Source organism: Aricia agestis, chromosome 11, assembly GCF_905147365.1.
Source record: "Aricia agestis chromosome 11, ilAriAges1.1, whole genome shotgun sequence".
Taxonomy (NCBI): Eukaryota; Metazoa; Arthropoda; class Insecta; order Lepidoptera; family Lycaenidae; genus Aricia; species Aricia agestis.
This window is the reverse complement of record NC_056416.1, coordinates 9,263,175-9,369,594: the sequence shown is the minus strand read 5'-3', so window position 1 is coordinate 9,369,594 and position 106,420 is coordinate 9,263,175. Positions and strand designations below refer to the sequence as shown.

The window sequence follows — 106,420 nt, the reverse complement described above, 5'->3', positions numbered from 1 at the left end:
TACTTTAAATACTTACATTATTTATTTAATAATATAGATATATATGGCCCTTAACAGCATATGATTTAAATGAATATTTTCGAAGATATTACAGATTAAATAATTGCGGGACGTAGCTTTTGCGGGCCACGGGTAGTAATGAATATAATTAAAAAATTTAATTAAGAAATTTAAAAAAGCCCCCGCCAAACAACTTTAAAAAGTAATGAAATAATATTAACTGCCTTTAAGTTCAAATAATGCAGCAGCAGCATGTAAATATTTACTGCTTATCTACTTCTTACTGGTTGTCGCAATTAAAATGAGCCCAAACACGAAACCTCTGCTCTAAGTTGGCGAGGAGTTGGATATCCTATTGATTATCAGGTGATGCTACAGCACCAGGTCAACTTTCCATTATTATGTGTATACGTATATTGTATATTCACAAATGTCACGAACTAGAATGAAATATAAAACCCATCAAACGACTACAAGTTGCCAACGGCCTTTCATGAACCAGATAAACCCTGATTGTTCAGCACTGAACAGGCTGATGATGATGAATCATATCTAAGAACACTCTCGATCATGTCAACTTTCAAACAAAAAAACTAGATCAAAATCGGTCCACTAGTTTGGATGCTACGATGCCACGGACAGATACACACACTTATAACACCCCTCTTTTTTGTCGGGGGCTAAAAGCTACTGAATTTTTTTAAATTAAATAAGGGGGCAAACGAGCAAACGGGTCACCTGATGGTAAGCAACTACCGTCGCCCATGGACACTCGCAACATCAGAAGAGCTGCAGGTGCGTTGCCGGCCTTTTAAGAGGGAATACGCTCTTTTCTTGAAGGTTTGCAGGTCGTATCGGTCCGGAAATACTGCTGGTGACAGTTCATTCCAGAGTTTTACAGTGCGCGGCAGAAAGTTACGCGAAAAACGCACTGTGGAAGACTGCCACTCATCAAGGTGATGAGGATGGTATGTTTTTCGCGTGGGACGATAGCGAAAAGTTGCAGGTGGAATGATTCCGAACAATTCCTCAGAGCACTCCCCGTGATACAACCGATAGAGGATGCAGAGTGAAGCTACATCTCGGCATAATTCCAGGGGGTCCAAGCTGTTTGAAACACTATGGCAGTCAACAATTCGAGCAGCCCTTCGTTGGATACGATCCAGAGGGAGAAGTTGGTATTTTGGCGCCCCTGCCCAGAGATGAGAACAATATTCCATATGAGGCCGAACCTGCGCCTTGTAGAGTTGTAGGCGTTGGTCCGGACTGAAGTACTGTCTCGCTCTGTTAAGAACGCCAAGCTTCTTCGAATCTAATTTGGCCCTCAAAATGATATCGGAACTGGACTTCGCTCGATATGTTGACGCCAAGTATCTTAATGCTAGGGGAGATGGTTAAAGATGTGCCCTCGACACGAGGATAAACGACCATTGGTGACTTTTTAGTGGTGAACGCGCAGACTTGTGTCTTGGCGGGGTTGAATTGGACTAAGTTACGTCTACCTCATTCAGAGACCTTCTCCAATAAATTCTCCACCTTAGACACAAGTTCGTTTCGACTATCAGTGACATTTTACCGAGAAATATTAGGGGAGCCGGTATATACAGCATCACCTGTACTATCATCCGCATAGCAATGAATGCCGTTGGTTTGTAACATGTCATTGATATGCAGTATGAATAGAGTAGGCGATAGCACACAGCCCTGAGGGACACCAGCATTAACAGACTGAGTTTCCGAGCATTCGCCGTCAACTACGACCTTTATGCTTCTGTCTGCTAAGAAACTAGTGACCCACTTACATAATTTCTCGGGCAGCCCGTGTGATGGAAGCTTTGATAGCAGCGCTTTATGCCAAACCCGATCAAAGGCCTTCGCAATGTCCAAACTAACAGCCAATGCCTCTCCCTTCGACTCAATTGCCTGAGCCCAACGATGAGTCAGGTATGCCAAGAGATCACCAGCCGAGCGACCCTTACGGAACCCGTCTGTAGTTGAAAGGATTTGAGCGATCACCTTTTTTGGGGATCGGGTGCACCAAGGCTGTCTTCCAGGAAGCCGGACGATTCCAGTGGAATAGGAGAGCCGAAAAAGACGCGTCAAGATCGGAGCCAACTCTGGAGCACAATAGGCGGGATTCCGTCAGGCCCACTCGACTTTTGGATATCAAGGGAACAGAGGGCTTTTCGCACTGAGCGCTGATGAAACCGTATATCCGACATGATGCTCGTGCATCGCGGTATGGTCGGCGGTTTCTGCCCCCCGTCATCCAGGTTCGAGTTTGACGCAAATAGCTTGTCCAGAAGATCGGCTTTGTCTTTTGCGACCTGGGCCAACGATCCATTTCCTACGTTTAGGGATGGTAGGGTTGGCTTGCAGAAATTTCCTTCAATAGCTTTGGCCAGAGACCAGAATGCACGGGTTCCCGAGGAGAGGCGCTCAAGTCTCTTGCCAATTCTTTTGACGTGCTGTTGCTTTGCCCGAGTAATCTCTTTCTTGAGGGACCTAGAGGCAATGTTATACTCCTTTTTATATGTGCTGGTATTTAAATCCCGAGCAGACACTGCGTTGGCCCAGGATTGGTAAGCCTCCTGCTTCCGGCGAGAAGCTTTTTTGGGGGATGAACCAAACCAGGGACGAAATCTGCCGCCAGTTGGCACTACAGAGGTCGGAATGAAAAGTTCCATTCCCTGCATCACCACATCGGCAACCGAGTTGGCAGTGTTGTCGGGATTATCCTGCGAGAAGCACACGTGCCCCCAAGGATAGGATGCAAAAAACGACCGCATCCCATCCCAGTCTGCTGACTTGTAGTGCCACACACGACGGTATTTAACAGCGCGCTGTCTTAACACCGTCGTAAGTGGCACAGAACTCCTAACAAGGCAATGATCCGATGAACCAAGTGGTGCGGTTACGGATATTTGGTAGCCGTCAGGATTTGAAGTCAGTAGGAGGTCCAACAAGGAAGGATTCTGACCATCCACATCTGGGATTCGCGTAGGCGTAGTAACCAGTTGTGTCAAATCGTTCGCAAGGGCAAAGTTGCAGACAGATCTCCCCGCATGATCAGTTTTACTGGAATTGAGCCAGTCGGCGTGGTGGGCATTAAAGTCGCCAAGTATTATGCTCTCTGCGGATGGGATCTGCTGCTGCACAAAATCTGAAGCAGCTTGCAGGTGCTCCAAGAGTCGGTCCGTCTCGGGGTCACCACTATGGGACCTATATAGGCACGCATAGACGCGAGGGTGGTCGTCGCAATCTATGCGGAGCCATAAGTTTGATAGGTCCATTACCTCAAGATTGCTGAGGCGGCGAGAGCTGATATCATCTCTGATATACACACACACTCCAGCTTTGGGTAGAAAGGAGTGCTCGAGGTAATACCCTGGGTGGGAAAGGTATGATGTGTCACTCGGAGATGATATCTGCGTCTCGGTTAAAAAGAGCAAAGCCGGCTTTGCCGTCTCAAGGTGGTAATGGACGGCATTAAGGTTGGAGTGTAATCCCCTGATATTACAAAAGTCCATGTTTAATATCGAGGGGGGTGCCCTTGTGTGTTTGCTCTTGCCCCGAGCAGATTGGAGCGCAGTTTTGCCCTCCCCAGAATACGAGGGGCAGCCTGGACGTCCACGTTCAGTTCCAGGGGTTCCTGAGCATGGGCGTCCAGAGAGGGATTCTCCAACGCAGTTGGTACCCTCCTGGGGTAACAAATTGTTTTTCAACTGCGGCATTTCTAGGGGGGTAGGGGATTGGGCCTCCGGTAAACTCACTCACTCGGCGAAACACAGCGCAAGCGCTGTTTCACGCCGGTTTTCTGTGAGGCCGTGGTATTTCTCCGGTCGATCCGGCCCATTCGTGCCAAAGCATGGCTCTCCCACGGACAAAATCGATTCTAATCATGTCTTCAGTGAGTGACATAGGCTATAATATATTTTATACCCGTGCGAAGCCGGGGCGGGTCGCTAGTTATGAATAAAAATTATTGATAACGAATGACTTTCAGTTTTGTAGGTCATCCCAAGTGGAAAATTACAGAAACGACCATCAATTACAGCAGTTAATGTTAGATCAATATTCGCGTTATGTTTGGCTCTGCAAATGTCAAAATGGCTTCCACTTATTAGTGTGGGATATATGCGTGGAGGCCGCAAAGGATCTCTCAACCGAAGCGAGGTGATATGCCCGCTCAGTGCGAAGCCCACGTGATTGATTTCTGCTGTCTGATTATCGTCGATAACTTATACGGGAAACGTGTAATAACTTATTATAAAAACTTGAGAGGTGTCAAGGGACATCCGGATGGAACGAAGTTATAAAATATAGGAGTCTATTTGTCAATACTAGAGATCGCCAAATGGTCTAAATTCGACTTCAAATAAAAAATTAAATTATAATTCTCAAATTTCAACGCTTTTCTATTGATAATTTATTGTCAAAATATTGACTTTATTATTTTTTAGACATAATTTCTGCGACAGTCTCAGATCCCTCTATCCCTACCATGCAGGTACTAATAAAAAAGTGTCGTTACAACTTTTTCGGTCTAGCCGCAAGGCGCAACGCGCGAAAAGGAACTACGTTCCAATAACTAACGTGCGTTGTATACGTGACTCAATGAGTAACAGTAGCTAGTAACCTCGTAGGTATTTTTATTTCATTTTTGCATAGTATAAGTAAAAAGCTTTCAGCGTAGCTTTCAACATGAGGCGTGCCGGCCATCAGCTATGTCCACACTGTGCACTTTCATCTTCAATTTTCGTCATCAACTTTCATAATTGAATGCGTCAAGGAACGCAACACCAATATTGTCATTTTTGAAGTTTTGGATACGGTCAGAGGGCATGCGTCGCAGGCATGCCTCACTGACTTCTCGTCCGCTCTCTTCAAAAGGTTATATGTTACAAATCGCGAACTAGTTGGACGTTGTGTGACGATTGTTCAATCAACTTTCGGCCGAAACATTCAATTAAATAGTGTCATTCAATGAATGCACTAGTCATTCAATCGAATTGCAATTTGCAAATCGAACCGATGAGTGATGACTGCGACATAATACACTGTAAATATTTTGTAAGCGGATTCTCTCAAAATAATTATTTACTAAGCATCTTAAAATTTCATTAGTAGGTTGGCCAGCTACGATTATACTGTAAAAGTATATTTATCAGACACTTGTTAGTTAAATAAACTCAAATAGCCAAAGATAGGCTGTATAGCACATTAAAATTTTATCAGAATAAAAAAAAACCCATCAAATTGAAAAAACTTGAGAGGTGTCAAGGGACACCCGAATGGAACGAAGTTATTTCTAATGTTCATAAAACCTGTAAGTATTTAGTATACTTAAAAATACACTCAAAAAATTTATAAAAAAACGCCATCTATTGACGCCCAGGAATACTATCACAATGCCCTCTGCCCTACTATGCAGGTACTAATAAAAAAGTATCGAGGTCAAAATATATCGTTCTGTCTAGCCTCCTTTACCAATGCCGAACGCACCATAATGAACTTCGTTCCAATATTAAATAATGCAAGTTATTTTAATATAATAATAAACTCTTTAGTCACACGGAGTTCGATGCATCGTGTTCTATGAAACCTATAATTATGGCCCTGTTATTCTTTTCGATATCGACTTAATTCGATGTTCCATTGTATTATGTTGTGTTGGCAAATGATATCATTGTTAAACTCCCATTTAATCGTCTTATTAGTAATTTTGACAAATGTGTGCATACTGAATAATTGCGATAATTCTTAAATACTGCCCTAACAAACCCAGTTGGGTTTGTTAGGGCAGTATTTAAGAATTGTTTGTGGTTTAGACACACTTTACATCGACATGAATCATCTTTAAATTAAAAAAGACATTACTCTACGCATTACTAACAATGTTTTGTTTTTTAGCAAGACTTTTTTGGTACTTCTTAAAAGTAAAAATTTTAAGTGCTTATTGCTCGATGGTCATCATATTATCTAATTCGATTTCTTTTGCGTTGCGCTTTTGCATATAATTTGTACTTAGTTACTTTTGATTTTTATTGCTGTAGATGTTGGAATGATAATATTGTCGCGTTGGCGCAATGTAATGATAATGTTTATAATGTTTACCCATATAAAAACAGACCGCGATGCGTGAAATGTAGCCCAAGTTCTCGGTTGGTAGGTCGCCATAACACTAATAATGCACACATGATACCCGCACTTGTGGTTTTCCTTAACGTACATTATTTACGGTAAACATTTAAATATTTTAACTTTCTCCCGCTCCTTTAGTCTGTCATTATGCATAATTATATATAACAGGCTCATCGTAGAAGTATAAATTTGCCTGTCTTAAGATCCCTATTAGTTGGAGAGGAAAAAAGCAAAACACGCCGCATACGATGAGGCACTGCTATAGATTTTACGAGATTAGATTTTTATTTTGATTGGCTTGATTCACTACGTAGCCGAGTTCCAGTACTACGGTGGAACATACATAATTTAAGCTATGAACAATTACAACCAAAGTTAGAATCCTTTCTTTTGACTTACGCAAAACAACGCGGTTTATAGACTATTCTCAAACAATATTTTATTTTATTTAAAAAGAAAATATTCTGTACCTACAAAGGTCGAGATACCATCGGCTAGGCAGACCTAGGCTGTTAACCCATCAATCCCCAAGCAGCAGCCGGCTGCGCCGCATAACAATTGAAAATATATTGTGGCTGCGATACCCACGATGGAGATGCTACAAGAGAACATGTTTTTATTCTTTCTACTTAGATACTTAGTTGTTTTTATATCTAGTCGGCAATCGACGTTTATGTCAGACCTACTAAATACATCACCTAATAAATAGTTTATAAATTGCATGCACAAAGGAAAAAGCTTAACTACATATTAAACGAATTCATGTCATATTGCTAATCAATCATCCGCTGGTTTAATCGAGAATCATTCAAATTGTAATCAATAAAATTTCTATGAGGAAAATAAGGCTTTGCTCGGTGTCCAGCGACCAACCGATTTATAATGACTTCACAGATGAGAGTATGGAACCTAGCTAAAATAATCAAAAGGCGAATCGAGACACAGAATTTTATCAAAATTTGTATGAAATTCTGTTATTCTAATTACTGTGCCTCTTTGATCGGTATAGTAGGTATCTATTCTGTGTCGGTAGGTAGATTTTGCTACTAATAATAAGTAATTATAAAATAGTCTAGAGTCTAGACTATTTTAATAGTATTTACAAATAACGGTTATTTGAAACACACGCCAATAGATCGACAATTTCATTAGCTAAGTACATACTGGACGTTTGAAATTTTTTAGGTCAATTTTGAACTAAGATAAAGAGTGAAAAAATAGGGTTTTGGCGCGATTTCGGCAACGCGGCAAATGTATGGTCAGGTCGTTTGCGCAGGGGATGGCCTTAAGAGGAGTCCACACCGCCCTTTTTTTCATACAAACGTTGTCCCCTGTTTCCTCCCTGGATAATGCTAGTAGAGTTATAATGTTTGTCCTGAATATCTACGGCCACTAATACAATGTCCCTATGTTTTCTTTTTTTTTCATAATTTAATTATTAAATAAGATATGAACGTTCAAAAACCCAAAAAAATGGCCAGATTTTCCGCTGTGTTCAAACGTCCAGAAAACAGATTTGGCTAGATTATACAAAAAAAGCAAAACATAGGAACACAGCTCAAGCCTTTTTTTAATCTTTAATGAAAAAAGTACTTAAATCGGTTAAGTTTTGGAGAAGGAATCAGGGGACAACGAATCGTTGATTTTCTGGATTTTCTGCAGTTGTCTCTATCGCGTTCTGCGGTATAGGCTTGGGGTAAGGGAGCTATAGATATTACACGTACTTTTTTTCATTTCTCTAGCCCCTGGTGTATCCTCTTAATGTAGGGAAATTAGTAAAAGTGAAGTTGATAAAAATCAAAATTATTCTAAAACCAATGAGCAATGTAAAGATTAATATCTAATTTAAAAGAGAGAGTAGAAAAGTTAATTATAAAGAATACTTACATATATGTATAATCAGTTATAATATATATCAAATTCATGTTCCCGTATGGCTGAGAATAAGATTTTGCCCTAATTGAACTCACGCCCGTTTTGATAAAAATATGTACCTACTGGAGAATTTTCAGTGAGAAATTTTTAACCTCGAGCTTAAGTAAGATGAAAATTTATGCAGGTGTCCCTATTATAGTATCTATATTAATAAAAATGAATTTCAATTTTGTTGGTATCGCTAAAACTCGGGAACGGCTGAACCAATGGCCAGTCTTGAGATATTCGTGGAAGTCTAGGGACGGTTTGTATAGTGAAAAATGTCCTGAGGTACATAATATTATGACACGAAGTTCACCGGGTCATAGTAAAAGTATTTTTTTAGAGAAGGCAGGTCGCTGTAGCTCTGACGTCACTGGGACCCATAAGGATCTATTGTGACTCCTTCACACTAGAGTATCATCCCCAACCCTATACTGCTCATAAATATGGGTGAATTTCCCAAACGGCTTTTTTTTGTCTTCGTTGAAATTACTATTAAAAAGAAAGGAATATTGTTGTAAATTATTTGTTTTACTATTCAATGGGTAGCTATAGGATTGTGGCAAAAATATAATATGCCTAGGACTATTAGAAAGGTAGAAATAAATAACTTGAAGATCTATTTTTATCAAATCGGTGCTATCCCTCTACTTTTTTACAAACAAAAACGCTTACATACTAGAAAATATGAATAATTTAAGGGTGTAACTTATATTATTTCGTAGAATATTAGTTAATCTATTATTATATACCATATTTTATTACATAATTAACGATTATAGTTACTTAGAGGCACAAATGTACTTGTCCTGAGAATTTTCCTCATATCGCTGGATAAAAGAAATTTGAGCATTACTTTTTATTGACGAGTCGGACAGTCTCCCCACCCCAATTTTAATTTACTCCTAAGTGTGTGCTTCCACGCAGTCTAGACAGATTTTCGTCAAACCGCTGCATATTCGTGCCAACAATATAAGTATGTCATTAAAATGTTCTCGGGCAATTATTTTATAATATCGGTGATTGAATTTTTTAAATGTAATTAATAGTTTTAAAATTGTTATTTGGTTATAATGAATGTATTAAGCTTTATTATCTGTAACCAAATTTATCTTAGATATAATGCATTTTTTATAATTTCCTAAAAAGTGCGTTGTTTCTCACGTCGCTGCTCTCATATCGGTGTATTCGGTGGTCATTTTAACCACCGATATGATAATTTACATCGAAATTATAAGAAAAAACGAATCGGTGTTTTAAATTTAATATCGGTGTTTGGAATCATGACCAACGCACAGTTTTGTCACATCGGTGGATTGCTTTATCATATCGGTTGATAATTTTACCATATCGGTGAATTGTTTTAGCATATCGGTTGATCTAGTGGCATTTCGTTAAGTATACAAAGAAATTACAAATGCGCATGATAGTAAAAATTAATTAAGGATGTATGGGCCATTTAAAGTTTTTACTTTATTTTTATTTTCACATCTAGTTCATTTTAATAAAGGCAACGATGACAAATTTTATTATTTTATTTATTCTATATCCCTACATCAAATGACTGGATTTCCCAAACTTATTTGCGCGGCAAGGCTGAAAGCTATCTTATTTTTTCACGATATCGTTTTCATTTTTGATTTTAAAAGTAAAACATAACGCTTTTAATTTGGGCATATCTTTATTTTTTTTTAAATATTTATTATTTTCCAAGAAAATAAACATAATTTATAGGCGATTTCCAATTTTGGTGGCTTGTCACCGAACTATTTTACTCAATATCTAGACCGATTAACAGAAAACTTGATACTGGATTAGATTTTTATTTTTATGTAGTCGTTTTATATAGTTGACTCTTCATAATATATCAATTTTATTGTTCTAACTTCTGTAGTTGAGTTTTTATGACACAGTTTAGGTCTGTCGCGGAGAATTTTTAAATTTTGGTGGGATTTACGAAACGTTGTTTCTAAAAAATACCATTGATCCCTTAAGCATAAAAAATACGACATTTACTTCATTCAACCACACGCTAACCCGTTTAGGAGGTGGCTGTGGGCTGGGTCGTACCAGTTTCCAGCCAGAAATGAAAGAAAACCGTTTTATCACAAAACCCCCGATTTTATGCAATTTTGGTGTACTTAAATTATCCTGCTTGTGGCAATAATATCATGTTGTTATTTTGAATATCGGTAGAGTTTTGGTTTGTTTATAGTTAAGTTAATGTGCTATAACTTTAGTGCACGAATTTTTTTTAATGATTATTTTTCTCGCAAATTCCAATTTTGGTGGGTAAATTTTGGTGGGTAAGAGGGTGTGTAAAACATTATTTTTACAAAATACCATCGATTCTTGAATCATAAAAAATACGCCATTCACCTCATTCTGTCATAAGCTAACTCGTCTAGGTGGTGGTTGTCGTACCAGTTTCCCGTAAACACCTAATCTCCAATTTTGGTGGAAACAAAAATTTCCACCAAAATTATATAAAAATGCAAGTTGTTGAAATTCACTCAATATTGTAAAACATTTTTAAAATATTTTAATTTTATTTTAAGCAACCTGTTCTTGATCAAAATAAATACATAAATATAATATTATAAAAATAATATTATCACATCGCTGGATTAGCATGTCATTTCGGTGGTTAAGCTTATCATATCGGTCCACCGATATGATAAACCGGCACCGATTTATCATATGGTGAAAAGGTGAAAATTCAGTTTGAATTCTGGTTTCCAAACCAGAATTCAAACTGAATTTTCACCTTAGGGCGTGTTCATATGACTACGCGCACAATCCGCGTACACGCAGCAACCGTCTTTTCACCGCGTACACGCAGCTACCGCGCAGCCACCACGCAGCCACCACGCAGCGTCCACTCGGTTGCTAGGGTATCCATAAATTCAACTATTTCTGTACTCAATCTTCATAATTTTGAAGTCGGTGCCAGTTCCAAAAGTTTCAAATGTAACCTATTTTGTCAGATAACCATAAAGTTAATAATATACCTAGCGGAATAGAGCAACAATCTCGAGCTGTCAAACGAAACCGAAATAGTTTTACATCTGTGTGTAAAAATATGTGTACGTATATACTTACACAAGCATGATTGAACATCAAATCAAAAGAAACCTTGTTTATTTTTTTCTGCATCTGGCATTGTCTCAAAACCTTCTAATTATATAGTACATATTTCATGCCACGCTTGCAAAGTTTTACGTTTGTCTTTGTATATTTCGAGAGTCTTGTCCCACAAGACATCCCTTTCTTCTACTAACGAAATTAATAACTCTGACGACATCGCACAAAGGCAACGGGCATCCGTCGCGTGGTCTCAAAGGGAATGAGTAATGACAGACACACTAGCCGCGCGGGCGGTGATCGTAGACTGCTCTGTCGCTGCGCGTAGGCTGTGCGGTGGCTGAGCGTACGCTGCGCGGTCGCTGCACGTTCGCTGCGTGTACGTGGTTTTTGTGGAAATATTTGAAAATAAGCTTTATGTCATTAGCATAGAACCTCAAACTGCTTTAACGTTTGGGAAAACACGTGACGCGCGCTGAATCCGCGCGCGCAGAAAACGCGCACGTGTGAACACAGCCTTAGTCTTAAATGATACGTTAATGATATTAAATTTAGGAACATTTTGTATTCTAAAGAATACATAAAACCTGAAATGTATATAAAATATGTATAAATAAAAAAGTTCACCGATATGATAAAAAAAGGTCATTTGTTGAAATTCACCCATATACTACCGCTCTTTGAGTTTTTCATAATATAGGTAATATCATTGCTACCGCTAATTATAACACCGCGCGTAAAAGTATACATATTTTTTTGATAAAAAAAAGTGATAGGAAGAGCCAGATTTAAAGTAACATTTTATAATATAAGGACAATTATTACCTACTCATTTTTTTCCCTTGTAACAATTTTAACAAACATGGTAACTTACCTACTTTATCATCTAGTTAATATATCTGGCTTCAAATAAAATCCATCTGTAGCGGTTTTTTTATTTTAAATCTTAATTCCGGCTCTAAAGTCACCATTTATGCAAAAAACGACAACTTTTTAAATGTTTCTTACCTGCTTCTTCCACGAACGTCTTCAATTAAGCTAAAACTTTTGACATACTTATCTGTTTTATTTTCAGTTGATTATTACAGCTGGTAACCATACACATTCTTTGTACACATAAAACACATAGCATTCTAGCACACTAATTTTACTTTCATACATACTTTCTATATAATGTTCTACATAATAAATGAACTTTAAACAAATTTTGCTCGTAAAAATGTCATAATTATATTAATACACCTACGTGCTACGTGGTTTTCTTTTTAAATTCATAATCATTATATTTTGAGAATCGAGTGTGATATCAAAATAACATTCATATGCAAAGTAGTACCTAAATTAAACATTTTTACGTTTTATTTTTATCTGATAAAATGGTGCTTACATTTTAAGCCCTAATAAGTAATACATACATATTGTTTACACTAGGTAATGGATTACTTATTCGTATCATACTTTATTTCATACTTTTTAGATAATATTTTTAAGAATATTATTGTTTTTACCTTGGAAGTCGGTTTTAATTTTTTGTTAAAAAAATAATAATTTTACTCTTTTTAGTTATATCTACAAGATAAGCGATTTTTTTTAGCTTTATGTGGTAAATGCTTGCAGTTATCTAAGCGATGCTGCAATTTCCAAACTTTTATCTTTAAAGATCTATTCAGTGCCTTCAGATCAAGAGACACCTTCGTATGAAATTTCACTTATTTCTAACATATTATGTGTAAATTACTAGAAACAACATCTTAACCACCATTTGTGTTTAATAAGTTCCAAGGATGTACCTCGATTGCTCATACTAGATCCCATCACCAGATCACCACTTTCGTAATGTTTATATGAAATTAAGATTCTATCCTATACAACACAAGATTTTTGAAAATCGGTCCACAAACAGCGAAATAATCATCAAAATCATCTGCTTCGATGCAAAATATCATAAAAGTACCAATAAAAGTGTCATAATGTGATGATGCATGGCATAATTATAGTTGTGACGATGATGATTAATCAAATTAATATATTGGCTTATGCTTTCAGTTGTCTAAACAACGCCAAAATCCCCGAACCTGTATCTATAAGGATACTAAAGTTCTGTTGGGTACCTTCGGAATCAGGGTATGACTTGGTGCTTCTGAAATCTTACTTTTCGGTAGCATTAACATCGAATACTTCAGAAAAAATCAAAATCACTATATGTTTCCATACAAATTTCAAGGAGTCCCCTCGATTCCTCATAGATCCCATCATCAGATCACCACGTTTGTGAACATGGTACCAAATTCGAGTTAAACCGTATATAACACAAAAAGAATTTTGAAAATCGGACTATAAACGGCTGAGTTATCGTTGAACATACAAAATAAAACCGGCCAAGTGCGTGTCGGGCCACGCGTTATATAGGGTTACATAGTACCGCTAGTTTTTTATTTTTTATTTTTGTATGGTCAATGAATGTATGTATTTTAACGTGTATACATACTACTAACAACATAATCTCAGTTACTTTCAAAGGAATTAGAACGAAAAGTTCCTTTATAATATATTTTTTTTAATTGATTGACTATTACTCAATAACTTATGAAGTCTTCTTAGCCGTGATAGTTTTCCTTTTAAATTCAGCATATTTCCTACTCCCGTGATTTTTTTCAGATTTTCAGAAACAATCGTTTAGCTGGTAGAAGGAGGGACACTGGACTCGATTTTTTCCGAAATCAGAAAATGATCTAAGAATACTTATAATATTTTTAAAAAACCTTTCCAACGATACCCCACAAGATGGGGTGGGCGAGAAAAAAAATTCATCCCCGCTTGATGTGTACGGGAGGTATCATAAAAAAATATTTTTTTTACGATTTTGTGTACCATTTTGTCAGCATCATTAATATGTGTATTCATGCCAAATTACAGCTTTGTAGGTCCAATAGTCTCTGAGCAAAACCGCGGACAGACAAACGGACAGACAGGCAGACAGACAGATCGAAACTGTGGTTCCTTGTTGACTACGGAACCCTAAAAAAGATACATACAGCCAAACGTATTACCTCCTCCTTTCTGGAAGTCGGTCAAAAATGGAGATCCTGGCTTCGCACTACTCGACTCTAAACACGATTTCCGTTCTTTTTGAAAACATACAAAATAGGCTTCAAGGCCAGGCCTGGCGATTGCTGTTAACGGTGTAAATGAGCCCAATAAGATAGCTAATTAATTTGCGAATCACTTTGTAATAAAGTCTCCTCTTGGGCCTTCACTCTCGTCGCTGAGTGCTGGTCCCGTCGTGGCCTGGAATATATTTTTTATATTATATTAAAACATAATTAATGTTCTTAAAATATCTATGTCAAAAGGAAAATCGCCTGGCCACGACGGGCGCAGCATCTAAAGTTGCCGGGCCACACCTTCTTAGATTGCTTTTTTAGGGTTCCGTACCCAAAGGGTAAAACGGGACCCTATTACTGAGACTTCGATGTTTGTCCATCTGTCCGTAATAGGGTCCCGGTTTTACCCTTTGTTTACGGAACCCTAAAAAACTACTGAATCGATATTTTAATCATTTCTTCAGTGAGTTGCATAGGCTATATAATATTATTTTATACCCGTGCGAAGCCGGGGCGGGTCGCTAGTAACTTAATAAAATATTTCAATCCATCACGTAAAACACAATATTTAATATCGGGAAATAACAAAAGGAGCGAATAAAAAAATACTTTGCGACTGATGATGAACATACTGTTTTAATAACATGAGCGGTATTAATTTGACTAAGCGAAAAATAAACGAAACTAACGACTAACATTGATTTATAATAAAATCCAGAACGAGCTTACGAAATGTGGATTGCGATTAATCTATTTCAGATATTAAAATTCTATCCGAGCGACTGTATTACTAAGTGAGCGACTGGAAATACATAGCGGGCAACTTCAATATTAAATATAGATTCAATTTTTCTAAGTGAGGTTATTTATTACGAGCTGCTAAAAAGTTCACTTTGAGCAAACTTTTGTGAGCTGCTTTATAAATGATAATTGGTTACTGATATTCTATTTGAGGCTTTATATTTTATATTTTGATACTTACGTGTTTTAATGAAAACTACATATAGTTAAATGCGTGCGAATTCGAATGGGGCGGGGCGACGAATCGTTGCAATCAGGTGAGGCCCGTGAGTTGGGCTGCAGACCAATACGACTTTTTTGGGTTAGGTTAGATGGATAAGGCGGCCGGGAGCGTAGCGCAGCGAAGCTCCCGCCTTAGCCATCGTGGTTATTTTTTTGTAAACTTGTGAACCACCCAGAAGTAGGAGCCCCGCATAGCGGAGCTCCGTCGACTCATAATTGAAGCCAGTTTTTTTTTTGTTTTGGCATACGTCGCCATTAAAATTTTACCCATTTCTTTGACGTTCCGTTAAGGATTATAATTTGTGTAATTATTAATGATTTTCATATAAAAACGGGGTTTACGTAACGGGGTAGGACGTAATGTTCACACTCAAACAGATTGGTCGCTCAAATATTATGGAGCTGCTCATTTTGAATTTTAAGTAACTCAAATAAGGAATTTGTAAGTTGCTGTTCTGTTAATTTCTCGTCACTCACAGTCAGTCGCTCAAATAGTAATTCTATAGCACAAATTTAGTAATTTTGGCACTTAAAACTGTAATTTACAGTCACTCGATTAAATACTACCCTTTAATATCTATATATGATAGTATTGTTTTCCTACGAATATACAAAAGCAAAATGTCTGACGAGTGCATACCCCTTAGCAAATATATTCTATTCAGCGTAACTGGATATTGGAATGGCGTGTTCGAATTAGAAAGGCTAGGCGTTATAAAACGTTATAAGTAAGTACATATTATTTTAATGATTATTCATAGCACCAATTGCTACAGTACCTAAACAATGGAAAGACAATACCTATAGCATAATATTACTAGAACTTCCATCGTGGGTATCGCAGACACAATATATTTTCAATTTTTATGCGGCAGCCGGCTGCCGCTTCGGGATTGATAGGTTAAATTGAAAGGTTTTTCCGTGAATTAAATTATTTGAACTTTTGTTTTATTAATAACGAGCTTTTGCCCGTGGCTTCGCTCGCGTTAAGAAGTATTATTATATACAAACTTTCATCCCCTATTTTAACCCCTTCATCAAAATCCTTTCTTAGCGGATGCCTACGTTATAATATCTACCTGCATGCAAAATTTCAGCCCGATCGGTCCAGTGGTTTGGGCTGTGCGTTGATAGATCACCCTGATCACCATGTCAGTCAGTCACCTTTGAGTTTTATATATACAGATAACTTGATGACGCCCGCAACTCTGTTGCGCCAAAAGTCATTTATCGCGCGGGAAACGTACATTTTTCCGGGACAAAAAGTAACATAATATGTCCTTTCCCGGGACTGAATGATCGACTCAAGACGTACCTCCATACGTCGGTCCAACGGTTTGGGCGTGAAGAGGTAATAGACAGACAGACAGAGATACTTTCGCATTTTTAATAATATTAATATAACCATTGGTTAATTAAATTACTGAATATACGTGACCACATCACCTAGACTTGACATAAATCGTTCAGGTTACTCGCAATAAGTCACAGTTAATGCCCGGTTTCTGAGGTCTTTTGTACGTGTTTTATCTATTTAAGAGGGCCACTAACGCAAAAAATCAAACATCGTCCCTCTCTCTTCACACTCACGCCCGTCTTTCATATGCCAGGTGAAAAAGGACGACGCGGAATTAGTTTATTCTTAATAACTAGATAAATATTAAATATACAACATTTTAAAAATCCACCAGGTCAGTCTCAATTTTATTGAATTTTATACAAAGCGTTAAAATATTAACTTAGTTTAATGCACGGTTGCGACAATATATGAAAAATTCGTAAAAATTAGATGCATCTTTGTGATTTTTTCTATCGAGAAAATTTATGACATCGTGTTTTCGCTCAGATAAAATTAAAAAAATAATAATGTAGTATCTATGTTTAGAAAATGAAACAATTCGGGGCTTATTTTCAAGTATAAAAATGAACCATAAGATCGAAAATTTTGTGTTGGTCGCCCTGTTGAATGGCTATAATATAACGTCATTAGCCATGAGAAGATAAACTTCTGACAAAGTTAACCAAGTTGAAGTAGAGTAGAGAACCGGAAACCACTGAAACCGAAAAATCACAGGTTTTGTTTAAAAATCAAAACTTAAAAAAAATATTATACTCTCTCTTCTCTACTTATATTTTAATGAAATATTATTGTAGCTTTGTTCCTAGGTTGATCCAGTTTATTTCTTTTCAAATAAAAATTTTAAAAAAATGTCAAATTTTCTAAAATGCATCAATTCTAGTTTTTTTTACTATGTACTCGAATAATGATAATTATAATTGCACAAAATGCACATCACCATTTTCCTGGATTCTCGTATCTCTATAAAATTTGTGAAAAGGATGCTTGGAGCCAATTGCTTTAAAGTAATTTGGTCGCTTTTGGGTACATGTCTGATGTATTAATTGTTTAACTATAATATTCATTATTTAATGTTGTTATTATTGTGCACAATAATTTGTTTGTTTTTTAGGGTCTGTTAAAAAAGTAACTTATATAATTAAATACCTATTAAGTACCTACTTATTTAAAAACAAAAACTTACAATACCTGTTCTTCTTCAGTCATCAACTCATCACTAATGGAAACAAAAAGATATTATGTACAGTAATTATCCTACCATTGACCATATAAATAGCTCGCACGAACGTTGTAATGAAGTTGTCATTGAATACATAAACTGTACCTACTGCTTAGTTACCAGTTAGTAGGTTACACTAATGACCGGCTCACTACGGAAGAGCACTTTTGAGTAGCGCATTTGACCCTTTCATTACCAAGTCATTTGCAACATGTAGATTGAAGAGTCTATAAGTATATTCAGAGTAATAATATTACCTTTGAGGGTGTGAGTGTTTAAAACTTCTTACAGTTCTCACCGGGGGCGCGGGGGGGACAACAATCTTTATGGCTTTAAATTAGACACTAATTCCCACTGGGCACTCTTTCGATCCCACACTCCTTCATGCCCTAACGGCGGGACTCGACAAAACCTTCATTCGAACCTAGACTCAAGGGTTCGCAGTTTCAGAAAGTTCATAAATTAGTTATTTCTAAGTTCCTAAGACATATTTACAACGAGGTTTCAAGTTTTTATAAATTGTAATCGAAGCAACAAAATAAAAAGTGTTGGCTGCCTACAGGAAAAATGTGTTTATTTTTTTAGAAACAAAAAGTTTATTCACCTAGAAGTTGAGCCAACAAAAACAAATCAAATAAAGTGAATCTTTTAAACCCGTTTTATATCTTTGGCAATAAACAAATGCGAAAGAATTAATTATTTTAGATAAAGTACCAAGTACCTAAAATATTAGATCTACTTCATCGCAAGAAAATTTTTGTAATAGATAAGCGACTGTCAGAATCTCAATCATTATTACGTTTTTTAGCACGTAAAAAATCCGGCCCCACTGACAGTTGCTCAGCGATCTTAATTTTAGTAGATTAGTTACGCGGCTAACGCCCTCCTGTTTATGTCACTAAATTAATAATATCAGCGCTGGCCTAAATGAAAACTAACGCTGGTGTGATTTTAATTCACTGCTGCTTCGGACACTTGATCCATGACTTCGGATGCATATCAGTGCTCCATCCACACCCCCATAGCCCATAGGCCATTGGTAATGACAATGTCATCGAAGAACCATATCGTCTATCACCTAGGTCTGTGATGTTACCTAGGGTATAAGTTATAACCCTAGGTAACATCCGCACGCGGTACGGCGTACCCTTTAAGTCTTTACCTACTGAAAATCTATCTATAGTAATAGGTATTGATGTCAACGTGGATGTCGAACAGACCTACAAAACTATTTACAACCTTCTTTAGTACTCATGAGTGGTACTCACTTTTGTTTCAAATACTGCTAAATATTTGCATAAAAAACAGGTGCAACGATTGCGTTAAATTTTTATTGTATTACGAATACTAATGAAGCGTAGAACTCCAGCCCGCGACAGGGCACACTCAATAATTATTGAGTGTTCCTGGGATTGGGCGAGCGAGCAGTCGTGCGCGCGCGCTGATGCCAGTATAGGAAAGCTATTGAAGTTGTCTAGCCAGTAAAGCTACGTCACACCCAAGTCAACAGTTCGCCGCCTCTACCTCTTCGGGTCATTGCCACACGACCGGTAAGGTGCTTCTAACCTTTATTTTAAATGCTAAATCTATTGCGATAACACGTAATTATGTCTTATTAATATGATAGGCGATTAACAGAAAAAAACAATTATTTTACTATTATATATCCACAATTTCTCACATATTCTTTGATAACTTAATAAAAGAAGTTTTTATATGTAATATGAGTAATCCCACTAAAAACATTTTCATGTAAAAATGTTGCCAAGACGAGAACATATTATTATAGTTCGTGTTGTCAAAAAGTAGTGAGATCTCATGTAGAAGAGTTTCTAACCTTACATACTCAGCCCTAAATATAAAAACCTTAATTTTACACTTACGTTGCTACAAAATACTTAATGTACTGTGTCAGCCGCACGAGAAGAATCTAAAAACTCTACGCAATAGTGACTAACGAATGGGTGACTTGGCCACATGGCCAAGATGTTATTCGTCATGCTATAGGCTTTGAACAGTGAACTGCCGCCGAGGCAGCCGGCTGCCGCTTGGGGATTGATGGGTTAAACAAGTGACATTATTTCCTCTCGCTTATAAAGAATAAACATTATTTACAAATTAAATGTCGGTCTTCGCTAAAAAAACAAACCGCGGTAGCAGGATCAGGGAATTTTATTTTCCTTCCTGAGAATTCAAAAATATAGGCAGACGAGCTTTTGCCCGCGGCTTCGCTCGCGTTAAGAAGTATTATTATATACAAACTTTCATACCCTATTTTAACCCCTTGGAGGTAGAATTGATCAAAATCCTTTCTTAGCGGATGCCTACGTCATAATATTTACCTGCATGCCAAATTTCAACCCGACCGGTTCAGTGGTTTGGGCTGTGCGTTGATAGATCACCATGTCAGTCAGTCACCTTTGAGTTTTATATATTATATAGATAGATGGCGGACCTACGTATTTTGGTCGCGTATATTATGTCCAACCCAGCCGGCAGAAGACGACATTAAGTTGACATAATCCGACCAATAATCTTATATGTATATAAAATTCTCGTCTCACAATGTTAGTCCGCGTACTCCTCCGAAACGGCTTTACTGATTGTAACCAAATTTGTATATGCATATATTCAGTGGGTCTGAGAATCGCCTTCTGGGTACATTTTATATTGATAAGTGCATTTGTTGAATAAATAATAGTAAATTATTACAACTCGAGACTGAAGGCGACCATTGTTTGTGGGACGGGATAGCGATCGACGTTGCCATGGTGACATACTTATTTAGTTACTTCAATAAAATAATAGGTACGGGCGAAATACCTACTTTATATGGCAAAGAAACGTTTGCCGGGACAGCTAGTAATTTATATTTTATTGTCTTAGGCCCGTCAACTGCCTATGAATCAATTTCTTCGACGGTATGTCAAGCGATTGTATATGTATGGTTTTTATTAGGAAGATATAATATATACTATATACACGAAAGAGACATCTATTATTATTAGCTTCCCATATAAATTAGATATTGTCCGTCGGTTGAAAGTTCCCGTTATTAGGTATAGTATAGTGTATACTGTATACCTATACGGTTGACAATTGACACTTGACACTGCGCCGCTCCACGATGAAGGAATTAAATTATTGATAGTCAATGATTGATCAAATCTCTGAATAACTTACCGCCGCACTGATGCGAATATTAATTACTTACCGGCTACCGCCGCACTCAGAGACATTTAATTATGATTAACCTTCAATTTAATGAAGAGTTTGACAGATTATGTATGGGGCTTATGTCGACATTTTGAATTAATTACATTTAAGGAATTAATGTTCCAGAAGTTTTTGACATAAAGTTAAGTCCCATACAAAACTGTCAAACTCTTCATTACATTGATGTTATCATCATTAAATGTTTATGAGTGCGGCCGGTATAAACAATACCGGCCAACCCCAACCATTGTTCTGTCTTAGCCCGTTAATTTGGAAAAAGTCCAAAGTTATGCATTAATGCGGGGATTAATCTCAATCCAAAACGATAACCTTGCACACAACTAAAGACCAAGCGTATACGCATCGCAATAAGATTCATTTTAGCTTAGCATAAAACTGTAGGTTCTCGGGCGGATCTTCTCTATTTTTTATGTTTTTTAAAAATATCTTTGGAAATAAACATTAAGAAACAAAATTGTTCGGTTAAGGGCATTTTAATATAGATATAGAGGATTCCACACCGCCATTTTTTCCATACAAACGTTGTCCCCTGTTTCCTCCCTGGATAATGCTAGTAGAGTTATAATTTTTTTCCTGAATATCTACGGCCACTAATACAATGTCCCTATGTTTTCTTTTTTTTCATAATTTAATTATTAAATAAGATATGAACGTTCAAAAACCCAAAAAAATGGCCAGATTTTCCACTGTGTTCAAACGTCCAGAAAACAGATTTGGATAGATTATACAAAAAAAGCAAAACATAGGAACACAGCTCAAGCCTTTTTTTAATCTTTAATGAAAAAAGTACTTAAATCGGTTAAGTTTTGGAGAAGGAATCAGGGGACAACGAATCGTTGATTTTCTGGATTTTCTGCAGTTGTCTCTATCGCGTTCTGCGGTATAGGCTTGAGGTAAGGGAGACAGCTATATATATTACACGTACTTTTTTTTCATTTCTCTAGCCGCTGTGGTATCCTCTTCATGCGTATCTACTATCTACTAACTGAAGACCTATGAGTTATGCCCAACCTAACAAAATTCTTTTGAAAATCGGTCTACAAGCTGTGGAGTAATCATTGAACGTTCAAACAATAATATTATTATACACTAGATGACGCCCGCAACTCCGTTGCGCCAAAATTCATTTAACGCGCGGGAACCGTACATTTTTCCAGAATAAAAAGTATATGTCTTTTTCCAGGACTCAAAATATCTCTTTAATTTTGGCAAAACCGGTTAAGCGGTCTGGGAATAAAGAGGTTAAAGATGGACAAACAGGCACTTTCGCTTTTATATAAATAAATAATATAACTCTTAAGTCATAACTGAACATAGAATCTCGTCCTTAATTTGTAGTAGTGTACAAAAATAAATTGCAACGGCGATAATTATGTGCTTATAGTGGGGCTGCAGTGAAGATAATTTGCATTTATATTGTGTTCTCACGTAAAGCGTGTATTTTGCTAAAGTAAATATTCAGTACCTACCAAAGAAACTATAGACAGTAACATACAATATAGTATATACTTAAAGTCACACAATTCAGTTGGCCTTTTCACACCAGTTTATCTTTTACAGATAAGCAATGGGAACCCTACATAAGCTGGTAGTTATATTGGCCAGCATAATCTACTGTTGTTCCACCTTCACGACCTTACGAGCCCAGCCGACTGAGGGTAGGGAGTTCTCTGTCATCGAAGTGAAAGAAGCCTACGATGAAAGCCAACTGAACGTGAGGAGCCCTGAGGTATTGTGTTAACCCAATTTGAGGATTAATGCTCGTATCATTGAGACTTATAATGACTTATACAGGGTGCAATTAAACCTTCCTGCCAAATTTTGATATATTGATCCTTGATAAAAATAAAAATACACGTATTTTTTCTTTTATAATCAATCAGTACTAAAATGTTGAGAAATAGCTTCCGAAAGTTATCCTAAAAAGCACTACAATTAATGGACCGACGCGTCGCCCGCGCGTGATGTGACCCCGTGCGCGCGCCTCCCACCTCGTTACTCATTCCCCCGCGCCGCGAGTGACCGTTCTGCAACGATTTTAAATGGTATAAAATATGTCAATAAAAAATATGACACCCAATTTTTTTTGTTAAATGGACTTTCCTTATTATACCTAAGCCCTGGAAGAAATTTGGCAGGAAGGTTTAATTGCACCCTGTATACAGCCTTTGGGCACCGAGACCATAATAATTGCGTAGTTTTTTTTATCTGCATACTTTATAGTCGTTAAGGATTTTGACACGGAGCACTTTGTGCTTAAAACTATAAATGATATTTCCATTAAACACAAGACGTTTTAGCATAAAGGTGCGCGTCCACGGGATCGGAGTCGGAGCGTATGGAACGGACGAAGTTGTTGCTTTGTATTTTAGTGCACGCAGTACCATAAAAATCTATGGTACTGCGTGCACTGGATCGGCATTTCTGCGCCTGATACCGGTATTTGTGCTGATGACGTCATCCGCAGTAATCTCTTTATTGGTTTTGCCGGGAATGTGAAAGAGTGACGTTGTGGTTTTGTATTATTTTCCTTAAATTGTGTTAACTGGGTTCTTAATGTGTAATATTGGTAGGATATTAATCATTAGATATTCGATAATGCACAAGTGTTGGAAACTGATGCAAGATCCAAAAACGTGCTATTTTATGTTCCCTCCAAAACTCCGTCGAAAGATTCAGTAAAGCGTCTACCACTTTACTGAATCGATATCTTACGGAACCCTATATTTTCCAAAATAAAAAGTATCCTATGTTTCTCGTAAATTATAATGTAGCTTTCGAATGGTGAAAGAATTTTTAAAATCGGTCCAGTAGTTTTTGAGCCTATTCATTACAATTAAACAATCAAACAAACAAAGTTTACCTCTTTATAATTTATTTCTTTATTTATTTATTCGGTATAGTAACAGACAGCAAAGTAAGTAATACAGTTAACAATAATAAACAAAAGAAGTAACATTTTACCATGCAGTCCAATAAATACTATACACAACATTAAATAATAATAATAATAATAATAGTATAGATAGTAGGTTAATTATTATATATAGATTAATTAATATAAAGGAATAAAAAAAATTGGGTACTAAAAAGACATATCAATGAACAATAATCCGTCAACAAAAATAAATTATCGCAATTTGTTTAATTGTTAAGCTTTAGTGAATTAATTTGTTATTAGTCATTAAGAAATGCATCTACTAATTATTTATTCTACGCGTCGCCTCGCGTTGCGGTGTGAATTGACCCTAATACCTTAACGATAATATAATTAAAGGTATTGCTAAAATACAACTTGTATTTATCTATGTATAATGTATATTATTATATATTACTAGATGTTCCGCGCGGCTTCGCTCGCGTCATTTAGCAATGTCACGGACACCGTACATTTTTCCGCAAAAAAAAAGAAACCTATGTCCTTTCACGTGGTCTATTCTTCATTCGTGCCAAATAACATAAAAATTGCTCCAGTAGTTTCTTAAGATAATTAAGCAATTTTAAATAATTTCCCCCGTTTTTTCCACACTTTCCTCTATTTCTTCGCTCCTATTAGTATTAGCGTGATAAAATATAGCCTATAGCCTTCCTCGATAAATGGGCTATCTAACGCTGAAAGAATTTTTCAAATCGGACGTAGTTCCTGAGAGATTAGCGCGTTCAAACAAACAAACGAACAAACTCTTCCCAATTTATAATATTATCTATATTAATATTATAATTCTGCAGAGTTTGCTAGTTTGTTTGTTTGTTTGTTTGTTTGTTTGTTTGAACGCGCTAATCTCAGGAACTACTGGTCCGATTTGGAAAATTCTTTCAGTGTTAGATAGCCCATTTATCGAGGAAGGCTATAGGCTATATTTTATCACGCTAAGACTAAAAGAAGCGAAGAAATAGAGGAAAATGTGAAAAAAACGGGGGGAAATTATTTGAAAGGGCTTATTTGAACGCGCTAATCTCAGGAACTACTAGTCCGATTTGAAAAATTCTTTTAATGTTAGATAGCCCATTGATTGAGGAAGGCCATAAGTTATATTTTATCACGCTAAGACTAATAGGAGCGAAGAAATAGAGGAAAATGTTGAAAAAACGGGGGAAATTATATGAAAGAGCTTATTTGAACGCGCTAATCTCAGGAACTACTGGTCCGATTAACAAAAAATATTTCAGTGTTAGATAGCCCATTTGTTAAGAAATGTTATAGGCTATATTTTATTAAGCTAAGACTAATAAGAGCGAAAAAATAGGGGAAAGTGTGGAAAAAACGGGGGGAAATTATTTGAAAGGGATTATTTGAACGCGCTAATCTCAGGAACTATATAGGTCCGATTTAAAAAATTCTTTCAGTGTTAGATAGCTTATTTATCGAGGAAGGCCATAAGTTATATTTTATTATTCTAAGACTAATAAGTGCGAAGAAATAAGGGAAAATTTTGAAAAAACGGAGGAAATTATATGAAATTGCTTATTATCTTAAGATTCTTAAGAACTACTGGAGCAATTTTTATATTATTTGGCAAACATGAAGAATAGACCACGTGTAGGGACATAGGCTATTTTTGCAGAATAATATACGGTTGCGTGAAATTCCTTAAATGCGCAAACGAAGCCGCGCGTAACATCTATATACAATGTGTCCCGACACCGGTGTCCGATCCTTTAATGTCAAGGTCTATGGCATATTTTATCGACAAATTGACCCTCAAATTTTTTCTCTCTCTTTCGGTTGTAAAATGGCAGCCATTTTATTTTTTCTCGGGCTTTCACACTAATCTGACCATTACTTCTCATGTAAATATCCTATGAAGATAAAAAAGGTCTCATTTGATAGCTAAACTTGTGAACTACGCTTACACAGGCAATATGTTATAATTTCATGGAATTAAATATAGAAAAACCAAAGTTTAAGAAAAAAATTGTGTATTTTTTAATTAATGACTTTTTGAGAAAAATCTAGCACATTAAACTGGTTTTTTTTTTGTTTTAAAAAGATAGAAGTATAGGTCAGATTAGTATGAAGCCAGAGAAAAATTTTTTTTTCAAAAGTAGAAAAAATATCTATTTGAAAGCCAATTTGTCACTAAAATATGTCATAAATCATGAGTTCGATTTTTTTTCTCCAACTTTTGAAAAAAAAATTTCTTCATACTAATCTGACCTATACTTCATAGGAAAATCGTTATAACTTCTAAACTATCTGGCTTAGAGCATTGAAGTAAAGAATTTATTTAAGATAAAAACCTCCTCTATCTTTAAAAAAAAAAGAACCAGTTTAATGTGCTAAATTTTTTACAAAAAGCCATTAATTAAAAAATACACATTTTTTTTTCTTAAACTTTGGTTTTTCTATGTTTAATTCCACGAAATTTATAACATATTGCCTGTGTAAGCGTAGTCCACAAGTTTAGCTATCAAATGAGACCTTTTTTATCTTCATAGGATATTCACATGAGAAGTTATGGTCAGATTAGTGTGAAAGCCCGAGAAAAACTAAAATGGCTGCCATTTTACAACCGTGAGAGAGAGAAAAAATTTGAGGGCCAATTTGTCGATTAAATATGCCATAGATCATGACATTAAAGGATCGGACACCGGTGTCGGGACACATTGTATAATAAAATCGTAGGAAAGTCAATTTTGTACATTGAATATTTTTGTACAATAAATAATACTTGGGACGTGATCTACTATACTAACGCTATGTTCTTAATGTTCTCAATTAATATCATCTTATAATAAATCTTTAACTTTTACTTTTAGATTGGTACTTCATTCTACAAACGTTTAAAATTGCAATATTAAAAAATATTAAAAAAGGGTTCCGCAGCAGCAATAAGGTTTATTTTTATGAAATTAAGAGGTTTTTGATTTATTTTCATATTTCAGTTGATTTAATGAAAGTTAATTAAGATTTACCATTTATGACGTATAAAAAAACTACTGGCTAGATCTCGTTCGAACCAATTTTCGTTGGTAGTTTTTGTAGTAATGTACATCATATATTTTATTTAGACTTGTCATGTTTTTTTATCATTACTTTAAAAGTTAGAGGGGGGGGGGGGGGACACACATTTTACCACTTTGGAAGAGTGTATCTCGCAAACTATTCAGGTTAGAAAAAAATGATATTTGAAACCTCAATATGATTTTTGAAGACCTATCCATAGATACCCCACACGTAAAGGTTAGATGATTTTTTTTTTGTTTCATTTGTATCTATGGGGACCCCTAAAATTTTTAATAATTTTTCCATTTTTGTATCAAAATCTTAAAGCGGTTCACAGATAACATCTACTTACCAAGTCTCAATAGTATAGCTCTTATAGTTTCGGAGAAAAGTGGCTATGACATACGGACGGACAGACAGACAGACAGACATGACGAATCTATAAGGGTTCCGTTTTTTGCCATTTGGCTACGGAACTCTAAAAAGTGAAATTGAGTCTCATTATACGAGTCACCAGACCAAAGTAATACAGCTAATTTGCATCCAGTAACGAGGGTAATAGGGCATTTTAAATTATGTCATTTATTAGGGTTCCGTACCCAAAGGCTAAAAACAGGACCCTATTACTGAGACTTCAATGTCTGTCCGTCTGTTTGTCTGTCTGTCTGTATGTCTTCAGGCTGTAACACAAGAACCGCTATAGCTATAGCTAGACTTCTGAAATTTTCACAAATTATGTATATCTGTTGCCGCTATAACAACAAACACCAAAAACAAAATAAATTAAATATTTAGGGGGGGCTCCTATACAACAAACTTGATTTTTTTCTCGATATCAATAAAGGCAATACATAGGCACTCGAAATATTCAAGAGATACTCAGTTTTATTTGTTCTTTAATAATGAATTAATTAAGGGGGGCTCCCATACAAAAAAACGCAATTTTCAGCCTATTCTTGTTATATTGTGTTACGGAACCCTTCGTGCGCGTGTCCAACTCGCACTTGGCTGATTTTCTATATAATAATTATTGTATAATTATTAAATACGCGAGCGAAAAACTTTGGATCCCTTTTGACGAAAAATGCAGAAACGTAGGTGATTGAAATTTTGCACAGTTACCTATAGTTTGTATAGTGAAGGAGTGTATCGAGCTAATATTATTTTGAAATTATGCTTTTATCATGTACATTTTTTTAACAAATAAAATTGAATTAAACATTCTAGTACACATACTACAACACACACACTAGGAGATTTTGATTGACAAGCCTATAATATAGTTTACACATCAATTATTGTACTCTTTTATTTCAGTCAGTTTTTTTTATTGGACAATGGGCATTGTCCAAAAAAAATCACATGTACTTTTTATATTTTTTTTCGTTAAATATCTATTATCTCTATAAATCGTATTTTAAGAATATAAATTAAATAATTTTGAAATTCATTGGCTAGTTTTTTCTCAATAATTTTTTAAAGTTTCGCTCTGACGTCATCATCAGCGGCCAATTGACCTCTGCAGTATGTTTTAAATTCCTTTCAATCTTATTTATAATGGCTGGTTCGTCAAATGCAAGTTCTTATTATGTGAAAGCTGATACGAGAAGTTTACCAAAAGTTCGAAACGTAATGTTGGTCGAATTTATTGCTAATTTAACGCCATTGAAGGTCAAACTAAGGTTAAACATATTTGTTCAAAAATATAAGTAACTAATCGATATTTTTTTCGTTTATATACAGAAAAACGATCACTGACCTTATTCCTCGAAATATTTTGGTAATGAGCAAAATTTAAAAAAAATGGACTATCCCCATTATTACACGGCCAGTCTGTCATCATTTGACTATATTAATCTGAAACTATCGCAGGACAATAGAAAGATATCAATAGAAATAGTAGGGGAGGGGAAGATGCTAATTTTGTAGTCACTCGAGCGTCATGGAGACCTAGCAGGTTTTTTACATTAGGTAAATCTGATAAAAAAAAATAAGATCGTTTTTTTTTTAGCAGTGGGTTCAGAAACTGCAGCCATTTTAAAGTTTTGAAAAAGAAAATATACCCAGAAAATTACTTATTTTGGGTAATTATAAATACATTTTAGACAATAAGGACTAAATCATTTAGTTTAGTGCAAAATAAAATATCTGCGAAGCTTAGTTAGGAAAATATGAAGCTTTATTTTAAAATGTCCCTACAGGCTTACCTAACCTTTGAATCGTCAGTGCGTTATATGGAAGCTTCTTTGGGGTATACTAAACATCCCCTATCTTAATTTGACAGATCCGATGACATTTCATTATTTAAAAAAAATTGTCGGAAGCCTATAAGGCTGCGTTTCCACTGAAGCGGAGCGGAGGTTAGCGGTGCCGAATTATTAACCAATCACCATGCTCGAAATCTTCGCTGTCATTCCGCTGGAATAGCACGATTGGTCAATTCGGGCACCGCTAAGCTCCGCTCCGCTTCAGTGGAAAAGTAGCCTTAAAGCTTAATCTGACACGCTCGAGCTGGAGCTAATCCCGAAATCCCCTCTTCTCCTTCCCAACTAAAAAAGAGTTGTTTGAAACTTACAATCTAGTTATTTTTTTTATTTGAGGTCGAATTTCGACCATTAGGCGATCTCCAGTATAAATAAATACACAGCCATTATAAAATCAGCAAATCAAGTCATAAAATAGATGTGTGCAAATATTTATATAAAGACAAAACTACATATTATGACTGCAAAACAAAATTACTTAAATGATTTTCCACAAATCATTATATTATTATTATTGTTTAACAGAATATTTTCAAATAATAATCTCTAGTCTGTAATAGCTGTTTTCACACATGGCATAGTGTTCAGTTACAAATTCATTTGGATAATAGATTTCGTAAGTCGTTATCAGCGACTAGCGACAAATTTTCCACAACTTGCCAAACAACCACAATTTACTAAGGACAATAAACAAAAATAAGTACTACTTTAAGTTAAGGCGGGGATTAATCTCAATCCAAAACGATAACTTTGCACACAACCAAAGTCCAAGCGTATACGCATCGCAATAAGATTCATTTTAGCTTAGCATAAAACTGTAGTCACTCGAGCGGATCTTCTCTATTTTTATCTTTATAAATGTCTTTAGAAATAAACATTGAGAAACAAAATTGTTCGGTTAAAGAATTTTTAATATAGATTTACTAACAATTTATTCAAATAAAATGTATAATTATTATCCTAGTTAATACTTATATTTCGATGAAATAGATTTTTATGGGAGATGAGTTTGTAAATTAATTACAGCCAAAGTATTTATATATAATAAGTTTTATTAAAATGTTTATGGTTTAAGGTATTTTAAATATTGTGCTTTATACCTCATATTTTTTAAAACTTCGTTATTATATTGGAACTAGGTAAACCGGAAGTCGCGGAATAACAAATTGGGGTTTATCCTCGCCTTAAAGCCTGTTCTCCTAATATTAGATTATCTGATTGTTGTAGCGAGTTTTAGCGAGACGTTCAAACGTTTTATGCTTTAAGATTATACTTAATCCAATATACTACAAACTGAGTTCAAATAAATAAGACTACAAAATATAATAGTATTAAATTTGTTATTCGTAGCTTGCTTTTAGACAATAGCCTGACCTACACTAATCGTATCGATTTCAGGTCGGGCGAAACATTAGTATAGTAGGAAATGATTTCATACTGGATGGGAAACCTCTGCACATCATGTCCGGCTCTCTACACTACTTCAGGCTACCATCAGAATACTGGCGAGACCGCCTACAGAAACTCAAAGCTGCGGGATTAAATGCGGTATCCACGTAAGTAGAAATACTTGTGTACAAAGTAACTTTATACTTGCAATTCTTGCATAAAGTTACGATAAGTGCGAAACTGTGTCTTTCTCGACTTCACGCTTAGGCCCAATTCACACCGGATCGGTAGCGGCCGGCAGCGGCGCGAAGAGCACTTTTACTGTGAAATAATTTTAAACTTTATTTAAATACTTATAACTAAACTAGATGTCCCGCGCGGCTTCGCCCGCGTAAATTAGGAATTTTACAGAAACCGTAAATTTTCCCATAAAAAATATTTTCCCCGTTTTTCCCGCATTTTCCTGAGTTTCTTCGGTCGTATTAGTCTTAGCGTGATAATATATTATATAATATAGCCTATAGTCTTACTCGATAAATGATCAATCTAACACTGAGATAAGTTTTTAAATCGGACCTGTAGTTCCTGAGATTGACGCGTTCAAGCAATCATACTCTTCAATGTTGTTATATTAGGTAGGTATAGATTTTTTTTATCTATGGACGCTTCACACCACGTCAGTCTGGCCCCGTGGTAAGTACCTGATGGACTTGTGTTACAGGTACCAGACAACGGAAATATATTTAATACTTTTATACTATACATATAATATTTAAGATTTTTATTATATGATACACATATTTAATACACATCCATGACCCAGGAACTTTGAAAACTTTTTGTTCCGTCGGCGGGATTTGAACCCGCAACCTCCGGCTTGAGCTACCAACGCGCTCACCACTGAGCCACAGAGGTCGTCAAATTATTTTTAGAAATAAAATAAAGATTTTTTTTAATTATCGCTTGACAAACTCGAGTCTCGATCTAAAAGACTATGAAATGGTATAATATGGTAGTGATGATGATGATGATAATGATTAATGAATTTTGCATAGTAGCATATGGTTCCTGTTCTTAAAACAACGCCGAAACTCCCAAACTTGTATCTATAAAGAATCAGGAGTTCTCTCAGCACCTTCCGAACCACGGTATACCAGGTATATCTCGGTGCAAAATCTTACTTGTTGGTAGCATATGCTTAGAATACTTCTCACGAAACCGAAGTCACCACACGTTTCCCTATAAGTTTTGAGGAGTTCCCTCGATTACTTATGGATCCTTCATCAGATCACCACTTTTGTGAATATAAAAATCGGGTAACATACGGCGGAGTAATCGTTGAATATAAGAAAACGAACATAACACCTCTCCCATTTTGAAAGTCGGTTAAAATTGTAGCCTATGTGTTATTCTGATGTATAAGCTTTATTATTGTAAAGTTTCATTAAAATCCGTTCAATAGTTTTTGCGTGAAAGAGTAACAAACATCCATACATCCACACATCCATACATCCAAACAAACTTTCGCCTTTATAATATTAGTAGGATGTAGCCTATAATATATTATCACGCTAAGACCAATAGAAGCGGAGCACCAATGAAGAATGTTCCAAAATCGGGTGATTTTTCCTATTGTGCTGCGTAAACGATAAAAGTTTCGCAAAAATTGGCAGAATTTTTTTTATTTACCCATGAATTAGTTACTCTCTCGGGTCTGTGGCTGTTTGGTTGTTCGTTTTGTTCGGTGTTGCTATGTGTCTGTGCGGATGATTTTCTTGCTCTCTGTATTCGATGCCTATCCCTATCCTGGCTGAGGCGAGCCTCACGCTCTACAGATGATTCTCTTTCTCTCTGTATTCGATTTCTATCACTATTCTGGCTGAGGCGAGCCTCACGCTCTACAGACGATTCTCTTTCTCTCTGTATTCGATTTCTATCACTATTCTGGCTGAGGCGAGCCTTACGCTCTACAGACGATTCTCTTTCTCTCTGTATCCGAATTCTATCATTTTTCCGACTGAGGCGAGCCTCACGCTCTACAGACGATTCTCTTTCTCTCTGTATCCGAATTCTATCATTTTTCCGACTGAGGCGAGCCTCACGCTCTACAGACGATTCTCTTTCTCTCTGTATCCGATTTCTATCACTATTCTGGCTGAGGCGAGTCTCACGTTCCGTTGACGATTCTTCATCTCTTGCTGAACGTGCTCTTTTGGCATTCACTGTACTACGACCTATGTTCGAACGACGACGTCTTCCAGGCATGATCGTATAGTAATACCCACAAAGCAACAAATAACCCAATCGCAAAGCAAAAACAAAAGTCCGTTTTTCTAACCAAGTCAAATATATTTTTATCGACAATTCAGAAACCAAAGAACCAGAAACAATGAATATCTGAAAGAAAGCGCTGTGGTTGCTCCTCTGCGTTACCGTCTGCACAACCACACAATGACGAAATACACTATCTACTACAATAACATAAGCCCGAAGCTTATGAGAGCCCCCGGCCGGTTCCGCCGTAACCGCTATGTCCCTCGGCCGCCGCCGCGCGACATATTTTTTGATTCCGCGTAAGTTTATACGTTTGAAAACTTCTAAAGTATTGATCGAAATTGTATAGTGTAAAAGACAATTATAATCTACATTTAATGTCTTAGCTTCCAAACATGTTTATTTGGATAAGGGTTAATGTTGTAAATTGTTAAAATCGCTTCGTAAATAAGCCATTATTTTTCGTAAAAAGTAAAGAACAAAAATGACTATTGTGAGTTATCCCTAAGAAATAGACATATACCATCGCGGACTTTTTTGTTTACCTAATTAAGGTGTACAATACTGTAGTACATTATTTTGATCTATCTCGTAGGGTTTAGCCAGCGTTTGCAATATAAACGCAAAAAAATGAATTTATTTACGACATAACATTAGAAACCTCTAAAATTATCAGTGTTTCTCTACCATATTATGCATATGTTATACATATAAACCTTCCTCTTGAAACACTCAATCTATTAAAAAAAACCGCATCAAAATCCGTTGAGTACTTTTAAAGATCTAAGCATACATACACACATACATACAGACAGCGGAAAGCGACTTTGTTTTATACTATTTAGAGAAGTATCGCTTGAAAACTTCAAAAGGGCTCGAGGCGCCGCGCGACCGTCGCGTCGGCGGAAAGTGCTCGCGGCTTCCCTCGCGAAAGGTCGCGAGGTGCCGCGAGCACTTTCCGCCGACGGACGCGCGGTGCACAGTGGATCGAAAATCGAGTATCATAGACATAAGAACTTGAATTTCCAGATGTAATTTTTTTGGGCTGAAATATGGTCTCCTAGTTGTTATTACATAATAAAATGTATAAAGACGCAGCTACGTGTAATAATAAGGGAGTTACAATTTTTTTATGATAGTAAAGAACATGGATCATTTAACAAAAAAACAATTTAATAATTTAATTTAATTAAAAAAAAAAACAAATAATTTAATTTAATTCAGTTGGAAGTTTTAAATCGTTACTGGGGACACTGGAAAAAGAGAGGGTTGATACATTATATCACCATAATAATTTCTTTCTTCTTTCTATTTGAATTAAGTTTTTAATTAACCAAAATAAAGTACCTATGGACAGATTTTAATTAACCAAAATAAAGTACAAATGGTGCCGTAATACGAAATATGCCAAAATGTGAGTAATAATTAGTAAGTAAGTACTATAATAGTGTGTGAGGATATAACGGCCAACCATGCGATTCCAGAGATATTAGTTTCATTTTTCATGACGGCTCCATACTAACATTTCTTAAAAAAATTATTACTCCCTTATTATTACACGTAGATGAGTCTTTTTACATTTTATAATGTAATAACTAGGAAAACATATTTCAGCCCAATCTGGAAATTCAAGTTCCTATTTCTATGAAACTCGATTTTCGATCCACTGTGCGGCCCTCTGAAGGTAGCGCGCGGCCGCCCGCGGCGACCGCGCCGGCCGGCCGACCTCGCCGCGCCTCGCCTCGCCGCGCCTCGCCGCGCCTCGCCGCGCCTCGCCGCGCCTCTTCGCGCCGCCGCGCTGCCGGCCGCTGCCGATCCAGTGTGAATTGGCCCCAATCATAGAACTAATTTTCATACTCTGGTAAGGTAATACTCGTAGTACAGGTTTCTTAGAACAATTTTTTATTGCTCTCAAGCTAATATTTCCTAAGTAGTTTCATTTTGATAAAAGGACCAACAATTTCCTCTGTGAAAATTCTCGTAAGTGGTAGCTAACAGAGATAGAACGGATTTAATATTTCAATTTGATGGTCCTTAAATATTATGGATTGTTCTATTTGTAGGACAATGTTACTCTTAAATTATATTACTACTAGCTGTTGCCCGCGACTTCGTCCGCGTGGACTTCAGTTTATAGCGAGCGGTGTCAATAAAATTGGTGTCAAAAGCTTTTTAAAACCCTGGTACCCCTTAAATCAAAATACCCAAAACAGCCGTGTAGTGTGCACATAATATGATTTTTTTTAATTAAACTTTTTTATACCTTTTAAAGCTTATTTAGCTTTACACAACTTAGCTGCATAATGCATTACACAACTTTAGCTTTGCCCAATAGCCAATACCCATAGGCCATTAAACTATTTAGTATTTATTATTGGTAGACTGTTGTTTCTGATTTCTATGTTGGTACGTGAGTTATTTAATAACATGTATAACAATCGAAAGAATCGAAATCTTAACTCAACATGGCACCACCTCTTATAGAAATACATATGAGCAAGCGATAGCGCGATCTAGGCGACTCTTGGCGCCATCTGTTCCAGTTTTTGGAACTAACTTAATTTGAACAAATTTACGCATAAACACCCCCTTACAACCCCTTTTTCCAGTAAGAAGTAACCTATGTCCTTTCTCAGACTTTAGACTAACTGTGTACAAAATTTCATTACATTCGGTTCAGTAGTTTTGGCGCTGTTGTTTTTGAATTTGATATCTAATCTAAGTTGGTAGGTGAGTTCTTAGTTAGTAACGTGTATAACAATCGAAAGAATCAAAATACTCAGCTTTACATGGTACCACCTCTTATAGAAATAGGCATGAGCAAGCAATAGCGCGATCTAGGGGACTCTTGGCGCCATCTATTTTGAGTTTTTGGAACTAACTTAATTTGACCAAATTTACGCATTTTCACCCCCTTACAACCCCCTTTTCCAGTTAAAAAGTAGCCTATGTCCTTTCTCAGGCTTTAGACTATATGTGTACAAAATTTCATTACAATCGGTTCAGTAGTTTTGGCGTGAAAGCGAGACAGACAGACAGACAGACAGACAGAGATACTTTCGCATTTATAATATTAGTATAGATTAACCTATCAATATACAGTGTGTAACAAAAATAAGTGATAATACTTTAGGGTGTGCACGTGTTCCTCGTAGAGAGTTCACTGTGAAAGTAGCAGCACTGAAAGGCAATTTTTTTTCCACTTTTGTATGGGCAAGGGCCCGAGCGTTACGAGTTTCCCCATACAAAAGGGAAAAAAAATTTGTTCTTTTTTTTTTTTTTTTTTAATCTTTATTTAAGGGTTTAATCGCAAAGCGATTATGACACCCGAATTCACATACATGTTACAATAAAAATCAAAAAATAAACTTTTAAACAGGTAAGTACTTATCACAAAAACAAACAAAATAATGATAATAATAAAAAATAAACAAAATATAACAAATTTACCAGCGCTTGATTAGCAACAATTTATACAGTTCTCTGGCCATATCCGAGAAAGGATTGGCCAGAGCACTGTTACAAAAACCCACATCTATCGACCTGCAAAGTCTTGAGCCCCCAGTACAGACACATTCCATCAAAACATGATATAAATCATCGACCACATTACATCTCGGGCAATTGGGTGAAGAAGATTTACCCATTAAAAAGGCGAATTTATTTGACGGAATGTGTCCGGACCGAAGCCTCAAAGCAGCAATCAATTCAGTCCTACTTAATACAATATTTTTATCGTCAAACCAAAGAGATTTAGGCGGGTGCGGTTGGATCGTCCTGTACCATATTCCTTTCAATTTAGAAACTTCATCAAAATACTCCCTCCACATGTCATAACATTGTTTTTTTATAACGCTGATAAAGTCGCTATACACCGGAAACATTGAGCACGGAATACCATCGGAGATCGCCTCCCTAGCTAAGCCGTCCACTACCTCATTATAATCTAGACCTATGTGTGACGGTACCCACTGTAGAATAATAGATCTGCCTTGAGATGCCAGCTTAATAATAATGTTCAAAATATTGTAGGCTGTCGGTGTTCCTCGAACGGTCGAGGTACACCGAGCCAAATGTTGAAGCGAACTTTTCGAATCAGACAACACGACTACTTTATTATAGTTGTTTAATTCCACATACGAAAGCGCCTCTTTTATTGCTAAAAGTTCAGCAGACATTATAGAAAAAAAAAAATTGTTCTTACAGCGCTGCTACTTTCACAGTGAATTCTCTACGAGAAACACGTACACCCTAAAGTATTATCACTTATTTTTGTTACACCCTGTATATGTGCAAAAAATGTTGGTTAGGGTTCAGTTTTAGGATTCTGTAATCAACAAGTCCTCGTTGACTGTTTGACCTGAAAAAATCATAAATCAAGCTGAAATAAATAAATGGGCATGCATCGAAGCTACTGAATGTATTCAAACTGTTGCTATTTCAGATACGTAGAGTGGAGTAGCCACGAACCAGAAGAGGGACAGACATTCTTTGAAGGAGACTTAGATTTGGTCAGGTTTATCAAAATAGCAGAAGAGGAAGGTCTGCTGGTGTTGTTCCGACCTGGACCTTATATCTGCGCGGAGCGGGATTTGGTAAGTTACACTCTTTAGGATGCGTTAGAGATATGTTGCGAGGAATGTGTGTTATTTGCCTGACGACGCCAAACGCAGCTTTTGAACCTTAAAACCGTTCCTCGAAAAATAGCTCCGGTGGAAACGCAGTCTAAGGTCCCTCACCACAATAATTATTATCGTCCATGTACATTCTAAACCTTTTTTTTTTCCTTAGTAGCTAAACCTATAGGACAATATTATTTTCGAATATTTTATTGCAGGGAGGTATACCATACTGGCTGTTGGGCAAATATCCAAACATTAAATTGCGTACAACGGACAAAAGTAAGATTTAATTCAATGTAATTAACATAGTTTTATAATTATTATTGTAGCTAAAACAGTAGTAAATTATGAAAATTCTAGATTTCATCGCCGAAACCAGAAGATGGATGGCAACATTGTTTGAGAGAGTAACGCCGCTCTTGTATGGAAATGGTGGACCTATCATCATGGTTCAAGTAAGATAATTCATAATTTATTTAAAAATTAGATTTTTTTTTCATATTTTAGGCAACTCACAAGAATATTTTGTAAAATTACAGGTCGAAAACGAGTATGGAAGCTACGGTGCTGACAAAGTGTACATGGCACAAATCCGTGATATAATTTTGGAACACGTAGGATACAACGCCTTGCTGTACACCACAGACGGTTTCTACAAATCATATTTCTACGACGGATCTGTTCCTGAAACATTGACTACTGTTGATTTTGGAACAAGTAAGTATTGCTCCCAAATAACGACGGCTTTATTAATTCCAATTATTTTGTAATACGTTATATTATTGTGTTTACTGCTTTCATAACAATTGATTGTAAAATCCGCATTTTCGTGGTAGCTGGTTTTCCTTCCAATAATGCTGAATATGTAGATAAGATGCTTTAATGTATGTTTGCCTTGATCAAATATTAGTTTACCAATAACTGTAAATTAGGTATCAACCATAGGCATTGCTAATTTTAAATCAATAAAAATATTTTCAAAACAGCTGACGACGTCAACAAGAATTTCAAATATCTGCGCGAATTTATGCCTGTTGGTCCCCTGATGAACTCCGAGTACTACCCGGGCTGGCTGACACACTGGAGCGAGCACATCCAGCAAGTCGCCACCGCAAACGTCGTGAAGACCATGAAAGACATGATCAACAATAATATGCACTTTAACATGTACATGTTCTTTGGCGGTACCAACTTTGAGTTCTCTGCTGGTAAGTAATAGTTATAGTCATTCCAATGCAAAGATTTTAAATATGTGCCTATGTCGCCAGGATCACCAGTGGAACTCTAGTTCATTAACACTGGTGTATGTATAATAATTATTAGTAAAACATTATTTTTGTTGCAGGTGCCAACTATGGATCTTTTTATCAACCAGATCTAACATCGTACGACTACGATGCGCCTCTCACTGAAGCCGGAGATCCATCGCCAAAATACATCGCGATTAGAAATGAACTTATAAAAGTGAGAAAGTTTGATATGTTTTTGCTATTTTACAATTATTCATTTTAGTAGGTAAAGTGTTACTTACTAAAATATTACTACATTTTAGAAAAGACGTAACGCAACAGCCCAAACTTGAAACAAAATAAAAGTCGTCGAAAGCAAAAAGATACGAAGATTTTGCTAATCGTACAACACAAAATAAAATATGTGTCTTGTGTTCTAGTACAATCCTGATGTTGCTAAGATCCCTGAACCAGTACCATCCAAAAAGGGAGAGTATGGTAAGATTGACTTGAGCCTGAAAATGAGACTGCTGTCAACTGAAGGGCGTGCCGCCCTCGGAGTAGCTTACAAGAGTGTAACAGGTCGTAAGCTCCCAACTTTTGAGGAATTACGTCAGAGGAGTGGTCTGGTTTTATATGAAACGACACTAAACGAAACTGACGGTATTCTTCAAATTGTGAAGCCTAGAGATTGGATCTTTGTATTTGTAGATAATGTAAGTACCTACTAGGTATATGAACTGACAACATGCTAACGCAGGATAATGCAGCTATATTTTATTTCACCTATTTACCTTTTAAAATACTTTGCAGGAATTGCAAGGCGTTATAAACCGAATGCAGAAATTATTTACCTTGAGTATTAAGGCCAAACCTGGATCTACGTTGTCTTTGCTTGTTGAGAACCAGGGAAGAATTAATTATGGACCGAAATTACATGACTTTAAAGTGAGTATTAAAAGTACCCCTGCAAATGTTATGAAGCCCCTTATTAATAACAAACACTTACACTAACTCATGTGGATTTAACTTCTATATAGCTTTTTCCACCGCATCAGAAAAAAAAGCTTGGTGGAAATATTTTATTAAAGGAAGCATTTATTATTTATTTATTAATTATATTAGGTATTCACATTATAATCTCAGCCAAATATTTTTCAGGGTATACTGAGTCCAGTGACAATAAATAATAAAAGCCTCGTTGGAACTTGGAAGATAACTGGATTCCCGCTCAGTTTGAAAAAGGACGCCGACTACGGCACAATCGAACAAAATGGCAATAAGCGGCAGCCTGCCTTATTTGAAGGAACCCTGACATTGCCTGATGGAGAAGAACCACTTGATACTTTCATCGATCCCACAGGATGGGGAAAGGTTATAAAATTATCAGTTAAATTAATTTAGATTACATAAGTTGAAACCCTCTGCTATTGTTGAAGAATCTGATAGAATTAATAATGATGCAGTTAAGTACAACACGTTATCAATGACATTAGACAAACTTGGTTTTTCTATAGTAGTTTTTAAAATTAGAGAAGTCAAACGAATTATGTATTATTTCAGGGATACATAATCGTGAACGGTTACAACCTCGGCAGATACTGGCCCAGTGTTGGTCCCCAAGTGACCCTGTACCTGCCGGGAGTATGGCTCAACAAGGCGCCTGCCAAAAACATCATCCAAGTTGTCGAACTGCAAGAAGCTCCTGATAATTTGTCTCTAGACTTCATTGACTATCCAATTTTAAATAGGACTGGTAATATTCATCGATACTTCACGTACCCCAAGCCCCAGTAGATAATGTGTATAGCTAGTAGATACCTTAGTATTGTATCAAAATCTTTACGAATTTAGTTTTTAGATCATATTTTGTAGTATTTTGTATATTGTGTAGCAATAGGTACATGTAAGTATATACGCATTTTATTTATCTACTATGAACGGCTACGAAACTAAGCCAAGCCTATGCTTGACAGTAAATAATAATAACAACTCTATACTTAATAAAATATTGTCTAAGTTGTTTTCTTATTCATTTTGAACAGAACAGATTTTCCCAATTTTAAAACAAAGGACATACAATAATTATTATTTATATTTTAAATTATCACGAGTCTCAGATAAAAACATTTATTTAAAGACTAATCAGCGACAGTAACAAAATACCAATTGTACAGGTAACTTACTCATCATGTCTAATTTTCTCAGTCGTTTATAGAACACCTAAACTCCATCCTAATCCTAATCCTAACAGGTAGCAACAAAACAGGTTTGCCTCAGTCCTTCATTGTCAATAGCTGATGAATTTGCTATACAGTAATTATCGCCATGTAGTTTATTTTAAAATAAAATCTGAATTCCCGCAAGGAATACGAAATTGTCAGAACAATAAAAACAAAACATTAAACATACATTAAAATAAGTAATCAACTATATACTAGCGGTACAAGTGGAAGCGTTGCTATGCGTCCCTGTCCCAGCTGTAGTTATGTTTTGATAATAATAATAGCTGCTATCACGATTCACGGCCATACTTGAAGCAATTTAAGTTCCCATCTCATATTGTAACCTAAACAACTTCACGGTATTCATTAACCCTTGAGACGAGCGAGCGAGAGGACATTTGAATCCTGTAAGTTAGAAAGAGACGGAGGATGGCAACTGGTTTCATTGTCATGTCGTTGATAAGACGTATTGCCTGTTGGAAGTGCGACTCATTCTAGGCAGTCTGTCGTATTGAGACTCGCGACAGCAGCACACCGTTTGGTGAGCGCATATTATCACCACGTGGCCGGCTTGTTCAATCTCGTGAGTATATTAACCTGTAAGTAAATGGTTATGTCTAGCAATTGATCTTCGTGTATTGGAATGTTCCACAACTTGTACAATTCTCACAAGCCGACTTTAGTTGCGAACAGAGTTATTTTGCGTTGCGAACAATTTATTGACTCACTTTTAATCTACTTTTTTCTTTAGTCCTTCTGGAACCGTTTTATTTTTATAGAATTGAAGATGGAATAGAACTTTGAAATAATTATTACCATAGAATTTATATTTCACTTTTTTAGTTTTATAATATTTTTGTAAGTGCATACCGTACTATGTTATTTATATATATTTATTTGTGATTCTTGCTGCGCACTTCTAGTACCTTTCTAGTTCTTTTACTTCATTTTTGTTTACATTTTAAATTAACATTAACTCACTGAAAAAGCTTTGAGTCTGAATGAGTCCTTTGTTCTGCTGAAACCTGTCTAAATTAGTATCTAGATATTTCGATACTTAACCGTGTATTTATTAAAAGATTATCATGGCTTTTACCGCAACAGGAAATATTATGCTCTAGTATTTCAATCACGTCATTAATAACTGTAATTATAATAATAATAAAATTTATAAAATAGTAAATATTCAAACCATCTTATTTTATAAAGGTTATCAAAATTGTATTTTAAAAAATTATATACATGTTATTATGTGTAACTTGCAATTTACATATTTAGATTTAGGTACGTACTATTTACGTAAGGCTTAAAAATTAATAAACTGATTCTAAAGTATTTGAATAGGACAAACATTATTTTCGTATTCGATCTCATAAGCCACCCCTGCTACGATAAATAGTAAATAGTTAATGATAAAAAATTGGTAAACGGAAGTTGAATCAATAACGAAGTTACAACTTTCATGTTTGCCACTATTACAACTTATCGATGACGATCAAGGGCAATCATAGATGAATAATATCCTTGACGTTCGTGATAGCTGATAAATCATTGTGGTCAATAATGTTCCAAAGTTTTCGTATGAATTTTTTTTTTTGGCCGACAATTTTTTTTTCGATGCAATCAACGAATACAATCATATTTAAAATCAACCAGTAGTATAGGTCTACCAGGATCTGATGGCAAAAAGTGAGAAAAGAAATTGACTCTAGCTAGCAATACCGGGGTAATCGAAATAAAACATTTTGATCCTTTTTTTAACCGACTTCCAAAAAGGAGGAGGTTATATATGTTCAGCTGTGGATATTTTTTTCCTTATAACGGCTGATTTTGTGTGTGAAACATGCAAATATAAAAATGTATCTAATGATCAAGGATATTTTTTGAAATTATGCCAGCAAAATTTGCCGTCAAATTCTGGTCGACCGTCGAGTAGTGGTTACTGGTTCATTCGATGTTAGAATTGTATTTTTATGTATTGTTTATACGGTGCCTTTTGTTTGTTTTTGTATACTTAATTTTAATGATCGTATTTCAACATAAATCTTCCTAGTGGTTAATTGTTCCTAATTTATTTTAGGAATATGAAGCAAAATGAGCAACTGTCGTGCGAAATGGGTCCGCCTTGCACGCTGGTGCTGGCGGACGGCTCCATGTACCAGGGACGCAGCTTCGGAGCCAAGGTGCCGGTAGAGGGTGAAGTAGGTAAGATATAATAGACTGAGAGCTAGTGTCCCGCAGACTTACAGTAATGTAGCAAACTCCATAGATAGGTATTGATCTTATTTTCCTGTTCTGAGGTATTGATGCTAGGACGAATACTGTTTCATCTGCTGTGGGTGTCATGGGCATTAACTTTTCCCATCGAGGGTTCCTTTGTGCGTAGCTAGAACTTAGAAGTCTAAAATCGTTAATATGGACTTTTGCAGCATGTCTGCCGTTTAGATAATTATCTCAAAATTTATATTTTTTTTTTTGTGGAATAATTTAATGGCAGACTGTTATCATGGGGACCTTGTGTATTTGTAAAACTATACCACAAACTTTTTGTAACGCGGACCGTAGACAGCGTTGTATCAGAAACATGTAGAAACGCCAAATGATAAGATAAAAGTTTGACAGGCGACAGCACGTGGAGTTCGTTCACCGCATTGGGTCACTGTACCACCGAACTATGACCTATAATATTATGCGAGATTCGAGTAACATTTGTATTGATTTTTTGTTTTCTTTTTATTTGCTCCTAATTGGTATGCTTCTATTACTTTTTAAAAAGCATATGACAATAACGGAAATATGGCAAAGTTTCATGTTTGTACGTAATATTATTTAAATCTGGAAACGGTAGAAGGACCACCGAAATGGCGGCATATTATATTTTTTATTTAATTTGGTTTCATTTTATTTCATCGTCATTTCATTTCATCTCAACTCATCATAAATACTGTATATCTTAAACGCAAGTTATTGATTGGGTACGTTTTAAAATTACATTTCAAAGTAATAGGTATCTGTATGTCCTAATTTGTACGTTTCAGTATTCCAAACTGGTATGGTCGGGTATCCAGAGTCATTGACGGACCCATCGTACCACGCTCAACTGCTGGTGCTGACGTATCCGCTGATCGGCAACTACGGAGTGCCCGACGAAAGCGAACAGGATGAATACGGCCTACCACGGTAATATTCATATCCTTAAGAGTCCGGGTGCCATCGCAGTTTTCATACAAACGTAATACCAAGATAATTTCCCATACGAGAATATTTACCATAATATTTGAGTTATTATTCAGCTTAAGATAGTAATTACCTAGGTTCCTGTACAAAGATTCACTGCAAAATATTTACAAACCAAAAATATGAACGATTACAATATTTACATATTAAATTGTAGTCGTTCATATTTTTGGTACTTATGTAAATATTTTGCAGTGAATCTTTGTACAGGAACCTAGGTAATTACTATCTTAAGCTGAATAATAACTCAAATATGGTAAATATTCCCGTATCGGAAATGATATTGGTATTACGTTTGTATGAAAACTGCGATGGCACCCGGACTCTTAAGGATTAATCCTAATCCTCACTTTATACCTATTTTAAATTATGTGGAAGTGGTTTTGTCTGTTGCCTCTTTACGCTTAAGCCACTGAACTGATTGGTATGGAGATACTGAAAGACCTGGAAAAGGAAAAAATATAGTTTTATAGCGGTAATATAAGGTTCCCCCGTGATAGACCAATTCCTGCACAAAAAGTAAAAATATACAGTTATAGTTTTAAAACTGAAAATATATTCTGCTAAAATAACTACAACTTGTAACATAAATCAATGGTTTATTTAATACTAGCGACCCGCCCCGGCGTCGCACGGGTATAAAATATATAGCCACTGAAAAAATGATTAAAATCGATAGCCTATGCTATCTTTCACGTGGTCTACTTCTTATCGGTACCAATTGCCAAATAACATAAAAATTGCTCCAGTAGTTCGCGAGATAAGCCCTTTCAAATAATTTCCCCCATTTTTTCCACATTCTCTTATTAGTCTTATCTTAATAAAATCGTAATAAATTATCGTAATAAAATATAGCCTATAGCCTTCCTCAATAAATGGGCTATCTAACACTGAAATAATTTTTTAAATCGGACCAGTAGTTCCTGAGATTAGCGCGTTCAAGTTAGCCCTTTCAAATAATGTTCCCCGTTTTATCCACATTTCCTCTATTTCTTCGCTCCTATTAGTCTCAACGTGATAAAATAGAGCATAGCCTTCCTCGATAAATGGGCTGTCTAAAACTGAAAGAATCATCAAAATCCGTTGCGTAGTTTTAAATATTAAAGGGAACAAAGGGACATGAGGGGAAAAAGCGACTTTATTTTATAATATGTATAGAAAAAAAAAAAATTTCAGATGGTTCGAATCTAACCGCATTTGGGCGAGCGCTCTTATAGTGGGTCAGATAAGCACCCACGCGAGTCACTGGCGTGCCATACAGTCGTTGGGAAACTGGCTGGAATCCAAGGGAATACCTGGACTCTGTGCAATAGATACAAGAGCCCTTACGTTTCGACTGCGCGAAGGAGTCACATTGGGCAGAATTATTCAAGGCGTGCCTCCGTTTGGTCCCTTGCCTCCTCTGCAAGATCCTAACAACCGCAATTTAGTAGCAGAAGTATCAATTAAGGTATGTTTGAAATTTATGTTTCATTGCTTTGACGATGTAACCTTGGAATTTTCGACAAAAATAAATTTAAAAAAACTTTGATACTATAATGTGATCACCCGTGCCGGGAAACAAAATTTCAGTATTGTGTTTTGTTTTTCAGGAACCACGCATATTTAATCAGAAAGGAGACATCAATATAGTAGCAGTTGATTGTGGTTTGAAATATAACCAAATAAGATGTCTCGCTAAGCGCAATGCTAAAGTGACATTAGTTCCCTGGGACCATAAATTAGACCCAAATAGTTATGATGGTTTGTTTATAAGCAACGGTCCTGGAGATCCAGAAATGTGTAAAAAAGTAGTTGAAAATCTGAGAAGTACAATAAATAATAGTAAGATTGTAAAACCTATTTTTGGCATTTGTCTTGGTCACCAGCTATTAGCTACTGCCATTGGATGTAAAACTTATAAAACAAGGTAAGATTAGAAGTAAAAGTTACAAAATACACTTTTAAATACGTTCAACCACACAAAACATTAAACAATGTTAAATACTAATAAAATATTTTTCAGATATGGAAATCGCGGTCATAATTTGCCATGCACACATAAGGAAACATCAAGATGTTTTATGACATCGCAAAATCATGGTTTTGCAGTTGATGTTAATACATTGCCAAAAAATTGGGATATCCTGTTTACAAATGAAAACGACAAAACAAATGAAGGCATAATACATAACACTCTTCCATACTTTAGTGTACAGTTTCATCCTGAACATACTGCAGGGCCCACCGACTTGGAATGTCTCTTTGACATTTTTATAGACAGTGTAAAAGCTTTCAAGAGTAATCAGAACTATAAAGTAAATGACATGATCACAAAGAAACTACAATTTATACCAACTATTCACGATCGCCCAAAAAAAGTTTTAATTCTCGGTTCTGGTGGACTTTCTATTGGACAGGCCGGCGAATTTGATTATTCTGGATCTCAGGGTGTAAAAGCTTTACAAGAAGAAAAAATACAAACCGTTTTAATAAACCCAAATATAGCGACAGTTCAAACTTCCAAAGGTTTAGCAGATAAAGTGTATTTTTTGCCAATAACACCGGAATATGTGGAGCAAGTAATAAAAGCTGAAAGACCAACCGGTGTTCTACTTACATTCGGAGGCCAAACTGCCTTAAACTGTGGTGTTGAACTAGAAAAGTCCAAGGTATTTGAAAAATACAATGTAAGTGTATTAGGGACACCAATCAAGTCAATAGTAGACACCGAAGACCGAAAGATATTTGCGGAAAAAATTAATGCCATCGGTGAAAAGGTTGCTCCTAGTGCAGCTGTCTCTACAGTTGAAGAAGCACTAGCAGCTGCATTACAAATTGGTTATCCAGTTATGGCGCGGTCCGCATTTTCACTTGGAGGATTAGGATCAGGATTTGCAAATAATGAGGAAGAGCTTAGAACTCTTGCCCATCAAGCACTTTCACACTCAGAACAACTCATCATTGATAAATCACTAAAAGGCTGGAAAGAAGTTGAATATGAGGTAGTCAGAGATGCATATGACAATTGTATCACCGTCTGTAATATGGAAAATGTAGATCCGTTAGGTATTCACACAGGGGAATCTATTGTTGTTGCGCCTAGTCAAACATTGTCTAACAAAGATTATTATATGCTTCGGAGCACTGCACTAAAAGTCATAAGGCATTTTGGTATAGTAGGTGAATGTAATATTCAGTATGCACTGAATCCAAACTCAGAAGAATTTTATATAATTGAAGTTAACGCGAGATTATCTAGAAGTTCTGCTTTAGCTAGCAAGGCAACTGGATATCCACTTGCATACGTAGCCGCAAAATTGGCTTTAGGAGTTTCGTTACCTTCTATAAAAAATTCTGTCACCGGTGTTACCACAGCTTGCTTCGAGCCAAGTTTAGATTATTGTGTTGTAAAGATTCCAAGATGGGATTTAGCTAAATTTAATAGAGTAAGCACAAAGATTGGAAGTTCTATGAAAAGCGTCGGAGAAGTTATGGCTATTGGAAGAAATTTCGAAGAAGCATTCCAAAAAGCTTTAAGAATGGTTGATGAAAATGTTAATGGGTTTGACCCATACATCAAAAAAGTAAATGAGAATGAATTAAGAGAACCCACAGATAAGAGAATGTTCGTTTTAGCCGCAGCTTTACGGGAGAACTACTCCATAGATAAACTATACGATCTTACAAAGATAGATAAATGGTTTTTACATAAATTTAAAAATATAATAGACTATTACAAACAGTTGGAATCAATCAATAGTAGTAATATCAGCTCAGAAATTTTAAATGCAGCAAAGCAAATGGGATTTTCAGACAAACAAATTGCAGCTGCAATTAAAAGTACTGAACTTGGAGTGAGAAAACTAAGAGAAGAATTCCACATAACACCTTTTGTGAAGCAGATCGATACAGTGGCAGCTGAATGGCCGGCATCAACAAATTATTTGTATCTCACATATAATGGAAGCACGCACGATGTAGATTTTCCTGGAGAATTAATAATGGTTCTTGGTTCAGGCGTTTACAGAATCGGTAGCTCAGTTGAGTTTGATTGGTGCGCAGTGGGATGTCTGAGAGAACTTAAAAATCAAGGTAAAAAGACGATAATGATCAACTATAATCCTGAAACTGTGAGCACAGATTATGATATGAGTGATAGATTATATTTTGAAGAAATTTCATTTGAAGTCGTAATGGATATTTATAATTTAGAACATCCATTTGGTGTAATTTTGTGTATGGGAGGACAATTGTCTAATAACATAGCTATGGATTTGCACAGACAACAGGCTATAGTCTTGGGAACTTCGCCTGATATGATAGACAATGCTGAAAATAGATTCAAGTTCTCTCGCATGTTAGATCGCAAGGGAATATTGCAGCCTCGTTGGAAGGAATTAACAAACCTTGAATCTGCTGTTAGTTTTTGTGAAGAAGTAGGTTATCCCTGCTTAGTGAGGCCTTCTTATGTCTTAAGTGGAGCTGCAATGAATGTAGCTTACTCAAATCAAGACTTAGAAGCGTATTTGAAATCTGCTAGCCAAGTGAGCAAGGAATATCCAGTAGTAATTTCTAAGTATATAATGGATGCGAAAGAAATTGATGTGGATGTAGTAGCTGCAGATGGAGTAATCCTTTGTATGGCGGTGTCTGAACATGTTGAAAATGCCGGGGTACACTCGGGAGATGCTACTTTAGTAACGCCTCCCCAGGATATTAATCAAGAAACATTAGAAAGAATTAATGAAATAGCTAGAATAATTTCTGAAACTTTAGATGTGACTGGTCCATTTAATATGCAACTTATCGCAAAAGATAATGATCTAAAAGTTATTGAATGCAATGTCAGGGTTTCGCGGTCATTCCCTTTTGTTTCAAAAACATTAGATCATGACTTTGTCGCAATGGCTACTAGAGTTATATTAGGATTGCCAGTCGAACCGGTAAATGTTATGGGAGGCTGCGGAAAAGTTGGAGTGAAAGTGCCGCAATTTTCTTTTTCAAGATTGTCTGGAGCTGATGTTACTTTAGGTGTAGAAATGGCTTCAACAGGAGAAGTTGCATGTTTTGGAGATAACCGATATGAAGCATATCTAAAATCTTTAATGAGTACCGGTTTCAGAATTCCTAAAAAAGCTATCCTGTTATCCGTAGGAACGTTTAAGGTAATTCTAGTTTTAAAGACCTGTATATTCATAAAATATTTTTTCCCGTAGACGTAAATATTATAATAATAGTAGTAATACTATAACCTATACTTTTTATTAATTTCAGCACAAGATAGAATTGTTGCCCAGTGTCCGAATTTTACAAAATATGGGATATAAATTATATGCAAGTATGGGAACTGGAGATTTTTACACAGAACACGGTATTGAGGTAGTAATTGCCTTGCTTAAAGATTTTTTACAAAAAAAGTTATTGATTACGAACTGCATGGTAAAACTGTATTAAAATTATAATGATTTCAGAAATCTGTATGTCTTTTAGGTGGAAAGTGTACAATGGACATTTGATCATATAGGAGATCCAGATGATGCTAGATCTGATGGTGAGCTAATGCATTTAGCAGATTTTATGGCAAGACGTGAATTAGACCTTGTAATTAACTTACCTATGCGGGGTGGTGCTAGGAGAGTTTCTTCATTTACTACCCATGGCTACCGAACTCGAAGATTGGCCGTAGACTATGCAGTGCCGTTGGTAACGGATGTTAAATGTGCAAAACTTTTAGTGAAGGTGGGTTACAAGCATTTAATAAAATAAATATATATTTTGATATTTAATTTGACTTTGTAGAAGCAAATAACGGGTTTCAATATCTTGTTTTCAGGCTATGTTGCAATGTGGCGGTGCACCGCCAATGAAAACGCACACCGACTGTATGACTTCTCGTAATATAATAAAGTTGCCAGGTTTCATAGACGTACATGTTCATGTACGAGAACCAGGAGCAACATATAAGGAAGACTTTAATTCATGTACAGCTTCTGCTCTAGCCGGTGGAATTACAATGATATGTGCCATGCCCAATACGAATCCACCGGTTGTTGACCGCACCTCATTCGAATATGTTTCGACTTTGGCTAGAGTCAGTGCCAGATGCGACTATGCGTTGTTCGTTGGGGCTTCAAGCAACAATTACGACACAGCTGCAGAATTAGCTCCACAAGCAGCGGCCCTCAAAATGTATCTAAATCAGACATTTACAACTCTTACACTCGATGACATGACGATATGGCAACGCCATTTGCAAAATTGGCCTAAGAAACTTCCTATTTGCTCACACGCAGAAAAAGAAAAAACTGGAGCAATTATTTTGATGGCATCTTTGTTGGATAGACCAATACACATTTGTCACGTTGCTCGAAAAGAAGAAATTTTAATTATTAAGGCTGCTAAAGAGCATGGCTTAAAAGTAACCTGTGAAGTTTGTCCTCATCATTTGTTTTTGAGCACAGCAGACATCGACAAAATTGGTTCAGGGCGAGCTGAAGTGCGTCCTATCTTATGCTCGCCGGAAGATCAAGCAGAGTTGTGGAAAAACTTAGATATTATTGATATTTTTGCAACTGATCATGCACCACATACAGTAGAAGAGAAGAACAGCGAAAAGCCACCGCCTGGTTTTCCGGGCTTGGAAACCATTTTGCCATTACTTTTAAATGCAGTTCATCAAGGTCGGATGACCATAGAAGACATAATCAACAAATTCCACAGAAATCCGCGCAGAATTTTCAATCTACCTGAACAATTAAATACCTACGTTGAAGTCGATATGGATTATGAGTGGACGATTCCGCAGGCCTTGGAATTCACAAAATCAAAATGGACTCCGTTTGCTGGAGTGCAGGTATGTGGTGCCGTACATCGAGTAACATTACGAGGTGAAATAGCTTATGTCGAAGGACAAATTCTTGTACCTCCTGGATTTGGACAAAATGTTCGCGAATGGCCTACACCTAAAAAGCAATCGTTCCCTACGTATGCTGTTGAGAAAGTCGAAAAAGAGATAAGTCGGCCGAATTCAGCGTTAGATGTACATGCTAATTTAGATAACAGTAGAATAAGTGACATTGAATTTGACCAGTTAGAACCTTCGAAGCCCGAACTACCAAGCAAACTGAATGTTCATTTTAATGATACAACCGGCTTAAGAAGTATTTCACCATTGCCTGTCCAGACTTTTACTAGACAAAGGTGTGATAGTTCATCTTACCCATCACAAGCACTTGTGCCACAGAAACAACGTAGTGATTTGTACGGTAAAAGTATATTGACCGTTGATACATTCGGAAAGGAAACTCTCAACGACATTTTCAATCTAGCACAGTTTATGAAAACTAGTGTCAGCAAAGGAAGATATCTTGATGATATATTAAGGGGTAAAGTTATGTCCTCAATATTTTATGAAGTAAGCACACGCACTAGTTGCAGTTTCGCTGCTGCTATGCAAAGATTGGGAGGATCTGTAATCCATACAGACGCAACAAGTTCATCTGCTAAAAAAGGTGAAACTTTAGAAGACAGCGTAGCTGTTATGGCCAGTTACTCCGATGTGGTAGTACTGCGACATCCAGAGCCTGGAGCTGCGACCGTAAGTTATTTATACAAAACTATTATATAAGTACCATAATACCCATTTTTACCGGAATCTTAAGTACCATTATCTGTATATTTTTCAGCGTGCAGCTCGGCACTGTCGTAAGCCTGTTATTAATGCTGGAGATGGAATAGGCGAACATCCTACACAGGCATTATTAGATGTATTTACTATCCGAGAAGAGATAGGCACCGTCAATGGGCTCACCATAACAATGGTCGGCGATCTTAAGAATGGACGTACAGTTCATTCTTTGGCTCGATTATTAACTTTATATCAGGTTCAGCTGCAGTATGTCAGTCCGCCTGGTTTAGGAATGCCAAAACATATAATGGAATATATTGCTAATAAAGGTATTCCTCAAAAAGTCTTCCATCGTTTAGAAGACGTTTTAGCCGACACGCATGTTTTATACATGACACGTATTCAACGTGAGAGATTCGAAAGTCAAGAAGAATATGATAAGGTACAAATTATGACATGTTTATTTTCCAAAACAAAAGTTTTACTTACTATTAAAAATGTAAAGTTAACTAACAATATTTCAAAACTTTTTCAGATGCGTGGTCTACTGGTAGTAACTCCACAACTCATGACTCGAGCACGTCGTCGTATGATTGTGATGCACCCTCTACCACGAGTAGATGAAATTTCTCCAGAATTAGATTCTGATCCCAGAGCTGCTTATTTCAGACAAGCTGAATACGGAATGTATGTAAGAATGGCATTATTGTCAATGGTTGCAGGTGTCAACCCCCTTGTGTAATATATCAAAACAACAATATTTTCTTTTCAAAAAAGTACCAAGAAATAAAAATATTTCAATCAAAACTCTATGATTATTTATATTAAAATTGTCATGTATTTGATATATTATGTAATACAGAATATGTAATTAACATATTAAATTACACAAATAGAAGACATTTTACAAAAATAACAACGAAGTAAAGAGATTCCGCAATACAGTAATAAATAATTCTAATGACTTATTATTATTATTTTATCAAAAAATTTGAATATCAATGATTAAAAGTTTTTTTTCTTTATTTTAACATAATAATTATTGCCATAATTTATTTAAGTAATCAAAATACTATGTACTACTAGTTCTTATAACTTTGACTCCTCTAAAAGTTTTTTAAAATCATATGATCCTGCCTGATCGTTATGTACATCAGCAAATGTGAAAGGACCTATGCCACTAGTATCTGTAGGAGAATCCTGATTTATTATGTGCTCATATCTTGGACGGTGTTTGCGCATAGCTTTTGTTTGTATGTTTACATCAGTGTACTTCTTCTCCCTGTTTTGTAATTTATAGCCACCTTCGTTTACTAATTTACGTTGACAATCAGCGAGCTTATCCCGAATAATATCTATATAATCACGAGCAGTCATATCCCCAGCAGGTTCTTCTTTTAATAAAACACAAAGTCTTTGGGCTTGTTCTAAGTAAATGACTGCCTGGCGTAGAGCTTCAAATTTTTCACTGGAACGAGCCATGGCAATGAAATGGAGTATGAAAAATTCTAGTACCAAACGCCTACGTTCTGCTTCCATTTTTGTAGGTAGAATTATCTAAAAAGAAATAATTACGTAAAAAATAATAGTCTAATAACCATAGACTTACTCGTATAATATATACTGTTATGCTAATAACGTTCTAACCTAATTATAATTTTTACGTTAATGGTCTAACCACAGGTCTAACAGTCTAATTCTATATTATTTACTCCACTTCTATATCGTGGGAAACTTGCACGTACTAACAGTTGTAAGTGAGTATGTGCAAGTTTTCCACGATATTATAATGTAGAAGTGGAATTAATATGTATTTGATTAGTATGTGCAAAAATATTATTATTATTAACTTACATTTTTATTTATTTCTATATCTCCTTTCACAGAGATCCTCTGTTTTTTTGTCGATGAACTAGCTTTCCTCCTTTCTTTAATTTGGCGTTGTCTCTCCTTTTTCCATTGATAGTGTTTGTCTTGAGCTTTTGCCTTATCCCAAATATTATGTATATTATTGTCATCACTATCAGAGCTCTCGTTGTTATAATTTGGCACCGTCACAGGTATGTTTGGATTTAATAGACGAAAAGGATTTCGACAAGTTAGAATTTGATAAAGTTTCCAAGTGTTGAAAGTAGGGTAAAAGTCTTTCCTTGTATACTTAAGCTTGTTAATAGCATGAAGCATGTGCATTACCGGTGCTTCTAAAATATCAGCTAGTTTTCTTTGAAGCCTTAATAACACTGGCTTAGGAATACAATTGAATTCATTGCAATTTTCTATAAAATAATTGGGAAATCTAGATTGACCAAAGTGTACGTAAAAGTTCCTTAAAAATAATCTTAAGGCTTCTCCTAAGCGATCCTCTGGCCATCTTGCATAATTATCTTCACATTGCCAGAGCAAATGATTTTTGATATGAGTAGCATCAATACCGATTTTAGATGTCTCGTTTTCCATAAAAGTTTTGTGTAAAACCAAAGAAAATAAATAGCAACGCATGTGGGAATGTGCTAAACAACTCTCTAAATATCGTTCAGCAGCTGGAAATATTATTTTCCATTGAAGACTTTGATCTGGATTTATTCCACGTTTCGGTCTATAGCCAATGGGAACTAGAAGACATCCGAAACCAGTAGTCTTGCTGACCATATATTTGGTAGGCCATTGATAACTAAAATTAGTTCTTGGATTTTGTATTATTCTTCTCTCTCTTATGATCCACTGGTTTGCTGCGTTAGGCCAGGCAGCTAATAGGGCTGGGAAGACTTCATTGCACACTTTAGATCCATTTCTAATGAAATCACAATATACACTAGCTCCCTGCGTCATGGCATTTCTGATAGTTTCCTGTGATAAACCTAAGCCAGATCCCAAACTCAAAATAAAATTGTCCACAAAACTACTCATAAACATTGATGAGCTGAGGTAGTGCTGGGTTTCAAAGAGATTGCGATTAATGGACAGCTTAGAAGCAGTGTCATTTTCCTCATCTTCATCGCTCCAATCAATGGTTTTCACATTAATACTCTCCCAGCATTCCTCTGGTAAAACACTAGATGCTGCCAAATTGGGCTGTAGGCTAAGTGCTACTTTTTTCGGTGTGGTCGCTTCAGTTATTGTGGAATATCCATAATCTGATTCAGTCTCACTCGATTCTGTTCTTCGACTACTCGCATTAGATCTGTACCCAGAGGTTTCTGTGTCTTCACCAGCTAAATTTTCCAAGGAGACATGCCGTGGAGAATTGGGATTGGCTTTTACGCTCATGTCCTTTACAGGACCACTAAAACGCCTTGCATTTTTTAGTATCGATTTTCTTGGTCTTGATTCATAGTCATCACTAGCGTCTTTTTCATCTATTTTACCATTGACTTCATCATTACTCAATTTTGCTTTGCCGTTTTGAGTTTGAAATGAAATTGAAATACGTTTATTTTCAGTTTTTAAATTGCTCATACTAAGTTGGATATCTTTCTCTCTTTCAATATTAACTGAGTTTTCTAGTAAAATTGTTTTCCCGTTTGATTTTTTATTTGCTTTACCAATTTCTTCCTGATAAGTTGCATCATCTGAGGCATTAGACTCTTTTTCGGAATCCGTGTACAAACTATCTTCTGAGTTGTCGCGTATAATTGGAGTCTCCTCTTTCAGTAATGTACTTTCCAGAACTTCTAACTGTTTTAATTTAACGTACCCTGAAAATTATTATATCACCTATTTATTGATTTGGTTTACAAAAATCCTAATAAAAAAGAAGATCAAAATAAAATGTTAAAAGATTGTAAATTGCAATAATATTTGCTATTTAAAGTGTTATCATGTAAGTAAATATTTATTAAATTACCTGGTTCTTTGCAATCCTCAATTCTCAGCTTATAGAAAGGAGCATCTAGAACGGCGCTGTAGTCAGACGTGTCCCCCGGTTCGCTGGCTTCGACATTGTCGTAAATTATAAACAACCTTGGTGATAATATGGGTTCCACTTGGTCCTTCTGTTTTTGATACAGCACGTGCTCTTGGACACATTCGTGTATTCTATCGGCACAGAATACGTGCTTGTGGTGGTTGACCATAGCTTCGTCCATGAAGTGTTGTTTCTCGCTTACTGGATTGTTCCTTAGATACTGGATTTCCCTAGAAATTGAAGTTAACAAAATTCAGTACTTCGTAAATGCCAGGTTGATAAATTTTAAAAATAATATTTTAGAAAATGAAATAAGAAGTTGACAAATTACAAATCATAAAAATAAAAATAGGATCTAGGATCTTCAAAGTACCTATATCTTATAATTTTAATTATGACGTAGGCAGATATAAAATCCGATACGTGATTTATAGAATCAAAAAGAAATCACCGCAAACAAATGCGATAACAATATCGAATATGCGTTCCTGATATAATCAATATTATTAATTTATTTAATATCATATCCGTTAATTGTTAATATCTGTCGGAATGTGTCTTTACAAAGGGACATTAATACTTAAAGTGCAAACCGAGTCAAGTGTTACACTTGCAATGGACAATCTTAAGATCCTAGGTACCGATATAGTTTATAATATTGACGTTAAGTTTATCTAACCATTAAAAACTAAAATATCATTAGTGGTATAATTATCAAGATTCGAGTCTAAATAGATTAAGAAGAATTGGAGTGTGTTAGGATAATTACTAACACACTCCAATTCTTCTTAATCTATTTAGACTTCTGGCAACAATTAACATTAATACCTATAATTAAAGATTTTACCTAGATCTACTCAAATCTTTGTAAAAAAAATATTACGTTTATCTGCTTTGTATATGTTTGAAATCTAACATACTTATTACTTATTTAAATTTTATATAGGCTTGTAAATCCGGAGAAAATAGACTAGCAATAAATTGGCGATAACATATTGTGTCGTTTCAACTCATTGTTATCAAAATGCAATAACATTTTCATATTGATTAGCTATAATACTCTTACAAGGATACATTACGCTACATTTTATTAAAATTTAAAAAAATATCAATTACTAATTTTTAATAGTGACCATTGTAATTTAAATATCTAAAATCTTTTGAAACAACGTTACAAATATGTAGACAATATTAATTTATTCACTGAAGTTTTATTTATTTATTTATTAATAAAGTACAACCACATCGCATACATTTAGTTTTAATCAAATTTTACATCAAATGACTCTATTAAACATTTTTCATATATTTTTTCTCAGACAAACACAAAAAGTATAATATATATATATATATATATATATATATATATATATATATATATATATATATATATATATATATATATATATATATATATATATATATATATATATATATATATATATATATATATATATATATATATATATATATATATATATATGTAAAATGATACATAAATGATGACATTCTTATGATCCAAGTCCGCTTAATATGATACAGTTTCTAATAAATAAATCAGATCCTTCCAAGAACACTACTCAGTACTCACCGTTCATAATTTTCGAAGAACTGTACCGACAACAGAATATTGTTCAGGAGGAACGCATCAGCATCGTTGTTGAGCTGATACCGCATCCTGTCCAGAGCCTCGTCGTCGTAGGAGCGGACGTGCGCCGGCGCAGGTATCGGCCCGGGGCCCATCACCGGTGGCGTCAGTGCCACGGCCGGACTTATCGGCGCCTCCTTCATCCCCACTCTTTTGTTAGCGGGATTCACATTCTTCTTTTTCTTCTCCTCCCTCTTCTGCTCCTTCCACTTTTCCCGTTCGAAGAACCTGCCCGGCTCCTTCTGCATCTTCTTCGATTTCGTGTTACCCATTATCACTGTTTAAAATCCGAGCTAAAGATGAAACATCTCTAAGTTACTAAAATAAGAGATATAATTTAATGAGTAACGAAATGAGGGGCAACACCATTCACTGCAGTCTCGCGCAATATTTGAACAATACTAATAACATTCACTCTTTTAGTCCCCATTAATAATCTTATCTGGTCAATGAATAATTTACTGATTGCGGGTGAAAAGATTACGGTATTGCAGTGTTTGTTATAAGTTCTATGGTATTCCCTGGGTTCGGGCTGGCTACTGAATGCCTGTTACGATGATCAGTTCTACCGCACCTTACTATCACACCTTCAAATCTAGAGCTACGCCAAACGTGAAACGCGTGGTTAACGACGGGTTCCGCAGTAAAACTGACTTTTTTTTAATGAAAGTTACTTACGAAACGTGACTCTAACAACTTCATTTCGTCTTTCAATTCTGTACCAAAACTTAACATTGAACCCGACTTCTCACGAGCAAAAGAGAATTTCTAAACCACGTGATCCTGATTGCCCCCATACAATTGCGTAGAGAGAGCGTGAGAGTATTCGACTCAAATAAAAAATATATATGCCCGACATAATTTTATTAAGTATGGAAGACATATTTATGACAAGATGTGCCCCGCGGTGTTACCCGCGGTTTACGTGATACATAAGTATATAACATGATAAAATACTATGAAAAGTACCAATAATAGGGTCAAAACGGGACGATACATCATACATGGTTCTATAATGGTTTATGGTAGTGATGATGATGATGAAAGTAATTTGTATAGTATCATATGCTTTCCGTTCTTAAAACGACGTCGAAACTCCCAAACTTGTATATTATGTAAAGAGTCAGGAGTTCTCTCAGCACCTTCCGAACCATGATGGTATACCTTGGTGCAAAATCTTACTTGTTGGTATAGCATATTATGCTTAGAATACTGCTCACGAAACTGAAGTCACCACATGTTTCCATATAAATTTTGAGGAGTTCCCTCGATTACTTATGGATCTCTTCATCAGGCCACTACTTTTATGAATATTGTACCAAATTAAGATGATAACCTATACACCAAAAGAAAATTTTTGAAAATCGGTTTACAAACGGCGGAGTAATCGTTGAACATAAAAAACGAACATCCTCATCCTCCTCCATTTTGAAAGTCGGTTAAAATTGTATCCTATGTTTTATTCTGATGTATAACCTATTAAGTAGTTTTTGCGTGAAAGAGTAACAAACATCCATACATACATCCAAACTTTCGCCTTTATAATATTAGTAGGATAGTAGGATAGGATACTTGACATCCTTTACTTCTTCCTAATAAAAGACTTCAACGACTCTCTCTACCCCAGGCCGCCCCAGGGTGATTAATGATTATATGTAATTAGAGAGTCATAATTTTATTTCTCTTATTACTACTAATTCCTAACAAAATGGTTTTATAATTTGCCTGCACATCGCTAATACGCATTGAATAAAATTTTAATAAAAATCATGTACAGCAACATTCCTGCAACGCATGTATTGTTACGTTTACGTCGTTATGTAACGTTTCAACCTGCATTTTACACTTGGCTACACTTCTTCAGCTGAAACACGTCATTTTTGTTCTAATTCTATACTATGTATAACACTGAGAATTAGGGTAATATACAAGTTTTTTTTTTCGTCCCGAGACTCGGTTCCTTGCTTGCACTCAGTTCCTTAGACAACGCTGTCTTTAAATATTTTACTTACACTTACAAAATCGTTGTGTCGTGCAGTAGCTGTTACTAAAATCAGTAGGCTTTCTAGCAGTATTTTAATATGTAATACGTTATAGTAAAGTGATTTTATGCCAAATTAGGTGCATAATATGTCGGAAAATCGACATATCCAGTATATTACCACGTGTGGCGGTACCCACAATTCGCCTAACATTCCTGCATCGCGCTATCTAAGTTTTCTGAGCGCGTCCAGTATATATATATACGACAGCTGAAATGTATCACGAGAGCTTCGGCCTGGCCGAGCATAACACCTCGCTCGGTCGGAAGATCTTCTTTTGCGGCCACCACACATTATTCCACATTGGTGACCCTCGATAGAACACGCCTCCTTCATCATCAACACTCCCCGCCCCTCCGCACCGCGCCAGCCCAGCATCGCCTTATCGGGTACCTCGTCCACTAGCCGCAATGTACCGCGGCCTGGGCGAATCCGCATCGGCATCATCGGGCTTTCTCACTACACCGACCGGTCAGCAAGCAGAGCACATCTCTCCTCTGAAACAGTTCTCAAAATTCTCATAATATAATAGGCATGATGACTATTTTTTTTTCTTCTTGGTGGAAAGGACCATTCAAAAGTAGAAACATCGGTGAAAGTACTACTCTGCTAGCAAACTTTCCAAGATATCACAATTCAAAAATCAAATTATATGTGAATTTTGAGAAAGTTTTAGGATGCCAATATGTTATAATATTTTATGTAACAAGTTTTTACATGGTAATGGACATAGGTACGCAGTATGGGTATGTCGATTTCTGAAGTCAACTCAAATCGTTGCTCTGACAAACATGTTGAAAGAAAATGTGAAAAATAGCTTATTCTAATTATAATAGTAATTGTAGCAATATATAAATGTTATTAGAATCGTAGAAAATCAAGTTTTAGTTAAACCTAACGGCTCAAAACCCGCGTCTGTCGCGGTGCCGCCGGGCGGTATGACAGATATCAAGATGACGTCAGATTTTAATCGACAGACTAGAGGTTAATAAGCGATTTAAGTTGACTTAATTATCTTTCTTTTATTAGATTTATATTAGTAGATTATTCAGAAGATCTAAAACATTGTTTGAGGAAAATTATTATCACTGTGATAAAACAGTGCAATAAAATCTTATGTAATCGCGGTGATTCCCGCAGAAGTTGCAGTGGTCCTTCAAAATTGTATCGATATCTATAATATATAATATAAAAATGGATTTTCAAATGTGTTAGTCGCGTTAAAACTCGAAAACGGCTGGACTGAAATAAAAGAGGATTATGTTATATCAATGAGGGTTTTCGATAAATTATTTGCCACCAGAGGGACGGTAGAGTAGGGACTTTCGTGTTAAATGTCGTAACTCGTGTGACGTGTCAGACAGACATATGACAGCTATTTCGTGACATATGACAGCTGCTGTTTGACACGACACAATAGACCCTACGGCTACAAAGCGCCATAAAACCCTCATTATAAAGTATGAAAGGTGTGGGTTTGAAATAACACGACATTTTATTAATAATAATTATATTTTATATATTTTTTCGCATATGGAAAATATTATTATTCTTTCAATATTTATAAGTTATAACATTTTTGGTCACCAGTTAAATACCTATATCTAATCTAATATGGTACATAGTAAAATAATATTTTTTTTATTCTTTATTTCTTATTACTTACTATAAAATCATAGACATAGATCAAGATAGATACCGCATGTCCCTCCATTTGTATGAAAACGTGCGTGCCACTTTTTTCCTACCTACTGTGACGTACCGATGATAAGAAACGTGTCCAGTATCTAGGCCAAGGCAGCTGCTCAACCACAGGCCCGCGGGCCACATTATGGCCCGCGAAAGAATTTTAAATGGCCTGCACAGGGAAGTTTTGAATATCCCGCCAAACTGAGAAATCCCGCCTAATTGGCTGCTGCGAAGGATGATATACAAATTTTCATAAACCCTTTCTTAATCAGTTTGACTGACATAGTTAGTTACCCTGCCAATATTCAGTTAGAACTCGTTGAACTGCAAAATCATCAATCATTAAAAACCCTTTTTGTCGAAAAAGTGTCGTCGAAACCTCAAAATTCTCAAGATTTTGCAGATTTCTGGAAATTGGTAGGTACCAAAAGAAGACTTTCCTGCAATAACTGATCTAGCGTTACAGTTTTTATGTAGTTTTCCATCAACATATTATGTCTGTGAAAAAGTGTTTTCAGACCTTAATTATGTTAAAAATAAATACCGCACATCATTAACTGAGCAACATTTTTCTGACTTGTTGCTACTATCAACATCAGATTTATCACCTAACATCAATAAATTGTTAAAAGACATACAACTGCAAAAATGTCATTAATATCAAAAAATAAATTTATGCTAATATATAACCCATTGAAGTTTGATTGGTATTATATTTAATTAAGCTAATGGCCCGTTATAAATGTCGAGATCCACCGTTTGGCCCCACTGTAAAAAAGGTTGAGCAGCCTTCAGAAATTCGAATAGAAACGTTGGCCTAGATTCTAGGCCAACGTTTCTATTCGAATTTCTATAGCTCAATACGGCACAATTAGTCATTTAGACATTCCGATTGACGTCCGATTCCGATAGCAGACTAAAGAACAGACTTGCGAAAGACGAGCATTGCTCGTCGTTTGGGAACGCGATATGGCACGCGAAGTACATACACATGCGGTATCTATCTTGATCTATGTCTGTGATAAAAATAGTTGTTTGCCTTTATCATATTTTACAGTGAATATAATGTACCATGGAGGAAATTGATTCGTAGGCAGTTGACGGACCTACGTCATTTGGTCGGCTTATGTCAATTCAATGTTAGGGTTGCTTCAGACCGCAACGCGACGCGTAGATGCATTTCTAAATTTATGGATTTGACAGATTCGCAAGACGTGTGACGCAATTGAAATCTGTCAAATACATACAAATTTATGCCGCACCACGCCTAGCCTCGCCTCGTCACGTTGCGGTCTGAATTGACCCTAAGTTGTGATCGGTCGGATGGGTTTGACTTAACGCGACCAAATTACTAAGTCCGCCATCTGCCTAGGAATCAACTTCTCTGATACGAGTAGTACATTAAGGCAACACTTTACACTATACAAGATATTTAACTATATTTTGTGTAAGTATTAAAGATTATAGTCAGTGTAGACGTTCTGTAGACCGTACCTACACCATACGTCAATACCAAAGTATTTTCCTTATAATATTTTATGCGGTATGTCCCTCACAAATTATTATTAAGGAAAATACTTAAGTTATTTTTTTGTATTCGCACAATTTGTTACTCAAAAACACTTATTTTCACACTTTTAACTTTTTTAATATTTCATGAACATTAGCATATTAGCATCTGCGTAAACACTAAACAGCTATTAATAACAATATTTATAATATTATAATATAATACAATTCATCTACGAATATACAAAATAAGTTTACATTCGACATATTAAACTGCTATTTATATATTAGAACTATCACAATGCTTACAAGTAATGGCAACAACAATATTTAGTATTTTGCAATTGAACTACAAAGCTTAGTAAGATAAGGCTGAGAATATTTAATATCATCCAAAGTATCAACCGTCGGAAAACTCACTGAAAATAACTAGAATAATTGTTAGCCATTCACAAGTCACAACAAATTGGGTTATTCAATCAAACAACTTAAGGTTTTTTTTTAGTAAGGGCAAGCGGCCCATGCCGGCCATGCTCCATCACTACTAAGACTCATGTGTAGCCCGGACTAGCAGTGGCAAGGTAAAGATAACCATTACCCAGTATTTAATAAAAATTCGACGTTCGATTTCGAATTTTAAATCTTTTTTAAATTCTATGGTTTGCTTCACAATAATTTACAAAAGATTCGAAATTATTTCTTATGTTCTCCAGTCCCTGAGAGATTCTGGATAATATACGTCCAGCCTAAGACTTTTGAGACTATCAGGGAATCTGTCGTATCACCTCGGAAGGCGGTATGCTCATATCAGGTTCCTCCATATTGTCAGCTATAGTGATGCCGTCTTCTACTCTCGGATGAGGTTTCTTCACCTTCAATCTTCTGATTTCTTTTTGTTTACTTTCTGTCAATCGCCTGAAACAAAATTTGTTTTATAAACGACATGTACATAATATATCGATTAACTACTGCAATTGTAAAGCTTAGGCCAAACCTACGCGACCAAAGCGACTGCGAAGCGGTAGCGTCTACCGCGCGGCGGACGCTGCCCATGTAATCTTATGGCGCCGTGCACACCTACGCGACCGCGACGCGAAATGTTCGCGTCGGCAAAGCGAAACATGCGCGTCAAGTTGTCAGACGCGTGTTTTGAAGTGTACATAACTAGACTTCTTTTTTTAAACCTTTTTTATATTATTTTGTACAACTCTTTAGTTTATGATTTTTTGATTTGTTTACGTTTTGATAGATTGTGTCATGATATTAAGGCACCTACCACATGTGCATGCTTGAACACAGTTTTGCTAGCACATGCTTCTCGCATGAAAAGATGTAAGACTGACTTATCTACCACATGCATGCGCAAGCCGCATTCTAGCCGAGATTGTCGGCGTATAAACAATGTTTCTCAATGAATAACTATTTCTTCTGCTTTAATTTTTCCAGTGTTTGCTAGTGACAAAATTGATAATGCATAAATAAAATATTTTTTTCATATGCGTATTTTTTTTATTCCTGTCAGAATAATCTTTCGATTTGATCTTCCACAGAGCGAGCACAGATTTTTATAATTCAATGAATTCAGTTGCAAACTGACGTTTATAATATGTACGTAAATCTGCAATTTTAAAGCAGCGTGCGCGCATTTTAACACCATATTTTGACTGACAAAGAGCGGCTTGAACACTGAACTTCCAACCACTCGCGCAGACAAGTCTACACGAAGGCATGCCTGAATTTCAAGCAAGTTTAAAAAACAACAAGACAAACTTTGGGGCTTGCGCGTACTACAGTTTTATCAACTACACGCACAATGTTCAATGTTCAAGCCGGCATGCGCAAGCAAATCTGTAGCCAAGCATGCACGGCGCCTAAATTAATTCAACTTGACCATTGTAGACGTGTTTTATTCCTCTGCACCTTCCAAATCAAAAGCAAGCTTAGCATCTCGCAACCCTCATGTCCGTCCGTCCAACGCATCGGACTCTGATATTAAGTATGAGGATTTCATTACCACAACAGTTAGCATACACCATATAAAGTCGCGCGCTCAGAACAGGGAAATAAGGAGAAGTGTTATGTAGCGCCGTTTATATGGAAACCTATGTCGCCGACTTCAATGACACTATATTGTCAGCATAGTGTCAACGGTACACGGTCTAGTGATGTCCAGTCTATCTACGGTGTCGATTAATTATTATTACGACGATATGGATGTATTTGGGTAGGTATTTAAATACTATTAAAAGAACGAAAGTGATAAATAATTAATATTACAGAGTCTAACAAAAATTACTTAAAGGCCGAAAGGGGTTGAAATCATCCATGATTACGAAAAACTTTTACTATGGGACCAACTCAATTCGGCAAAATAATCAACTGTTTGGCAAAATCGTAACTAGGCAATAGATAAACATTCATAATATTATATAACCAGATGTTAAGTTGGAAAAAGACAAATATGTCTGCGAAAACCGCATTCAAATCGGATCAGTAGTTTTCGTGTGATGCTGGAACAAACATACAGGCAGACAGACAGACACAAAAAACTAGCCACAGTTTTGGCTTCTATAGCGATGTAGTAACATCCCCCGCTTATTATTTTTTGAATATCTTTAAGAAGGAAAAAAAGGGAACCTATTCCTAAGACTTCGATGTCTTATTGTCTGTCTCGGCTGTATATCTCAATAACCGCTACTCTTCTGAAATTTTCACAGATTGTGTATGTCTGTTACCGATAAAATAACAGATACTAAAACACAGAAACACACAACAAACGTGATTTTATTGCTATTTTTGCTCGATATCAATAATGGCAACAGGTACTAGGTAGGCACTTGAAAAGTACAAAATACTCCATTGTATTTATACTTTAACAATTAATAGTAAAATTAAAATAAACTAAATAATTAAGGATTCGTACAAAAACATTATTTGCCTAATTTTGCTCTATTATGATAAGGAACCTTTCGTGCGCGAGACCAACTCGCACTTGGCCGATTTTTTTCATACATTTCTCTTTGAATTTTGCGTTGTAGCGACACCTACACCACAGTCTTTGGGAAAACTGAAATAGGACTAAAAGCGATGAAGGTAATCATTCTTCAAAGATGCACTAATTATTGTAAGTTATTATATGAGTAAGCATTAAGCACCACTTCTTTCGACTATAAAATAAAACTTCCGCATATTTATAATAAATTTAGACCTTCCGCGCAGCTTCACCCCCGTAAATTAGGAATTTCAAAGACAAATGAGCCCACAAAAATAGCCTATGACATCATGTGGTCTACTTTTTATTTATGCCAAACAACATAAAAATTGTTGGATGGTGCGTGAAATAAGTCCTTTCAAATAATTTTCCCCGTTTATTCCACACTAGCTGTTGCCCGCGACTTCGTCCGCGTAGACTTCAGTTTATAGCGCGCGGTGTCAACAAAATTGGTGTCAAAAGCTTTTTAAAACCCTGGTACTCCTTAAATCAAAATACCCAAAACAGCCGTGTAGTGTGCACATAATATTATTATTTTTTAAATTAAACTTTTTTATACCAAATTTTAAAGCTTATTATAGCTTTACACAACTTAGCTGCATTACACAACTTTAGCTTCACCCATAAACTAGGTATTTAGTATTTATTATTGGTATGCTGTTGTTTCTACTTTCTGATATCTATGTTGGTAGGCGAGTTATTTGATAACGTACATAACAATCGAAATACTTGAAAAATGTAGTCCGACATGGTACCACCTCTTATATAGAAATATATATGAGCAAGCGATAGCGTGATCTAGGCGACTCTTGGCGCCATCTGTTATGAGTTTTGGAACTAACTTAATTTGAACAAATTTACGCATAAACACCCCCTTACAAACCCTTTTTCCAGTAAAAAAGTAGCCTATGTCCTTTCTCAGGCTTTAGACTATCTGTGTACAAAATTTCATTACAATCGGTTCAGTAGTTTTGGCGCTGTTGTTTCTGATATCTAAGTTGGTAGGTGAGTTATTAATTATTAACGTGTATAACAATCGAAAGAATCGAAAAACTTAACTCAACATGGTAACACTTCTTATAGAAATACATATGAGCAAGCGATAGCGCGATCTAGGTGACTCTTGGCGCCATCTGTTATGAGTTTTGGAACTAACTTAATTTGAACAAATTTACGCATTTTCATCCCCTTACAACCCCTTTTTCCAGTTAAAAAATAGCCTTTCTCAGGCTTTAGACTATCTGTGTACAAAATTTCATTACAATCGGTTCAGCAGTTTTGGCGTGAAAGCGAGACAGACAAGACAGACAGACAGAGATACTTTCGCATTTATAATATTAGTATAGATTTTCCTCTGTTTCTTGGCTATGAGCTATCTAACTATGAAAGAATACTTCAAAATTTCAAATCGGACTAGTAGTTCCTGAGACTAGCGCGTTCAAACAAACAAACTCTTCAGCTTTATAATATTAATGTAGATAATGACGCAACTGCATAAAAAATGTCGATAAAAATATCGATACCAAAATCTGCATCACACCACATCACTAGTGCCTTAGTTTGATAGTTCACGGAACATTTTCGTGAAGAATATTTTTCGTGAAGAATAATTGATTTTTAAATTAAAAAGTCGTATAAATTACAGTTGGCTGTGATAGGTGATCCCGCTATTTTTGAAATTCACTGTATCGCTGCAATTTTTGTAGGTTTTTATTATAGCACAAGTCAATTATTATAGCACAAGTCAGCATTTTGTTCACAATTTACGGCGTAGTGAAAACGTGTTTGCCGTGGAGTGATTGACATACGACTGACAATTTGTGCCCATATGGGCAGGATTTGGCGACATGTGACAAGCTCTATAACATATCTCTTACTTCTAAAATCTGTGGTCGCGCGTCTTCAGTGACTGTTCATTAACAAAATATGAAATTTGACGTTTCGCGCCGTAGTCGCGCAGGTGTGCACGGCCAGTTTCGCGTTGCAGACGCTCCCTATCGCGTACCGCGTCCCCTGTCACTGACGCGTAGGTTTGTTCTAAGCTTAACTTTTGTTTCATCATACAAGTAAGTTTCATCATATTAAAAACTAAATTAGTAACGTCAAAAATACTAATTAAATGATATTGCCAAAAATGTTTGATTCCGTAATTCATTTAAAAGAAAACAGCCTAGATTTTATTAACATCACAAAACCAATTCACAAACAGACCAACAAGAAAATAGATTTTTTGTGAAATACGATTTACCTATTTAAAATTTATGCAATATTATGAAAATAATATTTTTATTTTATTGGGAAAACTTGCAGCAGATAACAATAGGGGTAATGATACCTACATATTAAATAGCAACATATTATATACTAATAATATTTTATACTAATGATATTATGACGTCATTAAAAAGTGGCCGTATTATTGCATACAGAGATAAATATTTGCCGAGTTGTAATCATACAGAGTCAGTACACTTGACGTATATTCCATGCTTTTCATTAAAATACAAGGTCCACATTATTTAAGTAAGTAATAATTATGTCTCTGTCTGCATTTTTAAAATGTATACTCACTGCTGTCTACAATCAATAAGAATGCCCAACACGAAGACGGCGACGATAGCCAGGAGAATAACAATGGTGACCCCGCAAATGGTGGTAACGGCAAGAGTTGGCGCCTCCTCCGATATGCTCATAGACAAGTTCGGATCGGCGGTAGAATCTGAAAACCCTGAAAAAAAGTATTTAATAAGAACTCGACAATAATAGAACATGGGTTTCCGAGAGACGATATTTATTTCGATAGCTATGAGCATAATATTATTTTGAATATTAGCTAAAATCTGGTCACGAAGCACGAAGAAATGCATTGACCTGTTTTTTTTAAGTTCTGCTCATAAAGTTAATATACCTAGCGGAATAGAGAAACAAAGGCCTGAGCAAGCGAGATGCCACTATCAGTAACACTGCGTGGTAAAAAGATACGTGTGATACATGACAGCAGAACTCTTTTTTGACGTCCAGTCGGCATTTATCGGCACGTTGACAATTTAATCTCATAGAAAGATGCTTGTGTAAGTGTATATACGTACCTACACATATTTTTACACACAGCTATGTAAATCAATTTCGGTTTCGTTTGACATTGTTCGATCTCGAGATTGTTGCTCTATTCCGCTAGGTATATTAACTTTATGGTCCTGCTGGAAAATACATATATATTGCTATAATCGCAGGTGACACAAGACAGCAATATACTCGTGTGCGTGTGGGAAAGAGTCAGCAAAGTTGAAATATCTTAGCTAAGCAACTATATCTACTTTACTAAAATATATCACATTTTATTTGTGCATAAAAATAATGATGTAGCATAATAATAATAATAATAATAAGCATAATAATCAATAATCTCTAACATAGAGAAAGTGTCTACAATGAAATCTATATACAGAGCAAAGTATTATCATACTAGCTGTTGCCCGCGACTTCGTACGCGTGGATCTTAGTTTATAGTTGTTCCCGTACATCGATTGAGTCGTTTACGCGCAATTTTTTTTTTTTTTAATAACGGGGCAAACGAGCAAACGGGTCACCTGATGGAAAGCAACTTCCGTCGCCCATAGACACTCGCAGCATCAGAAGAGCTGCAAGTGCGTTGCCGGCCTTTTAAGAGGGAATAGGGTAATAGAGGAGGGTAGGGAAGGGAAGGGAATAGTTGAGGGTAGGTAAGGGAATAGGGTAGGGGTTAGGGGATTGGGCCTCCGGTAAACTCACTCACTCGGCGAAACACGCCGGTTTTCTGTGAGAACGTGGTATTTGTCCGGTCGAGCCGGCCCATTCGTGCCGAAGCATGGCTCTCCCACGTATAAAATCAGAAAAGTATATTGTGTGGGAACCGCACATTTTTCCGGGACAAAAAACATTCCTTGTCCCAGATTCAAATTAGTATATCCAATCTCCTTGCCAAAATTTCATCAAAATAGATTAAATAGTTTAGGCGATAATCATAAAAGTTTATTGTGCGGGAACCGTACATTTTCCGGGACAAAAATAGTATTCCTTGTCCTTTCCCGAGACTCAAAGTATCTCCATACCAAATTCCATCAAAATAGGTTGAATAGTTTACGCGCAAATCAAAAAAGTATATTGTGCAGTAACCGTACATTTTTCCGGGATAAAATGTATCCTATGTTCTTTTTCGGGACTCAAAGTATTTTTATACCAAATTTCAGCAAAATGGGTCCAGCCGTTTATGCGTGATGTCGTGACCACGCAAAATATAACGTTCCGCGCAGTTTCGCCCGCGTAAATTAGATATTTTACAGATAAATTAGTACACAAAAAATAGCCTATGATCTTTCACGTGATCTACTACTTATTTGTGCCAAATAACAGAAAAATTGCTACGGTAGTTCGTGAGATAAGCCCTTTTAAATAATTTCCCCCGTTTTTTTCCACATTTTCCTCTATGTCTTTGCTCCAATTAGTCTTAGCGTGATAAAATATAGCTTATAGCCTTTCTCGATAAATGGGCTATCTAACACTGAAAGAATTTTTCAAATCAGACCAGTAGTTCCTGAGATTAGCGCGTTCAAATAAGCCCTTTCAAATAATTTCCCCCATTTTTTCCACATTTTCCTCTATTTATTCGCTCCCATTAGCTTTAGCGTGATAAAATATAGCTTATAACCTTTCTCGATAAATGGGCTATCTAACACTGAAAGAACTTTTCAAATCGGACGAGTAGTTCCTGAGATTAGCGCATTCAAATAAGCCATTTCAAATAATTTCTCCCGTTTTTTCCACACTTTCCTCTATTTCTTCGCTCCTATTAGTCTTAGCATGATAAAATATCACCTATAGCATTCCTCGATAAATAAGCTATCTAACACTGAAAGAATTTTTCAAATCGGACCAGTAGTTCCTGAGATTAGCGTGTTCAAATAAGCCCTTTCAAATAATTTCCCCCCGTTTTTTCCCACACTTTCCTCTATTTCTTCGCTCCTATTAGTATTAGCGTAATAAAATATAGCGTATAGCCTTCCTCGATAAATGGGCTATCTAACACTGAAAGAATTTTTCAAATCGGACCAGTAGTTCCTGAGATTAGCGCGTTCAAACAAACAAACAAACAAACTCTTCCCAATTATAATATTAGTATAGATTAAGTAGATATTATGTTCACACATTGTACGGTCAATCGCATTAATACTTTGTGATAACTTGAATTTTTCTCTCAATTGTGCTATAGATAGAATAAAGAACCATATTGTGACTTCCAAACCTTTTCAAGTTGAACACAGTTCGCACACACAAAGAGTGTCTGAAATGTCTAACGAATTCTTCTACGTTTGGGGTATGATTTATAAAGTGTGAGTAGAAATTGGTACATCCACCCATACAAGGTGTAATAAAATTTAGTGGTAATACTTCAGAGTATGTATGTGTCCCTTGCATGGGCGCCGGCAGAAATAGTTAGTTTTCTTTCTTTTCTTTTAACTTTTTACGAACAACAGTGACCACAGTATAGCAATATTAGTCCCTAATATGTCATATTGCTATACTGTGACAGTGACTGTCTATTCACCTCAACAGAATACATTTAGTGCCGAAACATTACGAACTATCTTTGTACGGCATGGTAATAGGGTTACAGACGACTCTTTATTTCAATAATTCCTGTTGATCCCGAGATTACCAAGGGGTGCAAGTGCACCCCCTGGCACCCCCCTACCGGTGCCCATGGTCCCTTGTATAGAGTTCACTGTGAAAGAAGCAGCACTGAAAGATCAACATTTTTTTGTGATTTGTATGGGCAACGCCCCAGCGTCTTCAACTTTCCCATACAAAAATAAAAAAGTTACTCTTTCAGCGTTACTACTTATACAGCGTAGTCTATATAGGGTATCCATACATACCTACCCTAAATTATTATCACTTAGTTTTGTAAGACCCTGTATGTTAGAAAGGTATGAGATAGTATCAATATATTACCTTGTTTCCAACTTATACTGTTTGCTTGAGATTCTGCCATTTTATTGCGTCAGTCTTATATTTTCATAGATTCTGAAAAAAAAAATACATTACTTACTAAGGATACCTCAATTACCTCATTCATAGCTTGGAGTTTAATTAGCATATTTTATAACTAGATGACGCCAGCAAATAAGTAGCGAAAAAGTTCGTTTATTGCGCGGAAACCGGACATTTTCCGAAAAACGAATTCTGTATCATTTTTAAAAAAGAAACAGACAGAATTACCGACACTCTTTCGCTTTAACTTATAGTAATTATATCAAGATTCAAGACAGTAGTGTGGATGGTAGTTATTAGCAACAATTTCGTCTCGGATTTTATGTAACTGCGATCGACAGTATCTGTCTCTTTACTTTCAAATTACTACATTCTATTTCATTACGAAACTATAATTTACCCATAAGCAAGTAGATAGGAAATGCATTCTTGATTACAATTTTCTACCACTAGAGTTTTTTTTAAATACAATTTAAAAAAAACTCTACTTAAGTTTACGAACAAAATATGAGCTCTAACACCTCCATCGTGGGTATCGCAGACACAATAGATTTTCAATTGTTATGAGGCAGCCGGCTGCCGCTTGGGGATTGATGGTTTAAATAATGCATGAATTACTATTATTTTTAACAAAAAATTAAAACCGACTTCCAAGGTAAAAACAATAATAACATCCTTATAATATTATGAACTAAAAAGTATTAAATAATTTTTCCTATCTAATAGTGCCTTTTTTCGTATTCGGCTAAAACTCAACTATTTCTGTACTCAATCTTCATCATTTTGAAGTCGGTACCAGATATAGCTGAATCTTCAGTTTGCCAGAATATATTTTGAAACTTTTGTAACTGGCACCGACTTCAAAATGATGAAGATTGAGTACAGAAATAGTTGAGTTTCAGCCGAATACGGAAAAAGGCACTATTAGATAGGAAAAATTATTTAATACTTTTTAGTTCATAATATTATAAGGATGTTATTATTGTTTTTACCTTGGAAGTCGGTTTTAATTTTTTGTTAAAAATAATAAATTCACTCTTTTTAGTTACCTAGTAAACTATCGCGTACTATACGTAGAATAATTAATACACTATATTATTCTACGTATCTTATTACAAGCTCACCGGTGAGCGAGACACAATAGAATAATTCAATAGATTTCCAAGAATCCACGATCGAAGGATTCATGGGAGTATAATCAGTAAAACCGTTTCGGAGGAGTAAGGACACGAGAATTTTAAATAATTTATGAAGATAAGAGGATGTACTTATTTATTGTATTAAATATTAATATTATAAGGCACTTATTCAAAGGGGCAGTTGTAAATTGCAGTTTTGGTAAGTTAAAAATTATAAATGGCACGTGTAATAACTAGTTTGGCAGTTAAAACTAAGCAGTAAAGTAAACAAAAATGAGTTATAAAAAATAATGAAATGGATCATTGAAAACATTATTGAACAGTAAAATAATTAAATGAGCGGTAAAAATTAATGAATGAGTGGTTACGTGTGGGCAGTAACGAATCGGAATTTGTGTTGTGGTCTAAGTTCTAACCTAACCTACTCTTGGACTTTCTGGATTGTGTTTGTTTTTGTTTTTGGCGGGGGGCTGCGCTCCCCGAACCCCCCCCCCCCCTTTCGGGGGGAGAGGGGCTGCGCCCCCCCGTCCCCCCGCTACGGTATCCGTGGATAAGTAGGCCTTCTGTTAAGTCATTATCGAACCGCTCATTACATCATTTTTATCTCTCATTCAGTTATTGGACTGCCCAATTATTTTTTTATTACTGTCCATGTTTTACAGTCGCAATAATTAATCAACCGCCATAAAATTAAATAACTGCTCAATATTTTTTTAAACTGATCATAATAACATCTCAAATATTTAAATAACCGCTCAAAAAATTTGTTCCCATATTATAATAAACGTAATTATCCTAAAACGTATATAAACTACATAAATCATAATAGAACAAAAGTTCTGATAAAATTTTAATAGTCTAATTCAGCAACTCCACAGAATATACATTTGTACAAGCTACTCTAATTTAACGAAATTATAAATAGTTTCTTTTAAACACATTAACTTATAAGTAGGGATTTTTTTTTTATTTTTATGAAATAAGGGGGCAAACGAGCAAACGGGTCACCTGATGGAAAGCAACTTCCGTCGCCCATGGACACTCGCAGCATCAGAAGAGCTGCAGGTGCGTTGCCGGCCTTTTAAGAGGGAATAGGGTAATAGGGGAAGGTAGGGATGGAAAGGGAACGGAATAAGGGAGGGTAGGGAAGGGAATAGGCTAGGTGATTGGGCCTCCGGTAAACTCACTCACTCGGCGAAACACAGCGCAAGGGCTGTTTCACTCCGGTTTATTATATCGAAAAAGAAACACAAGCACGAATATTTGTTCGTAATTTATTTATTTGACAACTACTTTGCTACATATCCACCAATAGGAGGTGAATTTGTGTACGAATTCGGACATCTACCGGTCCCTAGCACTTGTAAGTTGTATGACTCGAGCGATCTTTACACGAAATATTTCGAGTTTTGTTTCAAATTATATCGTGCAGGAAACCGGTCTCTAACGCTTCAACTCCCAAGCGGCCACATGTGGTGTACGAATTCGGACATCTATAACCGGTCCCACTCGTTCGACTCGAGCGATCTTTCCACGAAATATTTGAATGTGAAGTTTTGAGAATACACAAACTGTGTTACGCTCGTAAAAATCTCATAATTCGGTATTTTATTCGAAGATGAACTTTTCTCACATCCTGAGAATTATGCCCCAGGTGCGTGTGGTCTATGGCGCGGGCGGTTGCATACTTATGGCGCATTTTCACTGGTCGATAGGGCCCGCATGCGGGGTGCGGGAGATCATGTCATGACCAATAGACATGCGCCATTCGTTGTCATAGACTCCCCGTATGCTGTATACCGTACGAGTTAACGACTAATGAAAATGCGCCCTAAGGTATCTATGTATATCTCGATGGCCGCCGCGGCCGCCGCGCCGCTGCGGCTCGGCCGCTAGTGCGCGCCCGGCCCCGCGCCGCTCGCTTGACAGATTAAAGCGAGACGGCAGACAGTTATTGTACTAATGAACGCTAAACGCAATGCATAAGGTTGAAATTAGGTTGTTTTCCAGAATAGTAGGTAAATAATATCTCTTCAATTTCGCGCAGTTTGTATTACTTTGTATGGAAGTGAGCTGTGAGACATGCATGTTACTTTATCGAAGCAGCTTACTTCTCAGAAGTAATGTCAAATGTGTGCCTTACGCTCTGGAGTTAAGGCTGAATTTGTTATGTTTAATTTTAGGTGACATTGGTGACCCTGACGTGGTAATGATGATGATGATGATGAATGTAATTTGCATAGTAGCATATGCTTTCAGTTCTTAAAACAGCGCCTAAGCCCCCAAACTTGTATTTATAAGGAATCCGGAGTTCTGTTAGTATCTTCGGAACCATAGTATACCTCGGTGCAAAATCTTGCGTTTTGGTAGCATATGCTTAGGATGCTTCTTATAAAACCAAAATCACTATATGTTTCCATATAAATTTCGAGGAGTTCCCTCGATTACTCATGGATCCCATCATCAGGTCACCACTTTTGTGAACATGGTACCAAATTGGAGTGAAACCTAATACAACAAAACAAAAATTTTGAAAATCGGTTCATAAACGGCGGAGTAATCGTTGAACATACAAAAAAAAAATAATCTCCACAGCCGAACATATAACCTCCTCCTTTTTGGAAGTCGGTTAAAAAGTATACTACTAGAACAATCAATCTAAATCTAGGTTCTATATTGTCATATTACCTATATTAAACAATATTATGTATAATAAGGTATATGAGATCATACTCTTGGAATATTACTTTTTTTCATTGTTTTTATACCACGATAATTATTACTTAAGCCATGAAGTTGTGAAAAATGTAAAGATGCGGTCGTTCAAATGCAAAGATGAAGAAACAAAGAAACTATAAAATTCCTTTCGCGCTATCGATATGAGTTGAAAACATTTCCCAGAATTTAGGTAAATGGTGACGTCTGATCATTTAGATTTGGCGATAATTTGAGATCTTTATCTGATTGCGGACTACCAGTCACCGTCGAACACAGTAGCGACTTATCAAAGTTTAGTTTATAATTAGCCGCTTCTACCTACTTGGGCGAAGTGCGATCTACTAGAAATCGAACTCTATTGATTAAAATGTTGATAAACGTGATAACTTTTTTTTTTTCACTTGGAACATGTTCTAATCGTTTATTAGCTATGTCCACACTGTGCCTTTTTTTGTTTATCAAGGGCATGCGTTATAGCGCAGTCAACAGCGCACGTGAGGCATACCCGCGACGCATGCGCTCTGACCGTATCCAAAACATTCGCTTTGTTCTCTTTTTTCTGGAATTTCTTATACATATATTTATCATTGGCTAGTGAACTTTATTGTGGACTTCCAGCAAGTTGTAAAGTGACAGCTGCCGGCACCTAACGAACTTTGCGAAATCAAAGTGGATGAATTTTGTTCCTGATATTCTGCGAATAACCCGTGGAGTATAGTGCTTCATATACATACCACTTCACCTCTTGCTCAATATAATATAGTATTAAGTGCCTTACACTATACAAAACTTACCCTGAAATAGTTACAAGGAATGACACTTTGGCTTTGTTAGTTCTCTCTTAGCTTAACACTTGTGGAAGCTTAAAAGATGATGAACATACACTAGCCGACTCATAAACTCAAAATATTGTAGTTTTTATCATAACTTAACTGTCTTTAACTACTTACTATAAATTTTATGTAAAATATTATGTACCAGGTACCTACATACATTCAGTAACCTATACAAATTAACATTCTCATAGGTTCTACTCAGTTCAGTTCATCTCTTGGCTTAACTGTTGTTAAAGCAAAGTAGATGATAAAAAACATACATTATACTATAACTCTATAACATTATCACAATAAAACAATATATTAAGTATAAATAATATTATTCTAGTCTACTATTCAGACTAACATAGCTTGTCACTCTCAAATTTTCATAATACAATTAATGTTATTTGAGTATTTGACATTAAAGTACAGTATACACAGATTACATTCACTACTTTAATCTGTCTATACTATCTTTCTTGTTCCTTTTTTATTTTTTTTATTTCTTAACTTCATTTTCATCTCTTCATTTTGCTTCATTAATTTCAACATTTTCCTGTGTACTTACTGTACAACTGAAACAAAGTTTGGGGCTGACAAGTAATACTTGGGCAGCAGGTGAGCATTTGCTTTACAACTTCACCCCATAAAATAATTTCTGTATTCAGTTTCAGATATCAGGAATAAATTAATCTGCAAAATGATGACACGTTCAAATGTAGCCCGTCGGACAGAAGAACAGCTCCGAGTTGCTCTTCAGGAGCTAAAGGACTCTAAGGACCAATGTCAACAACTACTATTTGAACGTGATGAGAGTGAGAAAGAAATGTTCATAATTTTGGAAAAAAACGCAAATTTAAAAGTGGAGCTTAGTAAACTGAATCAATAATATGAACTTATCTGTGACCGTAACTCAGAACTACAAAGTGTCGTGGACAGTTTTGATAATTGCAGATTAGAGTACGAACAATGTTTAGAGGACACACATAATATTAAAAAGAAGCTGCAGGATGCACAGGATTATATAAAGTCCCTTGAGAATCAATTAAACTCAAAAAAATCTGAAGAAACGCAAAGTTTGTATAATGAACTTTTAGGTAATGGAATGGTCTTGTCAAAAAATAACATTACTACTATAGATCTCACCGGGGATGACACAATAAATAATCAACATTTTATGTATAGTAAAAAGAAACTTAAAAAATATATCAAAGTTAAAAAATGTATTAGGAAAACGGAGCAATTAATGCAAAAAAATAAAAAAATTGTAAAGCATCTTAACAATTTATCAAAGAATAAAAAAACTATTAAAAATCAATTGTTAAGCTGCTGTAAAGAGTTAGAACAGACTAGGCTTAGTTATGAGGCGGATGTAAGTGGCCTTCAATCAGAAATTTCAGATTTGCACTCTACCTTAACACATATCCAAAATAAATATGAAATAGCACAAAAAGAAATTTCTGCATATATATCAGCTATGGATGACCTCATAGAAATAGGAAGATACAATGAGGAACGTGTTAACTCCTTGTATAACAATTGTAATTGCCAGACAAAATTAGGTTATTCACAGAATTATAGTAATAGTTCAGTTATCGGTTCAGCGGTGAAGGCTTCTACTGACTCCTCAAAATATTATTATAAAGCTCAGGCATATGCCCCTGAGGCCGGTTCCATCAGTATTTATTGTGATGAAATAGGCCAAGGGGTAGGTGTACACTTGAATAAATTGTGTTTGGGACAAAAAATAAGTTGTACCTGCTTGCCCGGAGCATCATATGAACAAATAATTAGCCGGGCAATTAATTCTACTTTTTGTCCCAACTCAATTTTAATTATATTAATCGGGAGAAGAGGAAAGTTAAACAAAAAACAAATGTTGGATTATATAGACACTTTAAGTAATAAAGAAAATATTAGAAAAATTATTTTGTTTACCTTTCCTTATATTAAAGAGACGAGTAAAAAACTGCCACACGAGATTAAAGAAAATCATATAAGATATAATCTGAACAGCCTACTTTGTAGTGCCACCAACCAAAATTGTATACTTTTAAGTAACAATATCCCACAAATAGATGTGGTTGATATTAATAATATTTTAAATTTTAGGTTTAATAATCTAACATATGATAAGTTTTACTTATCACATTCTTATACCAGACATATAGCCAGATGGCTATTTCATTTTTTAGTTCTAAGACAAGCCAACAAATTGGCTAAACCATCCAGTGCTTTTATTGAGCATTCAACTTTTTTAAACAACTGTATAGATAACAGTTTGGAATATGTTCCAAATGATTTAAATTAGTTACTAAGACAACAGAGGCTCACTCTAGCAATGTATTAAGAAATATAAATAATATACGTGCCCACCACCGGGAAACTACCAAAAATAAAAGAAGTAACTGTAATTTTAATATTAACTTTGTACACCAGAACTTGCAAGGGATGATAGGAAAAGAATTAGATATCGAACTGTTTTTAAATGAATATAACTTAGATATTATGTGTATTACAGAGCACTGGCTTAGAAATTGCGAATTAATATTTAACTTTTGTAATCACCAGTTAGCAAGTTCGTTCAGCAGAGAAAATGCCATTAGAGGTGGCTCTCTAATTTTAATTCATAAAAAGCTGAAGTTTAAAGAACGAAAAGATATTGTGAAATTCTCTTCTGAACGAATAATCGAAGTAGCCTGTATTGAGCTGAGCCACCTTATTATTGTAAGCGTATACAGGCCTCCATCAGGTCTATACGACTCTTTTGAAGAAATAATGGAACAAGTTTTAAATAAAGTATGTGCATCTAAAAAAAGGATTATTGTATGTGGTGATTTCAATATTAATTTGTTAGACTTAAATTGCACCACAATTAGATTCACATCCTTATTAAAATCGTTTAACCTAATTAATTTATTTAATGAACCAACTAGAGTTTGCGAAACAACTGCCACTTGCATTGACAATATTTACACAAATGTTACTCCCTGTAAAAAAGAAATAATTAATGCTCTGAGTTCTGATCATCGTGGACAGTTAGCTTCTTTTAACATTAAATGTGATAGTAATACTGAAGAAAAGATTGAGTTTATTCCTGTAAATACAAAACGTATTGAGAAATTTAGAAGTAAACTTGTTTCAAGTCTTCAGCGCTTAGATATGTCAAATAAACCAGATGAAGATTTTAATACATTGTTTAAAGTAGTGAGAAATGAATTCAAGTCTGTGTTTACTTCTAAAACGGTCAGTTTAAATAATAAAAATAATAATTTCAGAAATTGGGCAACTCCAGGTATTATTGTAAGTAGGCAAAGACTGTATGAGTTATATGATGAAAAAACAATGAATACTAGTGAATCCTTTAAAATATACGTGAAGAAATATTCAAAAATTTTTAGAAAACTCTGTCAAGCTGCGAAGGCCCTCCATATAAAAGAAAAAATAAAGAACTCTAAAAATAAAGTGAAAACCACCTGGAAAGTTATTGCAGATGAGACTGGAAGAGTCAACTGTCGTAACTCTAAACTTGAACTTTATATTGATGATAAAAAGGTCAACTCTGACCTTGAGGTTGCGACAGTTTTTGAGAAGTTTTTTGCTGACATTCCGATCTCAACTACAAAAGACTTAAATTCCTCACCTGAAGTTGCGGAAAGGTTACTTAAAGAAAATGTCAAGGAATGTGATGTCAATTTTATTTTTAAAGAAATCGACTCCAGGGATATTATTAAGACTTTCAAATCGCTAAATGTTAAAAGTACAACTGATCTCTGGGGTATGTCCACAAGAGTTATTAAATCTATAATTGACATCGTTGCCCCGCACTTAGCTCTAGTCTTTAATAATTGTATTAAAAATGGTGTGTTCCCTGACCTAATGAAGCATAGCAAGGTGATGCCTCTCTTCAAAGCTGGGACTAAGTCTGACCCAGCTAACTACAGACCAATATCTATTTTGCCAACTTTTAGTAAAGTATTTGAAAAAATAATTCTAAATCAATTACTAGTTCACTTTAACTGTAATAATTTGTTACATAACAATCAATTTGGCTTTACTAAAGGTAGGTCCACTGCAGATGCAGGCATCAGTCTTCTATGTAGTATATTTGAAGCTTGGGAGGGGTCGCAGGATGCACTTGGTATCTTCTGCGACCTATCCAAAGCATTTGATTGCGTTGAACATGCTACATTAATCAGAAAATTGTATCATTATGGTATAAGGGACACAGCCCTAAAACTGTTAAGTTCTTACCTTGCAAATAGAACGCAAAGAGTTGAAGTTAATTCTAAAAGGTCTAATGGTAGTAAAATAAAGCTAGGTGTTCCACAAGGATCTATTTTAGGTCCCTTTCTTTTTCTCATTTACATAAATGACCTACCTTATCTAGTTAAAGATAAGCATAAGATAGTACTTTTTGCTGATGACACTTCACTAATTTTTAATGTGAAGCGACAACAATATAATTACGACGAGGTAAATAGTGCTCTCTTAAAAATAGTACAATGGTTTAATGCTAATAATTTACTATTAAATTCTAACAAAACGAAATGTTTAAAGTTCAGTTTGCCAAATGTTAGACAAGTACAAACCAATGTATTATTAAATGATGAGAAAATGAAATTAGTGGACACCACTGTTTTCCTAGGTATAACTTTAGACAGTAAATTACAGTGGGGTCCGCATATTGCAAATCTAGCGGATAGGCTCAGTTCTGCAGCATATGCTGTTAAAAAAATCAGAGAAATAACTGATGTAGAAACAGCGCGACTTGTTTACTTTAGTTACTTCCACAGCATTATGTCATATGGAATCCTTCTATGGGGAAATGCAGCGGACATTAATTCAATATTCGTGCTGCAGAAGCGAGCCATACGTTCTATTTATAAGATGTCATCGTGTGAATCCTTAAGAGAAAAGTTTAAGGAAATAAATATTCTGACCATCGCATCTCAATATGTCTTGGATAACGTACTGTATGTAAGAAAGAACTTAAATAATTTCAAAAAGAAAAGCGACAATCATTGTTTTAACACTAGGAATAAGAACAAATTAGAAATACCAGTGATCAGACTTAGCAAAGTCAGCAAATCTTTTAAAGGCCAGTGTATACGCCTGTACAATAGAATCCCAGAAAACGTTCAAAATCTCTCTATCAATAAATTTAAAAATGTAGTAAAAGAACGTTTGTGTACTAAAGCTTATTATAAAATCAATGATTTCATCGACGACAACACACCTTGGGAATAGGGTGGTTCTTACAGGCTACTAGAATATCTATACTAATATTATAAATGCGAAAGTATCTCTGTCTGTCTGTCTGTCTCGCTTTCACGCCAAAACTACTGAACCGATTGTAATGAAATTTTGTACACAGATAGTCTAAAGCCTGAGAAAGGACATAGGCTACTTTTTAACTGGAAAAAGGGGTTGTAAGGGGGTGAAAATGCGTAAATTTGGTCAAATTAAGTTAGTTCCAAAAACTCAAAATAGATGGCGCCAAGAGTCCCCTAGATCGCGCTATCGCTTGCTCATGAGTATTTCTATAAGAGGTGGTACCCTGTAGAAATACGTTTTCCGATTCTTTCGATTGTTATAAGTACACGTTATTAACTAATAAGTAATAACTCACCTACCAACTTAGATATCAAATTCAAAAACAACAGCGCCAAAAAATTTTCTACACAGATAGTTTAAAGCCTGAGAAAGGACATAGGCTACTTCTTACTGGAAAAAGGGGTTGTATGGGGGTGTTTATGCGTAAATTTGTTCAAATTAAGTTAGTTCCAAAAACTGGAACAGATGGCGCCAAGAGTCGCCTAGATCGCGCTATCGCTTGCTCATATGTATTTCTATAAGAGGTGGTACCATGTTGAGTTAATATTTGCGATTCTTTCGATTGTTATACATGTTATTAAATAACTCACCTACCAACATAGATATCAGAAACAGTCTGTCTACCAATAATAAATAGTTTATGGGCATTGGGCAAAGCTAAGGTTGTGTAATGCATTATGCAGCTAAGTTGTGTAACGCTAAATAAGCTTTAAAATTTGGTATAAAAAGTTTAATTAAGTAAAAAAAAACATATTATGTGCACAGTACACGGCTGTTTTGGGTATTTTGATTTAAGAGGTACCAGGGTTTTAAAAAGCTTTTGACACCAATTTTGTTGACACCGCGCGCTATAAACTGAAGTCCACGCGGACGAAGTCGCGGGCAACAGCTAGTTTTTCATAATTCCTATTGTAAATAGCTCTTAGTGATAATATTGTTATATAACACAGTCAAATTAACTAGACGCATGGTGATGACGTCATTACGAAGCTTGCATATACATTCCAGTGGTGCGTCAGGTTAATGTGACCGTGTTGTACTGTATATGTTTTAAATTGTAATTTTCCATCTTTTTAGTAAAAGATGGCCCCGTGCGAGTTTCTTACGCCGGTTCTTCTCGCCGGGTTAGTTCCCGAACCGGTGGTAGGCACCGTAGTATCGACGTTCGGTAAAGTTTTTGTAAAAAAATTACTCCGAATAAAAATATTTTTGATTTTGATTTTTGATTTTGATATTTCACCCAGTAAAATGTTCACGTCGCACATGTTTAACAATAAGCTGACAGACGCTACAGCTGAACAAAAATGACAATGTTGGCGTTGCGTTCGTTGACGCATTCAATTATTGAATGCGTAAAATAATGTGCGACGAGAACATTTTACTGGGTAGAATATGTGCGGCTTATTTCGTCATAAGAAATTCCAGAAAAAAAGAGATACGGTCAGAGCGCATGCGTCGCGGGCATGCCTCACGTGCGCTGTTGACTGCGCTATGACTCATGCCCTTGATGTACAAAAAAAGGCACAGTGTGGACATAGCATTCGTAGACAATGAACATCAAAATAAAGTAGTTCATTGTTTACCTTTTTGCTTCGTACAAAATTCTTAAAAAAATTAATTTACCTACCTATCTCATCATCTAGATTCTAACTAAATATCTAGCTATACATAGAATCTACATTTTTTAGGGTTCCGTACCCAAAGGGGAAAAACGGGAGACCCTATTACTGAGACTTCGATGTCTGTCCGTCTGTCTGTCCGTCTGTCTGTCTGTCTGTCTCCAGGATGTAACTCAATAACTGACTATAGCTAGAATTCTGAGATTTTTACAGATTGTGTATTTCTGATGCTGCTATAACAAAAAATACTGAAAATTAAATAATACAACAAACGTGATTTTGTGACGTGACCTACTTTAGAAGTTAGAGGGGGGAAGGGGGGGAGAATGCGGACTGCGGTTCACAGACTACATCTACTTACCAATTTTCAATAGTATAGCGCTTATTGTTTCGGAGAGAAGTGGCTGTGACATACGCACGGACAGACAGACAGACAGACATGAGGGATCTATAAGGGTTCCGTTTCTTGCCATCTGGCTACGGAACCCTAAAAAAGATAGTATTATTAGCTGTTGTGATTGCGAGTTTCTTACGCCGGTTCTTCTCGCCGGGTTAGTTCCCGAACCGGTGGTAGGCACCATGTAGGACATTTTGAAAATATTTTAAATTTATTCAGAAATAAAAGAGTTTTGATTTTTTTGATAAGTCAACCTAACAGCGGAGTTCAATCTGAAATTGTAAAAACCCTCTTTAAAATATACAAAAAGCAGCTATTAAGGCTTGTTTATTTTCTATGATTAGCTCATATTACCTAATGCTGTTGAAATACTGTAAAATTAAAATGTTACTTAAATAATGGTAGGCGACTTAAGTTAAGTACCTACCTAATATTAAAATATTCAAATGAATTACTAACCTACGATTTACGAAGGACGGTGCTATTGAATATTGCGTAAAGATTTAAAACTATGGAAATTGCATACAAAATTATCTGCAATAATAATAATGATTAATGCTTTGTATGTGGACATAATATACGTGCAGCATATTACGTATTAATTCAGAATCATCAAGATTTGCTTGATGATTCTGTTATTTAAGCTGTTTCTAGAGACTATCCTCTTGTATCTAAGCTTTTTTTTTATGAAATAAGGGGTCAAACGAGCAAACGGGTCACCTGATGGAAAGCAACTTCCGTCGCCCATGGACACTCGCAGCATCATAAGAGCTGCAGGTGCGTTGCCGGCCTTTTAAGAGGGGATAGGGTAATAGGGGAGGGTAGGGATGGGAAGGGAAGGGAATAGGGGAGGGTACGGAAGGGAATAGGGTAGGGGATTGGGCCTCCGGTAAACTCACTCACTCGGCGAAACACAGCGCAAGCGCTGTTTCACGCCGGTTTTCTGTGAGAACGTGGTATTTCTCCGGCCGAGCCGGACCATTCGTGCCGAAGCATGGCTCTCCCACGTCTATTTGCTTGCATTAGGACTCATATTGTATTTTATTTTAAGACTTCTAGACATGATTTTATAGTCAAAATTAGGTAGGAACTACGCGCTGCAAAAATACATTATATTATAATATTTGAGGTATTTTTAACGTCGAGGCCTACCGAGACCAAGGATGACGGCGAACTATTGTAGTTTTTTTTTGTTTTTTCAAAAATTTTAAATCCTAATAAATAATTTATGAAACATTTATTTATAAATTATAAGTATATAACATAAATTATTGTAAAACCAAGTACCCGCTTCATCGCGTATATTCTCATAATAATTTTTAGTCACTGGTTTTTCCACAGAGAATTTTGGGTAAACACGTGGAACTTAAAAGCTTTCTCAAACAGTCGCTCGAACTTGAATTAATATCAACGACTAGACGTTCCGCGCGGCTTCGCCCGCGTAAATTAGATATTTCACAGACAAAGGACTATGCCCAAAAAAAACCCATAGTCGATTAAAATAATTTATGTACAGCAAAGTAGAGCATAATTTATAGTAGATTGAAAATATGCAATTCATTTTTTTCTAAACCATAACCGAAACCGATAATTTGGAAAAATAAATCTGAGATACACAGTGTGGTATCTACTTCGAATCAACTAGTTATTTCCTTTGTTTTTGTGATATTTCTCGTGAAAGCGATGTTGATAGACAATAATGTACAATTAAATAGAAAAAAAATCGGCCAAGTGCGAGTCGGACTCGCGCATGAAGGGTTCCGTACCGTTATAGAGCGACAGTAGGGAAAAATTGTTTTTTGTATGGGAGCCCCCCTTAATTATTTTCTTTTAATCTTGCGATTAAATATTAAAGTACACACATAAGTGAGGATTTCGTAAAAAAAACATGTGTCTACATAATATAGCCATTATAGATTAGGAGCCAAAAAGGGCAAAAAATCACGTTTGTTGTATGGGAGCCTCCCTTGAATCTTAATTTTATTTAGTTTTTAGTATATGTTGTTACAGCGGCATCAGATATACACAATCTGTGAAGATTTCAGAAGTCTAGCTATAGCGGTTCTTGAGTAAGAGCCTGGAGACAGACAGACGGACAGACATCGAATTCTCAGTAATAGTGTCCCGTTTTTACCCTTTGGGTACGGAACCCTAAAAAAGTATGTCAAATATAATATATTTTAAGAATAAACTAAATCACAAGTGGCTTCACTCTACATCCTCTATCGGTTGTATATCACGGGGGTGCTCTAAGAAATTGTTCGGAATCATACCACCTGCAACTTTTCGCCATCGTCCCACGCGAAAAAATGAGGATGGTATATCTCATCACCTTGATGAGTGGCAGTCTTCCACCATGCGTATTTTGCGTAACTTTCTGCTGCGCACTGTAAAACTCTGAAATAAACTGTCACTATATTTTCAATACGACCTGCAAACCTTCAGAGGCCGGCAAGTGGCAACGTACTTGCAGCTCTTCTAATGTTGCGAGTGTCCATGGGCGACAGTATAGTTGCTTTCTATCAGGCGACCCGTTTGCTCGCCTGATAGAAAGCAACTAAACCCCTTATTTTATTTAAAAAAACGATCATATAACCGATATCGTGTACTTAATAATCCTAAAATAACAGTACATATCGCGGGCTTCAAGCCAGAGGGGCGTATAAGCAATACCCCTACTTTTCAGGAGACAGAAAAAACTCTCCAATTTTTTTTTCAGACCATTTCTGTAACTGAAAACTTGCATTATACTATGAAAGTACTTCTTTATTACCGTGAAATGCTCATTTTCATTGTAAGTACTGAAATACTCAAAATATTGCGCTTACCTCTATTTGGTTCGATATTTTTAGAAACATCGCGTGTAATTTTTTAAACCAAAATACTTTTATCTGATGGACGCATAGTAAAAAAAAATTAAATGATTAATTATTTGAAAAAAACATTCAAACTCAGAATAGGTATTGTAAAGTGACATGAATAAATATATTTTCATATAGTTTATAGCAGTATTTCTTCCATTTTTTGAGATTATACGACCATCTAGCTTATCAAAAATAAAACCGAGGGTTGTTTCAAGGCAGACGTAAAGGTTTAATTTTGATGGTTTTATGGAAGGGAAGTGAAACTAAAATTAATACACGTAAATAGTTCAAAATATTATTGTTTAAAAAATAAAACATTTAACAAATAAACTTAAAAAAAAACAATAACTAAATAATTTTCACTCAAAATTACAACAATAAGGGCCTGTTTCACCACTTTCTGATAAAGTGCCGAATAGGCTATTCACAACTTTTTTGACAGATTTTCCATAGTTCATCTGTCAAGTTTAGTGATGGATAGCCTATTCGCCACTTATCAGGAAGTGGTGAAACATGCCCTTATACCTGTTTAAAATACTTGACAAACAAACTTTGAAAAAAACATTGTATCAAAATGTTCACTTATAAATTACAACAAAAATATTTATTTTTTGGCCCCAATCAGCATTTGTGAATTGCAAAGATCGTTACAGAAATTAAAACTTGAGTAAGTTATATTATTAAAAAGTAATTAACAGCATAATCCGCTAAAATAATTTTAAAAATGGAAAGTCTGTCAAGAAATTAAAAAGTGGCAACATCGTAGTGTCATCCCTTTTTTCTTAGATTGATTTGAAAGGGATGGCACCACGATGTTGCCACTTTTTAATTTCTTCACTTTCTTGACAGACTATATAAAAATAACAAACTAAATGACTAAATATTATTATCTATTAAATGTATAGTACTAATTCTTTTTCCCTGACCGATGCCTTAAAAAGGATGCTCGTGTTGCAGATAATTCCAATTCATCATCATTTTCACGAGGCAAAGTTTGAGGTATTGAATTCTTGATACAGACTGAACGGTTAGCTTTTCGTAAAAATAGTGATGGTTTTTGGGTATCGTCCCAACCTGGCACATTGCCATCAGATCTAAATATTTTAGCCATTAAAAAAATGTTCATGGTATAGTTTTGCAAGACACGAAATCATTTATGCTCGTGTTGCAGATAATTCTAATTCATCATCATTTTCACGAGGCAAAGTTTGAGGTATTGAATTCTTGATACAGACTGAACGGTTAGCATTTCGTAAAAATAGTGATGGTTTTTGGGTATCGTCCCATCCTGACACATTGCCATCAGATCTAAATATTTTAGCCATTAAAAAAAATGTTCATGGTATAGTTTTGCAAGACACGTATTACGTTCTGATCTAGCGATTCCTTTAATTTTACTTCTTTATAAATATATACTATATGAAAATGTATTTATTCATGTCACTTAACGATACTTATTCTGAGTCTGAATGCATTTTTCAAATAATTAATCTTTTTTTTTTTTTTCTATACGTCCATCACGTACGTCTTTTTAGCATGTTTTTTTTGGTTATGAAATACATTTTGACAGTCGTATGTACATACGCCTATACTGCACGACATTTTATGGGTAGGTCATGTAAAAATCGATTAACGTATGTGTATACGTCCTTGTGGTCTGATACACAATTCGTCATTCGTCGTTACGACCGCTGTACGTCTCTCTGGCATGAAAATAAATATGTGACTTCAATTATACGCCTAAAAATATATTGTTCATATCTTTTAAACTAATTTACCTACCATTATGAAAAAAACAGGGAAGGTGTATTGGTAAAAATAAAAAATATTGGCGAAATAAAAAAAAACGCATTTTTTTCTATACGCCCTTCTGGTTTGAAGCCCGCGATATTGTATATAGATTATTTTCTATACCAAACTAACATTCTATACTGTCAGATATAAAAGTGATAAACATTTAAACATTAAATTCATAAATACATAATTACAACACAGTACATCTATATTAAAAATGTTTTAACGACGTACTAAGCGCCACATTATCGTTTGTAGTCATCGCGTCGCGTCGTCCTGAATATCATATAGATTCCTATAAGAAAAGTCAAATAGTTACGATCGTTTTTAAAGTACTTGGTGATTGTTTAATCCAAAAAGGACATTGTATTTGGGATACAGTATAAGTAGTCTACTATGCCACATATAAATGGTTTTAATCGATTACGGGTTTTTGGTCCATACATTTTTGGGCATTCACCTTAGACACAAAAAATAACCTATGATCCTTCACTTGGTCTACTTCTTATCTGTGCCAAATAGCGGAAAAATTGCTCCAGCAGTGCCCTTTCAAATAATTTCCTCCGTTTTTTTCTATATTTTCCTCTATTTCTTTGCTCCTATTAGTCTTAGCGTGATAAAATATAGCCTATAGCAGCGGTAGGCAACAGGCGGACCGCGGTCCGTATGCGGACCGCGAAAGGTCGAATCTCGGACCGCGAAATATTGGAATGTATTTTATATCAAGTACCAATTAATACATAGATAAGGTATACGTAATACCTTTATTAATTAAAATAATATTTTTAAGCTACATAGGACAAGTGTGTTTTTTTCTGGACCTCGTAAAAAATTTCCCACAGTATCCGAACCCCACCTAAAATTACTTGCCGACCCCTGGCCTTACTCAATAAATGGGCTATCTAATACTGAAAGAATTTTTCAAATCGGACCAGTAGTTCCTGAGATTAGCGCGTTCAAATAAGCCCTTTCAAGTAATTTCCCCCCGTTTTTTCCACATTTTTCTCTATTTCTTCGCTTGTATTAGTTTTAGTGTAATAAAATATAGCCTATAGCCTATAGCCTTCCTCGATAAATGGGCTATCTAACACTGAATTAATTTTTCAAATCGGACCAGTAGTTCCTAAGATTAGCGCGTTCAAACAAACAAACAAAGTAACAAACTCTTCCGCTTTAGAATATTATTATAGATTAGTATAGATAGTAAAGATTATTTCTAATGTATAGGTATAACAAAACAAAGCAGCAATACATTAGGGTGTGTATGAGTCCCCTTTATAACTAAATAGAGTCCACTGTGAAAGTAGCAGAGCTGAAAGAGTAAATATTATTTATTTTTATTTTTGTATAGACAAACTCATGACGGTGGGCCACTAGCCTATACAAATCACAAAAAAGTTCTTTCAGCACTCCTATACTTATTCATAGTGGACTCATTATAAGGGCCACAGACATTTTACAACCTGTATTTTTCTTACTTAGTCTTAAGAATAGGGATATCTGTTATAGGCACTCCTATTTCTTTTAATGAACATAATATTCTATAAATATTGTTTTGATAAAAAATTCTTAATAAAAGACTCATTATATTCATTCTACTTAATAAGTTTTTTAGGGATATCTGTTAATGGCACTCCTATTTCTTTTAATGAAATTTAACATATTCTTTATAATATAATATATTGTTTTGATAAAAAATTCTAATCAAAAGACTCATTATCTTCAATCCACTTTATAAGTTTTTTTTCCGTCTAGACTTAAACTAATAAGATATATGTACCTATAAAAATATGCGACAATTAAATTGTTATTTGTCCATTATTTATCTTTGATATTATTTAAGAATGATTAAGTTATTATCGCCGATGAATTGATCTTTATCTTTGATTTTATAGATATAAAAATTATATAGATACTTAGCACATTTTTAATTTTTAGTACAAATTGTAATAAAATAAATTATATTAGGTATGTTTTCAGATTAACATTTCCCATATCCATGTCACAAATAGAACAATCCATATTTTAGGACCATCAAGTCTAAGTATGAAATCCTTTCTATCTCTGTTAGGACTTTCGAGATTTTTCGCAAATAAAAATGTTGTTCGTCTTATCAAAATGAAGGTACTCACAAAAAATTAGCTTGATAGTAATAAAAAAAAATGTTCTAGGGCACCCGTACCTACTCTTAAGGCCCTAATGCCCGTTTTCACCAACATCACCTAAACGGTTACCTAAGTAAGGGTCCCTTAATTTAAGGGACCCTTCAAATCATCCCCTACCTTGCATTCCGTTTCACCAACCTAAGGGCTACCTAAGTAAAAAATATTATGCTCAAATAAAAAACAGTACAAGTCAAACAGGGGGTGGCCCATTAATTTTAAAAATTGACCCTGTACTGGAACAGGTTTGTGCTATACTTGGGCGAGGGTGCACAGGTGTGTTGGGAGTTCCAGACTGTGATGCTGAATCTGGACAAGAACAGACACTTCCTAAAATCATTTGTACCCAAAATGAGCATTTTGAACCTGCAGTCGAAGTACCAAAAGTGCAAACAATTGTCGAACCAAAATTGCTTGAGGTATATTAATTTGCGTTCTTCAAAATAACTCTTAAACAGATGATAACAAAATACTATTAATTTTATAACCTTAATGAAAAAAAAATATTTTTCAGACACGAGAAGAAACTTTTTGTAAGAGCCAGCCGAATATTATAGAGGGCATCATCAATATTGATGAAAACTTAACTGTAGAACCTAAGGGTGATGTAAGTAGATATAAACTTTGTATATTATATTTTGTAAATAATTAGTTCTACATTCTCCCTCCACCCGTCCATCAATGGGTTGGAAAGGTCAGGTAAATAAGCTTTTTTAAGTTTGAATGATGCTATTCTACTCGGCCGGAAACCTCGCGGCTTATTAATATATTTTATTTTATTTCTTAGGGTGCCCAAGAAAAGCAGATTTTAATAAATAGAACTCCACTGTGGTCACGAAGGCGGCCTCAGATACAAAATAATAATGAACGTAGCGAGGCAACTGCTACAGTTTCCTATAGCATTCAAAATGTGTATAAGAAAAGGGAAACTGTGGAGGACCTTAAGGAACAATTATTAAGGGAGGAATTAGAATTTAAGAAAAAATTGTACCAGTTACAAATAGAAGCAGCGACAAGGGAGGTGGAAATTAAAACTGCGATTTTGGAACAAATTAGAGGTAAATGCTTATTTTTATTGTTATAAAATATAATATTATAATCATACAGTTAGAGACTGACTCAATCAATCTTCAAAGTATTGAGTCATCTGACTTCTTTGAAAGCCATAGACAGGATCATTAAATATGGCAATCGGTGGACGGGCAATTTGATCGTCATTAATTAGACGTTCTAAATTTGGAATCGAACCGTCCTTTATTGGATCATCTTCTTTTCGAATTATACATATGTTATGTAAAACACAACATGCCAGCATAACACGGATACGAGTAGCTGTTTCCAATCGTAGTCTGATACCCACTGCTAGCACTGGAAATCTTCTTTTAAGGACTCCATATTGTCTTTCGACTACATTTCTTGTTTTAATGTGAGCATCATTATACTTTTGTTGACCACGTGTAACAGGATTTAGATAAGGAGTCAAAAGATGGCTCTGTAAAATATATAATAATGTCATATCAGTTATAACTTTTAATAAATTACCTAATAAAACTTTTATTTGTTTCAGGTGGAGGTTTCTCTTTGAATAATTTATTTGGAGTGCAAAATGAAAAAAGTAATGATTAAAATTTTACTATTATTTATAAAAAGTCATAGTTTTATTTTACCTTCAATGGATATCCACTGTCTCCTAACAAATAATTTCCTCTGTATTCACCTACTTCAAACTTTGAATATCTCCGACTACTTTGGTATATGGTAGCATCATGAGTTGATCCAGGCCAGCGTGCCACCACATCAGTCATCAATAAATTTGCAGTGCTTATTGTTTGCATATTAATGGACATATAGCCTTTTCTATTTCAGAATAGTTCGGCATCATCTCCTCCTATAATTAAGTACAGATAAAGTTGCGACGGTTTTTGAAAAGTTTTTTGCTGACATTCCGGTCTCAACTACAAAAAATCTAAATTCCTCACCAGAAGCTGCTGAAAAGCTACTCAGAGACAATGTAAAGGAATGTGATGTCAATTTCAAGTTTAGGGAAATTAGCCCTAGAGATATTATTGATACCTTTAAATTGTTGAATATTAAAAATACTACTGATCTCTGGGGCATGTCTACAAAAATTATTAAATCGATAATTGACATCATAGCTCCTCATCTGGCAATAATTTTCAATGACTGCATTAAGAGTGGTGTTTTTCCTGACTTAATGAAGCACAGTAAGGTCGTACCTTTATTTAAAGCGGGAATTAAATCAGATCCGACTAATTACCGGCCTATTTCGATTTTACCGACTCTTAGTAAAATATTTGAAAAAATAATTTTACAGCAATTACTGTTACATTTTAATTTAAATAATTTATTACACAATAACCAATACGGTTTTACTAAGGGTCGTTCCACAACGGATGCTGGTATAGGTCTTCTTTGTAGCATATTTGAAGCTTGGGAGGAGTCACAGGATGCCTTAGGTATTTTTTGTGACCTCTCTAAGGCATTTGACTGTGTCGAACATGCTACTTTAGTCAAAAAATTGCACCACTATGGCATAAGGGACTCAGCACTCAGCCTTTTGACTTCTTACCTCAAAAATAGGACTCAAAGGGTTGAAGTTAATAGTAAAAGATCCAATGGGACCAAAATAGAATTAGGTGTACCACAGGGATCCATTTTAGGACCATTTCTTTTTCTCATCTACATTAATGACTTACCTTATCTAGTTAAGGATAATGAGATAGTACTTTTTGCTGATGACACTTCACTTATTTTTAAAGTGAAGCGACGGCAGTCAAATTACGACGAGGTAAATAGTGCTCTCTCAAAAATAGTACATTGGTTTAATGTTAATAACTTACTTTTAAACTCTAAGAAAACCAAATGTTTAAAATTTACTTTGCCCAATGTTAGGCAAGTTAAAACCAATTTACTATTAAATGATGAGAAAATGAATTTGGTGGACTCCACTATATTCTTAGGCATTACATTAAATAGTAAATTACAGTGGGGTCCTCATATTGCTAATCTTGCAGGTAAGCTCAGTTCTGCAGCATATGCAGTCAGAAAAATTAGGGAAATTTCTGATGAAGACACGGCAAGACTAGTTTATTTAGTTATTTTCACAGCAGAATGTCTTATGGTATCCTTTTATGGGGAAACGCTGCCGACATCAATACAATTTTTGTGCTGCAGAAGCGAGCTATACGCTCAATTTATAAAATGTCAGCTTTTGAATCTCTGAGAGAAAAGTTTCAAGAAATTGGTATTCTAACTGTTGCTTCTCAATACATTTTGGATAATGTATTGTATGTTAGAAAGAATTTAACTAAATTTAAAACTAATAGTGATAGTCACGGTAGAAACACTAGAAATAGGCACAAGCTGGAAATACCAGTGATCAGACTTAGCAAAATAAGTAAATCTTTTAAAGGTCAATGTATACGCCTTTACAATAAAATCCCGGAAAACGTTCAAAATCTATCAATTAATAAATTTAAAAAAGTAATTAAAGAACGTTTGTGTGCCAAAGCCTACTATACGGTCAAAGATTTCCTAAACGATAGCACATCTTGGGAGTAGGATGGCTGCTTGCAAGGCTGCTTCTACATTTATTATATGTGACTTACAATTGTGTATTCATATTGTATAGATTAAGTTATTTACATTGTAAATTTTATTTTTTTAAAAGACAAATTTTCCACTTTTTTACTAAAAAGTGGCCCCGTGCGAGTTTCTTACGCCGGTTCTTCTCGCCGGGTTAGTTCCCGAACCGGTGGTAGGCAACATGTAGTTCAACATTCTGAAAATATTTGATTCAAATTTATTCAGAAATAAAACAATTTTTATTTTATTTTATTTATTTATAAATTTTTAAAAAAATCTAGTTCATATAATTAAATGGGACACGAAATAACCTGGTGATTGAATTTTTATATGTGTACAGTCTATACATCCTAAAACATTGTTGATTAATGAGTTGATTAATCGGAGCCACAGATTTATTTCTGTAGTAATGGCAAAAACAAAGATAAGTTAGTAAATAGAAAGTTTAGCAAGTACAGGTAAATATAAATAGGTACCTTGGTGGTGGTACACACATCATGCAATGTTATCAGATTCACTATAATGAATAGGTACTTACTTGTCATTGTGGAATTCTAATAAATGTTCAATCTTTTGCAATATAAATATAACACTCTTTTTTGACAACCTGTATCTTATGAAAAAGTCTTTTTCATCATATTTTACAAAATCTTTTGATCTATTACGGTAAATACGAGGCCGACTAAATAAATTTCGGTTACTTAATAATTCTATATCTTCAATGGCTTCTAAATCTTCAAATAAATCGTGATCAATATCCATTTTTATCTTATTTAACTGTTCGGCGCAATGGATGATTCACAAAATAACCTAAAAAATATACGTCACCTAAGCTTTACGGGGTCGTCAATTCAACCCCTAAATTATAAGGGTCCCCTAATGGTTTAGGTGTCACTTAAACGTCGGTGAAAACAAAACTTGCGTTAGGTGCCCCTTATATTGGCTTAAGGGACACCTAAATTTTAGGTGGTGTTGGTGAAAACGGGCATAAGTTCAGCAAACCTTATGTACTGTGGACTGTAGTGGTCGTGTAATATAAGTAAACTGGATAATGATCCCTGCAACTCCTTTGCGCCAAAAATCGTTTATCAAGAGGAAACCTAAAATTTTTTCGCAACAACAACTATACTATATCTTATGTCTTTTCCCGGGACTCAAAGAACGCAATTTCATCAAAATTGGTTTAGCGGTTTAAGCGTGAAGAGGTAGACAGACAGATACACTTATAGTAACATACAACCAGACAAATTGATTCATTTAATTTGTTCGCGTTGTGTCAAATAGGTCGTGACTCGTGAATCGTGATCGACCGAACGCAAAGCAAGTAGCAGCTCTGAAAAGCGAAAATTTTTGGTCTTTAAGCCCTGCTACTTTCACAGTGAACTCTCTACAAGGAACACGTACACACCCTAAAGTATTATGACTTATTTTTGTTACACCCTGTATATCAGCCCACCATCGGCCTATGAACCAATTTCCTTGAAAGTACCTCAAACGATTACAAAATTCGTACTTTCAACGATGATAGTCACGTGGTCTATATGAGTCATTAGGCGCTATAGCTGTATAGTAGGTCGGTACCAAGTGCATTGTTTGCTTCAATTGTTGCTACGATTCGCGCGTATAAAAAGTCTTTCTTAACGATTAAATGTTACCTTGTCCTGCATAGCTAGCACAAGCACGTAGACAAACGAAAGAAACTAAATTTTGACAGTTTTACCGGAAAAACTTTGGAGAAAAAGTTTCTTTCGTATCTCGATTATCTTCCGCTTTTGAAAATCTATAAGTCAAGCATGACGAACCGCTTTTGACATTTAGTTTCTTGATATATATATTTTTTTATTATGGCATTTGGCTATAAAACCATGGCTAGTGTCGAGTAAATGGCGCAAATTCAAAAAATCGATGTATAGCAACCCTGTCTATAGAAGGAATTATAGTTTTGATCTACAAACTACGAATAATAAAGTTCCTTAGTTTTTATTATTCGTATTTTGTAGATCAAAACTATAATTCCGGCTATAGACAGGGTTGCTACACGTCGATTTTTTGAATTTGCCACCATTTAATCGACACTGGCCATGGTTTTATAGCCAAAGTGCCATAATAAAAAAAAAAGAATCAAGAAACTAAATGTCAAAAAAAATAATTGCCGTTGCTATAACGGTTGCTATGGAAAGAGTTTCTTGTCTTTGTCCACTGAAACTCAAGTCGACGGGTTGCGCCATGCTCAGGAAAAAGATATGTAGACATGGGAAAGAAACTGCCATTACTTTCTTCCGAAGAATCGACTGGGCAACGGCGTGCTAGCTATGCCTGATCGCATTAAGGATGAATCCTTGAGTTTACTTCGATTTAAATTTAATGTGGAGTTATCACGTAGTAGGAGCAACAGACGATAAATATATAGATAAATCGCGAGGCACACTACAAAACTGTGTCAAGATTCAATTTAGAGTTCGGACACGCGAATAATTTATTCGTAATTTAAATAAATATTATTATTCATAAATCATGTAGCTTCGTATTAGTAAAATATCTTATTGTTGGCTTGAGAATCATAAAATATTCATTTAATAATTTTTGTTCGCGTCTTCGCCTATATGGCATAAGGGTTTCTTTAATAGTTATTAAAGAATCATCACCTATAACCCTAAGTAGTTCTATTTCCAAATTTAAAATGGATTAATAATGTATGTGAAGCGAATTCAAAATACAGTAAAATTTTTGATTATGATTATGATCCAATGGAAAACCTTTTTGCTTTTCTTTAAATCAATATAAAATATATTTATCAGCCAGGGTAACCGTACATTTTCAAAAAAACTATCCAATGTCAATTTTTACTTATCAAAACCATTCTACAATTTTGCAGTAGGAGACAGATATTATATTATACTTAATATACAGATAGAAAGACACACCTCCGAGTTTCTAATACTTAGGTATGTATTAGTACGGACTTATGTTCAATGTTATAACTACTTATACCTAAGCCCAAGCATATTGCTTAGAAATTAAAACCAAAATTGCAAAAAAACTTCCATGATTGCGATTTTAATACAGAGGAATAATAGCAAATCAACGATTAAACAGATTATGGAGGACTGATAAGAATAACACTCGAGTACAAGAGCACGATTAAAAACAAGCATATTGATAATGGTATCTACTTTGTTAACAAGATTGCGGAAGAAAAATCTAACGAAAAGCTTAAAGATAACACTCTCCCACTTACTCTAATCCTTGAAGGAATTTTCTCGAACGTTCAAAATATTCCAGTGAAATAAATCCAAAGACACGTTTTTAATTTGAAAATCTCCACAGTTTTTTTTTTCAATCCGTCCTCCGCGGCGCATGCGCTGCGCACGCGAGTTTCTCACTAACTAGTAACTGCGTCTCTACAACTGTACAACAGTATAGAGCCTGCAGAGAATACGTTCAACAACAAACAACGGCCTTGCCAAAAATTCCTGATGCTGTATACAACACGAATTTACGTGCATCAAATATTTGGTTTAGCATCAAAATTACATAGCGCCGAAAAAAAATCCGGGAAATGTAATTTTCTTTAAACTTTTCCTTGTTTGGTTCAGCCAAATAGTTAGATGGAGTCCAAAGCGTAGAGTCACTACTCTTCTGGTAGTCTTAGATATTTCTATAGAAGAAGAGGATAGAAAATTTTAAGATGTGTAGGTAAATAAAGATCTGATGTTATGAAAACACTCTTTATTTTAATTTTAAACTTTATTTGCTATCTTTCGATGAAAACTATTCATGATGACTTGGCCTGAGAATTGTGAGTAATAACATACTAGAAACTAATATTAAGTTGATCAGTCAGGTAAGTAAGGTAGACGATTTCTATTTTGACCGTCTCATTTAATTTACCTACTAACATTTTCATACTGTAACAATGGTAAAAGACTGGCAAAATTATCTAATATTCGTTTAACTCAAACTATAAATGAATACGCCAATGCTAGAGATAGGTTTAGGTAGTATTCAAGCAGCCTGACACTTCTCACATAGTCTAGCTAAACTGCACATAGTGGACTCATAGACATTTCCTAAAAATGATGTAGAGCTAAAAGAATTTTTTACAAGTCATTTGATAAAGAAGTTTATCAAAAATCCGGTAATAGGAACCGGAAACCGAAATGCGTCAGCAATTACCCGTGACTCAGAGAGAGGACAACACACACTCATTATAGTCATTATCAACTAACGCCCCTAGTTTACGCCCGACTGATAAGGTAAATGTTTATTTTTTTCTTCCCAGTTCATTACTGTTTACTACAATATTATTTATTCCGTAAATAGAATGATAAATGGATGAATGCTGTTGAAAATCCAAACTAAATATAAAATGGGAAAGCGTTTGTTTGTGTCTTAACGCGCAAACCGCTGATTTTAGATGCAATTTGGCTAAGAGATACTCAAAAGTCTAAACCAAATTGCATCTAGCGGTTTATGCGATACTCAAGCCAAGTTGCTCCGTTTGTACGTGAAAACATTATTATTATTAATAAGTCCATGACAGTTTTTAAGTTTTGATCTGCCCTACTAGACAAGTGGCAAGCGATTATCGTAAACGCTAACAAAATGTATGCGATTTGACATAAGCCATCACTCATCCATCGCTAGCGAATACTAATGTCAAATCCCATACATTTTGTAGCGTTGGCGTTGGCGTTTACGGTAATCGCTTGCCGCTTGACTAGGCCTTCTGTTCTATCTCAATTACAACACAATACATAATAGTCTGAAAAACTATAGAAAGTATTTATTTTTAACTGTAAGTTAAATTCTATTATATGTATAAAATGTATTTAGCACAGTTTGACTAAACACTATGTACTCAACGACACCGTTACCGGTCCACATAAACCTTATAAAAGTATATGTTTGCTTGCAAATTAAGGTAGGTATTTGCTCAATATATGGTCACGTAAATAATACTTAATATTCAACGGCAAAGATACATGAGTTAGCATAACCAGTAATGTGCGATCATGTGACTTCTATCTAGGTTTTCGTAATCATTTTCAATACCAAACTTAAAATCATGCTTTGTACTTACCAAAATATATTGTTTGTCAAATTGACTACAGTCTACAGCAGGGGTCACCAAATGGCGGATCGCGGTCCGCATCCGGACCGCCGACCCATTGTGTGCGGACCAAGCATGTTCGAAGTTGAACTTCGTTAAAATAACTTTTCGGTCTCGACTTAGTCATGAACATCTCCGATTTAATGTCAATAGCTTGCACCAATTTCACTCCAAACATCCGAGAGATAATTATCTAGATTAATTGACACTTTTCTCATTGATATCCAAAATATAAACCTTTGTAATTTCCGTAATTACCTTTGTTTCATGATTTTTTTTTTTATAAAATGTGTGGACCACGAAAGTCATTTCAATTCTTAAAATGGACCCCGAGCAAAACTAATTGGTGACCCCTGCCCCCTGGTCTACAGCATAAGAGATAGAATGTAAAATGTGTTCCCAATTCACATTATGCATTCTACCTGAATCTAAGTACATGCCCAGTTAACTACTAACTAATAGCTACGATTAAAAGGCAGGCAAAGTACCAGCAACTCTTCTGATGTTGCAAGTGACCATGAGCGACGGTAATTTCTTTCCATCAGGTGACCCGTTTGCTCGTTTGCTAATTTTACATAAAAAGCAGATTTTGCTTCAGACCTACGATTAGATACTGGGTACTGGCCACTGGGTGGGGCTGTGTGTGTCTATAAGTTGTGAGGCGTCGTTGCGAGGAACGTGTTTTACAAGAACCAATAGAATCGTTGCGTTAAACGTGGTCAGGTAAATAAAGCGTTTCTATTGTTTCTTAAAAACACATTCCTCGCAACGCAGCTTAGATCAGCTCCGGTGGAAACGCAGCCTTATCCGCAGTGGAAATCCCCAAATCACCGCGGAATGCCAAAAGGCATATCTGCCCCCCGATGCACGATCGTCGGAAAGATCTCACGTGAAAAGATTTCATACAATAGTCAGTACAATAACTTGTTAGTCTATAACACTAATTATTATCTAACAATAATGACTTATGTATTATTCTTATTCAACATCTTTTTTCCTTGTTTGTAGCCATATTGTTTTTACCAGTTTAGATACCTAATAATTTACGTGGCGTTTTTGATACAAAGATAAGCCTAGAGGCGGTACCTACCTATTAACTGCATTAAAAAAATCAAAGTAAGTAAGTATTTATGTCACAATAAATTAAACTAGGTAAGTAAGTTTGACGTGCAGTTTGACGTGGGAGAGTCATGCTTCGGCATGAATGGGCCGGCTCGACCGGAGAAATACCACGGGCTCACAGAAAACCGGCGTGAAACAGCGCTTGCGCTGTGTTTTGCCGAGTGAGTGAGTTTACCGGAGGCCCAATCCCCTACCCTTTTCTCTTCCCTACCCTCTCCTATTTCCTTCCCTACCCTCCTTTATTCCCTTCCCTACCCTCCCCTCTTACCCTATTCCCTCTCAAAAGGCCGGCAACGCACCTGCAGCTCTTCTGATGCTGCGAGTGTCCATGGTGACCCGTTTGCTTGTTTGCCCCCTTATTTCATAAAAAAAAGTTATTTAACATTTTTCTGAGTTAGATATTAAAATACTTATATAGAACTCAGAAAAACACTAGTTCTAAAGAGTGCAGATAGATATTGCAGTTGCGTTTATGCAATAGTTATTGGTCCATTTTTCTGACAAGGTTCCTATGAACGTGGCGTGCCACTTTCTCGGCGGATGTCGTGATGTCGAAAGTTGCTCTGTTGACTTTGGACCAACTTGTTTCTAGTCGCGGTGAGCCTGATAAAATGAAACTAGAACGCCTACTGTGGATAAAGATTAAGTAAATTTTCTTCCTTATCAACCTCTGTCATACAAACTATAAAGATATTTCAGCACGAATAGGTTAATTTGAAGGTACCAATTCTGAGACCTTGCAGAAAAACGGCTTATAATAACGTCATTGTTTACGCCTAGGGGGATTTAAAGTCCAGGGGCTCGATTCTGACACCTCGAATTGGTTCGATCCGAACGACATGCCCAGAAAAAACCTATGACCTTCTGAGTCGCCTGAGGACTCGGGGTCGGGGTTTATACCGACCCCGAGTCCTCAGGCGACTCAGAAAAACTTTGCGACTGTTGCTGGTCGCCCCGCACCTCCCCCGCGGGCGAAAACTAATGGGGCGAATGAGAGCCGCAAGGCTTCGAAGAGTTGCGAGACTGAGAGCCGCAAGGCTACGAAGAGCCGCAAGGTGGAATCTTCTCGGCTTGGCAAGGACGAAGGCAGGAGGTGCGATGAGGAGGGCTTCATACTGGTGGAGAGGAGGAAGAAGCCCGCCGCCCGCAACCATCGCGGCACCGCACCATATGTACCTGAGCTGCGTCTGCGGAGCGAGGTCCCCGCGACGCCCCTGTACATATCCCGCCTGCACTGGTCCATGGAGGTCCAGGATGTCGTGGACTACATCCAGAAGAAGACGACACTGCGCCTGAGGGTCGAGCGTCTGCAGTCTCGCCACAAGGTTAACTTTAGCTCCTTTGTAGTGAGAGTACCGACGAATCTTCTGTCGACTTTCGAGGCGCCGGAGTTCTGGCCGATGGATGTAGTCTATCGGAGGTTCCGGGGGAGACTCCGGAACGAAGCGAGTCACGTCGCCGGCAAAATGTGACAGTGTTAGTTTTTAAGTATATATAAAATATGTATGTTGGTTTTTAAGGTATTTATTATATAATTATATGTATGTTAGATTTAAGGTATTTGTTATATGAGCCTCTGATGCCTGAATTAAATGATTTGATTTGATTTGATTTGATAAAAAAACTAAATATCCCGCTCAGTTTTAGCCAGCGAAGAGGCTTCGCTAATAGTAGCTTGACCATTCACGACACAACACACATTTCTATGAACTCTACATAGAGCTCACACACAGAATAACAATGCAACATTCTTCGTATCAACATGACAATGTTAGTTTATGATACTGTCTACTCCGTTACTAATTTTACTACGGAGAACTTTGTGTCAATGGCATAAGAACTACATTGACAGAAACTTTGAGCACTACCTGTGCACAGTTCAGTACCTACTTCCGCTACCTGCATGGCTTCAAACAAAATGTATACGGATTACGGACTGCTAAGCCGTTGATTGCATGATATATTTTTTGTTTTAATAAAGAATTTCATAAGAAATTGCTTCTTTTTCTAAATTATATAATAACACCTTAAGTAGAGCCGCTAAATTGGTGAACTAAGTACTAATAATTTAGTTTAGAAAACCACTTCCTTCTTCAGAAATAATATTACTATCTTATATAAAAAATTATAATAAGGATTATCAGTTACTTCCAAAAAAAACTATTAGGTGTACATGTGGTTACATAAGATCCAATCAACTTCTAAATACCTGCATATTACTAAATGATTTGCAATAATTATTTCACTTGAAAAAAGTAATAAATGTATTATGTAAATACTTATTTAATATGAAATCGGTGTAAGAACATTTTTCAGATTAGATACCTATTATCATATATTTTTGTGGTAGCGCGAAGTATCACGGGGAATGCACATAGTAATATGTATATTCAACATTGGCAAAAATTGAAACATACGAGATGAACCCGGTGAACTTTGTATCGCTTCCCTCCTAATATAAACCTTCCTTTTTTGCGTTGGGGAAATACGCATCCCCGGCGCGGCGGTCTGGGGAGGGCCACCGGGGTATGTGGGACTCCCTGGGGGCGATGAAGGCCGCGCCCGGGCATACCCACTCAAACCCCGGTGTTCCTGCTCTTCCGCTTCAGACAGAGCCACGGGATACGCGGAATACACAACCGCGACCCTGCCAGCGAATATCCCTAGACTTCCACAACCACTTCAAGACTAAAATATATATATATATATATATATATATATATATATATATATATATATATATATATATATATATATATATATATATATATATATATATACAGTGTATAACAAAAATAAGTGATAATACTTTAGGGTGTGTACGTGTTCCTTGTAGAGAGTTCACTGTGAAAGTAGCAGCGCTGAAAGACGAAAAAAAATTTTCACTTTTGTATGGGCAAGAGCCCGAGCGTCACGAGTTTCCCAATATAAAAGTGAAAAAAATTTTTGGTCTTTCAGTGCTGCTACTTTCACAGTGAACTCTCTACAAGGAACACGTACACACCTTAAAGTATTATCAGTTATTACTTATTATATACTTACTATATACAGTTTGTAACAAAAATAATAAAGTATTATTTTTGTTACACACTGTATATAGTAAGTATTGAGTACAATATAATTATTGAATAATAATTATTTAAATTAATTAAATAAATTTACTAACCTAACGACTTAAAAACTGAACGTAAGATAATACCACATCTTATAGAAAGACTTTTGGGCAAGCGTTAGCGCGATGTAGAAGACGCACGGCGCCATCTATTATAGATTTTTGGAACTAACTTAATTTGAACAAATTTACGCATTTTCACCCCCTTACAACGCTTTTTTTCAGTAAAAAAGTAGCCTATGTCCTTTCTCAGGCTTTAGACTGTCTGTATACAAAATTTCATTACGATCGGTTCGGTAGTTTTGGCGTGAAAGCGAGACAGACAGACAGACAGAGATACTTTCGCATTTATAATATTAGTATAGATGACGTCAATGAGTACCTAACTGCATCAATTAAGCGATATGGTAATTATATGTAGTTAATAGTTTTTTTATCTGTGGCAACGTGTTGGCCTGCAACAATACAAATAACAATAATAATTATTATTATTATCTACTATTTATCGTTTCATGCATGGATGGATAAAAAATACATTTTAGATAACTTCTTTATTCCAGCAACTGATCGTTTTAATTTAGAAGTCAAGGGGCTAATTTTTACTATTAAGGCAGGGATTAATCTCAATCAAAAACGATAACCTTGCACACAACCAAAGACCAAGCGTATACGCATCGCAATAAGATTCATTTTAGCTTAGCATAAAACTGTAACAACTCTGGCGGATCTTCGCTATTTTTCATGTTTTTTTTTAAATATCTTTGGAAATAAATATTAAGAAACAAAATTGTTCGGTTAAAGAAGTTTTAATATAGATTTACTAACAATTTATTCAAATAAAATGTATAATTATCCTAGTTAATACTTATATTTCGACGAAATAGAGTTTTTTCAGAGGTGAGTTTGTAAATTAATTACAGCCAAAGTATTACGTTTTATTAAAATGTTTATGGTTTAAGGTATTTTAAATATTGTGCTTTATATCTCATATTTTTTAACACTTCGTTATTATATTGGAACTAGGTAAACCGGGAGACACGGAATAACAAATTGGGGTTTATCCTCGCCTTAATACGACCACGTTTCTAATTGTTTTCGAATGTAATAGGTCTACCAGGATCTGATGGCAAATTTGGATGGCAGATTTTTTAAAATATCCTTAATCATTGGATAAATTTTTATATTTACATGTTTCACACACAGAATCAACCGCTATAAGGAAAAAAAGGATCAAAATGTTTTATTCCGACTACCCCGGTATTGCTAGAGTCAATTTCTTTTCTCGCTTTTCGCCATCAGATTCTGGTAGACCTATAATTGTTTTTTATCACCTGTCACTTCAAATAAAATCGGAGATTTTCGAAAACCGTAAGCAAACTACTTTTACTATCATTTAATTGTTAAAAATTAATTGTCTTATCTAGCCTATTCAATATTTAAATAATTGGCCAAGTGCGAGTCGGACTCGCGCGCATAGGGTTCCGTACCATTATAGAGTAAAATTAGGCCAAAAATTGTGTCTTTTGTATGGGAGCCCCCCTTAATTTTTTATTTTATTTGAATATTATTATAAAATAGCTTTTGCCCGCGGCTTCGCTCGCGTGGAATTCGAAAATCGTGTACAATACGAATATTCTTGCAAATCTCCTTTAGAAACATGATGTTTTTCCAAGACCAAAAGTAGCCTATGTTACTCTCCATCCTTTCAACTAAGTCGATGCCAAAAATCAAGTCAATTGGTTGCTTCGTTAGGCTGCGAAGAAAGGACAAACAAACAAACAAACAAATACACTTTCGCATTTATAATATTAGTATGGATAGCTGTTTCCCGCGACTTCGTAGGCGTTAGCATAGTATAATAACGGAAATGGATAATTCTCTCCTTTTTATGGTCCCTTACTCAAATGGTAAAAAACGGAACACGACTACAAAGATATAATATCAGCCTTTCCGTAAGGCCGGGGGCAAAGATCCCCGCATATTAATATAATGACACTCGAAAACTGTATCTTTAGTTTAGGTTACAATAAATTTACTTTTAATTAATAACTTACTTTGTTGCTAAAAAAGGAGAATTAAAACTCAATACTAATGACGTGACGCCATTTTGCTTAGCAACATTACCAGGAATGGGGGGAGGGGGGTTTGGGGGGTGGAGGGGGTATAATATCAGCCTTTCCGTAAGGCCGGGGGCAAAGATCCCCGCATATTAATCCAATGACACTCGAAAACTGTATCTTTAGTTTAGGTTAGAATAAATTTACTTTTAATTATTAACTTACTTTGATTCTAAAGAAGGAGAAGTAAAACTCAACACTAACGACGCAACACCATTTTGCTTAGCAACATTACCAGGAGGGCTGCGCCCCCCAAGTAAGGGCAGGGGCAAAATCTCCCGCATATTAATCAAACGACACGCGAAATCTGCATGTTTAGTTACCTTTACAACGCAACACCATTTTGCTTAGCAACATTACCAGGAGGGGGGGGGGCAGCCCCCCCCCCCCTTCCTGGTAAAGTTTGATACAAAATCTGTCCCCTCTTTGGCCCCCTTTGAGGGGTGGGGGGAAAAATTTTATACATCAGATGTGAAGTTGGAAGAAGACAAATACATCTGCGAAAACCATATTCAAATCGGATCAGTAGTTTTCAGGTTTATGTAAAAAAAAAAAAAAAAAAAAAAAATAGTTTGTTATTATTTTAGCAATATTCCGCGAAAACAACTTCCACCTTTTTAAGTAAATGAGTGAGTGTACGCATAGGCATGCGTACAGCACCTCCCTCCTCCCACACTGCCTATGCGTACACTCGCATGCAAGAACTTGCAAACACCACCACCACACAAGCAATAATGTTGGCAAATCCGTGCAAGGCCCCTCACCACCATGCAGGTTGAAAACCTCGACGCGCGTTTCGCCCCA

General features: G+C 35.7%; 4 protein-coding genes across 6 annotated transcripts; 2 read left to right on the top strand and 2 right to left on the bottom strand.

Moving 5' to 3' along the window:
• Positions 1–19,222: 19,222 nt before the first annotated feature.
• On the top strand, positions 19,223–52,667 carry LOC121731617 (CAD protein). Of its 3 annotated transcripts, XM_042121136.1 has the most exons (23): positions 19,223–19,401; positions 22,649–22,817; positions 30,698–30,855; positions 37,407–37,557; positions 37,800–37,863; positions 37,945–38,039; positions 38,124–38,301; positions 38,571–38,792; positions 38,930–39,048; positions 39,254–39,529; positions 39,627–39,761; positions 39,975–40,187; positions 40,377–40,591; positions 43,119–43,243; positions 44,077–44,218; positions 45,452–45,725; positions 45,868–46,184; positions 46,281–49,422; positions 49,532–49,636; positions 49,748–49,996; positions 50,091–51,854; positions 51,943–52,326; positions 52,420–52,667. In XM_042121136.1, exons 2-23 carry the CDS (start codon positions 22,656–22,658, stop codon positions 52,624–52,626), a joined length of 8,697 nt encoding a protein of 2,898 aa, XP_041977070.1. In that variant the 5' UTR covers positions 19,223–19,401; positions 22,649–22,655; the 3' UTR covers positions 52,627–52,667. The 3 variants fall into 3 exon arrangements, with proteins under 3 accessions (XP_041977070.1, XP_041977068.1, XP_041977069.1); XM_042121134.1 differs by lacking the exons at positions 19,223–19,401; positions 22,649–22,817; positions 30,698–30,855; ... (8 more) ...; positions 39,975–40,187; positions 40,377–40,591 and adding an exon at positions 41,471–41,621; XM_042121135.1 differs by lacking the exons at positions 19,223–19,401; positions 22,649–22,817; positions 30,698–30,855; ... (8 more) ...; positions 39,975–40,187; positions 40,377–40,591 and adding an exon at positions 41,471–41,637.
• Positions 52,668–52,942: 275 nt separating this feature from the next.
• On the bottom strand, positions 52,943–57,916 carry LOC121731918. The gene is made up of 4 exons (XM_042121605.1): positions 57,380–57,916; positions 55,729–56,018; positions 53,739–55,579; positions 52,943–53,441 (listed from the first exon to the last, which is right to left on the bottom strand). The coding sequence occupies exons 1-4, from the start codon at positions 57,706–57,708 to the stop codon at positions 52,974–52,976; spliced, it is 2,928 nt and encodes a 975-aa protein (XP_041977539.1). The 5' UTR covers positions 57,709–57,916; the 3' UTR covers positions 52,943–52,973.
• A 5,479-nt stretch (positions 57,917–63,395) lies between these two features.
• LOC121731894 lies at positions 63,396–97,560 on the bottom strand. Its single transcript, XM_042121569.1, has 4 exons — positions 97,391–97,560; positions 71,660–71,731; positions 68,240–68,396; positions 63,396–63,591 (listed from the first exon to the last, which is right to left on the bottom strand). The coding sequence occupies exons 2-4, from the start codon at positions 71,697–71,699 to the stop codon at positions 63,441–63,443; spliced, it is 348 nt and encodes a 115-aa protein (XP_041977503.1). The 5' UTR covers positions 71,700–71,731; positions 97,391–97,560; the 3' UTR covers positions 63,396–63,440.
• Positions 89,744–92,454, top strand: LOC121731875. Its single transcript, XM_042121549.1, has 6 exons — positions 89,744–89,749; positions 90,693–90,965; positions 91,061–91,153; positions 91,334–91,604; positions 92,114–92,145; positions 92,413–92,454. Exons 1-6 carry the CDS (start codon positions 89,744–89,746, stop codon positions 92,452–92,454), a joined length of 717 nt encoding a protein of 238 aa, XP_041977483.1.
• Positions 97,561–106,420: the final 8,860 nt, after the last annotated feature.

Excerpts from the sequence above, each read along its gene's own strand:
- LOC121731617 (XM_042121136.1), top strand. The coding sequence starts at position 22,656 with ATGGGAACCCTACATAAGCTGGTAGTTATATTGGCCAGCATAATCTAC. Across the intron at positions 22,818-30,697 it reads TGAACGTGAGGAGCCCTGAG|GTCGGGCGAAACATTAGTAT; the intron begins GTATTGTGTTAA and ends TATCGATTTCAG. Across the intron at positions 37,558-37,799 it reads TCTGCGCGGAGCGGGATTTG|GGAGGTATACCATACTGGCT; the intron begins GTAAGTTACACT and ends ATTTTATTGCAG.
- LOC121731918 (XM_042121605.1), bottom strand. The coding sequence starts at position 57,708 with ATGGGTAACACGAAATCGAAGAAGATGCAGAAGGAGCCGGGCAGGTTC. Across the intron at positions 56,019-57,379 it reads TTCTTCGAAAATTATGAACG|GGAAATCCAGTATCTAAGGA; the intron begins GTGAGTACTGAG and ends TTCAATTTCTAG. Across the intron at positions 53,442-53,738 it reads ATATAGAAATAAATAAAAAT|ATAATTCTACCTACAAAAAT; the intron begins GTAAGTTAATAA and ends ATTTCTTTTTAG.
- LOC121731894 (XM_042121569.1), bottom strand. The coding sequence starts at position 71,699 with ATGGCAGAATCTCAAGCAAACAGTATAAGTTGGAAACAAG. Across the intron at positions 68,397-71,659 it reads CAGTATAAGTTGGAAACAAG|GGTTTTCAGATTCTACCGCC; the intron begins GTAATATATTGA and ends ACTTTTTTTCAG. Across the intron at positions 63,592-68,239 it reads CTTATTGATTGTAGACAGCA|GCGATTGACAGAAAGTAAAC; the intron begins GTGAGTATACAT and ends ATTTTGTTTCAG.
- LOC121731875 (XM_042121549.1), top strand. Across the intron at positions 90,966-91,060 it reads TCGAACCAAAATTGCTTGAG|ACACGAGAAGAAACTTTTTG; the intron begins GTATATTAATTT and ends AATATTTTTCAG. Across the intron at positions 91,605-92,113 it reads GATTTTGGAACAAATTAGAG|GTGGAGGTTTCTCTTTGAAT; the intron begins GTAAATGCTTAT and ends TATTTGTTTCAG.